General features: G+C 40.3%; 6 protein-coding genes across 11 annotated transcripts in view; 3 read left to right on the top strand and 3 right to left on the bottom strand.

Annotated features, from left to right (window-relative positions):
- Positions 1–703: 703 nt before the first annotated feature.
- Positions 704–14,913, bottom strand: dars2 (aspartyl-tRNA synthetase 2, mitochondrial). 2 transcript variants are annotated; one of them, XM_079452593.1, is made up of 17 exons: positions 14,079–14,913; positions 13,890–13,989; positions 12,876–12,942; positions 12,645–12,746; positions 12,463–12,558; positions 12,101–12,224; positions 11,964–12,010; positions 9,905–10,011; positions 8,924–8,993; positions 8,489–8,668; positions 8,087–8,194; positions 6,198–6,260; positions 5,211–5,363; positions 3,886–4,104; positions 3,571–3,681; positions 3,179–3,254; positions 704–2,758 (listed from the first exon to the last, which is right to left on the bottom strand). In XM_079452593.1, exons 1-17 carry the CDS (start codon positions 14,272–14,274, stop codon positions 2,568–2,570), a joined length of 2,010 nt encoding a protein of 669 aa, XP_079308719.1. In that variant the 5' UTR covers positions 14,275–14,913; the 3' UTR covers positions 704–2,567. The 2 variants fall into 2 exon arrangements, with proteins under 2 accessions (XP_079308719.1, XP_079308720.1); XM_079452594.1 differs by having other exon boundaries at positions 1,462–2,758; positions 13,922–13,989; positions 14,079–14,645.
- Positions 14,636–18,959, top strand: cenpl (centromere protein L). The gene is made up of 5 exons (XM_079452596.1): positions 14,636–15,370; positions 15,669–15,828; positions 16,813–17,064; positions 17,404–17,955; positions 18,042–18,959. Exons 1-5 carry the CDS (start codon positions 15,189–15,191, stop codon positions 18,114–18,116), a joined length of 1,221 nt encoding a protein of 406 aa, XP_079308722.1. The 5' UTR covers positions 14,636–15,188; the 3' UTR covers positions 18,117–18,959.
- On the bottom strand, positions 18,683–27,773 carry klhl20 (kelch-like family member 20). The gene is made up of 12 exons (XM_079452595.1): positions 27,496–27,773; positions 26,578–26,944; positions 26,232–26,438; positions 24,413–24,571; positions 24,164–24,258; positions 23,878–23,993; positions 21,172–21,355; positions 20,875–21,018; positions 20,640–20,773; positions 20,291–20,499; positions 20,104–20,210; positions 18,683–20,027 (listed from the first exon to the last, which is right to left on the bottom strand). Exons 2-12 carry the CDS (start codon positions 26,911–26,913, stop codon positions 19,943–19,945), a joined length of 1,776 nt encoding a protein of 591 aa, XP_079308721.1. The 5' UTR covers positions 26,914–26,944; positions 27,496–27,773; the 3' UTR covers positions 18,683–19,942.
- Positions 27,774–43,716: 15,943 nt separating this feature from the next.
- Positions 43,717–70,763, top strand: eif2b3 (eukaryotic translation initiation factor 2B, subunit 3 gamma). Its single transcript, XM_079453436.1, has 12 exons — positions 43,717–44,035; positions 44,260–44,417; positions 45,738–45,895; positions 51,031–51,190; positions 51,513–51,624; positions 58,934–59,023; positions 61,279–61,412; positions 61,702–61,892; positions 62,001–62,063; positions 62,916–63,064; positions 67,508–67,611; positions 70,604–70,763. The coding sequence occupies exons 2-12, from the start codon at positions 44,270–44,272 to the stop codon at positions 70,654–70,656; spliced, it is 1,362 nt and encodes a 453-aa protein (XP_079309562.1). The 5' UTR covers positions 43,717–44,035; positions 44,260–44,269; the 3' UTR covers positions 70,657–70,763.
- A 7,609-nt stretch (positions 70,764–78,372) lies between these two features.
- On the top strand, positions 78,373–103,254 carry ptch2 (patched 2). The gene is made up of 22 exons (XM_079453712.1): positions 78,373–78,537; positions 79,759–79,951; positions 86,962–87,151; positions 87,261–87,330; positions 87,440–87,531; positions 89,514–89,709; positions 89,800–89,921; positions 90,519–90,666; positions 91,372–91,503; positions 91,604–91,759; positions 91,839–91,931; positions 92,021–92,146; positions 92,804–92,922; positions 93,041–93,780; positions 94,892–95,034; positions 95,128–95,308; positions 95,399–95,679; positions 96,785–96,922; positions 97,009–97,151; positions 100,380–100,764; positions 100,853–101,360; positions 101,481–103,254. The coding sequence occupies exons 1-22, from the start codon at positions 78,388–78,390 to the stop codon at positions 101,513–101,515; spliced, it is 4,341 nt and encodes a 1,446-aa protein (XP_079309838.1). The 5' UTR covers positions 78,373–78,387; the 3' UTR covers positions 101,516–103,254.
- Positions 103,255–114,080: 10,826 nt separating this feature from the next.
- kif2c (kinesin family member 2C) overlaps positions 114,081–121,896 on the bottom strand; it is a 12,731-nt gene continuing 4,915 nt past the window's right edge. For 4 of the 5 annotated variants that reach the window (XM_079451586.1, XM_079451583.1, XM_079451584.1 and 1 more), the window contains 9 exons: positions 121,772–121,863; positions 121,413–121,555; positions 121,133–121,337; positions 120,939–121,049; positions 120,743–120,810; positions 120,424–120,517; positions 118,441–118,515; positions 115,389–115,482; positions 114,217–114,786 (listed from right to left, as the gene is read on the bottom strand). In XM_079451586.1, the coding sequence (XP_079307712.1) occupies positions 114,716–114,786; positions 115,389–115,482; positions 118,441–118,515; positions 120,424–120,517; positions 120,743–120,810; positions 120,939–121,049; positions 121,133–121,337; positions 121,413–121,555; positions 121,772–121,863 (953 nt within the window). In that variant the 3' untranslated portion in view covers positions 114,217–114,715. Of the gene's footprint in view, positions 114,787–115,388; positions 115,483–118,440; positions 118,516–120,423; positions 120,518–120,742; positions 120,811–120,938; positions 121,050–121,132; positions 121,338–121,412; positions 121,556–121,771; positions 121,864–121,896 lie in introns of all 5 variants that reach the window. The other variant, XM_079451582.1, reaches the window with a different exon arrangement.

The following is a 121,896-nucleotide window of genomic DNA, read 5'->3' as shown; positions in this document are numbered from 1 at the left end:
TCAAATGACAGAAGATATAAGATGATGTATATTATTTTAAGAATTGTGAGTCGAGCGGTCATGGCTAAACCTTATCAAATACCCCCATGTCCAAGATAGGACTAGGTTTTACAGACTAAATCCTGCAATTTTATGATGTCAATACTTGACTAGAACACTGCTTCTGCTCAGAGCACTAAAGAGATTTTCACTACAAGCCACCATGTACTCAAAAGTTCTGAATCAATGTGTGATATATCTGCCGTGAAGAATTTAATCTCTTTTACCTAAAATAAATCTACAGGGACACTATTTTAAATTCCAATTTTTAAGTATTCAATATATTACAAACACAAATTTGATATTGGATCCGCCAATTTTTCATATCAATTCTTATTTAGTGATAACAAGCATCCCTGCCTAACTAAACCGAAGGGGTCCAGGTTTGACTGGTTAACATTTCATGCGTTAAAAGTCCCTGCGAACCAGAAGTTGTGATGCGTGGGCGTAGCTTCGGTTTTTCACTGCAAATTGATTGGATGTATAAAAACAGCTGTTGCATTGATTTTGAAACTAAGCTGGCAGCAGACTGACAGTTGAAGGGGAGGAGTTAAAGGATGCTGCATCCAAGCCCTCTAATTTGCCATCATTTCAGGGCGGAGGTGCATTTTCAGATTTTAACTGAAAATTATGAGGGTAGATTCATTTGAAAAAGAAAATGACACATCGATAAGCTTTTTAATGTAAAAGCTGCAATATTTCATGAAAGAATAAGAATCGTCATTTTTTATTTCACTGGGACTTGAAGTAAAAGCCATCTTTTCTCACTTATAAGGACGGTCCAAAAACTTTCATCCGTGCTTAGCCAAAAATGTTTCTGAATGCCCTAAAGCAACAATGTTAGCATGCAGGTTACATATCTGCAGGTACGGCGTTACCTTTAGCAGTCATCGCTACAGAAATTGAGATTCATGTGCGTACCTACAGATGTCTGCATGGTATTTCAGACCTCTTGGGACTGAATTCAATATATGCAATATATACATCACTGGCTTGTAAATAACAATGCTACAGACTTCATATATTCAACCTTTCAACTTCATTTACAATTCATGCCAAAACACATGAACCTTGCCTACCAAAGTCGCTAATTGTGTGTCATTATAAAAACCAATTTCACCAATGAAATCCACGAGTCGCACGTTTGGCAAAAATAAAGGACGTGCATCTGATGGGCGCGGCAAACCATACTCCTTTATTGATGAACGGGAGGAAGCACCAGCCAATTATTTCCTTTGGATCTAGTCTGAGTGCTTTGAAAAGAAAATAAGCTGTCAGAAACAAAAGGTATAAAGGCAGCGAGCTCACTATCACCCCACTATGCCTGCAAGGGCCTTCCCATCAAATCGCTCGGTTATTCTCCACAGAGCACAGGTCCCCTGAGCTTACAAAACAGGGAAAATTACAAAGAAACAAATTACGGAGGCCTAAGAGCGTCTCAGCTGGAATTTATTATAATTACCCTTCTTACACAGTCTCTACAGCGTTTGCAAATTAAACATGGTCTTTATTGTCCTTTGTCTGACCTTTTGCGTGTCACGCATAGACTTTTCTCATATTTAGGCCAATCGTATGAAGGGGATAGGCAGAGGTGTTGCACAACAAAGGGAAACCGAGATAAACAGTTCAGCCTGAATGCATCTCATCACTTCTGCAGACCGGGTAGGTTTCTAGAACATAAAAACCACAATGCACATCGGCTCTGGCTGGCCTTCGAAACAGCAGGGCACAAGAGAAGGTCTCAGAGGGAGCTAATGGAAATAGCAGACAACATCAGAAACCGTGTCTTTCTAGATGGCTTACCTGCGAATTAATGCAAACATCCACCTGGCGTTGCTGTCGGACGTGGGCGGCCACTTCAAAGTACACGCGGTCGAGTAAACAAGCAGCGAGTGGGTGCTTAACATGCTTAACTTATCATTAGGAAAAACTGTGAAAAAACATAAAAACTGTTTGGAGCACGGTGGACTTCTCCCGATCCGACACATAGGTCTGACTTAAACTAACGCTGGATGTAATGAGTACATGTACCTGGGTATGAAAAATGAGCATCTGCTTTTGCAGATAAGGCATCACAGAGGAAAACTGAAATATAGCTTTATTTGGTATGTTTGGTGGTGGAAGAATGTAAGATATGGTATGCACGCACGCACGCTGCATCCGCCGCAGGGCATCTGAAGAGAGCGGCGTCAATGGTTGGAGTGGAACAAGGCTGCCCCCTACTGAAATATTTAGCCACCTTCATCTGAATCCGTGGCAACTGGATGCCCTTTCCCTTAAAAGATTTTATTTAAAAATATGTACTTGAAAGCATTTTATACAGTTTGAGTATTTGAGGGGGATGTAGGATGGATCTGTTCACTGTATTTCATGAGGCAGCGCGGGGACTGAAGAACACAGATCAAAAAAGCAATCCTGCTTTTTCATCTCTGAAGAAAAATGTCCATCACCAGGCGCGGGCATAAACGGTGAGCACGTGGTCCCCAAAGTAATCGTGAAAATGTTATGCATATAAACAGGTTTAGTACTTAAGTGTCCTGCTCACTCTCTGTATCTGCTCTGGGCCAGACCACAGAAATATGGTACGGCTTCAAGTCATCTTCAGAGATGAAGTCTGGGGCGTGACTCATGAGGTCGTGACCTCTGAACGATTTTGGAAAAGCTATGACGTCTCTTATACTGGGAGCTCCTACGATGATGGAGAGCAGTCGATCCAAACCTGCAGATGAGAATAAGAACCATTTCATTATTTTATAAATGTAAAACATTATAAAAATATTATATTTTATTATTATATTAATTACTGTATCATTTATTTTATCATTTTAAACTCTTTATTTTCAGTTGTTCAAGATATATTTCAACCTCCCTAGACCTCATAATCACGAACATGATAAATTGTTAATACCAAAATACGTATACTGTGAAAACGCCTTTGACACTGCCCGAAACCAAAACAAATGATCAAGGGTACTTCATGCTTCACAAACAGAAACAAAACTGCCAGATATTTCAGTTTATGACCATGACTGTTCCACTTTAACCAACAGGAGAATATAATCAACAAGTCTTTCAGTCACAGGGGAATCTCTACAACCTTGAAAATATCAAAGATACAACGTGTTGAATCCTTGCCTACCTAACGCGATTCCACCGTGCGGAGGGGCTCCGGACTCCAGAGCCTCTAACAGATGAGACAAAAGAGACGGGTCTTCCTATAAAACAGGACGCACCAAAAAAAACATGATGAGATTGATTGTCTGGTGGACTTTGAGCAATTCCATTTTAAGCTGAAAAGAGTCACACAATTGTTATCTTGCTTTAAAAAAAAGGTGAAATATAGCTTAATGGGTTGCTCGGCGACCACGCGGGTAGCTGGAGGTGCGGGGGTATTAAGTAAGAGTAAAAAATAAGAAAGGGTGCAATTGAAAGTCTGGACATGACCAATACAAGTGCTTTTACTCTTGTGTCAGACTAGCATTAAGTGATGCTCTCTGCTCGGTTCGTCATTTTTCTTTTTTTTCCCGTTACCTTGAGGATCGTCTCCAGGACGTACAGCTGCTGAGAGGCGTTATGGATGCGAACAGAACCTCCTCCGATCTCACAGCCGTTCAGAACCAAGTCATAATGCTGGCCTCGCACCTGGGACAGAGATAAATGAGAGACCACGGTATTACAAAGGAAATAAGGAAAGAAAACATAACTTATGTTGCAGAACATTGTTTTGTTGACTGTTTTATTCACCTTGTTTGGCCTAGAATCTCCTAAAAGTGTCCTGAAAGTTCTCGATGTGAATATATATGATTTTGTGAGGTTTGGAAAGATGATAATACGCTTAAAGCTAACCTTATGGGGTTGGCTGTACAGCAGATGGGCATCCTCAGGTACTGGTGCGGTGAAGGGATGGTGGGCGGACTCTAACGTCTCTGGGTCATCCTCTTTGGGTAGGAAGAGGGGAAAATCGACCACCCACAGGAAGTGAAAGATGGAGGGGTCGCGAACAGGCACTCCGAGGCTCTCAAGCAGCTCGGCGCACTGCAGTCTCAGCTTCCCCAGAAGAGGGCGCTAAGATGTGATGAAGTTATTACAAGGTTAACAGACAAGTCAGAAATTCATCAGGAAATGGGATTGAGACGTGTCGCAGGCTAGCCTTGAACCTGCCTCATCCACATGGGTACCAAGGCTCAACATTTCTAGATGTGCACAACACTGACGAAAAAGCCACAGGTTCAAAGAGATTACAAGGTCATTTCAAGATTAGAAACTGCAAATCCAGAATGGCCTTTAAAGAAATGTCACGAGAGAAGAACATCTAACCTTTACACAGTCATTTTGAAAATGAGAAAATCTGACTAAATATCAAATACAGCTGAACAAAGCTCGGCTTGTTCTCTTTTCATTGACATAAAGCCAAAAGAGAAAATAAGGTTTTTAGAAACAAGTCATGTAAAATCCCCCTCAGAGCTCACTTTTCTTGTTTATTGCGCTAGTATCCCCATTCAACGCACAACCTCAGCACACAAAGCCTGCCAGTTATCCTCAACCATATCCCACTCTCAGCTTCGTGACTAAGCAGCCATCTCACTTTGTGCCAAGCACACCATCTGCACCGGCCCTGAGGCGAGAGAAAGATGAATATTCTTTTAAAAGTGATTTGATCATGTCAGCATTCTTCTGGAGCCATATTTCCCACAAAAAAAAATCTTAGTCATCAATCACTTCAGGGCACAGGGACTGAACTGATGAGAAGGTACTTGAGGACAGGAGGACAGAAAATGGGAGTGCTGGGAATTGAATTATTCACCTCAGTTTGATTGGGATTGCAGGCTGGGCGAAGAAAAATTGGTCTGTATATCTTCAGGCTTTTTAAATATACATTTAAAATAACGAACTCGAAATGTAAACGCCCCTAAAATCGTCTGAAATGTTTTTATACATTTTTCATTATTATTATTGTATATGCATTAAATCAGCAACTACATAACGGCTTATTAATTATGAATATCAAATCTCATCCTAAACTGAGACCAGATACTCCATCTAAAATGGCGTGATGTACCTCTAGGTAATTCAAATATGTCTTCACTGTGTCCTAATGATACATTCATTAGTCTGAACCATTGTGGTTATGAGGCTGCATGGGTGTGTAACAGGATAAGGGCGGTACTCACCGTGTTCTCCCGGGGTCCGGCCGTGATGAAGATCAAGTCTCCAGCATTGGCCTGGGCCATCTGGAGCAGCTGCTCTCTGGCCGAGTCCGAGAGCAGTCGGCTGAGAGGGGATTTCATTGAACCATCTGCCCTTACCGGAGCCACGCTCACCTCCTGTACAACACACGACACATACACGGCAATGATCATCCATTTTCTCCACCAGGCCTTATTCAATCCCATTAGACAACATAGGGCACAACTCTCGAGAAACTATCAGTCTCTCGAACATTACGGGCTGGTTTCCCAGACTCGAGCGAAGCCAAGTCTCCAACTAAAATGGATAGCGATGGAGAATCACTTCTGACGATGGCATTTAGTTCAAGCCTGGAACGCTGGCCTCAATTTCACCTTCCATTTTTATGTACAGACAGAAGACAATACCGAGTGGTTTTAATGGGTGCAGCAAGCAGTCGTTCTTCAGTAAATACACGTCAATGAGATTTTTAAAACTAGTTTTATAATCCACTAGGTGAAAATGTGATCTCGGCTAGCTGCATTATTAAAGATATCATTCAAGTTTAATACCTGCATGATTCTGGGGGGTTGTTGAATTCCCTTAAGTATGCAATAGTACAATAGTTTGACAACTACAATGAGACACAGCTGATCATCTCATTAATAAACATTAACTCCTTATGAGTTAACATACTAAACTGTTTAATTGCACCTTAGAAAGATAAAATAAATGATTACAGATTTCCACTTGATATGGCAGCAGATAGAATATATTGAGAATTCCTATTAGAAAGGACAGCGTGCAACACGAATGTAGTGAGAGGTCTGGTCCCATCTCAGGCTTAGTATATTGTGTTGTACGTTTGAGGCTTTTTCCATCCAAATCAACCGGATTTAGTATTCAGATAAACATTTCATGAGTCTTGCAGTGATGCACACACACCAAACGCTGGTGGCGTTCCACCGGCAGACTAGAGAGGCCGAACTCACCTGACCATACTGTGTCTTAGCTGCTTGTTTCAGGAACTCCAAGTCTTTGGCCTTCAGGTGTTTCTGTGAATGAAACACCACACACGGTTGGACTTCAACTGTCAACACTTCTGAATGTACACGGCATATGCACAAATATTTCAGATTTATAACATTTACGGCAGAACAAACACAAAGTTAACTTTGCGAATTACAAATAGCAGAAGTATTGTGCATTTGCACATGAAATAACCATACATTGACCTTACAATGCTTTGTCATTTTTGGGAGAGCTATTCCTTTAATAATAGTTCTGTCATCATTTACTCACCCTCAAGTCATTCCAAACCTGTATACATTGTTACTTGTTCTGCTAAGGAAAGTGAAGGAAGATATTTGAAACAATGTTTGCAATAGGGCTGTCAATGTTAACGCGTTAACGCATGCGTAAAACATTTTTCATATATATTTACCGCATCAACCATTTGTTTTGTCATCCTTTGTCTAGCGTTACATTGTACAAACACGCTCTCACGCATGTACAAGCTTTTAAATAAAATCTTAAATGAATGCAACGAGTTGTGGGAGTGGCGTCAGATCTGCGTAGAGAGACAGCTCTTAAAGGGGCCGCATTCTTAAACCTTCTGCTTTGACTGTCACTAATGTCAATCAAAGAACAGAACAAAAGATCTGAATTTGTTTTGTTGCTTTAGTGAGAATTCTTCTGTATTTAATTTACAATTTAGCATTAAAGACTGTAAAGTGTTTGCGAACTTTATTCAATTCCTGTATATTTCCTACGTGTTACACACAAAAGCTCTCGATTATACTGTTGAATATTTAAAATAAATCAATTTAATAGAAACATCAGTTGCAGTACTAATATTAGAATGTTGGCTTTCATTCATAAAATGACGCTGTTAAAGAAATCTGTTGTTTCTACATTCATTTGAAGATTAATTATGAAATGATTTGAATGCAAAATTATATTTTAAAACATTAATGTTTCGTTGTGATTAATCACAGAAAAAACACAAATAAAGATATTTAGGTGACATGCGAGAGACTTCCAGGCCTCATCATAGACATCATGGTTATAGTTGTTGTCAAGGTCCAGAAAGTACTAAAGACTACTTTCCTGGACCTTGACAACAACTATTACCATGATGTCCATGAAGAGGCCTGGAAGTCTCTCGCATGTCACCTAAATATCTTTATTTGTGTTCTGAAGATGCCGGGAGGTCTTAAAACAAGTTTGAATGTCAAATTTGAATTAAAAAATAACTCTATTTAGATTTTGTGCATGATGAGATTCATGGGATTTGTGGAGCCTGCGTTTTTGTGTGTGTTCAGTGATATATTATGTTCATATCAAAACTTCATAAGGTCTGTATTAACCCCCTGGTGTCATGTAGAACACCTTTATGATGAATAGATGTTCTTTTTCAACTTCAAAAATGGGGCACTATCTAAAGCCGTTACAATGCTAGGAAGAGCCAGGATATTATTTACAATTACTCCAATTGTGTTCAGCTAAAGCAATGAAGTTTATACACCTAGGATGCCGTGAGAGAGAGAGTAAATGATGGCTTAAATGTTATTTTAGGTTTAACTATTCCGTTAATGCACTTAAAAAGGTTTTAAGTAACCTAAATAAATAATTATCTATATGTAATGTAATGATTGCCTATCGTTTTATGTCTCAAACAGAGATGGTGATAGAGAGGCAACAGTTACAGAATGCAGCTTCAAATTTAACCATCAAAGTTAATCAGAATCAAGTGCACGGCACAGATTAATATTTAAATAACAAAAGTTATGTAACTTCTCGATAGTGCTGTCTAATTTAGTAAGAATGGTCCTAAATGTGGTGTGAAAATAGAAGAGTCATCAAAACACAAAATACTTACCGCTCCCTGTGGGACACAGATGGCCTGAACGCAGCCCTCCGGTTCAAGAAGAGCATCTTTGATGAATTCGATCCGTGTGTCTTGGAAAGCGGCAGCGACATCAACAAGCTGATTACAAGAAAACACATCTGAATTAACGACACAGAAACACATCAAACAGCAGGAGGCGCCGGAATGTTTTTGGATGGTTAGTTATGCATTCAGGACACACAACAGTGCATGACAACTTGTTGTCACGAGAGATTCATTTTTAATTGTTGAGCACTGCATGAGTATCTGTGATGTGTGGGGAAACAGCGTTCCAGCACAGCGTGACACCGAGCACAGACACCACACAAACAATCTCAACGCTGTCTCACATTTAATCTAAGACAATGCGCATAAGGAGGAACATGCAGTCACCTTCATCCCAAATCTCGTGTCTGGTTTGTCCACCCCGTAGTGTCTCATAGCGTCCTCATAAGTCATGGAAGGAAAGGGAACATCAATCTGCCCTTTGTCTTTTGGCCAAGAGTACTGAAGCAAGCCTTCAATCAAACGCATGACTCCGGCCTGGTCTATGAAGGACATCTCGATATCCACCTATGTGAAGAGAAAGTATGTCAACTAAGATGAGAGATAAAGCGCAAAGCAGACTCAAACCGGGGGTCTTCAAGGGGGTTTGTGGCTTTTAGATTCAGATTCAAGCCTGTTGGCAGTTCTCACGTGCACATTTGAGAGCAAGAGCGAGCGGCATCATTACAAAGATCTCATCTGCATCAGGACCGAGCTCCAGTTCTGCAGATATCGTCGGGCGTGCTGCAGCACATTTCCTCACAACCTTTAACACATTATTACCTGTGTGAATTCAGGCTGTCTGTCAGGCTTGGAGCCTTCGTCCCTGTAGCAGCGGGCGAGCTGAAAGTACCTGAGATTGCAGGAGATAACCAGCGTAAGTGTGGGCCAATATTCACTTACATTTTAAAATCACGCATAGTGTATCATTTTCCTCTGACAGATTTTTCATTAAGTCATGCTTTCAGTACTGGCTCAGCACAAATAATAATTCGAAGAGACGTGCAGACAAAATAGAAATGAAAATGAGACTGGCAGTACTATTTTCAAAAGCGTTAAAGAACAATACTATAAGATTTTAGAAGAAAATGTTACATGATTGCCTGTACAAAACACGCAATAATGTTGCAATAACGTTACGATGTTGCAGTAACGTTGCAATACTGTAGATATTGTTTGGGTCCATCCATCGATATGAATTTCAGATTTTACTTGAAAGGTTATGTTAATAAATAATATGCCCAGCTGCAGGAAAGGAGAGTGAATGTCTGAGAGTGAATGTCTTTTGGATGTTCGAACAAGAAAACAGATCATACGTTCAACAAACTATATGTCAACAATTCTTTTCTTTGCAAAAGTATCAACTATTTATTTGAGACCCCTTGACAACAATCTATAAATGTCAGGACCAACCTTTACTGTGAGTTATGAGCTAACACCACCTCACAGTTTTTGCTTTGATTTCCAAATAAAATGCATCTCAGACAAACATACATTCAGCATTGGAATATATATATTTTTCATATTTAAGAGCAGTTAAACGCTAAGAATAATATTGTCTGATGGTGAGTTTGCATTTGAGATGTTGCCCAACAACATATCGATTTGTTTCCATTGTGCCGTCAGTCAGAAAAAGCAGAGTTTAATGAACGTGCCAGACATGTGACAATCTGTGAATGTTGAGGAAATACAAAAACATACACGCTTTGGATAAAAGCGTTTGCTAAATGACTAAATGTAAATACAAAAAAGAACATGCTTTACCGGTCTATGCCAGCCACCATAAGAAGCTGTTTGAATTGCTGCGGGCTCTGAGGAAGACAGTAGAACTTCCCGGGGTCTCCAGATGGCACCACAAACTCTTTGGCGCCCTGAGAAACACAGAAATGTTTAAATAAACTCTGCGTATCCCTGCTTCTCACTGAGAACTGATGCAGCCAGAATCTCAAGCCAATCTGATAAATGACTCGCTCGCATAAAAAGGAAGCTAAATAAATGAGCACTGCGCAAAAGGGGGTTGAAAAAACTGTGTGCACAAATATCAAAAATACTTTATTGACATTTAGTGAACTAGGACAACCCGCGCAAGTGCCCCTTCAAAAACTGTGCAACTTCATTACAACTGACACCGACTTTTATATATATGATGCATTTATAAAATAGAACATGCCCCAGATGGTATAGTTATGCAATAAACCCCCCATTGTTCACAACAGTATTTGAAAGCCCATCCACTTTCAATTACAACCCAAATTTAATATTCTACGGAGCTGCATAACAACAAAGATATATATTTGTTTAAAAAATACGCATACACTAATAAATATCTTGGTTTTAGTTGCGTTTGCTTATTTTAATGCTTGTTTTGTATCATTTCAAAATAATTTTGAGCTTTCTTAAGGACAGATGAGGCCCCCTAGTGGGCCAAGGCAGTAGCTCGTTTTAGAAATACTTTTTTTAACCATTTGGGGAAAAATAACTATGTGACATGTTACAATGACACCATAAGTCCACATATTGTGCGCTATTTTGTATGCAAAAGAGTGCAAAATGACAATTCGTGTTTTACAAACAATCTTTTTTCCGAGCCTTCTATTTTCACTTTCAGAAGTAATGTAAAACATTCACTAATACACTAGTGGCTAATTTATCATAAAGGAAAAGTAAAAGTGCCGTAGAAGGTCAAAATAAAGGATATGCAGACATAAAGTAAACGAAGATGTCTACTGGTGCTTTCTACTAATACAGCACTAAAAAGACAGATGGACAATTAATAGAAATACAGCAGTGAACAAAATAAAGTTAGTTTTGCAAACCTAAACAGTATGATTTAATAAGTAATCATTCGTTCATGTACTGTATATATATGTATCAAATGTTCTATTTCTAAAAGTTTCTAGCATAAAGCCAGAGGGAGAGAGAATGAATAATGCCACACAGTTTTTGTTCTGATCTGGCAGTGGTATTCTGCACCAGCTGTAGTTTTTTGTGGATCTTTGGGAACACGATTCAAAAATGAGCATGAGTCATGCTGTGTTTCCGCATTATAAAATTTTTATGCTTTTAAAAGCAAGTCTGCCATTTCTCTATTATGACTCTATCATCTATTAAGTGCAACAGTCTTAGGCATGTTGGTATTTTCACCCCAAAACATGTTTATTTTGCAGGTGTGTCAGTAGGAAGTTCTTTTGGATTTAGCCTGTCTCGTTTTTCTGTCTTTCTTCTTCATGTAATAATAGACACACTCAATGATGGTGAAACCAGATCTCAATGTGGAGCACCAGCTCCTGTCCGACCCAAAATTGTAAACAAAAATCTCGGTTGATTAAACTGATATTTCCTACTCCAGCTAAATATATAAATAACTTGCTCGAAGGTCCAGTGTATGAATATTAGTGGCATCTAGCTGTTGAGGAATTGCAACCAACGGCTCACTTCAGCCCTTCTTTCTGAAGCACTACGGAGGCTCACACGACTAAGATGTTGCCATGTTTTGGCCGAAGGAGATAATGCATTTATAAAAGGGGACTTGCGGTGTATGTAGATAGAAATATCTCCTTCTTAGGTAATAAAATCATAACACTCCATTGTAAGGTCTTAATACCAATAAAGACATATTTATGTATATTATATTGCATCGCTGTCAATAGATCCTCCAATAAATTACACCAATTAAAACCATTTTTAGGGTGAAATTATTAACATGCCTAAGCCAGCACTGCACTGTACTGCAGATAAATAAAAGCAAGTATCAGAATTGTTTTTGTCTCTCTAACATTTCTTTTCTATGAAACCATCTGATTTACACTGAATAAATACCTACCCCAGGTGTTCTTTTAAACAATGTGGGTGTTTCCACGTCCACAAATCCTTTAAAAAACAACACAGTGCTTATTAAATATTATAATACACTGTAACTAAACAGACAGCAAAGTATGAAATTGTCTTGTAAATCCTCACCGTGCAAATTGCAAAGGTACTCCCTCATTTTCATCACCATTTGTGACCGTAATCTTAAATTGCACTGCATCATGGATGATCGAAGGTCAAGATAGCGGTACTGCATCCGGAGGGCTTCGGATTTCTTCAGGATAAACATGAAACTTATAAGGATATGTTTCTCAGTCAATAAATAATATTAGCGCATCATTTCCTGAAAGAAATTCATTGGCAATTTGAAAGCATATTATTTGGAGCTGGCTGCACAAGCAATGTTTTGCCACCACCCCTACTGTAAGCTTACATGCTAAGTATGCATGCATGGTTTGAAGCATTCAATACTTTCCTTCGGATAATCAGAAAGAAATGTACACTTGTCTTACCCTGACAAAGTCTTTTATCTCAAAAGGCAGTTTTCGGCAGGTATTCAATACTTCCATACTTTCAGCACAAACCTCAATTTCGCCTGTGAACATTTTCTAATTTTAAAAGACGACAATTATTTTACATTTTTACATTGACGAATGCCAAACATTTTTCTAATGTACATATGAATAGGCATCACCTTATTTTCCTGTCCCTCTGGTCTACGCCTGACCTTTCCTTTGATCATAATGACTGACTCCACTGTTAGGCCAAGAAATGCGTTCTCCCATTCACATTTGGACTAAAGTGGCAGAGGAAAACAAAAGGCTGAAGGTGAAGCCATACTACTGCCACAAAATCAACACACACTTTTTGAAATGAATAAATTAGAAACTAAGTGAAGGACCTAGAAAGAAAACAGCCCACCTACCTCATCCTGTGGCATAAGAATCTGCACCAATCCACTGAAGTCTCTCAAGATCACAAAAAGATCCTGTCTGCAATGGCCAGTAGAGATTAGAATGTGTTTTTCACAGCATTTCAATGATTTGGGTGATAGTTGATCCAAAAATGAAAATTCAGTCATCATTCATTCACACTCTTGTCATTTCAAACCTGTGTGACTGCAGAACGCAAAAGAAGATATTTTGGAGAATGTTAACTGGTCCTCATTCACTAGCATTAGTTCTGTATCCGTACAAAAGCAGTAAATGGGTGCCGGCCGCCGGCGCTGTTCGGTTACCAGATTTCTTCTAAATATCTTCTTTTGTGTTCTGCGGAAGAAAGTCAGGGTGGGAAATGATGACAGAATTCTCATTTTGGGTTGAACTATCGCTTTAACTTTCCACTGTTCAACACCTGCTGCGTCCCAATCCGCATACTATCCGTCCAAAATAGTATTCGAAATCAGGATTAGTATGTCCCAAATCGTAGCACAGAAATCAGTATACCAAAGATTACCGGATGGTCTACTACTTCCGGAAGAAATGTGCAGAACGATGGACACGCTAACGGCTGATATTACCAACAACGCATGGCGAGAGGGGGCGGAGCTTTGCAACGCTCCACTGCATTAATAAAATTAAATAGCAGTTGCTTCACGGAATTAACAAATGTTAGTATACAGTAAACGTTACATCTGAAATAATGAATGAATAAATATTTAAATGCAAAGAAGAGCTGTACTTTGATGTTTGTGACTATTAATGATCACGGTGTTGCCTAGGCAACAACCTCCACCTCGGATTAGCGTGCACACTATCTTGCTATGCACTAAAATGCATATACAGTACATACTTTTAGTGCATAGTATAAGTATTGGGACGCACCAAGAGTATTAACAATTTCTCATTTAAAAAAAACATAGGTTTATGTAATGCGCTTATTGTTGGCTTGTCTTCCTTGTTATTAAGTTGCTTTGGATAAAAGTGTAAATGTCTCAAACCTCAAATACTGAATCCAGCCACATAATGTAACCTCTTGGTCTATATGACTCGAGCACAGTTCTCCACACGTGTGACTCCTCAAAGAAAAGCTGCTTTGACCTACAAGGAAACAGATGCATATTCATTATTTTGTATAGCTCTATGATCGGGGTGGCACTGTAAACTTCAAGGAATGAAGGTCACGTTACCTGAAGTGTAACTCGAGCAGTTTCTGGAGAAGGTGGATGCACACGCTAAAGATCTTGGAGCTCGAACTTGTTTTATAAAGATCGTGTGGTTGTTTGCAAACACGGATCTTGTGTTCTTCACGCGTGCTTCTCTGTGCGAGTACATCAACACATGTTGCGCTGATCTAAGGCAAATCGCTCTGTATTTCTGTGCCATTGCCAAGTGCACTGTGGTGCTGTCTCGATGTTTCTCTTGACGAATAGACAAATGATTTCAAATCACAGCTGCTCGTTTACTTCGTGTTTTAGTCGAGGCGATTCTAAATGTGTACATTTAGTAACAGCATTTTACTTCATGTACCACGAGATCTTCACATTTTCTGTCCTTTCTATGTCCTTGTACCAAGGGCGAGCAAACACACTACGTACTTTAACGTTCACTTATATTCTATTCATACAGCACGTTCAAATAACACGGGGGGTGTTTTCTTCTTCGTTGTCTCCTTTATGGTGCACCGCAATTCCGTAAAGATCACATTGTGAATGTTACTGCAGCTCAAAGCGTGACATATTCAGACACGACTAGTCGAACTCAAACCAATCGAGTTTGAACTTGGAAACGTGATGATGAATGTTGTTTATTGAACACGTGTATTAGAGCATAACACGAGTTTGAACTTTATCTTGTTCAATTCGGATCAAATGCAACACAGGCTTCGTCCGAAATCGCACTGAATGTGAATAAGTAGCTAACTATCGGCCGTTAAAACAGTACGTTCTATATAGTATGAGCGGAAGTAGTGTGAATTTCGGATATGTTACTGTTTTATAGTCATGTGACCCGTCACTCTTTGACCTATGACGTATTAATGACGTATTAACATCAACCTACACGTTAGGGTGATAAAAAAACCAATTTAGTCACGAGAAATTGATTTATTGGCACTTACATCACAAACTGATGTCCGACTTAAAGTTTGCGCTATATTTATTTGATTTACTTTTGATATTGGACCGTTGCTCAGCTCCCGTGGCATCATGGGATACATAAGTGTCTGTCGGCGGAAGTAGACCAACCGGGAAATTCTCGCCTACTGGTTTTGACATACTAAGGTTTCGGACGTACTATGCATGACTCGTTGTCGCATACTACATAGTGCGGACGTATGCGATTTCGGACGCAAGTATTCACAGCGAGCGTCGATCGATTACGTTTCCTGCCTTGTCGCGTGGCATTATGGGAAAGCGGGAAGTTCAAATCGTCTTCCGGTTTTTCGGCTCTGGTTTTTGTTTATCATGGAGGGGCGAGGCAGGTACGGTGAATTGAAGTGTCGTTTTCAAATCGTTTAAACTGCGCAATTTAGAAATGCCATGTAAACACAACACGTGACGCACAAGGGTTTTATTTATATTACAAACGCACTTGATATTGTTTGCGGTCGGCCAGCTACGAAACAGAAACGATAAACCAGACTTTTTGTTTTCTGATACGGTTGTGTTTCATTAAAAAGTTTGATCAATATCCGAGTGTTATTATATTGGACAAAATGACGATATGTATCGCATTTGATAGCATGTTGGTACATAATGCGCTCTGTTGTTTCTCTGCAGTGCGGTCAATACTCCTGCCCGCAGGCCTGTTACTCGTAGGAGCAAGAGTTATGGTCGGAGCTGTGTGGAAGCACCGTCATATTTCTGGCAGACACCGGGACATTTAACAGTCCTGAGGGTCCCAACCAGCAGAGGGGCTGCCAAGTCACAAATAATCACAGTGAGCTGCCTTTAACATGTTTCATTAACTCTCTTAATCCAGTAAAGACATGTCGTTGTTAGGGATGCACCCATGTGTCCATTTAGTCCGATAACCCATGATTCTTGAACTTTGGAAGACGATCACCGATATATTGGCTAATATACGGTATCTAAATATGAATATAACATTCCCAAAGACTGAAACAAAAGGCAAAAAGTGGACGACTGCTTTTATACGAAAACATTTACTACAGAAAACAAGGTAACCGTTAGTTCAATCTTTTCTGGTATATTTTTATTCAACAAACAATTTGTGTTCTTAATAGCCACGAGTCTAACAGGTCTCAAGACGGAAAGCTTTCAGACGGCAGTCTGATTCAAACAAAATGCTTTTGTTCCTATAATTGACACATTCATAAATACTGTATCTACATACTGTACCTACATCAACAATGTTTGCTCGGATCAGTAAGTGAATGATCACGACAGAAAGACAACTGTTTTTTAACTGCGGCTGAAGAAGTTTAACCAGAGGAAATGATTTATCGGGTATAATATATTGGCCTACATTTTTATATCGGCTGATACGATAACATTAAAAATGAACATTTATCGCCCGATATGGCTGATAATTTATGGTTAGGGCTGTGCAAAATCGTCTATTTGGGCCTTCACCACATACAAAAACAAATATTCAAGGTAAACGATTATTGTGCCGCATTCCATTTGCAAGGATCCTCTCTTTTCTTGTAGTATAAATCCAACACAGCCCACCCTTTACAGTGGTTCAGCAGTATGTCTTTACATTTACTTTTCAGTTAAATTCAGAGATGAAGAGCACAGTTTTTTATTCTTCTATGTTGTTTTAAAGGTTAATGAGTAATCGTGTTAAATAATCGGGATCTCAATCTTGTCATAATCGAGCAGCCCTATTTATCGTGCATCCCTAGTCGTAATCACAGTCTGGCGGCTTGAATGTTGAATGTAATTTCTTTCTCTTCAGGATAAGGTCGACCCGGAGCACATTGCCCTTTTGGTGAAAAATGAGTGGAAGCTGTGTTATGTCACCCCCTTGCATGGCTTTAGACACACACAGCTGAAGTCATATTCGAAACATCTCTCAGCCTTCATGGTGGCAGAGAAACAGCGAGGAGTTGCGGTTGAAGTGGGTTTAGAGGTGGGATTCACCGTCACGTTTACTGCACTGCTTGGAATGGCCGAGACAGAGGAGGATGCCGAGACTGTTTTCATTCAGGTGAGTAAGCTATTGCATGATCGCAACTTTTCGTTGTATGTTCTAACAACGTTAAGGCAACCAATAAACATGTATGCTGTATTACACCACTACTTTTCTCCGACAAAATTGTATTTCTAATTTTGGTTAAAGCCACTCTGCTCTACCAACTGTGTTCGGTGACATTCTCGTTCATTCATCTGATGAATAGTGATAGCTGCTCCGGGTGTGTGTGTGTGTGTGTGTGTTCATGACCCGCAGTACGTGTGTTCACCAGTCACTGGATGGGTTGAATGCAGAGGTCACATTTCTGTTATGGGTCACCACAACTGACAAATAGGTCACTTTCATCTTTTTAAGATTCAATCCAAGCCTGTGTTTGCGGCAGCAGGAGACGCACCAAAAGTGGTGTGGCGTGGTTGGCTCACGTGTGTCAACGGTGACCCGGAGTACCTGAGGTCTCTGCCTCCTGACTTCGTCAGCCTCCCTCTGTTCTGCACGAGTGGACCGGAATCTCTAACAGCCCTGGTGAAGTCATGGTTCGAGAGAGCTTTTGATTGTAACTTTGGTTCTTTGGGTTTAAATTCCACCACTCTCAATTGGCTGGCTGCTCTGTGGACTGGCTGCCACCCCACCAGTAATATCAGGTATCTGAAGTTGGCCTGGAGGATGCCAACACAGCCGCCCTTGGATGTCTCATATACTGTAAACCCACAGGATGCGTGGGGGCTCTGGAACAGCATTCACCCAGAGGAAAGTACAGAGGATAGGATTGAGATCAAGGACGTGCAGTCGTTCATGAATGGGCTGGAGACTCATTTTTTCAGACATTTTAAGATGTACCTGTCCGCTGGGACACTTTTAAAAGTGTCCACTGCTCTCGGATCAGTACATCTTGATGGGAAAATTAAGGTAAGTGCTTTGTCAATGCATTCTTGTACATAAAATATATCTGTCTGCTTCTTGTTCTCTCAGTTTTCCGTTTCTTGTTTTTTTAGATCGGAAACAGTGAATATATCACAACTTTACTAACGCTGCTGACAGAATGCGCCCTTCTGAAGATGCCAACTTAAGATCTGTCTGTTTTAGATTTGTACATATTTTTGTGTCTCTTTTTTATTTGTACATCATTCACATAGGGCCCCCTATCTATTTCTAAATTTTATTTATATTTTAAATGTGTTGTAAAATATGTATGTTTTTTCCAGCTTTTAAAATCTCTTGTTTTTATGTTTTTCTTTAAAGGGCTAATGTTTTATCATTTTTTGCAAATGGCTAACTGCATGTATAGGTTTTCATAAATAGACAAGTTATTGGCATTTATGTCTGTTAAGTAATGTACTATATTGCATCATGTACATATAGCATACAGGCATTTATATCTCTGAACAGTTTGTAAAACACCTACAGAGCTTTGTAATCTTCATTGAATTATTCAATGCCTTTTTGATCCATTAACTCACTGGCACAAAAGTATTTCAGTATGGCATTTGAGATGATCCTATAATGTTAGTGTTTGAATCAAACCGTCTAAAGGTAGTGTTGTATATAGGATATAGAAGCATGTGTTTACTTAGTAACTGGTTTACAGTTTGTATGTCCAAAACACAAATCTGACCATTTAAATAAGAATCACCTAGAATGTGTAAAATGCAATTTAATTAAAGGCATAAAAACCTTACTTACATTCTTCCCTTTGTATTTTAACAATTCTTGTAAAAATAAAGACACTTTGATTACAAGCTTAACTCATCTTTAGTTATTTACAACTGATGGGTGTATACACCTAATGGTATTCATTTAGCAAATACAGCAATACAACAGGTTTTTTTCTTGTTTTTTAATTTCATGTTTATCTTTATGAAATGTATAGACAAGTGGTGAAAATCTTAAAAAATAAATAAGGTAAGATCCTGAAACCAGATTTGACAAATATGCTTAGAGCACATTGTTACTATCGCAGGGGGAAAATACATAACTTGTCAATTTAATAAGGAGTGCTCATTTAAAAAATCTAGAATTGACAAAATGGGCAGTTTTTCCACTTCAGCAACCTGTTCCTTCCTAAATTTCAGATTAAGAAAAAATTGAACCGTTTCACCTAAACAATAAAGAAAAAAATGCATAAAACAATACATCCAACAATACTTTTTTTAGAAAATCTTGTGGATTAAAGTGCATGGACTGATTCGTTGATGCATTCAGTTATATAAAAGTAAAGAAATTGATAACATGTCAAACTTGTTTTAGACTGCTTTAAAAATAACTTATTTACCACAAAGCCTTCATTTTATGGGAGCGACTGCGTTTTCAGCGCAAGAAAGAAAAATGTAAAATCAACCAATCCGCTCGCATCTGGTAAGAATGCAGAGGAACAGATAACACGCAGTGTACAACTCAAACAACTGGTAAAGCTATCACAGTGCATCCAATTCATAAAACATCAATCGTACAAACAGTCATTCAGAAGAACAAGCAGCGTTCACACCACTACCTGGTAATGTGTTTCAGCTATCTGTAGTTATTTTCCAATAAAGTCAAGTTGCCCAGTGAAGACCTACTTCCTTCCAGGAATATAAATGTTCAGTTTGACCTCCACGTGGCTTTGTAACAGAAGTAAATGAACTCTTGCGTTTCCGCCTCTCCAATAAGAAGATGCCTTTGGCTATACTCAAGTATGAAAGAGAAATCAGATTATTATTCAAATGGAGAAATGTTCTATGGCTGTAAAGATGAATATCCTCAGAGCATCTTCAAGAGATGGTTTTCCTTGGCTTTTGCCATCTCTGTAACCGGAGACAGAATTCAGTCTCTGACAGGCTTTACTCTTGCACGATGCATAATGTCTCTGTGAGGCCCGAGCTATGGTGAGGCATCTGTGGGGTGGATGCTGAGAACGTTACCATATATGTGATTCACAGTGGGTCATTTTTATTACTCCGACTCCACCGCCTAACCGTCTGTAGTTCATTCCACCATACAGCCTTGAATAGAAAAACAAACCGTTAGGTAGCCATCTACAATGTGATTGAAGCTTGTTTTTTGTTAACGCTAACTCACCTCCACGTGTTGGCATCAGGGTCATAAACTTCTATCGTTTTCAGGTATGTGGTACCATCAAATCCTCCTACCGCCATCAGCTGGCCGTTTACAACAGCTAAACCAACCTGAACAATAGAGAACATTATACCGGTGTTGCTTTTTTTCATCTCATCACAGCTGTGGTCTGACAATCCCAAACACATACCCCGCTTCTTCTGGACGTCATTGCAACAACAGGGGACCACTGATTGGTTCTAGGATTGTATCGCTCGGCGCTGCTCAGTTCCGTGGTGTCGTCTCTGCCGCCCACAGAGTAAATCATGTCCTGGTACACGGCACAGCCAAGGTGTTTCCGTCGGGTACCCATGGGTGCTACCGTATGCCAGCGATTTTCTTGAGGGTTATACCGCTCCACTGTGGACATGCCAAAAACACAGCTGTTTAACATTCTGCATGTCCTTTACAAAAAAAGGGAAAATGCTACTGCAGTCTTTCACACAATATCTACTGGCTTTGGATTAGTTCTAGCAATGAGTTTTTCCTCCAGTATTTACCTGTATTTAAAGGGGAGGTGCCATCTGAACCGCCTACGGCGTAAAGAAAACCTCCCAGTACAGCCACAGCCACACCCAACCGTCTAGTGCTCATAGAAGCAACACGAGTCCACTTATTCTCTTTAGGATCATACCTGCAAAACAGCATAGACTTTTTTTATATGAGAACATCAGGTCATGATCCTGTAGTCATCAGATACACAAGTTATTGATGAATGCTCATTTTATTACTGACCGTTCAACAATGTTGAGACAGGAGACACCATCCTGACCTCCCACCGCATACAGGTACCCGCCAAGCACAGCAACACCCACACTGGTTCTGCAGGTACTGGTAGGGGCCACATCACTGCTCCATTGGTTAGTCTTAGGGTCATACCTGACACAAATCAGCAGAGGGCAACACTGATACGTTTGTGTTTGACAAGTTTTGCATTACATTTTTTAAAAGTATTTGCAGTAGGTGTATACAAGTAAACAAAGCACAAAGATAGTTCGATTCGTTAACAATGGACTAAATCAGGTGGCATACCTCTCTACACTATTGAGATAAGATGAGCCATCATGGCCACCAACAGCATACAGAAGATCATCCAGAACACTAACACCAACTCCACAGCGTCGTTTGCTCATGGATGCCACCATCCTCCACTCGTTGGTCTGCGGGTCATAACGCTCAACACTGGAAATGGCATCGCCGCTACACCAACCGCCCACTAACAGACAATAATACAGTCACCAAAAACTATTAATTATTGAAGGAAATTATCAATCTTCTTCAGTTAAGTGTTAGTACAGGAGTGATTGTTATAATTGCCATAAAAACAAGTCGGTTGGGGAAGCTACTTTTGAGATTGCAGTTAGATAAGCTACAAGCTACTCATTTATCAAAGTAGTCAAGTAACAGCTTAGCTACCCATCTGAAAAAGTAGTTAACTTCACTTCAAGTTACTATTAAAAAAGTAACTAGCTTATTTGAAACTACTTTTATTTTTTACAATCTCACATGAAAATAATACAAGAGTATAGTATTTATTATATTAAATTGCTAAACTTTTTTTACTTTTCACCAGTCCATTTTAAAGTATACTGCAGGATTTATAAAGTGTATAAATTTACTATAGCTAGATAATACAGAATAAAATGTAGTGACATAATTAACATAATATTATACCGCTGTCATTTTCAACAATTTACTATAGTAAATACTAAACTATAATGAATATTTGTTATTGACTAAGGTCTTTATAAATAGAGAAGTTTGAAACAATGTAATACAATGCCATTACCATTGCATTGTTTACTTATTGTTTTCATTAGAGAAGATTCAAATTTAATACGTAATAGGATGGGTGTGTCGAACTTTAAATATTTACCCCTCATGTATGTCATTTAGGATCTCTTCTCAGCGAAGCATAAAGCCGCAATACATAGAGCTACTGCAGTAAATGGTGATAATGAACCACTTCAAACATGCGTTATGGATGTGACAGAAAAAGGACGTGGTTTTTGGGGAGACGACAAAATGCACAATCCTGAAGCAATAATACCCAATGAATGGAGAAGAGATGCCTCTTCATAGAACATGAAATATATACTTTATTTTTATTTTCATGTGTCCATTTATGAGGAAGCGTATGTAACGTTATGGATGTGAGAATCCTGAAAATAGCACTTACCTGACAATGAAAAATAAAGCACTAAAAATAAAACAAATGCTTTACAAATCTGAAGAGAGATCTCACATGGGTATTTGAACCACCAAATGTTAATACCTGTGCTGTTACCGTGGTAAAAAACTTTGGTAAATGGTAAAAGAAATTGTGGTAAGGTTGAAATGTTCACGGAATTGCCCTAGCACCGGAGAATGGAGTTTACCATGTCCCTTGCGCAGCTGCCACAAATATGGCTAGATGCAAGACAACGTCTTGCAGATCTATAAGATCAAAGCTAGATAAAGGATCCAAATTCTTCGTTGAACAGTACCTGTTTGATTATGAAGGTGTTTTGTTTTCGTTTTGCGTTAGCGAAGGTGCAAGGATAAGTACTTGAATAAGTGTTCTGTCAATGACGTTACGAAATATTAACATGCCCGTTACTAAACACAATAATAATCTTACCGATGTCTTGACCACTCGTATTCTCAGTCACCGTTAAATTCAAGCGTGACGGCAATACTGTAGTTCTTCTTCCTCTTGTTTGTTACAAAACAGAAGTTATGATTCAACTTCCTCCTTTTCGCAAAGCAGTGTATGACGTCATTGTGAAAAGGGCCTATACTATTCGAATGTCCCAAATCGTAGTATATTGAAAATAGTATTCCAAAGATTCCCGGATGGTCTCCTACTTCCGCTAGAAATTCGATCTGCAGAATGATCCATACTCTAACGGCTGCTATAGTGATGCTCCACTGCATTATATAACTGACGTGTCAATAAATTAACCAAATGTAAGTATTCAGTAAACATTAAATAGGAAATAATGAATGAATAAATACCTTAATGGAAAGAAGAGCTGTATTTTGATGTGTTATTGACCACAATGTTGTCTAGGCAACAACGGCCACTTCCGCTTCCTGTTAGTATGTCCCAGTTTGGGCAATCTATTTTGCCATGCACACAAAAGTACCTACTATTCCAACACAAAAACAGTACTTACTATTAGGGCTAGTATAAGTACGCAAATTGGAACGCAGGGTAGCTTTTGGTCGTTTCTTAAAGTTATTCAATACTGGAGAAGCTACACTGTTTTAAAGGTAGTTGAGCTACCCTCAAGCTACTGAAACATGTAGTTAAGTTAGTAGCATTGATACCTGTAGTTAGCTCCTCCCCAAAACGTCACGTTTTTTAGCATTTTTTCAAATGCACAGATTGAGATTTGATTTAATTATGTTTATTTAATTGGGTATAAAGTGAAAAAGTATCTCTTAAATCAATAAGACTTGGCAACTCTTAAGAGGGACAGTCCACCTAAAATTCAGTCATCATTTCAAATGTATATGCCTTTCTTTCTTCTGCAGAACACAAAAGAAGATATTTTGAAGAATGTTGGGATCCAAACAACATTGCCGCCCATTGACTTCCATTGTATGGACACAAAACCACTGAGACATTCCTCAAAGTATCTTCTTTTGCATTCCAATTTGTAAACAACAGAAAGGGTGAATAAATGACAGATATTTTGGATGCACAATCCCTTTACGATAGCTCTAGTGCATGCTCTGCATGAAAACACCCACCAGCAAATAATACTTCTCCACAACGAATGGGCTTTCTGGGCCGGGTTCGAGGCCCCTGCATGAGTGGCCGCTCTTGTGGTAGAAGAAGATAGTTCTTTGCCTCATCCACCAGGTCCCTGCAAAGAAATAAAACTGTAATCTAAATATTCAATTAAACCAAACTGTGCCATTAAAACTTTAAAGATAAAATTGTGCATTAAATAAACATGACATTCACATAAGACTCAGACTGCTCAGTGCGTCGACATATGTTAACAGCTTATAACAAATTCGTGTCGGCACTCACCTACACTCTTCATCACTCTTGATAAGAGGATCTGAACCCACGGTCCCAACCAGAAACTTTGGGCTCAAAAGAGGGAGACGCACATGCTGCAGGACCTGTTGCCATGATAATACCATACAAAGGGTTTCGTCTGTTATTCATGATTCTCATTGATCTCACCAATATATGGCTGAATCATAGCATTGATTTACATGCAAACACATGGAGACACATCTATGTAGTGTTTATAGTCATATGTTTAAACCTGACCTGTGGTAGCTGAGGCCTGCGCTCCTGTATACTGTATTTGACCCATGCCATGACAGCGTTAAACACCTGCTCCTCACTCCGAACATTGAGCTCATCGCTAGAGATGATGTCTATCAGTTGGTTGGCTGGTAAGAGCATGAACTCTTCACTCTCCATCACCTAAAGACCAGGATGTAAATAGTGAATATTTATTGCATATTTTAATCCGACAGTCAATCTGACAAATTCTATAACCATGAAAAAGACATACTTACAAAATTAATTCCAGAGAAACATGAATTAAAGGGACAGTTCACCCAAAAATGGAAATTCTGTCTTCATTTACTTACCCTCGGTTCTTAACCAAATAGTCTTGGCCAACATTGACTCCCATAGTAGGGAAACTTGCTTTATACATTTCTTTGTTCTGTTGAACACAAAAGAAGATATTTTGAAGAAAGGGTCTTAGGTCTGGGGCACTTTTGACTACCATTGTCATTTTTCCTACTATGGTAGTCAATGGTGGCCAAGAACTCTTTGGTTACAAGCATTCGTCCAAACATCTTTCTGTTCATTAGAACAAAGCAATCTAAACAGATCTGGGTGAGTAAAGGAAAACAGAATTTACATTTTCGGGTGAACTGTCCCGTTAGGTTTATTTTATTTGTTTGGCAGATAATTTCATCCAAAACTATTTACAATAACAATCTCAAAGGACACATTTAATATATATTATATTACAACAACTAGTCCTATTAAGCAAATCTGTTAACACTAAGAATCAAATCCATGTCTGTGGCATAGTGTGGTAATAGTTTTTGACTGTTTTCTTTTATAGTAAGGCTGCTCGATTATGACAAAAGTTATCATCACAATTATTTTGCCCAATGCTAAGATCAAGATCGTGTACCACGATTGCTCATAGACTTTGGAAACAAATAAATAAATAACTTTTCAATTTAACTCTGGATTCAACTTAACAACACAACAAATAAAAAATACATCAACTAAAGTCTGAATGCATACATTTATATAGTCCTTGCAAAACAGAACCCAGCACAATTGTTTTACATTAGTTTCTTTTCATACTTCATGGAAGCCAAAATTGAAATTGAAAATTGATAATGATTGAATTGCATAGCTCTAAAATAGTTAAAATGTTTAGACCACGTCCCTGATGCTGTGTTCACAACCAAACGCGATGCATCACATTCTTTTATTACTTGCAAAATAAGTTATATTCATTCGAGCGACGAGAAAAACATTGCGCAACGGGGAGTGTTTCTACGCATCTGGATATGTCAAACAGTAAGTATCAATGAGCTCTTCGCGCAAATTTCTTGCTCGCGTTGAACATTTTGCCGCCCACTGTGAATTGTTGAAGCGCTGTGAATACTTTCCGGATGCACTGTATATCACCCACAAAGACGTCCTTGCTTCGTATAAACGAGGAATGTTATCGTTTCAAAATGCTTGCAGGGTGTATATTTGACACTGGTGATCCCCATAGTCAAAAATAACAGTGCTGCACAGTCCTCAGGGAACCTTAAACTAGCTGACATAAAAAGCTATCAAGTTCCTAAGTAGAATGTACGGCTAAAATTAGTGACGGGGAAGTCGCTCTTAAAGGCGTATAACCAAAACACCCACTTGAATGCCTACTGATTGTAATTCATTTTAATGCGAGTTATGATTAGTGAAGACAGAACTTGTGACGTGTAACCAACTGTGAGCAAAAACAGCAGAAAATTCACGCAAACAAAGAAGAAAGCTTCACGATCAAAGGACAATCGAGGTGAACACAATGGAGGGTGTGTAGAGAGCAGAGAACAGCCATTACCTCTTGAAAGTTATGCTGGGTGAACTTATCAGCTATTCGCAGCAGCTCTCTGCAGGAGTGAGTGTCGGCGAAGGCCCTGATGCCCAGGCAGTTAGAGGGGTCCAGTTGCCGTTTCAGGAACTCACAGCATGCTTCCTGAATCTCTGCCAGCTGCAACAGGCAGGCAGCGGGCAGCAACGTTTGGACATTACCCTCCTCCACGGTAACCTACAGACCACCACAGAGGTTTCATATTGAACATCAATACGACGCACAAAACAGCACACTACAGCCTTTGCTTATGAGTCTCCCGAAGTTCACTGCACAACTCAACAGTAAGAATGAAGACACCGCAATAGGAAGTTACCTGTGAGGTGTACGCAAAGTCGATTAGCAACTCCATGGCACGTTCATCGATATCCCGAATGACGACTTCCGTCTGCCTGCTCTCAGCCAGTTCACCCGTAAACATCGCTCTGAAATAAGGACTGCAGGCCGACAGGATCACCCTGTGAGCGTAAATCTTCTTGGCTCCCACCACTAAAACCACATCGCACAGCTCCCGGTGCTTGCGAAGCAGGTTGATGACCTCCAGGGTCTGCCGAGGATGCTTGTCGGAGATGTAGGGCATCCTGGCCGGTTGGGGCACTCCCTCCGGGAGCTTGTTGGGGTCACCCAATGTGCAGCGGCTTGTGATATCCATTCCTGTGGTATCTGGGCGTGCACTGGTACCCCTGAGAAAATTGGATATTTAATTCATGCGTTCATTGAAAAACACTATAGTACGCAATGCAAAACACACCCATGTGCTGTGTAAACAAAGTCAAAATCACTATCCAATGTGTTGCTCGCTGATCTCTTTACTTTTTAAATCTGGCAGTCAATGTTTAAGCGTGACTTTAATCTTAATCACGGTGTTAACTTTAAATCAGTTAAATCAAAGCACGAACTTAACGTGGTCTAAACAGAAGCGATTAACTTACATATAAGGCTTTGCTACGTGATGCTGTTGATCATATTTTGACAGGGCCTTGAATATTCCTAACGCTAACCATACACAAGAACAGATGCCGTTTCTAATACATAGATTTCAAAAGTCTAACCCTTAATTGTTTATAACAAATAGTTTAGCATATCCGTTAGTAGGACGCAATGTACACACATCTGGCTAAAGGGGTGTCCACTAGCTCTAGCTTAGCTTGCTCAAAATGCTGTATGTTCCTGTCCCTGCAGTTTTAAAATGCGGCGATAATCTTTTAAAGCAAGGAGTGTGTCCATCCATTACCTTAGTTGTCCATTAAATCGGTCCAGAGTGATTTTTTGTCGTCAACAGTTAGCCAGTTAAAACGAAGTCAAATCGCTGGGTTTGCGGGACACCGTGCACTTTAAATTTTTATTTTGCCAAAGACTTCCCCGACTGTCGCCGGAAACGGACCTTTCATAATAAAAGTCGCGCATCTAACGCCATGCTATGTGTTGTAATGAATGGTCTATCATCAAAGCAATAGGGAAACTTTACAGTCTTTTTAATACAGACATATATGACATGATTAAAATAACGGCGAATTTACTACAGGCAAACAGAAGTGCACTGAATGGTTGCAGGCGGATCAGTGACGTGAGCGCTTCTTGATGTTTCATTCATCTTAACTTTATATTAAATTATTGTTTATTTATTGATTTCAGCATGCTATGAAATTATTTCCACATCGTCTTTGAAAGATACATTTTTATTATTTTATTAAAATCATTTTTGGAACATGAATATAAATGTATATATAAAATCGATTTTCTTACATTTCTTACAAGTTCTTACAAACTTGTATTTTCTTATCAAAGTTTGTATGTCTGCTTTGACTTTTTTACATGTGTTCTGTTCTTTAGGCATGTAGTTTACTAACAAAGACAAAGCCTGAATTCCTCCACTGTGTAGTCTAGTGGAATGCATTCAGACAGGTTTACAAGTCTCTCTCTCTCTCTCTCTCTCTCTCTCTCTCTCTCTCTCCCTCTCTCTCTCCCTCTCTCTCTCTCTCTCCCTCTCTCTCTCTCTCTCTCCCTCTCTCTCCCTCCCTCTCTCATTCTCTCTTTATCTCTCCCTCCCTCCCTCCCTCTCTCTCTCACTCAGTCACTCTCTCTCTCTATCTCTCTCTCTATCTCTCTCTCTATCTCTCTCTCTCCCTCCCTCTCTCTCTCACTCAGTCACTCTCTCTCTCTATCTCTCTCCCTCCCTCTCTCCCTCTCTCTCACTCACTCACTCTCTCTCTCTCTCTCTCTCTCTCTCTCTCTCTCTCTCTCTCTCTCACTCACTCACTCACTCTCTCTCTCTCTCTCTCCCTCCCTCTCTCATTCTCTCTTTATCTCTCCCTCCCTCTCTCTCACTCACTCAGTCACTCTCTCTCTCTCTCTCTCTCTCTCTCTCTCTCACTCTCAATCTGTTCCTTCGAACCCCTCTCATCCTTTTCCCGCTCTCTCCTGCAGTTTCTGTCTTCCCCCCTCCTGTGTTTTCTCTGCCATGTTTTGTTATACTCTTGTGGAGAGTTGAATCGTAGGCAGTGCTTTAGAGGTTGATCTGTATGAAAACAACAACACTAAAAGACGTAAACAAGACCTTCTCAATAGACACTGATAATCAGCATTAGCACGCAATGACACAGAAAATTACCTTACATAAGATATTGTGCCTGCATATGATGCCAATATTATCCCAAAAAAATGTGTAAGCGTCTTAAAACTAAAAATATATAATAAAAACACCACTACTTATTTTCATTTAAAATGTTTTTTTTCTTATGATGGAAATGCAACTGGCATGTTTTTGGTCATGACATGGTTTTATTATACAGATTCGTATTATATTTATATGTATATGATAATATATTTTGGGAAAAAAAAAAGTTTGGCATTCCGAAATGGTTTGCATCTCCAAAAGCATCCTTTGGAACCATGCGGAGGAACCTCCCCTTGCCTTTATAGAGCTTCCAGCCAGCACCCAACCACTGGATTTAGGTTCTACGGGAGGGCTATGCAGAGACGGGGGCTTGAAATAATGTAAACTTTTCCAGCATCAAATATACATCTCAGCACAATGACAAAGATTCTTTTGTCTCGTCTGTTTTGTGTTTTAACTATTCACACAAACACATGTGTCACTCTACATAGGCAAACATTGGACGTCAACCACATCAGAAGAGACCTCTCGGCTACTCCGAGATATTGATATCAGAGGGACTGTTTCTCCAAAAATGTGTCCCCCTCCTCCTTCCCCCCCTCCTGGGAAAACAGCGACAACAAATTAGCCTTCTTTTATGTCAGAGCCTAAGGACGACACTTGGACAGCCCTGAGATTGTCCGCCCGAGTTCCCATGAACCTCACTAACCTTGTCTTTCAGTGCAGAAGGAAGCAGCCATTGTGCCAGCACCTGTTTCTGTGGAAATTGGTGAAATGATGGCTTTGTTAGTCATTGCCCAGGCAACCAGGAGAAAAGAGCATGAGGGCGAGAGGGAGGAGGTGGGGCAGCCAAAGTTGGGATGGGGGAGGGGCAACTGGACCTGGAGGGTCCCCTTTTGGGGAGAGGACTTGAGATAAGGACTTCGTTTTGGAAAGAACGTATCATAACTAGTCTTCAGACCGTGGTCCTGATTGGGTCACAATGAGTCAAATTGATTTGAAAAGAATTAAACATACTCATACCCAACTCATACGTTTCATATCTAATGTAAGTGTGCATGATAAAGTTAGTTTGTTTGCAGTAAGAAGATTCCCCTCTCTGGTCAAAGCAGCATGTGAGTGCATGCAAAGCTTGAGTCTCCCACTAGAGGTCATTCATTTATCAGGAGTGACATATGAGCAATGGCTAGTTTAACAAGGGGTGAGAAAACAGGGCCACATGTTGATACGGGGAATGACGAATCTGCAGTTAAACAGAATCCTGAACCAAAACAGGCTTGCAGATGATTTACACATTAGTATAATGCATGATGTGAAACCTCATCTATAGAACAATATACTTTGTTGTAAGTAGGTTTGTTGCTCTTATTAAATGGTCTTTCAATTATTGTTAATGATCAGTATTAAGTTATGTGTATTCTGATCTTATGCCATCAACTGGACTTTAGAATAACAGTTAAGTGACTTTATTTTTATGAAGCCAAGGAAAGAGCAGCAGCAGTGCATTATGGTCAGGTCTGGAACGTCCCATGCCACTTCCACTTCGTCTGATTAAATCCGCTAGCCTGAACTGACCACATTTGACTGGTTGACCAATTCCACTAATAACATCCCTCGGTCGAGCTTATTCAGCAAAATCAGTCTGGAATGGGAAAATGGACATGATTCTTTGGATCTTTAGGAGCCATTTAGCAAGCCATTAAAAGTATATTTAACTTGTACAAAAATATCAAAGAAATCCTAGGCGATAACATGTTCGTATAATACCTCATGTCGCTCTCTAGGGAACAATCGTTAGATTGGTGAATGTGGTCAGTTAAAGCAAATAATATATTTTACAGACTCGCTCTAGTGTTTATATTACCTAAAACTTGGCATTGCTCAGCTGAGCAAATATTACAATAAAAGTTCCTTGCACTGTGAGGGTATCATCGTAGAAAAAGGATGAGTCACAGAGGTTAAAGTGCAACTGAATTATTTACGTCACATAACTCATAGATACAAATACTGTTTTTAATCTATATATGAATTTGCCTTTACAGTCGACAATATGTATTCAGCATGATGTCATTCTATTATATTGCTTTACACGTATAACTGTAGTAGTACAACCAAACCTTTCATTTCATGGTAGACTTCAATTGGGTGATAGTTCTATTTTCGTAGGACAACACAATTTCTTCGCACAAAAATGTTGGTGTGGTTTAGAGTATTGATGAGCATGGCACAAAGGGATGGTGCACTGCATTGGGGTGGTCTCTGTGGCCCTCCCACTGGCACAAAGTCAATAAGGTGATGGGTGTGCTTTTGGGTTGCCAGATGCCAGTCCATTCGTGAACAAAAGAGGGGGGGGGGCGACAGGAGAGGACAGATAGTGGCATACAATATATCTATGCCAAATCTGAATTACTCATTTTAATAATCTGTATAATTCTAATTATAGGTGCTGTGTGTCATTTTTGGAGGCTCTATTAACATACAGTAAAAGCAATATAATATACTGCACATAACTAATATACTGTCTTCAGAGGTGTATAAAGACCTTCCAAATTTAAGCGTTATGTTTTTATTATCTTAGAATGAGCTATTTCTATCTTTGTACACCGCGGGACCCTTACATGGAAGTCGCCATGTTTTTTCTACAGTAGCCCTAAATGGACAAACTTCATCTATAGAGCGCGTTTATAAATATGTTATATCCTTTGGCAAAGAAGTGAAAACGTGACAACATCTTAGCCCTGTGTCAGCCACCGTAGTGCTTTGAAAGGGAAGGGTGGAGTGATCTGTCGGTTGCAATTCGCAACCTCGCCCCTAGATGCCGCTACATTTCATACACTTGACCTTTATTATCTAAGCTACGATTGACTTATGGTTCAGATATCCACATACCGTAACAGCATAACATAAATGATGCACTACCATTACCTGTCATTAGTCTGACATTATGAATGTTTTTGTAAAAGTACAACTGTGGTAGCTCAACTGGTGATGTCTTTAGAAGCCCGATGTCAGGGAACACAAATGCATGTTTCAAATGTATACCTTGTAAAGCAATATGTCAGATTCAAAGCAAAGGGCTCAGTTAATTAAATTACAATTTGTTCTGTCTGGCCATTTAAGGGTAAAAGGATTCCCTCAAAACATGCCCCCTAAACAATCGTATACGGTCAGCTTGTAGGCATGTAAGAATCTGTGGCTGCTTGTTTTCTGTCGTATGTTCTTGTCATTGTGACCGAGCACATTTAAAATATGGCTCGGTAGGAACTTTGCGAATGACCGCATGCTTGTGAAAGCTACTAAAAGTGTCCTCACCACTGTCGCATGTGTTATTTATAAGCTCTACCTCAAAGAGAAAAAGGAATGGAAAACACCATACGGGGTAAAAGCTTTAAGACATTGCCCTTTCATTTCAACACAGTCTTTACAGCGTTTCACCATATTCCTGTAGCCCTGTGTAGGAGAGAAATTATATTCCAGGGAGTGAAATAAATGATGGATCCAGCTGAACACACACATGTACACGGCACATACGTGCAGGCTCACACACACCGCCACACATTCATTGTAGAAGCCTTCTCTAGACTGAACAGCATCGGTATGGTGCGTGAGGGGGCTAGTTAAGAATGATTTATTTCCGCGTGGGGATTCACAGGATGGTTCCAGTTCAACCGATTTCCCAGAGCGAGCGGAAGCTGCTACCAGCCATAGCAGGCAGGAATTCTCATTTTGGCCCCCTCGGTCTCCAGAGCCCCTGCATGTAGACCCATGAACCTGGGCTGAAACTCACAACCTGCTTCTCTTCAGCTACACAAATAATGCAGAATCCCTATTTTTTTTACTTGCAATATGCAGTCTGACCACTAAGAGGTGCTGTGCAAACAGGAAATCATTGAAATCAGGCGTATTGGTTCACTTGAATATGGCAGTTTTGCCTTTTCTCTATTCTTGCTGTCTTTCTCTCTTTTGTATAATAAAAGTCTCCTTAATTCACACAATTGCTACCACACATTTTATGGTGTTGCTTTTACAGCCACAGAGGAACCTTCTTACTTTTCCATACGTGCAAGCACATATGCTTGAATTAGTATGCAAAAAGGAACGAATTAAAGTCTACATGAAACAAAGTAACCAAACAGGCATTTTTATTCTTTCTATTTTGTCTGGAGAAATGGGGATTTAAAGGGATAGTTCACCCAAAAATGAAATTGTTGTCATCATTTACTTACCCTCGTGTCATTTCATACATGCGTGAAAATTCATGTGTTCTGATGAACACAGAGAAAGATATTTGGAAGAATGCCATTTTCAGTAATGGAACATAGTGGGGAAAATGTAATGGTATGGTCAAAGGTGCTCCAAAACTGTTTGTTTACCTAAATTCTTTGAAATATCTCATTTTGTGTTCAACAGAACAAAAATATGCAGTATGTCCACTATCTACTATGGTAGTGGAGGATGTCCGAACTGAAAATTGCTATCATTCTTTTAAATATCTTTGTGTTGAACAGAACAAAGAAATGCGTACAGGTTTGAAACGAATTGAGGGTGAGTAAATGATGACAGTATTTTTATTTTTTGGGTGGACCCCTTCAAAATATCAAGAAGAATGCAAGCACACACAATTCTACAGTAAGTCAAAAAACAGATGGATTTTTTTCTATTTTTAATAGTGGGTGTCTGTGTGAGCCGTGTAAACTTTGGTCAGAAAGTTATGGGACACATGTGCAGACATCTTCCCACACACGGAGACTCAGACACAGTTCTCTCTTCCAAATACACACGTTTAGCCACACACAGGTAAAACAAGCACGCGCACCGAAACACACCTTTACAAGACAGCACCCCTCGCTAGGTGCCGACAGGACCACACAAAATGTTTGGAATGCTGTAAACATTTATTTCAACAGAAACTTAAACGGTTCCATCTCAAATAGTCTTCCGGGGACATCTTACTGCACCTGAACTCCATGATAAACACAAAGGTGCACGGCCGTGGCGAAAACATGAAAACATTGCTTGGGTGGCTTTACTGTAGTTTGGGTAGGATTATTTTAAGATGCGTGTCATCCTGAGATGCCTTTCAAACATCGCCCTGGGTGTTTATAGGGAAAGATTGCCAGGAGTGAAAACTTGAAAATAGACTCCAGATCTAGTGTTTGCTTTGGTACGGTTCGTAAAATGATAACTGCGTTTGTTTGTTGTTATAGACGTTATTGCTGAAACATGTACTGTAATATTTTGTGCGTGAATAAACCACATAGGTTAACCGTGCAGAAAAGAGAAATCAGAAAGCGGTTCTCGATAGTTTCTCCAAGACAGCAATGAGATTAGATGGAGAGCAAATTGAGACCTCAGCCCTTAAGAGATACCTGATCTCATGGAAGCTTGTATGGTTATTAGAAAAAAACAATACTTAAAAAATCCCCTATTCACTTGTGCAATATTCATATTCACCCTCATAAAATAGTTATGAATTCCTGTGAGATTGTGTTGGCAAAAGCTGAAAATAATAAGAAAAATATATTTTCATGTCACTTTTCTTTCATTGGAACTAAAACATACATATCTTTCATAATATGTAAATCTTTAATAATTTAATCCCAGGATACACCCTGTTAAAATATGACAAGTCAGACTTTACAGTTTTATTTATGGTTCATGCTTTGTTTTATATATCCGAAATTATGACTTTCATTCCTATTTTAAAGGGACAGCTCACCCAAAGATGAAAATTCTGTCATCGTTTACTCACCCTCAGATTGTGCCAAACCTGCATAAACGTCTTTGTTCAATTCAATTCAACTTTATTTATATAGCGCTTTTCACAATTTACATTGTTCCAAAGCAGCTTTATAGGGAATATAAAAATAAATTAAAAATTTCTTCTGCTTAACACAAAGGAAGATATTTGGAAGAATGTCAGTAACCAAACAGATCTCATCCCCCATATACGTATTTATTTTCCCTACTGTGGCAGTAAATGGGGGATGAATGTTGGTTGACATTTTTCCTAAAATCTTCTCCTTTGTGTTTAACAAAACAAATAAATTTTGATAAGTTGGGAACAATCTGAGTAAATGATGACTGAATTTTCATCTTTGGTTGAACTGTTCCTTTAAGTCGATCCTCTGGGTTTTTTCTCTCCAAAGATGCACATTTTAATCTTAGTAATGTGTCTTCTCTTGGGTGAGAATGGTGCCCAGCTTTTTTGTCGTTGTGGTCTGAAAGCTGTCCTGAGCTCTGAAAGAGCAACCTCTGAGCAATAAATGTTTCCTCAGAATGTTATAAGGCTATTGTTTTACAAAACATGTGTAACAGTAATAAGAACCGTGTCAGGTTCACAGCAAAGTGTAGACATTTAAGTCATGACTCAGTCTGAGCCCTGGCTTCATTAGCCTACTAAATGAAATTCTAAAGTGTGATTTGAGTAAGCCATTGTGTATATGTGTATATGTGTATATGTGTATGTGTGTGTGTGTGCGGCAAGAAGTCCCACCCATATTTGTTCTGCCAGCAGACTACTCGCACAGTGAAGGTGGACCTCACACAGCGCTCAGCCAAAGCCACAGCGTTTCCGACAGCGTTCCGAGCCTGGCAGCCGCTGCAGGCAGAATGTGGAATTCTCTGAGAATGGAGGAGATCCTGCCAGAGATCAGCCCAGAGGCCGCTGAGTAAATTTCTCAGGACAGCCAGCTGGTTGTCTGATCCTGACAGCTCGAGCACAGTGCCTGCAGTACAAATCTCCATCAGACCACAATGAGACACAGAGGACCAGTCAGACACTCATCAGTCTAATTATGACGAGGGAGAACCAAAAGCACTTCAGTGTGTTTGAGACCAAACACCAGTTTTTGGCCTCGAGGTACTAGACATTGAAAAATACATAAAAAAGCAAATCTGTTGTCGTTGAGGGCACCATTATAGCTGTCATCGTTACATTGTTTCCTCCTGTATCCATCTTCCACATTCAGATCCGAGCATGTTGAATAGTTCATTACAGACACATTAAAGTATTATCCATGACAGTAATGCTGAATAGCACAGGTGAAGGATGCTAAGTTGATATAACAACCACACATGAAGAGAATGCATTACGAAACCACAAGAGTATAATGTCCGTTGTGTTTGGCACGGTCTCTGCACGCTATTCCCTGTCCTGTCATCAAAAGATAAATCAAATCTTTATGGTCAACACTTTTTATATTTCCCCTTTTGCTCTGAGATCTAAATTAGGCCTGACAGCAGATAAAAGTCAATTTCACGCTTTCAAGACACGTACAGAAGTTTCGGCCACTGGAAAATATTTCAGATAGTAACGAAATTATAAAATATATTGCTTGAATTTTTTTTTTTAAAGATAAATTTGACCATGACAAAATGGTCGTCATTGTAAGGGCTTTGAACTAACCTTTCAAGCCTCCATGTTTCTCGATTCTATGACTAATAGATGCCAGAAAACACCAACGGATTACCACCGAGATATAAAGCCTGTTCATTTACTACTATTCACTGGCTATCTATTGTTGAATAAAATTAATAAAAAGGTTTATTAACCACCCAGTGGGTCTTTGTTATAGGGGAGACCAGTATATGTGGAGAGCTTAATAAGGAGTCTGAAGGGTTTTATGAAGTGTCACTATTCATACTGGCTATCTATTGTTGAATAAAATTTATTAAAAGGTTTAAACTTAAGTAGACTTTAAACATGAGCTCATGCACACAAAATGTGGGAGAGACATACCTGTGAGAGGGGCCTGATTTCTCAAAACCTGTCTGCGTTTGGTTGTGAAACGTTGTTTGCCAATCTGACCTGTGGTAAAGTCATGCAGTGTGTAATCTCCTGTCACAGATCCATCGTTCAATGTGAACACTGCAGCAACTGAATGCTACCCCAGATAGTCATGCAGTGTGAAAAGAACAGTGATGCAACCACTTTGAAAATCAGGCAATGGGAACTCGGCATAAGTCAGATAGGGAAAATCGATGCTCCTGATTTTTGCGGTGCATTGTGGGAATTTTTAGAAAGGGAACATTTCAGTGCACTGGCAGGATTTTACGCATGAGACAGACCTTATAATGTCTGACTCCCTGGTCAGTGTCCTGACTACTGAACAAGGGAGCTGATTGAGATGCAGGCTATATCTCTGATGTTAACCAGTTAATCCCTGACACATTTGGTCTAAACTGGGCAAAGCTTCCATTAATCGATTGGCTTAGAATATACATAGATGTGGGTCCCATCAGCACAAGACAAACCAATGAAAAGTAATTTTAATATTTTTCAATATTTTATTTTATTTAACCAGGAAGGTCCCAATGAGATACAATATCTCTTCCACCGGAGACTCCTGGTCAAGAAAGGTAGCAGACACATCACCAAACAAAAACAAAACCTGTTCAAACATGTGCAGTTTTCCATTAAAACTGATTTTAAAATGTGTATTCTACACATATGGGGCACAATTGGAAAAAGCAGATAAACCTAATTCTGTGCGAGGCACCATAAGTAAAGTAAGTTGTCTGTTGACCTAGAATTATACATTTTGTATGTCAACCAGTTGGATATATAATATCGTAATTTACCCAACAATGCTTTTAAAATAAAAATCAACATATGATTTTTCCTTTTTAAGCACAATCAAGTCCATTCTGTCAATTCATAACTTATAATAACATACTATTCGTAACTGTCTAATCATATCATCAAAGATATCATGAGATGCCTCAACTATGTCACGCAGGCCATAAAACAAGAAGCGATAAAACGAAGCTTGGATATGCCGGCGGCGCAAGAAAAAATTCCCCAACCTTAATGAGCCATTGCAAGATACATAACACCCATTTCTTCTCAATAAAATCTCCACATCGATCGCAAGAGACAAAACTGGTGTTCAGAGCCTGAAGGCAGGCTCCCCACGTGCAGAGAGACAGGCAGAGATAGTGTGGGCACGACTCTGGAGACAGTGGGGATGTTTGATGCCGCGTGGGGAGCATGTGTGGTTTACAGACCTCACAGACTGATGGGTTCGGGGTGGACACAGGCAGAGCAGACGCACACAGAGATCACAGGAGGCAGACAGGGTGATGTGTATGCTCGTGTGTGAATATGTTTGTGTGAACTAACATCTATAGCTTGTCTTTCCTTAAAAAACCACAGGCCCAAAACACAAAGCTATTCATTTTATACAGACACAGACAAATTTAGCATTGCCTGCCAAACCTTAAAAATTATAAAGCTGTACAGCTGCGTTGAAATGATGCAGACTGTAAAAAGCACTATAGAAATAGACTCGAATTACACTGAATATAACATCATATTGCAAAATGTTACATTATAATATATGAAAATATTCATTTGGCACACCAAAGTTGAAATCAAATATACATGAATTAAACTGAATATTACTTAATATTACAAAATTTGATATTATTATATTTTATTATAAATATATATATATATATATATATATATATATATATATATATACTGTATATAAATATACAAACCAAAGTTCCAACAATATAAATTAAAAAAGTAGACTTTCACATTAGCTTCACTTTATCAGTGTGCTATATTTTTCTGATTAAACATCATATTAGATCTCTGCTGTTTGCACTCATTTTTGCATTCTTTTCTTTTACAGAATTGACTCAAAGGATATATAAAATGTAAACAAATTCCACAACATCAATCCCATTTTATACTAACGCAATTTATCTACAGATTTGTTCTCTTAATCCTACTTCATTGTTTCTTATTTTCTCACTTTGCCCTTTATTCCTCCCTTTCATTATCCAGAGCCGGCCCATGACTCCTGCCTGGACGCTGGCCACAATTAGAAGTAATGGCAGTCATTAGCTAAGCGGGACATGAGGCAAGCCAAGCCCAGACAGCACGTAAAACACTCATGTACAGTCACCTACAAGAAGCCTGGCACTCAAAGGGCCTCAGCTCCGGAAGGGAGTGGTCCTCCAGACACGGCTGCAGCTCAAGAAGAGGCGACTGGGACGTGTCTTACCTTCACCACCCAGTGGGTCCTTGTTATAGGGGAGACCAGTCTATGTGGAGAGCTTTATAAGGAATCTGAAGGGTTTTATGAAGTGTCACCCTGCAAAGCCGGTGTTTAAAGACGTTAATGATGACTTTTGGTGCAGTTATCACAAATTACAAATCTCTGGGGAGCACAGTGTTTCAGTGTGTTATAGCATTAATGAAGTCCTTAAAAAGAACTAACCAGCTGCTAAGAGAAACCGGACACACTGCCTACACATAATTATTGCTATTTTAAATGGGTGCAGTAATATATAGAGCATATATTTATTTATAATATACTACTGTTTAAGCTAGCTGGTAATTAGCTAGCTATAATTAGCTAACATAATTCACATTATAATAGAATTAAAATATTCATATACAAAACACAAATGATATATCTGTTGATTGTTTGCATATACACTTTTGCACTTTTTTGGTTATGAAGCTGTTCTGTAACTGTTATGCAAAAACATTGAATGTTTTGATCTTTTTTTAGCCAAGCATCTCATAAAGGTATAAGTGATGTTGACGTTTCTTTTATTTTGTATCTGTTTTATATTTTCATTTCATCACTTCCTGTTATAGTTCCTGCATGTTCGTTTGTTGAGTGCTGGGAGTCCATTAGGTTTACATTCCTATTGAAAATGAAGTACACATAGTGACCCGCATCTTCAGAGTGAATTAAGTACTTGCCTTATGCTTCTGGCCTTAAAATGGTACTCATATTTGATTGTGATGTTGGCCAAACAGCTGAAAGTCCGAATATGGGACTGATATCTGAAAATACATATTGCAATTCATGACAGTGCATATTTACAAGCTACTATATGAAAAATAATGCCGGTGTAATGGTGAACGTGTTAATACTGTGTATAGATTATATTCATCATTTAATCACAATCCCCAACATCTATCTATTTTAAAAAACCTAAAATTATGCTTTAATTTCTAGTTTTTTTTTTCAGTAAAACCAAAAATGAAAGTCTTACTTTTTTTCAACAGTCCTCTTCCAGTCTTCTTTATACTGTATTTTTTCTCCAAATGCCCTCTTAAGAACTCTTCACCATTCCGAAAATCAGGTGGTAATTGCCAAAAAACTGCCAAACATGACATTCTGTGTAATACAGAAAGATTAGATCATTCCTTTTCAAAAACGTTTCATATTCTCTTTTGCAGCTGTAAGGTCATAAAATCTGCTGGATGACATTTAATCTCTGTTTTTACTTACACACAAGCACCGATAATGACATACACAAATCCAGGATCTTGTGCAAAAGCAAGATGAATGCATTCAAATTGCCTGTAAAAAACTTGACGGGAGTTAAATCCTAGATTTATAAAGTCACAAACACTTCCACAGCCAGCTAGCAAAGCTGGAACTGCGATTCTTTTTGCTCGCCGGGATTTACAAATTGGCAATCATAAATACCTTCACCACTAGTCAGTGTCGCCGTTCGGTATGAAGTAACTGAGCTGTTGTGTGGTCATGATTTATGCACCATTATCAGTTGCTAATGGGACTGTGGATGCGTAATCTCGCAGTCCAACCTACATGTCAACTAGCACTCGCTGGGAGACCTGCTACAGCAGAGTCCAATTGTGCCTTAATGAAACCCTTGTGCCCAGACCTTGTCAAGCTTATTCCTTGGGTCTTTTAACCCAATACTTTAAAGGGATTGAATCCACCGATGCTTCACTTGCACACTACACCGGCATAATCCTTAATCTCTCAAGTAAACAACATCAAACGTCCTGTTTCTTCACATGTCATAACAAAGATCCTTTTCTGCGTCCTCATGCATTATTATGTCTGCGAAGCCATCCTGGAAAGCCGTGTGAGAGGCACATTACTTTTTCCGAAGGGGCAGTGAATGAAAAAGGGCTTTCTGAAATGTGCAGGACAGAAGAGCATGGAGCCCGTGGAGCTCAATGTGTTTATCCATGTCACAGTCTATCGGTGGCTGACCGTGAATACGGCGGCGGTGGTGGGGGCTGTTTTTGTTTCCATGGCAGATGGGGCCCTCTCTCTCTCTCTCTCCCTCTGTCGCTCTCTTTTTGGGTCCAGGAAGTTCCGCAAACACAAACCACACTGAGAGTGTTGTGCTCTCGGACCTGGCCGTGGCTTGCTGCGAGGTAGCGGTCAGGGCTGAGACTCACTCCCTGGGTGGTCTGGCCCTGCAAATGTTTATGATCTTACCCAACCTAATCCAACTGGCTTGTTTAAGGGAATTGGGAATGATTTACAAGAGCTGTGATGGCCGGGATAGGAAATCAGAGGAAATCGAGGCAGAGCTTCAAGTCTGTGGTAGCCTTATGACTCTGGTTTGCTTCTATCTATTTGGCCTTATTATCGCTTGCTGTGAAGTCTGCACGTTGACTTCTCAAAAGACAAAAATGTCAGGATCAGTTGGGTTGATAACATGAAGCTCAGTGGATTTGTGACAAATATTGTAGTTTTGTATCTGAATCCATATTTCAATTATAAGTCACTGTTTTTTTTCTACTATGATATTTTTCCATCCTTTTTTGCCATCAAACTACAATCAAAGAAAGTAAAACATATTTTTATTTATGTTTTTTATTTGACTGTGTCACATATCTCATCCCAAAGGTTGGTTGCATGTTTATCTCCAGCAGCACTCATCGGGAACTGTGTTCCACGAAGCAACACCTGTGGCACATTTCCTGTCAGTGCCCCATCCATCCATATCATTAGCACAATCGTGTTTGCCTTTAGTCTTAAGCCCCGGGTAGTTTGTCATGGTCAAAATTCTGTGCTGTAAAAGAGTAGATAATGACTGGAGAAGTGTCCGTGGTCTGGACTGAATTGTATTACCACCTTTCCTTGATCCAGAGCCCAATTCTGTAATGGCAAAAATATTGCCATCTGTATGTACTGAACAGCTTGTAAATAAAGATGAATAGGAGGAATTTGAACATAAAATCTGCAGAATTGCAGAATTGAAGTGATGATGGTTGCCAGATTGTGATCAGATGTGATTTGAATGTGGAACTTTTGAACCAGATAGAAATGTGTTGAAGTGAGAAGTGAATGTTAAACATATTCTTACGTTTGTGGAGGATAGTTTTTCAACATTTCATCTTTTATATGAATATACATAAAATGTAATACTCCGGCAGCTGTGGAACTAGAAAATAACATGTAAGAAATTGTTTGCATGTTATTTTATGACGAATTTGAAATTTTTCTGCTATTTTGTAATCGCATTTTAAAAATGGTAAAAAATGACAGTAAAAATAAATCATAAAAAACACTCTTTTTACTCTGTAAAAAGTAATTGTTTGTATTTACTGAAATTGATAAATGTACTATAAAATACATCAATGTACTCAACATCCATGTGCATTTAAAAGTAAAATAGGTGTTAAACAAATACATTTACACAAATTTAAACATGTATTAATTCCTTACAAAATCTGAAAACCTTTCAGTAGATGAAAATTATATGTATTTCTTATATCCATCAGTTATCTTCGGTATTAATAGTAGCATACAGTATTTTGTGTAGTTTAGTTGTTTGGACTGACTGAACAGCTCAAATTTATTTTCGAGACACTGACTTTTATCATAATTTCCCTCACTGGCAAATATATATATTTTTCAGCTGCACATGAAGATGTAAATGAGAAAAGCAATGATTGTTTTAACTCTCTTTCTGTGATCATTTAACGTGACCCCAAAGAAATGTCAATGGTCTGTTAAGGCAGTGAAGCAGATGTTAAACTTAGGTCACATAATCCATATGAGATTTCTCGTGTTGTACTGTAAAAACGTTGCTTCGCTGTTGAAATGAAGAAAAGATAAGGTGGCCAAAGATTTTTTGGACACGCTGGATTATAAACAGTTTTGCAGCCAAGGGTGTTAGGAAGCAAATAGCAGAGGTGTAAATTCAGCAAACAAACCGATTTAACATCAATATTTCCTTTGCTTTTCTGCTTTTTTCTATTAGAGGCAGCCTGCCCTGTTAAAAAGTTTCTTCTGCAGGCGGCGACCAATGAAGCTCATCTCCTGTCCAGAGAAAACAAAGCTGAGCCACATTCCCAGAGTTCAATTTGCTGTTACATCGGAGGTCTGTGAATTGGGGTTTGGGCCATGTTGACTGAGGGGATCTGGGTGGAGGGAACTGGGCTCGACTGGAAACTTTACATTTTTAGTGTGAAACTGGACGTTTTCATTATACTCTTAGATTTCCAGTGAAGTGGATAACGAAGAATTAATAATGTGGGAAAGAAAATACTTTTACAATGGCATCAATCTTTACAGTTATTGTTGCTGCTGCATGCAACAAAATAAATATAAGACCTTCTTTTAAACCTTGTAGAAAAAGTATTTTCTTTAAGGCAGGGTTGAATCAATTGTTAAATACTTATCAATATTTATCAAATTGTACACTGTGCAAGTCAGTAAAGTTTTGTTTCAAATGTCACATGCTGCATCTCATATTCACGATGTCATTGAAAATGAAAGGTAATCTTAATTTTATTATTCTACATATTTTTATGAATGTTGCACAATGATAATGATAATCATTAACTTTTAACTGATCAAGAATATATTTTAGACATGAACCTTTAAATAACTGCAGGGATACTTGATGCCTTTATGTATCTGGCTTATGTTTTGAAGCATTATGCCTTTATTTAGATAATGAGTGAAAACGTTTGCATTTATTTTTGACTTTTTTCTCAAATGCTTTGAGATATTTATCATTATTATGAACCTATCAACTCTCTTTTGTCATCACTCGTTTTATTCAGCAGTATTGATAGGAACCAAAGTTACCGCTCAAGATTCCCGAACGACCTAATAAAACGTAACTCTCGTCACTGACACCAAATAGCATGACAGTTATCCTAACTCCTAGAGATACAATATCCTACGTTTTCGCTATTTCTATTTAATTTATATTTATGCCAAACTACGTGTATTCCCATACGTTTCTTTTATTTTAAGAAGTCGATTTATTTGAAATGAGCGGGATGTGAATGGCAATAACAGACGAACCCACATGAGCGTCTGCTAGAGTCCTGAAGATCCTGACGTGCACCGACTGCTCAACGTTACTTAGCAAAACATAAGCATCTAAAGCACGAATAAAGGTAAGTACACGTACTAAAGGTTAACAACCTTAGATGTGAGGATGTTTTCGAGTGCACCGTAGAGACGGTGGATGATGAAATAGTCGCATCGTAATGGCAATGTTATGAAAACACGTTGAATCGATGGGAACTGTCGAAAAGCTTGCACCTGTCAGACTGTAAGGGCGGTTACGTTATGGATGTTATTGTACGTGCGTAAGGGAGTTGTTGGGTTTGTTCTTCAGGTCTTTTGGGATGGAGCTGCAGGCGGTGCTGATGGCAGCTGGTGGAGGCTCCAGAATGATGGACCTCACCTATAACACCCCAAAACCACTCCTGCCTGTGGGCAACAGACCCCTCATCTGGTACCCCCTCAACCTGCTGGAGAAAGTTGGCTTTGAAGGTAAACATCCTCTCACATTGAAAAAGGAAGTTCGGTAAATATTTAGTTAAAGGCGACAGTTTGCATTCGGATATGAAGCACCAATGCAAACTGATGTCGAGGTGTGATTTATTTCACAAAGCGCTGACCCCATAATCGAAGCGTTCACTGTTTTTATTCTAATGCTACATTTTAGTTTATGTTTGCATAAATAGGTTGTAGTTTGTTGCATCACGTAGCATCATTACTTGTTGTTGGTAATAAAGTCGAATTTCCCTTTTGAACATTGAATTGAGCGGTTGAGAACTTTAGATATAAAGATTCTGATTGTATGTTATATATCGTATGTTTTCTTGTTCACCCTAGATAAGGCACACTAAATATAAAAAGGTTATGATGCAAGTAGTTACTGAACTAAAAAGCTGATGTATATAATGAAATATTAGGGTGGTTGTTGTGTATGTCGTCCATTTGAACCTACTGCCAACATGTGACTTACGTCAACATAAAGTAGGAGATGTAACATTTGTAAAATTTCAGTTTTATGTCTGAATGATAGATCTATTAAATGTGTGTCAATTTACATACAGAAGGTTCCATTAAACCTTGAATGTTGTCAAACTTTAACAATTAAAAAATTATATCAAAACTATACTTACACCCCTATAAGATATTAAAATTGCTGAAGAAATAAGTTTGTTTTGCAGAAGTAAATTGAAAAGATTACTTTAGAATCTTATGTTCCCTTCATTGCTTTAGCACATTTGAGAGTCAGTAAAGGTGCCATACATTCTTGGGTATTTATTTAATGCCTCAATCATAATTAAATGTTTATTGTTCACACCTAGCAGTATTGACTAACCGTACAATCCAGCTGGTGTGGAGTTTGTGGGTATGGCCCTCTGCCTGCCCAGCGGCACAGTGTGCACCTTTATGTGTGGCAAAGTCTGCCTTGTTAACAGTCCGAGCGCCAGCCAACAAGACCTTCCAATTAGCTTTTACAAGTCTTAGTACAAAAAACTATAGTAAGCTGCTTTGCTTGAAAATATTTACAAAGTAAAGCAAGATTCGGGTACAAGCCTTTTCCCACTGGCCAAAATGCATATTCTTGCTGGGCATATGGCAAATAATTCACAAAGACTTCACTGAAGGTGTCTGTGTGATGCATTTCTTGCTGAATATTTTTCGTGAAGCCCATGTAGTCCAAAGTGGTGCACGCAAAATGTGTGCCCTGGACAACTAATAAGAGCGGTCTTTTCCAAACCATTTTCCATAAAATCAAGTCGAATTATCATGTGCACGTTAAGGTGAAATGATAATGGTTGTAACATTGTTTTCCAGAGGTGATTGTCATTACTACTAAAGAGGTTCAGAAGGCCCTGAGCACAGATCAGCGGCTGAAGACGGATGTGAAGATGAAGCTGGATGTGGTGTGCATTCAGGAGGAGGGTGACATGGGCACTGCGGATGCCCTTCGACAAATCCAACAAAAGATCAAGGTTTGTGATGTCAAACTCATGGATTCTTGATTTTATTTTAAAGGAAGCGATTTTAGAGAGGCTATAAATATGACAAGCTAGCATTAAGCATAGGATCCCACCTTCCCATCTCATTGCGCAACAAAGCCACACCTTATTTTTTGCTGTGCTAGGATATGTTTTATTTTGAGAGAGAGAGAGAGAGAGCGAGAGAGAGAGAGAACAACACTACACTACTCTGCAATAAAACAGTAACCACGGGTAGGGATGCACCGATACCACTTTTTAAGGATCGAGTACGATACCGATACTTTCTCCCTTGTACTCGCCGATACCGATACCAACACCGATGCTATGTTTTTTTTTGTTTGTGGCAATTTTCAAAGAACAACACAATGACACTAATGAACATATCAGCATCTTTATTTTTAACAACTTCAACTCATATTATGAAATAATAAAAAAAAAAATTGTGCTTATCAAAAATGTTCAAAGCCAACATTCACAGTGTCCAATAACCTCCAAAGGGCAAAACCAAGGACATAAGCATGCAGACGGCCATGCGTGGGTCGTCATCATTGATTTTGAAATATTTCCACACTGCTAAGCGCAAATAAAGCGTTAAGAGAGCGTGATTTACATGTTAGGTCAATGCAAAGATGCGATAGACCTTCTTGCGGTGCGATTCACGCGAATTGAGCGTTCGCGTTATTCACGCGAGTTGAAATAATCTGAATTTTGGCGAAAATTTTCGCCGCGTTAACCAAGAAGGAGCCTGCTCTAGTAGTGATGTGATTATGACATAGAGAGCGGAGGCAGAAATCTGAAACAACAATGAAGGACTGCGCCTCTGAAGGACACGCCGCCGAACGAGTCTACGTCTATCTTCAGCCTTCCATAGCACATAATGCGCAGCTACCTGCTCAACAAAATCCATGTCCGCCATTTCTTAACAAGACTGGAGCCGCCTGCCAGTGCCAGAAGCCCCTCCCATGACGCGAATTTCACTCGCGATTGAAGCGAGTAAACTCAAAATGTTCAAGCGTCCAACTACACACGAATAGCGCGATTTAGGTGTGAACACTCTATGACATTGTGTCTGCTACGGCAGGTGTCTCTGTGTGCACTGGAACGTTCTGTCAATTACGTCACGTGAGGTATCGGTCTTTGGAATCGGGGGAATTTTTACAAGTACGAGTACATGAGCTTGGTATCGGGCCCGATACCGATACTGGTATCTGTGCATCCCTAACCACGGGCATATACAGTTTAATGTTTAATTGCATGTTTTTATAATCAATTATTTGTTTTTGAGTATCGATGCAGTCATGGTTTACATCTGCATCGCGATGCATCATATTATCGTTTTGACAGCCCTAGAAAGAGATTTCTGTAAAACAATATGGGTTGTTCACCAGGATAAAGTATACATATTTGTCAGTATTTCAATTTTTTTTAAGTTGTGTGGCTCTTGTTCTAGGTATCGTTCTTATTGTGAACGGCCCATTAGAGTTAGTCTAGTAGCACAATAATGTTTTATAGTTTCTTCACTGTAAGTTACTGTCCTTTAGTTAACCCTATCATAGAAGAGGCATGTTAAAGCTGGCATACATAAACAGCCTCACATCGCATGTGAACTGGCCTGGGGTCAGTGAAATGTTGTGAGGGACGGATCCTGTGTGCCGAAGGGGGATCGTTGATCCGTGCAGCCCGGCACTGCTGGGCCCAACTCCACAGAGTGCCTCATTTCGCCTGATGAAAACTCACAAACACATGCTGTCAGAAGTCTTTCACAGTCTTTACATACATTCCCGGGTCTGTAGGACATGTGTGAGGTTGGCTAGATGGAATGGGGCAGTTTAAGTGACTGCAAAAAAGCAAAATGACCCGTTAGTAATTTGTTTCCTACCGAGCTCAAAATATTGTGTCTGTCAGATGCATTAGCACTCACACCCTGCCCAACTTTAATACCACATTTGTTCATTTATAAAGCCCACCATCGCAAACGATACCACAAAACTGCGAAGTATTCGAGAGCGGGATGTTTCAAACATGTGCGAACGCTCATCGCAGGAGATTAACTCTGCCACAGTAAATATCAATGCAGTGGAAAGGGAATGTTGAGGAGGAAGGCCTGCTGCTGCACGCTAACAGCACAGATGCGTTTATTTCTAATCCTAGAGAGAAATAAGAGATTAAAAGCATTGAGTTTCAGAGCCCTCCAGTGCACGAACAGCCCCGCTACGTGTTGAGAGATGAGAGCTGGCTATAGGGGCCCTAAATCCCAGTTTATTGTACGGTCTAAACACGGAGTCTACTCCCTCACTTGAGCAAACAACACAGACATAATGGAAGAATGTGTCGGTGTGCCTGCCTCTTAAACCTCTCTTTCATTAGCTTGTGTTTGTCTTCATACTGATGCATTGAGTCAATGTTTGTACAGAAACTGAATAATCTTCGCGTTGTGTAGATTTCTGTCGGCTTTTGTTAGCAATAAGGCTCCGAGTTCAACGAGATCAAGAAGTTGTTCTTGAGTACTAAAAACACGTGTAAACATTTAATCATATTTTAAAGTAAAATATGCCAGTAAATGTCAGCGTTTCATGTCTTTTTTTGTTGTCCGCGTTCGAATTCGCATGAAACGCCTACTAAATAATATAGCGCTCTCATAGTCACTCTTATTCAAGACCCAACACGGTCGCGACCAGCCAATTGTGGGTGAGTTTGCATGTACGTTCGTAGCGTCAAATAAGTGTGAGCGTTTCTTCTTTTCCTTTTATTCCCTCTTATCCTGTGCTCTTTTCTCCTCCCTATTCCCCCCCCTTCCTCTGCTCCTCTCTTGGGTGGTCTCACCTGGTTGGCCCAGGGGGCAGCCAAGCAGAACTGGAAGTGTCTGTGGGTGGCCTGACCTCCCTGTGCCTCTATAGCGCAGGCACAACTCTGGCCCGCTGAAAGGGCCGGCGGCGCTCGGATGATCCAACAGCTGACGCCCACTTCAGACCTTCAGTGGCTCTGTGACTGGAGCAAGCCACGGATTCAATCCGCCACTGCGTGGCAGCCGATTCGGCCATCCTCAAAAATAGCAACCTCCGTTATGAATTGCTAAGTGGTTAGAGCTGCAGTGACAGATCGATTTACTGGGTGGTTTATGATGGGTGGGCTAGCATTGGTCGCATATTTTGTGTTTTAACGCAGCGCATTCCTGGTTAGCTGTGAAGTCATGGCAAATGTTTGGCTAGTTGAACTATAGCTGTTATGTGGTCGCGTTTTTTTCGCTCTGTGTTTCTTTTATTTACTCCGGGACTGATTGAGTCCACATCTCCAGACATCGGCTGCCGGGTGCTTTGAGCCGCAGCAGTGACCGGCCTTGATCCAGTGAAGGGGAAACTGTGTGTTAAGTGGAGAGAATAATTAAAAGACTTGCCCGTTTTTTACCCTCTCCGATGTCGAGGCCTGAGCCAAGATGTATTTAGGCTTTTCGTCATCAAATACATCTTCTGAATATCACTGTGGGTCTTTGTTTCAGGTGGTTTGTTGTTTGTTGTTCCCGCTACTTAAAGTTGCAATCTGTAACTTTTTTTGTTAAAAAATAAACAAAAATATGGCATCTCTGTACCTTTACCTAGTTTACCTATAAGCTTATAAGAATGATTTAAAAGTCGAAATGCAGGAAATGATGTCTTTTGACTCTTATGTGTCAGACAGAGAGGGCGATAGAGAGGACTCCCTATCCTTAAATTTAGGGATCTGCACAGAATCTTAATCAACATGTTTGTTTTAGCTTTTTATTGAATTTGAAGTTATTCTCTGAACTATCCCTTTAAAAGCAAAATTAAAATATGTAAATTTTGTTGAAACATTGCTAGAAAACTAGCTACAATATGAGTTGGGAGTCAGTGTTGTCCTTCTTCAGTAGCCTAGTTGGCTCGTTGTAAACAGACAGCACTGTGCACTCTGTTATCTTTTAAGCATGTGTGCTGTAATGGTTTACGGCCTTAAGCCACAGGACCAGAATAACAGAACCAGAACTATATCGAAGCGAAGCGTCACGGCAGGGCCTCTCCCTGGGCCTCCCCAATGAGGCATGCAACGCCGCCTGAGCGGGCGCGCTCTTGCGGGCCGTTCCTCTTCCCGCTCCCATGTTTATTTATCCACAGACCTGAGATGGGCAGACCAGATGGGAACCAGACAACTCAAAGAGTAACAATGGCGAGCAGGATTTATCGCTGGGTTCCCCTCCACGCCTGCGCTCATATATATATATACACACACGCATGTACACGCAAACTATGGAAGAGCATTTGGCCGCTCTGTCTCTCATTTTCTCACGCCATAGTCATAAGATTTTTGAGACCGTCTTCTTGTAAAACACAGTCTTGATGTAGTATGTGGAGTTTTTATGGAGCACCATAGCAGGTCATGGAAAATGTTTGCTAGCTCTTTGATGTATACCATATAAAGCTCGGGGAGGTAAAGTCAACAGCAGTTTTTGAAAGACGCTGTTATGGATCAAATTTATTGTAATATTTAGATTTTAATAATATTTCAAGAGCTACATGTTGCTTTTCAATTGGTATTCCAAGCAGCGGTAAAATTCAACATTGGTGGTAAAACGAATAGTTAACCCAAAGATGAAAATTCTTTCATCATTTATTCACCCTCTTATCATTCCATACCTTTTTGACTTTCTATCTTCTGCAGAACACAAAAGAAGATATTTTGAAGAATGTTGGTATCCCAACAACATTTTCCTCCAATGACTTCCATTGTATGGACACAAAACCACTGAGACATTTCTCAAAATATCTACTTTGATGTTTTACAAAAGAAAGAGTGGAATACAGGTTTTGAACCCTATGTATTGTCAAAATATCCATTAACTTATGTCATGTTTATCTAAAAGAGCAAGAAAATCATGTTTTTTGAAGTGTTAGAGATAATTCTTGGCCAAAATCGATGTTCTTTTGCTCCAATGGGCAACGGAAAAGTATTTCAACCCAACTGCTGATTTCAAAATCTGTAAGTAATCATTATTATTATGCGTAGGGAACACGCAGACCCTCCGGTGGGCTTTGCAATCATATTGTGGCTGAAATAGCTGGGCCGTCCTGCATTTTATGTTGGTTTAAATATAACGTGCTTTTATTCGTCCACAGACAGACATCTTGGTGGTGAGCTGTGATCTGATAACAGACGTGGCCCTGCATGAGGTCGTGGACCTCTTCCGTGCCCACAACGCCACGCTGTCCATGCTCATGAGCAAAGTGAACGACTTCACAGAGACTGTCCCCGGCCAGAAGGGCAAGAAGAAAGCAGGTACTATCATTCACCCAGACGGCTGTTTAACAGAGCAACACCAGCTGCCGGAGATCACCTCCCCAATGATCAGCATATTGCTCGCTTCAACAGGAAAAGACCGGTGTGGTTTTGAGATAAGTGCCGTTTCAGACTGGATGTTGGTGCACTGTTTCCAAAAACTATTTAATGACCATTTCCTCTTTTCCTAATATGAACTCGTTTCAATGGACTCTATTATTTCACATTCCTGACAATCTAGCTCGTCGATTGGCCGAAATATTGTTTGATTATGGTGTATTACAAGCACACTGTGACCGATTGAAATTGTGCCCTGTTGCAGCGGAGCAGCGTGACTTTGTGGGCGTCGATGGCACAGGGAAGAGACTTCTCTTTATGGCCAACGAGGCAGATTTAGAGGAAGGCCTTGTTGTCCGAAAGTCCATCATGCGCAAGTGAGTCTCAACTTTAGTTTTTACACAACACTTCTCATATCACCTTTAGTCCTTCAATGATTTCGACATAGCAGGTTGTTTGCGTCTTATATAATTCATCCTATAGTAGAGCAGCTCAGATAAACTTGTCAATTCAGTTCAAATCTGTTTGACTTTCTTTCCTTCATCTGAGCACATACAAAAAATCCATGTATGAAATTTAGCGGCATCTAGCGTTGAGGTTTTGAATTGCAACCAACAGTTCCCTCCACCGCTCAACCCTCCCTTTTGAAGCAACACGGTGGGAGCTGAGATCCACAGAACTGAGATTTTGTTGTTTTCACCTCTTTGCTGAAGGAGATAACGTATTTATAAAAAGCACGTCTGTAGAGCTGTTTGTCCGTTTAGGGGGATTTCTTGTAAGGAAACATGTGGTGTGTGTTTATAGAAATAGCTCATTCTAAAGTAACAAAAATATAAGCCTTCATTACGTTAGTTCTTTATACACCTATGAAGACATAGTTTTGTATATTATTTTGCTTTTCTGTCAATAGATCCTCCAAAAAATGACACACAGGACCTTTACATTTTTGTCATGTTATTTTATACGGGCCTCAAAATGATGAAGCTCCGAAAGCAAATGCATTAACTCTAAATTAATTTTATTAAATCTAAATGACTCCATTGGGTATCAATTGATCATAATTTTACATAAATGATGCCTTTTAAAGCAAAATTACACTTTTAAAAATATTTTTATTGAGCCGATTAATCGCAGACAAGATATGTAAATATACATGGCGAGCCACTGTGCCATCTACTGTTTTGTTATTTATATTTATATCAAAAACAAACACAGCCCTACCCCAAATATTATCCAAATAAGAAAGAAAAAAATCAAAATTATACATTTGTGAGGAAAATAATACATATTTTGTGTTTATTTAGCTAAATTAAAATGTAATCAATCAGTTCTGAGCTATACGTTTAAATAGGAAGAAAGGAAAACAAATACATCTGGGATGGTGTGAGGGTAAAATGATCAGAAAATGATCAATAATACAAATCATGTCAATTTCTACAGTGCATCGTATCTGAAATGTCAACAAAAAAATGTTGACAAAGCCTCTGAAAAAATCAACGGGTCAAGGTTTTGATGCGCAGGGGTTCATAGAGTTGTTGTGAAAGATTTGGACTTGGTCTAAACCCGGCTGAAATCTACTGGCCTCATAGCAAGAAGCAGGAGGAGGTGCTGTGTGCTCAGAACAATGGTGACCTCACAGGGTGATGACCTGCTGTTTATGTGGGCTGGCTAATAAAACGGGGGCCTCCTCCACACTGGCCTGTCGTGAAAGCTGCCTGTTAGCCCCGCTTCAGCAGGCGGTTGCCTTTCTTAACTGTTGATCCTGCCTGTTTTCCAACCCGCCACTCACGATGACGTTTCTTCTGCTGTTCTGCTTTCTCACAGTTTTCTCTTTTTTTGGGCTTCTCTGCGTCTGAGGTTTTTGGAGCAGCGTTTATTAGTTCCCAACTGAAGGACGCTGGGAAAATACCATTCAGATCTAATGAATTTGTTATGTATGAACGCTTGATTTTAAAATCCTTTTCATCTCAAGTGCAAATTCATCATTATCTCCTCCATCCTTTTTCATGCTGCCTGATGGGAGTATTTTACAAATATTGTAGTGATTTTGGAAAGGTTTTGTCAGCACCTAGTGTGCAACCCTGCGGTTTGGGCTCTGGAGGCTGGAGGTCAAGCTGTTCTTGGTTCTGGATCGGACGTGTGCACAGGGAGATCAGGGAGCTGGGATGGGGCTCTGTGTGCGGCTGTTTTGGGAGCTCATAAATAATTTGGGGAGCCGTACCCTCTGTAAATCCTGCCCAATAATAAAAGGGTTGTAGCAGCTGTAAGCAGTCCTGTGGAGCAGATGTGTGAACACACACACACACACACACACACACACACAAAACTGCCTAATTTAATGTTAATGCACTTGCATTGTTAATATTAGCAAGTATTCAAAAGTATTAAGTTTATTAAAACACAACAACCAATGAGTGTATTTCACATTATTTGCTAAGAAACAAATATGTTTAGGTCATATTTCGCTCTCAAATTGATCATTTATTTCTTTTAAAGTATATTTTTTGTATAGTAAATTGAATGATTCTATAGTGAATAGGAGAAAGCGGTGATCTTTTTCAATTACAAATCCATATGAAAAATGTATGTGTAGAAAGTTCTTTGGATGAACTTTTCCTTTAAAGTCATCTGTCATCTTTTCTTTTATCAAACTCTTGTTCACATATTTGCAGTGATTTAAAGCAACTGCTTGTATTTAAATTTTTGTTCTTGTCAAGGACACACAGGAAATCTCACTTCGGTATGAGACGTCTGCTAATGTTTCACAGCACTGCAGATTCTGCTCTGTTTGTCTGGGTCGTCTCTCAGCCTCGGCATTGTCTGCATGTGTGTTTATACAGACACAGCGAAGCCTAAATGTGCAGTCCACATGTCTAACACCACTCTGTTTTATTTATAACACCTATAAAAGCATTAGGTCTCGTTCACTAATGATTGTGATTTTGCTCTCGTTCTCAGAAATGGTACTCAAGCAGTTGACACACTGGTGCCCTCGAAGCATTTCTAACATTGCATCATTTTAACACTCTTGAACAACACTGAAGATTACAGGTTACAGGCGACCTTGCTGAATTAATATGAAGATCAGTTTCTACACCTTTAAGCGAGTCCTCTTGTTGCTGGTAGTAGCAGAACAGTGTTACATACAATGGCGGTCCAAGGTTTTAGTACGTTTGAGCGAAATGATTCTCATTATCTGACTAATCGCGATTAAAGTGTGTTTACATAATATATATTTGTGTACTGTGCATATTAATTTTGTATTTATAAACATAACATGCTTATATTTAGGAAAATATAAAAATGAATAAATGTTTATATATAATTACAATTATTGGTAAATATAAATAAATACATGTCAATAATTCCTAAATATTTATAATAAAATTTACAAAAACAAATTAATATGCACAGTCCACATATATTATGTTAACAAAAACCTTTATTCTGGATGCGATTAATCTAGTTATCATTTGACAGCCCTAGTTTCAATGCATGAAGTAAGTTTTCTAGACAAAAATATAATTGTGCAAATATTTTCATATATTTATTTGTCTTTAAAAGAGATGACATAGACTGAAAAAGAAAAAAAAGAGCAGCCAGTAAGATTAAAGAATAGGCAGGAACTGCTTCGATATTGTTTGAAAAGCTTCTCCGGTTGAAACCAGAGAACCTTTGTGACCCTGGACAACAAAACCAGTCTTATAGGTCAATTTTTCGAAATTGAGAATTTTACATCAACTGAAAGCTTCTTATTGATATATGGGTTTTTAAAATGGGACAATATCTGGTGGAGATACAAGATATTGTGTAAAACTCTGGAAGTAAAGGGTGCAACAAATCTAAATATTGAGAAAATCGCCTTTGAAGATGTTAATCCGAGGCACTGTAGCAGGTCATCCACTCACAAAAATAAAGTTTTTATATATTTTGGGTTGAAAATTTACAAAATATCTTTAGTATATTAAGTAAAGATCATATTCCATAATGATTTTTGGCATAAAAGAAAAATCTATAATTTTGACCCACACAATGTATTTTTGGCTTTTACAAAAAATGTTCCTGTGCTACTTAAGACTGGTTTTGTGATCCAGGGTCACATTTCGGCAAATTCTAGGAAAAGGTGACTTAACTGATATACAGTATATATATAAAAGTAAACATTCTTAGTTAAGATTGTTTAGTCTCTACATAATTCTCATAGTTCCCTTTGTAATATTCATTTATTTTGATGAGCTTACTATTTATCTAAAATGTGACAAATATAAATATGTAAGTAAAGTGCCGTTCGCAATTATAACGATAACTATAAAAAATAACGTTTTAAAAATCTTTCTTTATTCAGGAGAATAGCGGGGTTCACACCATAATGATAAAGATACAGAGAAGTATATAGTTAGTATATACTTTCAGAACTATATTTTTCCAGGTGATGAACGATAAAACGTACATAGTGTGAAGATAGTTTCTGGCGGAAAACTTTTGACTACTGGTGATCGCAATATGTCTGAATTAAAGACTGTAGTGGTCGGAAAGCGGTGTGTTTATGGCAGGATATTATATTTAACGTCTAAGCTGCCAAAATTAATGCTTATATATATATATATATATATGCATATACATTCGTTTTTAGTGACCGGGAACACTGCAGCGTGCAGCCTTGAAATAAACATAACGTTATTGTTATCGTCCGCTGGTGTGGATGCAAATATTGTTGTAGTTACAGTTATCTTGGTTATCGTTATAATGTGAACGGCCCTAAAGTGTTCAAAAACTAGTATATAGGTACATAGGAAGTGTACGTGGTGTTATATATCATTGAACAGTTTCCTTCATATTTTCTACCTCACATCGTTAACAGGTGAGGTCTCTCGCGCTCTATGCTTTTCACTGATTGGATATCTTGTTTTATACATGTTGAGCACACCAGATCTTACTTTTAATATACTACAGAAATCAAGAAAGATATCAAGATTTGTAGTATGCCACTGAATCCTGCATGTGTCTAGTACCATCAGCCAAAGTAGAAAGATAACAAGAACTTATAGTTAATATGACTTTTCTTTGACATTTAATAGTGTTTGTACATCGTCCAGTTTCACATCCACTCTCTTATAGACAGTTTCATTTGACGCGCGCATGCGCCTGACCCCCAGTTAACATCCGATTTGTGTTTGGCTAGTATAAAATATAAATTGTTGAATTTTGTTGTATGTTCATTTGATTAAATAAGCAATTTGTTGAACAGGTCCTGTAGTTCGGTCACATTTAAAAGAAACCATATGGCACACTGACATCTAGCGGTTGAGCTAGGTACCGCAGTCTAAAGTCCAAATATTGGAGAGACAAGTTTAGCCAAGTAACGGTTCTTCTCTTTGTTTTGCTTGTTATCAGACATAATCTACAGGCACTCTATTGTTTATGAATGTGTACCGGAAGTTCACAAGTCACAAACGTGTGTTACGTTTGTTTATGTTGTTAAGATGAAACTGTCTATACTTGTTGCTTAAAATGGACTCTCACAGTCATCTGAGGATGTTTGAGGAAGCTGTCAGCTTTGCTAAGATTTACCAAACCATCTTTTTCTTCCTCTCGCAGTTTGTGAGTTCATTACCTCGCCAGTTAAGATGGGCGAGCAGAGAATAAATGGCCTGCATCTTGCGGGGTGTCCCAGGCTCAAAGAGGCCTGGGTAAATTAGATTGGGCTCCATGTCGACGTTGACAGCTCGCTGTGTAACGTATGACCTCACTGCGCTGCTACGCTCCTCTTTGTGTCTGGCTGTTTAGTAGTAAGCCATTAAACTAATAGTATGAGTCACTCAGCGAGCCTGGAGACCGTTCCCAGATTTTTTGTCGTCGTCGTCGGCTTGAGAGGAATGCCAAGAGGAAACAGAAAGAGGGAGGAAATTATTTATTTGCAGACATTTGGTTTTCACTACAGTGATACCTTGCTGTGTTCTTCCAAACAGCACCTGTTGCTCCTTGTTTAACTCGTTTCTCGTGTTCCTCCTGACACTCATTCCTCCTCTGAAACCACAAGGATCTGTATCCGTTACTCATCACTCCTCATTCACCTCATCTTTCTCTGATTCACTCAGTCTCCTGGCCGCAGGTGCCAAACCATGAGGTCACATGTTGGGTGTTCCAATAAATCAGCGTGTCACACAGTTGTTCATTCCTCTAGATCTCTCCCTGCAGCCTGTGTGTGCCGAGCACATTGATGCCATATGTAGCCGAAACTGTCCGCCGCACGCACTACTCCTGCTTTTCAGGAATTCAGTCGCTGCTGGTTAATGGAACGGCTTAGTGTCATCATAATTTATTTCTAATGCGTCCGCACAGGAGCGAGTCTGTTTTTGAGATTTGGGTGAGTAAACAGCGCAGAGTTTGAGGGTCTCAGCGTGAGATGTCTGGTGGAGGGAAGCAGTTATAGGAAAGGGATGAGATGGTTCTCTTACGTTCTCGCTTCGTAAATGTCACAGGGAGCGAGACGGGTATTCAGTGCGGCGGCCAGCGTAGTTTGCCAGGTGGTGTGTCAGCATAGACAGGAGTGCTTGGGTAGTAGGGCAAGATGGGGTGAAACTTAATAAAAAGTAAATGAGTGTTCACCCCGAAATTATAATTCTGTCATCATTTATGCGCCCTCATGTCATTTATAACCTGTATACGACTCTTTCTGTGTGAAACACAAAAGACGATATTTTGAGAAATGTCTCAGGTTTTTTGGTGTCCATACAATGGAGGTCAATGTTAATCGGTGACCAACGATCTTCTGCAAAGCTTAAAATGACTTAAGAGCGACTAAATGATGAAAGTAATTTCATTTTTGGAATGTGAATTTTATACATTACAGACATTGCTTGATGGACTCTTGCAGCCATTATAAGTTACTCGGCAAAACCTTTACCCCAGTAAACTACATACTTATCCAACCAGACACAGCCTGGATGTGACTGGAAGTCCTCACATACATTTGACAGCTTAACTTGCATTGCTGTCTAGTCTGCTTTGGCTTTGCTAACACTTCAGGATGGACTGGACTCTTTCTCCATGTGAATCACCCCAGGGCGGCCATTTTGTGGGTCTCTCGCCCCACTGCGGATGGGTTCCAGGAGTATTTTCATGTCAATGGCAGGCTATAAAAACAGTCTGGGGGGTCCAGTGGAGCTCCTGACATCTCACTGCATGCAAGCTGTGGCAGCAACCTTAATCCGCCATGTAAACATTTGTTATGTAAAAAAGTTACAAATGTTTTTTTTTGTTTCGGGACTATATACAGATGCAACCGCATTTCATTTCTTTGATGTCACCTCACTTGATTTACTTGTTATTCTTATTTTGGGGGGTCATTATAGCTCTCTTACCTCAAAGTGCCCCGAAAAGACCAATTAGAGTGGGAGTGAGACAGGAAAATGAAAGACTCCATGGAACGTTAAGGCGAGCTATATACTCTAATTATAAAACATCTGAGGAAACCAGGGTAGCAGGGTGCCTTCCAATGTTTTTGTCTGAGCTGTTATGTATTGACTTTTTTTCACAAAGACGTGTTCCACGCTCGCCCTGCATGCGCAGCCGCAGCCTGCTTCCGCACATTTATTGTCATTATTTTTAATTTGCGCTGCGAGATGCCAGTCTTAGCTGTCCGTCTTGTGTTCTCGGATTCTCACACGTTCTTTTCTTTCACAGGCATCCCAGAATGCTCATCAAAACAGGCCTGCTGGATGCCCACCTATACTGCCTGAAGAGATCTGTGGTTGATTTCTTGGTAAACAACAAGTAAGTTGGAGTTCCATGACACAAGAATGTATCGTTATTTCTACCAAAAATTCACACTCACTTTGTTACTTCTGCAATGGTCACCAGGGAATATAAGGAATGTTTTAATTTGTGTATGTGTCTATGTTTGTCTAGTGTGTAGATGTCATGTGTAGTGACACATTTCTTATTTCGTGTGAAGGTTATAAGTCAGGTGTGTTGTACGAAAGCATAATACTTGTCTAAAGCCTTGAATGCTCCACAATCTCATTATACACATTGTATGGACAATTAACGAATGAAATATTTCTCAAAATATCTTCTTTTGTGAACAAAGAGTCATATACAGGTAGATGAGGGTAGTAAATGGCTATTTTTGAGGGGGGCTGAACTATACCTTTAACAAAGTTTTTAGTGTCTTCTTTTTTAAATGATTAACTGGTGAATAAAGAAAAACAAGAGAAAAATATTTAAACTGCCTTAATGCATTCAACCAAGCCTTAATTTAAAGACCGAGTCTACCCCACGAACATCTTTTTATAAAGAGCTTTCACTCCGTGTCTGTACTTGTGGATTCGCCCAGTGTCCTCTACAGCCACCCCTCCACTCCTCCATTCATCCTCTCCAATAGCCCTCCGCTCCCCTGCCCCTCAAGTCCCCTTTGTGCTCCTGTAACTGACATTGTGAGGCCGGGCGGCCTGCTGTAAAGTGGTGCCGTGCATGGCCTCTCTTAGGTCCTCTCACAGGCTTCAGAAAAGTGAGAGGCTTCTCTACCCGCTTTGACATTTTAATTCGCTCTCCCCTGATATAAATATCATTTCATCTAATCTGGCCCGCAGACCCCCCTCTTCTGCTCCCCACTTTCCCTCATCAAAGTAGTTTGACTTTTTTATGCTGCCTTTTCTCTCTCCCATTCACATTCTTTTCCTACCTCTCTCTCTCTCTCTCTCTCTCTCTCTCTCTCTCTCTCTCTCTCTATCTGTCGCCCTTGAGCCTTCAGTGCCATGGAGTACTGAAGGAGAAAATGGACATAGTAACTGTTGTTTCTCTCTCCGCATTCAGATGGAAATTCTAATCTAGCCCTAAAGAAAATAAAGAGAGGGAGAGAGAGATTTGAGGTTTAAGGATGTGGTGTAGATTCTGAATTGCTCCTCGAGCTTACATGATGTTTTCGAACCATGATTCAACCCTTTTAACTCTTTGAAGACTGTAGATTGAACATTTCAATGAAGAAGTTCTCTCTTTTTTGCTCCGATTTGAGTCTTTATTTTGTGTGTAGGGCTGTTTATGTTGGATGAATCGCATACACATGCGGTGTTGTGGGAGGCAATGTGCTGACATGTGTAATGCTTGACTGTCAGTGTGCTCTGCGTGCTCGTATTTGTAGTAAATGACTAATAGGATCTGTATGTTTTTTAACTTAAAACGCTGCCCACTTTTTACAATTCAAGGGCTTGGGCGTCTACTCTTGAGCGTCTGAAACGTCTTTGGTCCAGCATCATCTGGATTAGTTTGGCCAACCAGCATCAAGATACAAGCTAACAGGGTCCTCTGTTTTGTCATAATACATTAATATGTCGTCAGGAGCCGCGCGAATTATGTTTGCATTGCTTGTATCTTTCTTTATGAAAGCTCTTAATAACTCGCATCAATCAGGTCTTGCACTTTATCTCTTTTAATAACTCTTTTAACATCAGTTCCATTTTATTTTCTCTGTCCTGCATGTTTTGAAACCAAAACCAAAATGACGGACGCTAACGCGCTTTGCTTCTGATGGACACGACATTTTGTATTCAACGAAAATCCATTTTTTTTAATTTGTCACGTACCTCAAAATTATTGTCATGTAATAAGCTGCTTCCATAAGTTTCATGTGGTGTACTTAGAAAAAGATTTTGCATGCCACAGACTGTAGAAAATGACAATCCCCCCACATATGGTTGTCACCTTTTTCACCTCTTCCAAGTTTGCAGGTCTGAGGATCATGGGTTTGATTCCCAGTTTTGCCTTTGCCTACCTCAGTTATGTCTTTATATTTTACTTTTATTTTTTAATACATTTTTATTCATTTTATTAGATTTTTATAAAAAGCAATTCTGGGCAAATATTGAGAGATTTGCCATTCGTTTTCTTGTGATGTTTCCTAATTTTTAAGTCATTTTGGATAATGTGTATAATCTACATATAATTCAATGCAGTTTTATATTAACATCCTTTATTCGAATACAATTGCATTTGAATCTCAGAGTAGTTATTTTGAATGCGCTTTCTTTCAGGTCTGTCACTTCTATCAGGGGTGAATTGGTGCCCTTTTTGGTGCGTAAACAGTTCTCGAAGACCTTCAATTCTCAAAACACCACTGAGGATTTAGAAAAGAGTCAGAAAAAAGAGGATGTTCATGCAGGTTTAGGTAAGTTTCTTCTCTAAATATTCAAACAACATCACATTAGCCCGATAGTTATATTTTGGGGATTTTTCCACCTTTATTATTGAGAGAACAGTAGAGAGAGGCAGGAATCAAATAGAGAAAGAGAGAGGAGGGCAGCAAGACCGAGAAAGGACCATGAGCCTGGACTCGAGCTTTGGTCACCCAAAACACTGTTGAGCTGTGTGTCACAGGCTCTGACAGCACAATTCTCTTTTGTTATCTTTTTAGCGAATATTACATGCGTTTATCTTTCATAAACTCGTGTTTGCAGAGCTCCTAAGCATTGGCAAAGATGACGCCCTGCTCCAGCTTGCTCAGGAGAGGTCGTGCTGGAACGATCATCGCGGAGACATGAGCGATGCCTACCACGGAGGAAAGCTACGCTGCTACGTTCACATCATGGAGGAGGGCATGTGCTATCGCGTGAACACCCTGGCGGCTTACATAGAGGCCAATCGTGTGGTGAGTGCAAGCAGCAGTACCAACGACTGTGGTTTCAACTGCACAGATTTTAATGACACTGGTTTATTGCCAAGGAGTGCACTGAATTTCGAAATGGTTTTCCTTCAGGTCCCTAAGCTGTTTGAGGAGCCTCCGGTCCACCCGACTGCGGTGGTCTCAGAACGATCTCTGGTGGGTCCATTAGACAGATCACTAATAAGACATAATATATGAGTTTATGCTTAAAATGCATATTTGGGGTCCGCATCTACTCTCGAGTATCTGAAATGTCTTTGGTCCAGCACCTGGATTCGTTTGGCCAACCATAATGAAGATAACAGCTAACAACGTCGTCTTTTTTGGTCCTTGGGCCAACCAGAATCACGCGTTCTGAACGTCATGTTTGCGCTGAAAGAGACGACTGCAAAGTGTCTGTCAAAGAGAAAATGGCGTTGATATTTATTATTCAGGTCACCCGTGTGATGGAAACGGCTATGTTATGAGAGACAGTTGCTAGTCTCCCTTTCGAATTTCCACTTCTAGAGCTCTCTGCACTTCTAAGTGAGTAATGCACTTGGGTGCAATAGATATTCGTCTGAAGTTTCAGTCCCAGAAGCTGTAGTTTACAGATGATATTTAATAATTATCCAAAAATTAACCAAAACCCCTGACGCACAAATGCGTTGGTTCGGATGTACACACATCCAGTTTGTATTAGGAAAGATACACCTCTCAGGAAACTTAAACAAATGGAGATCATTTAAGATGTTTAATTATGACTTGGAGCATTGGGATCGTGAGACGAGGGCAACGTATTTATTTTTTATGAATATCTCAAATTCAAACAAAATCCACTTTTTTCCTGTAACTCAAAATTGATGTCATGCGATTAGCTGCTGCTCCATTGGTGTCATGTTTTGAACTTGTGAAAACTTGTGAAAATGGCAATACAACCCCCTCATAAAAAAATAATACCATGTTTTCAATTAATGATTTAATTTACTATGAAAATAAATTGTATTTGTTCTTGTCTTTCTTATCAAGGTTGGAAGCGACAGCATTATTGGGCCGAAATGTCAGATATCAGACAAAACATCAATCAAGCGTTCAACCATTGGTGCATCGACTGTGATCAAGGAGAAGGTCAAGATAACAAACTCTATCATCATGAATGGAGTGACTATTGAAGAGGGGTAAGAGATGTCACTAAAGCCCATGTTGCTCATTATTGTAACAGTATTGAGAAAATTGTATTCATAATTTATATTGCGTGTGCAATACAACGTGAATGTAAAAGAGTGATTGTTAAGCTGTGGTCCAACTACAATTATCGTTCCAATGACTTTTCATACAAATGCAAATACTGCAGAGCGGTAAACGCAAGCTCGTGAAGAAATTTCATATTTTGATATGTACTAAAATTAAAGTTTGGTGAAACCTGACATGCAAATCTGTACCAAAGTTAATTACTCGAATAAGAGTGATCTGATAATATGACCTTCTTTCTTCGACTAATGTCCTTCCTGTGCCCCTTTCTGCTGTTTGGCTTAAAGGTTGTTTTGGTACTCGGCCCGACTTTGTCTAAACAAGCGTAATTTGGAAATCGGACACCCCGCCTTAAATTTTATAATTTTGAACAAGGCTGTTAATACATTTCAGATTTGAAATTATTTTTAAAGTCCCCGTGAAGCAGAAGTTGCGATTGTTTTTACTTCCGTATTTTGACGCATTTCTGAGTGAAATGGAATTTCGAATAAGAAACATAGTGGGCGTGGCTTTCGTCTTTCTCTGCTATTGTATTGGATGTATAAAAGCAGCCGTTGCATTTTGAAATGGAACTGGCAGCAGACTGACAGTTGAAGGGGAGGAGCTAATGGATGCTCCGCCCAAGCCGTCTAACGTATGTATTATGTCTTATAAGTATAGTCACTACAGGCAGAAATTGCCTTTTCAGATCTTAGATAAAGATTATGAGGGTACATACTGTACATTTTAAAAAGAGAATGACACACATTGATAAACTATTTACAATAAACGCAATATTTGATGGAAAAAAGAGACATTGTAATTTTTTATTTCACTGGGACTTTAAGCTATACACCTAACATTGCCTCCCAGGTTGTCTGCACGTTAACAAGAGAGTTGAGATCTGATGTGACCTCTGACCTCCCGCATGGCGTTATCGTATTGTGAAGCTCACGGGACTCCTTTTATAAAATGTGCTACTTTTTGTTAACAATTGCAACATTTGGTAAAATCACTTATTGTAAAATAATAATAAATACCTTGCTCCAAAATATAACCCAGCCAGAATACCCCATTAAATAGCCATCAGATATATACTACCATCAGCTTCATTATAATTAAGTCATTTTTCAATTGGCAGATCAGTTTGTGTTAAACTCCTGAAAAGCTAAAACATAACCAGGATTTATCATCAAAGCTCCAGCCGGTTTTGACACTTCTACACCCTCTTGTGTTCCTCTAACATCCACAGTCGAGGATGATAGACAGGTTTCCAGGGTATTTAGTGGTCTGGATCAGATGTTAAGCATGTTCGAGACAAAAGATCAGATTTTGTCTGTTAGGTTAAAAGCAGGCTGTAAAGTACGCGTAATGTGCAGACAGCGCAGTGGATAATTCCAGAGCCTGCGGGCGGTGTCGGAGGGTGCTTGGTTTTTGTTGTGTTGAAAAAACAGAAACATGCGTTGTCATACCGGTTCGCTGACCCCGAACAGACCCCCGGTACAACAAATTAACAGAAAAGTGATGCATGTATATGTAATGATTCCTTATGAAACGAGTGTGTTAATAGAAGCATTGAACGTCACCTATTGCTAAACTTCTTATTCAAGAGTTTTTCATGGATGCCAGATTAAAAACGACTAAATGAGCCATTATTCCTCACGTTTTTCCCAGAATTGTTTAGATTTAAGCTGATTTAGGTGAATGACAATCTTGTTTGCCATTGAAAACATAGAGGATAACACGAATTGTCCTAAATCAGCTGTGGGCGGTAGGAGAAGTTCCCTGTTATGTGTCGATCGGAGGGAAGAGCTTTGGTTTAAACCAGTTTTTCCCTGAAGCAAACAAGCTCAGAGCCAGCATGTACAAATTAGGACGCGCATAAAAAGTAGAGCGGGAAAAGAGAGAAGAGAGGATTCGGAAAGAAAGGAACGGCAACTCTTTCAAAACAGAAAAATGTAAGAAGGGATTAGGAAATCCCTGGCGTTTTGAAGCGCCACTTGCATTTTTTGTCCCTTTGTTTGCATGTAGGAGTGGTTGTTTACAAAGCTTGGATGGTTCGGGGTGGGGGGCATGATGGTGGCTTGTGGGGGTGGAGGGCAAAGGGGGGGTCACAGCCTGGAGGGGCATAGTGTCAGTAATTAGTGGTATTTCAGCACTGCATCTTTGGTGGTCTCTCTGTTTAAAAGTCCAATCCTTGTAATCTCCCATATACCCCCTCTGTCTCACCCACTCTCTCTCTCGCTCTCTCTTGTACACACCCGTGCACCTGAATAGAGCGCCCTGTGTAGCTGCCAATAGAAACCTGCCTCCATCAGCTATTACACGGCCTTGCTGTCTACCGCTCCTTGATCTTAAAGACAAGGCTCCCTGTCTCTCCTCTTCGAGCTGAAAATCTTAGAAGGCTGTTTGACAAGAAATTGCGATTATACGTTTAGGTTCACTGGATTCAAGGTGCAGTCGGGGAAAGTGTGAAACAGTGCTTCCTGTAGGTCCGTTGACATCCGGACGGTAAACCGCAGAGCGTACTTTAAAAACAGCAGGCCAGCGTTCATTGCCGTACGTCAGACGTCGGTGTTGTTTTTAATATATATGCTAATGAAAAGAAAAGAAAATAAGCCGCTTGAAACAAGCTGAGATATCAGGTTTCTGATTGGTGTGGGAGGTGGACTAGTGCAGGGGGGAGTAGGGGTTGGGGGGGTGTAGGAGTGTCGGGTGAGGGAAGGACGAGACCCTCAGCTGTGCAATTAGTAAAAAGACATGAAAGCCGAACGCTCATGGCAAACATGTTACACCGCAAGAGAATGCAGACAAAGTTAAGAGTTGGCCAAGGCAATGCGAGTAAACATAAAACTGGGCAAATAAAGTTTTATGGTGCCAAAGCGATCCCAGGAAAATATTATTCTTTGTATGGTGTAAACAGACAGCAGCACAGAGAAGTGTGTGTATGCGTTTCAAACTGGGCTGATATACAAATATCAGCTCTTTATTATGCATACAGACATAAACTGTTTTGTTTTTTGTCCAAGACGAGCCATGTTGCATATAAGCACTGTCAGCGGTTCTTTACTCATTCACTTCCGGTATTATTTAATTGTTGCTTTTCTATCTGGTTATCATATCTATACAGACAGACATTTACATTGTAAAAAGACTCTAAAGACATTATTTATTCTCCCCATTAAGCTGCAATCTGTAACTTTTTAAGTAAATATAAATAAGCAAAAATGAATGTCATTTGACTTAAACCCACGTATCATGTGTATTTAGTTTCCAACCGAGGTGTAATGTTACAAATTGGAGTTGCGGCCTATGTTAACAAAACAATTTTCTAAAATCGGTATTTGTAACTTTTGCATTTTTGATGCATTTTTTAGTTTCTGTGTTGTCAAAAACATGCCTTTTGAAACACGTTTTTAAAAGCTTGCTGTGTCAGGCCCCCAAAACACATACTGCTCTCTATATTACTTGCTGTATTGGTTTCTCTGATTCGCGCGCGGGCAAATAGAAGAACGAAGAGCGTGACGTGGAGTGTCTTAATGTGTCCAAACAGTAGTAGGTGCTCTTCGTGCAAATTTCTCACTAGAGATGACATTTTTAACCTTAAGCAGAAGACGTCATTGAGGCGAACATCACGCGTTCATGGCAATCGCACCGCCCAATTCACGTTAAGGCCGTTGCCCTGCGTGTTTGACTTTTAGTTTGACTATTCACGTCATTGCATTGACTTTGTATGTAATTTACTCGCGCAAATAGTTAAATTCGCTCTCGGTGTAAACACAGCATTATGCCACATAACAGGCACAGAAAAAATAAGAGACTATTTAAAAAAGATTTTTGTCATGTGTCTAGTAGAACATCCAATTGTTTTAAATCGAATATTTAACTTTACTCTGTTTAACTCTAAAGTGCAACACGTTACGCAATCGGGACGCGTTACGGTTATGAGAATTTCAGCAGAAAAAGCAAAAAAGTACATAAATAAATAATCCTTTGTCAAAATGATTTTTTGTCCAAGGTAGAGAACACATTTTATCTTTATTATGATCATTTTTTGTGTTATCATACTGTACGTTTTATCATTCAAATGTTTACTGCCATGAAGTTTCAACGGTTTTGTGAGAATGATCCTAATAGAAAATAACTTCTGAGGGAAGTTAAATGTGCCTGTTCAGATTAGGGTATAAAAAAGTATTTAGTTGTTTCAGTTTGTTATTTACTGAATAAATAACAATCAAGTCTTTGATCACTCTTTATATACACACACACAGTATATGATTTCTAGTACAGCATCTAGAGCATCACTAATCTGAGTCTGTCATATCTGTTATCGTGAAATCTGTTTTATGCAAGACGATACCATACTTAACCAAAACCTTCTCCACCACCAGGTGCAACATTATAGGTAGCGTGATCTGCAACAGCGCTGTGATTGGACGCGGAGCTGACATCAAGTACTGTCTGGTGGGGAGCGGTCAGCGAGTGGAGCCGGAGGGTGAGAACACCTCGGCCGGTGCACTGTGTGTTACACTACACACACACTCTAAACTTCTGTAGTTCCGCTGTATGCGTATTAAATCCGCCTTTTGTGATGGTGTTTATGTGCGCACTCTCACGCCCATGTCTGCCTTTTCGTTTGTGTGATCTTGTGTGTGTATGTGCGTTTTAATCTGTTTTAATAGCGTATTAAAACCTAAGCTTGTGTGTACAATTGAGCTTTATTTTTTAATATGCTTAATCCTCGCAGTCTCAGATCGCTGCTAGGTTTGTGTGCGTCTGTTTGTGCGTGTGTGGCTTCAGGCTCTTGTATTCCGGGTGGTCCGCGCCTGGTCTCTAACCTCTCCATCAATGACAGTGCCTTAAGGCGGCCCTAAGATGTCCAGAGGCTGCCCAGTCTAATTGACTGAACAACAGGGTGTTGCTGCCCCGACCAAACCCCCCCTCCGACATCTCCACCCCCCACCTCTCCATCATCACTCGCGAGCTGGACTCGATTAGTTGGCCATAACCTCTAAAAATGCTCAGGCTTATTGAAGTGCTCCCAGAAATCCCAAATTACAAGCTAGACCCCCTGTATTTCCCCCAGCGCGCACACGCATACACTCCCACCCTCAGGCTTTACTGCTTAAAGCGCAGCAAGAAACCACGATTCAAAGTTATCCCAGAAAAACCCAGAACAGAGGTTCATGTAACCTATTATTTAAAAAGCATTGCTTATAATAACTGCAATAAATTTCTTGCAGTAGCTGTAGGGATGACACTTGTGCTTTCGTGCACGGGTGCAAAACTTTAACGCTGATGAAAGAAATCTGTTTGTTAATGTACAGTGTTGGTTTTGTTTACCCTGGTGAAAGAAAGTTAGAAAATTACTGAAAATGTTAAGGGGATATATAGCTTCCTAATGCTATGTCTAGCTAAAGCCAATGCAGTTAAACAGAAGACAGGGGATGTTTAAGTTATAATTAGTGATTGGTAGATCAAATCGATGTAAGAGACTTGTTCAGTTTAAGGGAGTGTCCTCTTTTTCGTTGATTCATAGATTGTAAGTTCAGTATTCTCTCAGTTATATTTTGAAGCTGCAATAAGTATTATTTTGGTTAAAAATCGAAATCATTCATGGAGCATAAAAGTCAGTGTTTAAAAATCAGTAGCAATGTTTCCATCGCCTTTTTTATGTGCATTTTGAACCCTTGCATCAGTAACAAGTGTTAAAAATTGGCAAACTTAGGGAAAAGACGTTTGCAGTCGACGTTTTTACGGTCCCTTAAGTTGTTTTTTATTCTTTTTTTACGAAAACCCACATGACTAAACGGCACCTATTTTGCATAATTTCTTTCCCGATAACTGTCGTGATAACTTGCTAAACAATGCAATATTATGCAATAGCATAATGCTTGGTGTGTAGAATGAATTTAAATGATATTAAAATAAATGATGTAAAATATATAAAAACTGAAAACTATTTAACCAACATGCCTGTTTCACAATCTTTCTGGGACCAGAAGATAAGCCTCGCTCTGTCTCGCCAACTCTGACTATACATGACTTTATGATGTTTAAAAACCTTGGACTGAACAATGATTTTAATGCTTCAAAATTAATGTAATTTAAAATATGATATTGCTGCTGTCCTTCTGAAACCTTTTTTGGTCATAAATCATTATTACTCGCCCTTATTGTTTGTCACTGGGCTTTGCAAATATCTAACCAATGAAAAAGTGCTTGTCAACGCAGCATTCAATCATTTAAAAAGAAAATTTCTTGGAAAACAGCGAAATTGGACATGCAAGCTTTCGGAAGAAAAGCAACAATATTCACATTTGTGATATAAAGTGACGTGCAATTTTATGGTTCAAACAGAGATGGCGATAGAGAGGCAAAAGTTACAGTGTGCTTCTGTAAACAAAGGTTTAAATTATGCAAAATGCGTTTTTTCCCAATGCTCTTTCCACATGCCATCAAATTGCTTATTATCTATAACGTACAAGAAAAAGATCTCATGTCAAAATTCGTATATGTGCGTGCCTAGATTAGATTTATGTATCGACTTGTTGTTTACAGCGTGTCACCCTCACTTTAGTTGACTGTTTTACACTGGTCACCATTTTAACTGGCTGTTGAGTGATTAGACAACTCGAAGTAGACTTTATAGCTTTTCCACCATGGTGGTCTTGTAGAGTCAACTTCACACACACACACACTCTCTCTCTTTCTCAGTCTCAGTCTTTCTCTCATTTACTTGCACTCTTGTCTATTCCCGGGCTGTTCACCACTACTGGCTGCTCACATACGTTGGCCACAAAGGAGTGATCGACATCTCATAAACTCTAGCTGAACACTTCCTCTATAAGGTCCTGTGTTCCCAGCATCCTTGTCCTCAGAGGAACCAGTCGGTTGGGTGATGACTGCTAAAAGCAGTACGTCCAAGACCACCCGCTTGGCCTGTCGCCTATGCGCCGTGTTGTAAGGTGCATTAGATTTGCAGGTGCTGTGGAGGTTGTTGACATGTACCTTTCCTCGGACTCTTTAGACGCCCTTGTCCTCTCTCTGTTTCTGTGTCTCACTTTCTGGCATAGCACGCCCTATTTGTCTTTCCTCAAACTCTGAACACAAAAACAGGCTTTTGTGCGGATTCCTTCACACCAAAATATGTCTTAATAGGGATCATTAATCTTGCTCTCAAACGTTTAGTTTGGAGTAGCCGCATTTCTGCAAGAGGATATCATTCTTCCTAAGCGAGTGTGTATATGCCTGACAGTTTGTAAACTGTTTGCTTGTAAGTGTGTGATGGAATGGCCCACAAAGGTATACACTCCAGATAAACCCCCAAAAAGTGTGTTTAGATTTGTTTTCCTAGCTGTGATTCCAACAATTGACACTATAATGAAGTAACTTTGAATCTTAACAGAGCATGCGATTCATCTCCGTGGAGGCCCGACGGATGCCTCACAACTCGTTCTGAGAATCGTCTTCTCTTTTCTCTACAGCTGAAAGAACCAATGATGTCATCGTTGGATCAGACCAGCTCATGGAGATCTAGAACCCTGGTGGAGATGGATCACAGGACCGATGAAGTGCAGACCAACCAACCTCCCTCCGTGTGCAGATCCATTTTTTTATATTCAAATAAAAGTGGATTTATTTATCAAAATGTCGCCGCCTCTTTTTTTAGTGCATTCAGTCTTATAATGTTTTTTGTGCGCTTTTTGTATAATGGTAAATCAAGAGTAGTCTGTGTTAAGGATGTGATTTAAGCCGCCAAATGTTAGACCTCATTAGAACCTTAGTTACTTGCAGCAGACCGAGCTGTTCCTTCATGACGTGTTTTTGAAGGAATAGGTCTGCTTTTTTTCTCCAGATTGGACGACTTGACACGGTATGCTAAAAACTTTACAAAAGTACTTAGTTTACTTACTTTTAAGTTTTTGCTTGATATTTTGAATAACGTTGGTAACCAAACACAACTGACCACCATTGACTTTCATTGTACGGACACATTCTTCTGCATTCCACAGAAGAAAGAGTCACGCAGTATATAGGTTTTGAACAAAACCAGGGATCAATAAATAATGATTTATTTCTATTATTGGGTGTACTATGCTGTGAAGTAGATATCGCGAACTGGCAAACTGTGGTTTGCCATGGACAATAAAAGACAGGGCTTGGCTTCGGTTCAGTGACCATAGATATAATGAATATATTACATATAGACTGTCTTGACTAAAACCACTCATTTTCTTTTCAAATGTTTCTTTTTATATCAAATATTGATATAGGTATTAAAGTATTAATTCATAATAATATACAATTCATAATGATTGGAATACAGTTATATCCTAAACAATGATACCATGAATAAGACATGAAGCCATGTTATTCTCTGAAGTAGCTTACGGTATGTTTTGGTATCGTGGTATTTAAATAAACAAACAGTACCATATGTATGTATGTACAGTTCTGTGCAAAAGTATTAGGCCCGTTAGATGTTTCAGCAAATAAAAAAGTACGATTTTTTTAAGATATCTGTTTAGCATCCTTTGCTTTAGTGTACAACCGGCAGTAAGCACACTGAAAAACTGATAAAGCTTCTGATGTGCTTAAGCACTGCATGTTTGTCTGTATCAACAAACGATTTTATAACCATGATACTATCAGTTAAATATGATACTGCCCTACTTACTCCTGTTTATAAAGCAATGATTATAATGTATGAAGTGCTGTTTGGAAGTCATGTGATTGAGGCTCCTTGGCTACGCTGGGACTTGAAAAGCGATTTGACAAATATTGGGTCACCGTAGTGCGACTGATGTTCAGCGCAGTGTAACCGAGATGTTTGCATGTTGTTTGGATGCGTGTGTTCCTCTGCGAGGTGAGCGTCTGTGTGGTTGTGCTGTTTGTCCAGTGGATATCCCATCAGCCATCTGCGTGACCACCAGCACTGGGGCTTCATGCTCTGGTGCTGAAAGGAACAGATAACCACAATGGGGATAAGTTTATTTGTACACAAAAAGCCTGAAAGAAACCCAGACCACCCAGTCAGATAGCGACTACTAACAGTCTCTCTTTCTTCCCCTAGTGCTCTCAGGCCTTCACAAAATGCTTAAAAGGAGAACTTCCTAAAGATTTTTCTCTGTCTCCTCTCTTTGCCGTCCAAGATTTATAGCATTCCAGCACTCGCGTCTCTTAAATTACAGGCCTCGAGTTCCCCGGTGACGATGGATTCAGAGCCTCAGGAAGATGCTCTGACTCTTAGCGCGATTTATAGCTCCTCCAACTTATTGTTTTTAAGGCAAATCCAACTCATTTAGTGTCACCAATGAAATGATTGCACAAGTCTTCTGTCTTCAAGACTTCCCCGATCTTGTTATTCGGGCGTGTTGAAATAATTAACTGTGATATCTCTCTTCCTCCTGCTCTCTCTAAATCCATAAAACAATAAGTGTATGAGATTGTCGCTGTTCCATGTGTCCTCCCTTTTCTCCGTTTACTCCTCATTTTGGTCCATGAAGTGATAGTTCACCCAAAAATGAAAATTATATCACTTGCTCGCAATTTCATTTTAGACCTGTGTGACTTTCTTTCAAATGCAGAACACAAAAGAAGATATTTTGAAGAACGTTGTTAACTGGCACCCATTCACTTGCATTGTCCATAGAAGTGAATGGGTGCCATTGCTGTTCGGTCACCAACTTTCTTCAAAATATCTTCTTTTGTGTTCTGTGAAGGAAAGAAAGTCAAACGAGTTTGAGTAAATGAATGCCCATACATTTTTCCACAGAGAGATGTAATGTTCCGTTGTGTCACGGAAGCGAAAGATACTTAGAAATAAAATCATTTGAGCCCCCGAGACCCCCTGGCAGATTTCTTTGAATGCCTGCTAATACGAAACCATGTGTGTTCCATTTTGTCAGTGTGATAACTAATCAGTCGTGCCCTTCGCCCTCTTGCAACAGTGTCTGCGCTCGGACCACCAGACCTGGCTCAGGAGATGTGGTGGTAGTTGTTTTTCAAAGGTTTGTATATTTAGACAAAGCCTCCCAGAGCTGGAGTCCCCACGGCTCTGTTGGTCCCGAGCTCGGCGGAGCTGTGTTCAGTCTCATTCGCCGCCCCTTTGGGCCAAATGTGACAGATGCTTGTGTTTTCCTGGGCTTGGGATCAGATGTCAACTGACAGATCGTATATCAGGCCCACCTTGCTGACGCTGTGGAGCTTCCAACTCTGTGTTTCAGCCGGAGTCTAGAGACAGATATTCGACTCGTATTAAACAAATATCATGCAAGTCTTTTACACAATGACATACTTCATTCGCAATGCAAACTCTGTCAGACGCCGACTCTCAAACGTCTCTGAAGGCTACTTATCTTAACACTCTTAATAAAGGAGCTAATGTGAACAAGCTTATGGGTAAATGGGCACCAGGGGCTGTTACAGTAAGTACCGTAAGTGCGCGGCGGTACTTGCGGATTGCCCATAAATCATAGAGACACGGATAAAAATACAGGATTCTGCCACCTGTCTTAAACAGGGACGTCGTAGCTGGTCTCCCGAGCCTGAAAGAGGCAGTGACCGGGTCGACCAAATGACAGGCATGGTCAACGCCTTTGCTTAAAGGGACTGTATGCATATGCGGGGTGGGGTTTGGGGGTGGGCGGAGCGCGTAGTTGCCGGGGAGGGGCGGGGAGATGCTAGGCGGAAGCACGGTGGAGGGTGATGAGAGGATTGTTGGCCACCCAAGTGGCAGAAAACCTGCATGTTTTCTGCTGACCCCAACACACTAACAGAACACTTCCTCAATTTGTCTTCTGTGTTCTTGAGGCACAAACGAAATTTCTTCTCTTTCTCCCTTTTTTTAAGACGCCGCATCCCCCACAAGGCTCCTGCAAAACCTCACGCCCACCTTCAGTGCACACACACTCAACAATTAGTACTTTCTTACCGGTGAACAAAGACAGTATGGACGCTGTGTGGCCTGTAAAGGCCAATAACCTCAATGACATGTGAGGCACCGCTCGCTCTTTGAAATTAACATGCTGGCTGTTTTAGAACGCACCCCGGGATGCTCGCTAAATGCAGTTGAAGCTTGTTTATCGCACACATGCGTGGCAGTGTTACAGACCCTTGGTTTCTGATGTCTCTTGAGATAGGACGAGTAATAAATACGTTCATCAGATTCTTTACGTTTTAGTCATCGGATTTGTGGACTACATTTGAAGTCAAGTAATTTCATATATATATACCTCAACATCTATGAAATAAGGAGAGAGAGATAAGCAAACAAAAAGGTCAGATTTCATTTTACCACCTGCTAGTGCTGTCCCAACAATACCTCTGTTAAAGGGCCACAAACAAAGACGGGTGAAAAAGTTTTTGAAGCGAGCTATTCATTACGATAACAAAGGGCAAAGAAATACATTATCATAATTAATCTTATCTGTGGCTGTGGGTGGCGGGACTTTTCCTTTTGTGACTGACGGACCCTCACAATGCTAACATGTACACATCAGTGTGTCACAAAGCACTTTGGGGGCAAAGAATATTTTAAGCTTTGTAAACATTCGCCAAACAAGTCCTGAATGTTCGCTGGAGGCTAATGTCTCCCTATGCGTTTATCCACATCAAAACACTCGGCCAATGCAAATTTGAATACAAATTTTCACTTCCTTTCTTAAAGACACAATGGTGCAATTTTCTAGTATTTGTAGCTGTGTGAAAAATTCAGCGTGGCTAGTGCTATATTTGTGATTTTATGTATTCCTTTTGACTTGTTTATAGAAGAAAATGCGGGAAAATGTGTTGTCTTTAGTATGGGATCGCATACATTTTGGTGAAATGTGTTTTTAAAAAATATTTTTATCCCTGAGTATTTTGGTATGTGATTGAGGAAAAGAAGATGAATTTGAAGTGTCATGGCTACGAATCAGGTTTGTGTGTCCGTGATCCATCTATTGACAAACACTCACCACAAGAACCATGATTTCCTGCCAAAATAGTTTTAACAATCATCCGTAAACAATACATGTGATTCCTTTGAATATGTGTATGAAGCCTTCCACATTATTTTAACATTATATTTATTTGTTTTCTTAAAAAAAACTTTATTGTGATAACGCTTACTGTATTCCCTTTCAAAACCAAGTATACTTCAAGTTTATTTAATCGAGTATACTTAAGCAACGTTCATATATGTTTAAGTATAGACCACTTCACAAGATGTAAACACTGGTCCAGAGTCCCTTCCGGTTTCATTTTTATTTAATGTATTTAAAAATGTTACATAAAAAATGAAATCTTACATTTGTTTGACATTTTGATTCGATTATAAATGTTCTGTTATGTTCTGTTCTATTTTGGCCAAACCTTTGTGTAGTGCAACATAAAGCGTTGTTTATGTCATCTGAAGTGGTCTATACATCATGTAGTAAGTATACCAATATTAGTGTACTAGCCGTATACTTTTAGGTGTACCTTTTCCAGTACTACTTAGGACTAAATTGGCCCACTTTTTAGTTTCCAAAATTATACTTTAAGTGTAACAGTAATAAACAATGTGTACACGACTAGTTAACAACTATGTTATTCATTTGTACTTCAGCTGTACTACAGTTGAACTTATAGGTACTGATAGTTTACTAGTTTTAACTTTATGGAAGTAAACTTTGAAACAAACTTGCACTAAACTACTGTGTTAGTGGTTTTTATACATCGTAGTTAAGCAGACCTTTAAGTTTTATTTAGTTGGACTAAACATCATACTTATGGTTTATTTTTATATAATGGTCTATTATTTGTGCACTATGTTCCTATTTCGGTATTGATTTTATTCTTCAAATACCTTCAACTGTACTTTAATCATATCTTTAGGAACAGATTGAGTAAAGGCCAAATAGACTTTCTGTCTGTATAAGTAGACTCAAGCATAACTTTAGTTATATAACTTTATGAAGTTCTGAGAAGTAAGTAAAAAGAAGTTTAAACAAGTATAGTAATAGCACACTTGATTAAACTTCTTTTTGTAAGGATTGTTGTTGAACAGTATTATCTTAGTGGGAATGTTTGAGCAGATCCAATAATAATATCTCATTAAATATTATAATCGCTTTATAATTTTTAAGCGATCAAAAATATTCAGACTGTCAAAGTTTGCTTACAAACTATTTTTGTGTTTATAGAATACTAGTCACACCGCAATACCCTAAATCATTACTCTGCTGGTACCGTGGTACATACCGAGTACTCATGCACCGTAATATTAACATAGTATTCCAAAGTCCCTCAAAGAAATCAACGATGCCACCACATGATATATGTCTAAAAAACGCATGGTATTTCCATACTAACTCGACAAAGAACTATTCTGTATGTTTTTGTTAACTTGTGAACCCAACTGCAAAGTTGACGCTTATGCTCACGTACATCAACTTCGACCAGAACCCACTTGCAGGCTGGTAGTTTCAAAGCAATCTGTTCACCGTGCCGATGACTTCGTAAGATAAATAAATTCAGCCCAGAGGCTTTTGGGGAAAAATAAACACGTCTTCGCCTGCAGAGCCTCTCAGCTGTTGCATGATGTCTGCGCTTCTGCAGGTTACCTTTACACGAGAGGGGACGGGCCGCGGCGGTTTATGTTCAGTGCTTGTGTGATGGCAGATTTCTGGACAGCGCATGGTCATCTCCCTAGTTTATTTATCCAAAGCCTCTAGACCTCAGCCTAGACCTCCCTCAGTTTGTTAGGCTTAAAGGGGCCCCCTACCGCATGGAGCAATTCCTCGGATTCCACATCAGCTCCCATTCCCAGCTGCCCTTACCCTCATCAAATTAAACAATTTCGAGAAATGAGCTCAGTACCGCCGCAGCATTCAGGCATGCGCACAGCACATTTCATTCAGTTCAAACTGGGCATGTAGACTGCATTGGACATTGTTTGAAGTAATGAATGAACTGATAAAGTGAATATGATGTGTACAGTGTGGTCCATTGTACAGGGGCATATCCACGTTGAAGTTCAGTTCAATCAAAGTCTTTGTCATGTTGCATCGAGTAATGTTTCTGTTTTGTGATACGAATAAGTTGGATTTCTGTTGTCGCTACAGGACGGTTATGTTCAGCAAGACTTGCTCGGGCACATGCCCTCACGTCACTCATCTATAATTGATTTAAACGTCCTGTGCAATAGTGGTAAATTGGCAAATCACTTTTTTTATTTATCAAAAAAAATATTTCACAATGAGCAAACTCCTGAGTATATCACAAGAAGCAGTTGTGTGGCATAAGCTTAGCAATATTATATTGTATTATAGTAAAAGTGTAGTTTATTTTGCAGATTTGTCGATTGCCGTTGTTAATCCATGGTTACTTAGTGACACCATTTTGTGAGTTTTGGGTTTAACATGATTTTGCAACATATCAAAAATAACAACTATGGGCACTACAGCTAAACAAGGGTTCATCTTATAATGCTCTCTTTAACAAAAAAGCATTTGTTTGGTCTTTAATGTCATTGTTAATCAAATCAGCAAATCATGCATTATTATTATTATTATTATTAGTTCATTTCAAAGTTTGAGTTTTAAGTTTAAGGTAGACTATATAGCCTGCTGCATGTGGCTCCATCTGATTAACTTGTATTGTCGTTCTCTGTTTCAGGCTGTCAGTATAAAAGAAATCCGCGTGTGTGTAGATGGCATGTGTGATAGCGTGTTAAAATACGAGCTGGGGCTATTGGAAATGTGCAGAGCAGAGCAGCAGTGCGGTGAGCGAGCGAGTTCCTCTCGCACTTCCCCCTCCCGGCGCTGCCTGCCTGCCCTCCCTGCCTGGGTGGTCTCCCTCTCTCTCCACTTTGGCGAGCTGTTGCTTAGCAGCTAATAATAGGAGATGTTTGCAAAGTAATTTGCCTCTTCCTCGGCCAATGAGAACCAGAGCACTTTTCCATCAAACCACCCTTTTCAGGATTCGCAAAGGGGCTACCTCTCCAAATGTTACTGCAACAGGATCAGAGGTAGACTGCTCGCCACTTTCCTCTGCTTTAAACCCAGTTACGGGCACCAGTTGTACGAATGAAGACCGAGGGATCTATACGGATTCGGGCGCATAATGTTGGGATGGGATTGGAAGACTTTGGCTCAAGGAAAGACTAGAGAATATTCTTTCAACTTTATCCCGACGGATGCGCGCGTCCCGTTTCTTGGATTATTATTGTTATTATCGCCGCTGCCTAACGCACCGCGTTCTTCTTTAACTTTCTTCGGCGCTTCTTCGTTTTCTCGTTTGGACTATGGCCTCGGATCCCAGAGACCCGGGGGCCGGTGGTGTTTTTGGAGATTTACCCCCAAGTTACACGCGCTCTCCGCCGCCTGCGAACTCAGATGTCCTCCGGAGACCCAGTTACTGCCACGCCGCTTTTGCGTTAAAACAGATTTCTAAGGTGACTAGCGCGTTTCGAGTGGGATTTACACACTCACCACGTTGTTGTTGTTGTTGTTGTTGATTCTCGTGTGTGTTATTTGCAATTTCAGGGAACTGTAAACGACACTCTTCTGCCAAGTTTTAGCTATCGCGGCGATATAGTGTAGATGTATGGGAATGAAACGACTGAGCACATTTACGCAGCTCCTTCGTCTCAAATAGTTTGATAGAACCTTGTTTTACGAAGAGAGCAAACTACACTAGTAGTTCGGACGGGGACTTTCATGAATGGGAGTAGAGGATCCATTCATTTCAAGTGGATATACGCGCGTTTTGAGTCTTTATGGTGTTGGTGTAGATACAAACGCAGCGTGTTTGTTTGACAATGCGCGCGTCCTGCTGAGGAATTCACCGATTAAGTTTGATCTGACAAAGCATCAGTGAAGCGCATGAACGCTTGGCTATGTGTCAAAACTCCCCGAAACATGTCCGCTTAAAATGTGGCAAAAACGATTCTAGCAACGTTCATCTAAACCTTCAATCATATTGCGCATGAAAAGGGTTTGTTTATCTTCGGTTTGCAATTTTATTAACAGCATTAGAAAGTTTACAGTACAAGTACTAGGATAAGTGGCATTGATGGTAGACTTGTGTCTAGAAATAATGACGAAACGTTTGCATTAATAAAAGTAAAGCTGGATCTCCTGATGCAGCTGCAGTTCCTAACAAGAAACTGACAGCAGTTGAAGTTTCATTGTCCTTATGTGAAAAAACTGTTCTTTAGATAGATTGTTAAACTTTGCTTGAATTTACCATTCGTTTTTTGCTTGATGCTTCTTACGGGCCAGATGAGAAACTCCAGGCCTGTTAGATGTTTCGAAAAGTCCCTTTAATAGTCAATGAAGGTTTATGAACGTTTTTGTCTCATCACGTTTTTTTATAGCGTTAACCCCTGGTTAGACTGGATTAGTAAAGATATAGTATCTGATGTTTATAGCCGAGGCAACTCTGCGAACGACTGATATGGAAAAGAATGCCTAGCTGTACATCTTTTACCTTCTCTGTTATACAGTATGCCCGAGCGTATGTCATTTTAAAAGAAATAAAATAGGCTTGTTTGTAAATATTGAGTCCTGCGTTGTCGAAACAGTTCGCTGTCCTGGCAGGGCACCTTGTGTTACAAGTCATCCGAAATAGCATCGCTGTACATGTGAATAAGTGTTTCTCTCTTGTGTCTCAGGGGAAAGCTGTGGGACAGAAAGCACCGCTGTGGATTCGGGCGAGGTTCCAGGCTTTTCTCTTTTCTCTGGGCTGTCACATCCAGCGACACTGTGGAAAAGTGCTTTTCATTGGACTGCTTGTATTCGGAGCCTTGTCTGTTGGTTTACGAGTGGCCGCCATCGAAACGGACATCGAGAAACTATGGGTGGAAGGTGAGTCTGAGCTTTCGTATTTTGGTGCCTCGTGGGTGGGTTTTGGGACTTCTCTTTGGTGATGTCACCGTCTATCGGATCTGTACAGACAGAGGCAGCATTTTATATAGAAAGCACAGCTCGATTGTGTCTCACCTCGAAAGAAGACGACTGTCTTCGCTCAACTTAACTGATTGGAAGTGTGATTGTGGTGCGGTTGGTGGGTGATGTTTGACCCAGACCTTGTGTGGGCTTCTGATATGAAGTCTCGGGATCTTTTGGCGGACATAGACCGTGGCCTCTGGAATTCCATATCTCCTGTCACGCACACGTAGCATTCTTGTTCCTAGCTCATGCAAGCCTTCTCTTGTTCTCTCTCCATCAGCCTATATTGTTTGCTGTGCTTGATGTTTTCCCCCCTTTTCCCGTTTGACGTCCTTTCTGCGCACTTCACTTATCTGTGCATTTTCAGGCAGCTTTATTTGGTTTTCACACCGCCAAATTCCTCCTAAGCCCCCTAGGCTTTCGCCACACTGCTGATCCCATGCACAGATGGGCTGTGTGTGAATCGTTAGCCATCTTTCAGAGCGCTGACCCTCCCCCTCCTGCTCGCTGTGTGGTCCTTCACTATTCTTGGATTCCATTCAACAATAAAGGCACCCCCCCTTTACCAAAAAAAGTGAATGCAGCTGAAGTTTACCCACCTGTTTCACACTCGCGCACACAACACACGCCCTTGTGCACAGTCAGTATTTCGTCATTTGACTTTTAGAATTAAAACATGTTGTACGTGTACGTTACATTAGTTTGGATTGGAAATAAAAGTGAAGAACTTCAAAACTGTAAAGCATTGCATTTAAAGCACTACATGCTCGCTCGTTCAAGAAAATGACTTTTGAGGAGTGTAAAAGCCATTTAATGTTGGTTTTGTTATTATAATTATTTTTGAAATATGCAGAAGTGTGGTAAGGTATGAACCTATGCTCTCCAAAGAGAACTTTAGATGCAGTTTAAAGCGAAGGGAGTGGATGTTGTCAGCGAAATTCGTGATTTAATGTAAAGCAGACATAAGGTATGGGGCTCCTGGAGTGAAGTGAGCCCGAGTGTTGAAAAGGAACGCTGTGCCTTTAAGAGGCAGTCCCTATGTTTCTAAAGTTTCTGCCTGCGTTGTTTCCCCCAATAGCCCATTGACAAAGCTGCTCTGGGCTGAATGGGGAGTAAGTGGTATGGTAACAAGGAGAGGTTAGTTCTCACACACAGACCCACACATACTCGCTTCTGCACGCATACACACATAAAAAGTCACAGGGAGAGTTTTATAATGGGTCTGGTGATTAAAAATAGCATTTGTTACCTAGTTCAGGTAGTGACAATTAAATACGTAGTTGCATGTATCCTAGCCCAAAAAAAGAAAAAGTGATATTGAATAAGTGTTTTACTTGGCAATTTTCTGCCCTCTTAATATGAATAACATAACATGACTTATAATGCAGTTATTAAGTTGCATCTAAATGTTCCATCATTTTCCACATCCAAACTGCTCGCAAATATTGTAGCTTTCTTATGGCTCAGTGGTTAGAGCATGGCGTTAGCAACGCCAAGGTCATGGGTTCGATCCCAGGGGATTGCACATACTTAGAAAGAAATGTATACAACAATGGAATGTAAGTCGCTTTGGATAAAAGCGTCTGCCAAATGCATAAAAGCATATATTCAAATATGCTGTGTGTGGGAGCAATAAAGATTTGCTGGGCCCGTGGAACTCACACTTGCCCAGCTGTGCATTTCGGAGCATATGCCGCCTCATTATTTACCCCTGAGGTGGTAACTGTCCCTCCCTCACCCCTGCTACCCTCCCACCCAAATGTCACCCGGGCCACCAAGTGTCCATGTCCTCAGGGACCACCCAGCCATCCATAATTGCTTCCGCCTTCAAACGATGTGCGAAAAGTAACAGCCTAGCATAGGTCTGAAGTTGACTTGTAACAACAGACCCGAGATGCCCTTTAGGGAATACACTGCATTTTGTCTGTTGGGTCACAAAACTGTTGTGTCTTATTCTTACCTCTCTTTAATGCAGAAAATGCATGTTATTGAGGTTTTGTATGGTTTGCAGATGAATTTGATGAAGTTATTTATGAGAACATCTGATTTAGCTTTCATTGTGGGGCAGAAGACAGAAGGGGGTAGTAATGAAATAAAATATAGCATAGAGGTTTGAGTGAAAAAAATTGTGACGGAATTGTTTGGAAAATTAGGAGTTCATCTGGTTTCTCACATCGAACATAAGCGCTACATCATGTTGTAACTGTGAGACGTTTGCAATTGGATTGAGTGATTTTTACCGCATTTAGAGTGAAGGACGAGGAAAGCTTTGTCCATGACATGTTACCCATCAGATTGGAGGAAAAGAGCATACTTTGATATGCGATTACATGCTTGAGTACTTCTGGCCTCCCAAAAGGATTGCTGGCATTTAACAGTCATTGCAAAAATGTGCGCCGGCCTAAACAAACGGCCAACGTTTTCAAACAGACGGACATGTTTATTTGCTCATATACGCCCGTAGCTTCATTTTTCTCATCCATTTTGACACAATTTTGGTGTGCCTGACAGACGTGTACACACATACAAGCTGTCCAAACATTACACAAACGTGCGCAGGGATATCTGGGTAGCAGGCCTGGTTGAATTTTATTAAACCACAGAGCAGCAGAAGAGACGTATAAAGAACATATACACACCGTATGAAGGCAGAGGGAACCACCAAAGCACATGCTGTACAGAGACGCATGTAGACCCTTCTGTGTGTTTGGAGCAGTTATCTAAATAAAATATGTTAGCTAAATGCAATAATTCATTAGAAAATACACAGTCTTCCAGTTCTGGGGGCGGATTTGAGAGAAAGAAAGCTCTATGAGGCATTATTGGAGGTGAATGGCAAGCCGCAGTACCCCAGCTACGTAAATAAACTCAAACTGCCGAGACTGAGACCTCACCAGTAGAAAGTACAAACAAGGCCAGAGTCAACCTGGGTCAGTTGAAAATGTTTATTTCAACCCCCCCACCTACCCCCCCCACACACACAGGCCGGCCTTCCAGCCTCTATTACTCAAGAACAGCCACAAGAACTGAAAGCATCCCTTCTCCTAAAGTCTATCCCAATTCAGAGCAACCAATTACGGTTTTCTCTGCCAGCGTCTTCATTCTCTTGACCTAATCAGTTTGTTTGGCATCATGCTTGTTTTTAAACACTGGACGCTGATGCCGTTTAAAGGTTGTCAATGGAGCAATATCTAGGGAAAAAATGAAATAAAGTCCCGTTGGCATCTGTGGTGAGAGTAAATCAAGGCCTTTCTCCGTGGCACACCTTTGTGTTTATATTCTTAAGCTAATGTTACTAGAACGACGCCAGCAGAGGCAGGAGAAGTCCAGACCCCCATGAAGCTGCCCCTCTCACGTCCGATTCAGACAGTATTTCTTACATTCAGCCAATGAGGGTCATTTCTTTGCTCCACTTCTTTGAAAAAAGAAAATGGTTATTTTTGCAAAGAAAATGTGTCCTTTTTATACTCCTCAACAGTTTGTTCTTTGGGATCGTGTATTTTTTTACATTTTGTTGGTGCTTGGTGGAGAAGAAATGGTTTCTGGGCTCAATAAATTCATTTCCAGTTTGAATGAGACCAGTAACGTGGAAAATTTTTGCCTTTCACCATGCGATGAATGTATGTTTCAACCACACATTAAGCTGCATTAGCAGCCAGTGAAGTGCCTAATGTGGGTATTTTTCACAGCAGCCAACACTAGGACTGATTAGCATAATTAGTACAGGGACGGCTATACATATGGAAATGGCCAGGACCTAAATGCCAGAACCGGTGGAAATTTATGTCAATGCTGACACAAGTTTCAGGTCTGAATAGGTGCTAGCTCAAGCAAAGTCTATGCTATCCTGATTTGTTTTTAATATTTTTTCAAAAAGATGCATGTTACGAGCTATTGTTTATTCACACTAGCCGAAAGTTACTTCAGAGATGTACAGGAGGACAAACCATAGATAATTCCCAACCTTATTGTTTCGTTCTCTGGGAAATCTCAAGGTCCAATTTGCTTTGGTGGCGACTTGCTCGCTTCATTTTATTCTGTTTGTTGGGAAACAACTGAGAAAGACTGAAAATGATTGCGACAAAGGCCCGCATTGAGTCTCGAGTTAGTGCTCACAGAGGTGGAGCAGTCTCCATCTGCCTCTGTATTGGGAAGAGATGGGGTGGTTCTCCGAGTCATGGTCTGGCCATTGAGACTTTCTGTGATTGAGAGTTGCAGTGAAGTTGAAATGTTTAAAAAGATTTGCACTTGAGCCAAATCTATCCCCCTTGTCTACATAATGTGTCTGAAAAGAAGAGGAAGAAAAAATCAAACAAAGAGCTTGGAATGAACTAGATGGGGGCTTGGCGGACCCGAGGCAAAAGAGCCGGACCGGCTCGTTTTGTTCTTGCCGGTTTCATATACTAATGCGTGTGGGAGAAAGAGGGAGAACAGAAAGAGCCAGTGAATGCACGTATGGGAGAGAGTGTGTGCTTGGGCACGCACTGGCACCCGGCTGTTTATCTGTGTGCTTGGGTTTACTTGGGTGGCGAAAACAGGTAAAAATGTCTCTTTCAGCAATCTTCCATGTGGGACTTCCTCCAGAGCAGCGTGAGTCCTTTCAGAAGCCTCTTAATCCTTCTAATCTGGCCCAAAACACTTTGAAGGTGGCCTGTTCTAATGGAGAAAGCACTGGATTCATAATTTGTAGCTCGGTGCAACTGCACCATGTGAGGAAGGATGGGCAAAACATTATTACTTGACTTTTATTTTTTAAAGCATATTGTAAATGTATTTAATAGTGTTAAAACTGGTGTTATTTGAAAAGGCCATTTGAGAATTTGGTGGGTCCTCTGCCGAGGTGACAGGGGGTTTCTTCTCCATGGTTAATTACATGTCACTTTCCATACTGCTCCCTGGGAGGGAACCTTCTTACACCAGCTCTCTTTGCTTGTCTGCTCATGGGTGGGAGCTGAAACACTTCTAAAGGCTCCGACCCATTGTGTACAACCCAGCAAAAAAAAAAGAAGCATCAGTTTGTCTGGAGATTAACTCCACCTCATAGCATTTTATGTGCAAGCGAGAATTTACAAGGTCCATTGCATAGCTGTGTAATATGCGAGACATTAAGGCTAGTTTCCTGCTATGTTGGGGAATGTTGGTCAGACCCTCCTCATGGATAATTGGCCTGTGATGGTGATGTCACCCCTTGGGCTGTGAAAAATGAAGCACAACCAAGGAAGGAGGGTGATGGGAATCTCTGTGTACATACAGGACCATGACTTTAGTTTCTGTGCAGGTTGTAGCGTCTTTATTTATTTAGTTCTTTCTGTGAACGCATACCTATCCAGACCTTTCCCGGCACCGTCAAATCCACAGGCTTCAAATAAATGAACAGACCTAGCTGTTTAAATCTCAAATTGACACCCCGGAACACTCTCGTGTCTCCCGGTTCCCTTTCCCCTACAGTCTTGTGTGTTTCTGGCTGTGAAAGTATCTGCGTGCCTGCCTTTTTAAGCGTATAGCAGCAGCAGCGAGCCGAGAGAACAGAGCAGAGCTCCCATCTGGAGGGTGGCTGCTGAGCGGAGCGGTGATTGAGCGGCGGGGCCCACTCGGGCCACAAGCTGGGTGGTCCAGATGGGAGGAACCAGACACAAATAGCTATAATTTACTTCAGGAGCCCCTGTAATTACAGGCCCAAGGATTGGAGCTCAATTCCTGCAGATGCCTGAATGCATTAAATATGAACACACTGTCTTTAGATCGACAAAAAAGCGTGTTTGCATTTCGCAAATGGAAACGGCCTTCAGATATTGCAGAAGCAATGTGTTTATGTAACCTAGATGTCAGATAGCTGCGTGAATGAAACCAGGAGGGTGAATGTTTACATGGATCGGGCTGTACGCGTCAGTGTGCGGTTTACAGTCGCTGTTTCAGAAACTACGCAGAATTAATGACGTTCCTGTGCAAATCTTTGTTTCTTCTCAGCAGAGGCCATTTTCTTTTAGTTAAAAGAAAGAAGGATATTTAAGAATCAAATCAGCAGGCTATTATAAGGACAGTAGTGTTATGCCCCTCAATCTCTCCGTTTTTCTGTTATCATGTCTCTCCGTTCCCTCTCACAATTAACCAAGGCGAGCAATGAGATGTGCAGCCTATGCAGGCTTGTCTTCATGTATTGTAAAACGAAGGGGCAGACGGGCAGTCTCTTATCCTCGCCGGTTCGTTTCATGTGCATTTGGCATGGCCACAGATTCCCCGAGTCCTCTTTTCACTACCGCCTTCGTTAATTGGGGGCTGGACTCCGGAGTTTCCTCTGCGTTCTTTGATGCTTTTTTATCCCTACTCAGCATACCACATGAACAGCGTTTCTGCCTCTACCCTTGTGCCTCACTCCCTACTTCCATTAACTACTCACATCTTGGATCCAGGCACCGTGACCTGGAGATCAAGACCTAAAATGATCTTGGGTTCTTCTTATGAGAAACCACAGTTTGTGCTTAGCAGTGTCATTTTAGTCATTAATTAAACCAGTGGTGGGAAGATTAACCCAGAATAGAGTTTCTGTGGCTCTTGAGTGTTTAAGCCTACCACATGTTGGAGAATTTATGGGGGATTTTGTGCAAAAGCCTGTTTGTTAGCCTCGTGTGACTGCATGATCTGTGTTGTATGCTTTAAGAGAACACTTCCATTCGGTTTTGAATGCTGTTGAATCACAAATCCGGCCCTCGCATCTGTTTCTGTGGTCGGATGGACAGTGCACATGGGAATAAGAACCGTGGTGATTCTAATTTCAGTAAAATTGGGGTTTAATTATGACATTAACCTTGTGGAAGCATCATTACACAACTATACAGTTCCTCCTACTGTTTATACAAAGGGTTAAACTAAATCCACTGGTAGAGCCAACTGGACACAATAAATGACAAGTTTATTCTTTTTCTCAGCCGGCAGTCGAGTAAGCAAGGAACTGCGGTACACGAAGGAGAAGCAAGGAGAGGAGTCAGTTTTCACCACACAGATGCTCATACAGACACCCAAACAGGAAGGAACCAATATTCTTACCCAGGAGGCTTTGCTGCTCCACCTGGAGGCTGCTCTGTCAGCCAGCAAAGTCCAGGTGTCACTTTATGGAAAGTGAGTACAACCCCCAACAGGATTACAGGGAATTAAATAACGCTTTTACACACGGTCCTGCCCCAACACGATGTATTTCAATATGTGGCTTTGTGATATCTATCAACAGATCTTGGGATCTTAATAAAATCTGCTTCAAATCTGGAGTACCAATTATAGAGAATGTCATGATTGAGAGGGTAAGCATTTTTAAATGTTTGACTTTTCATGTTTTATTTATTTAATGCATTTATGCTGTAATTCTGGTGTTGTGTCATTGAATTTATTCATTTAAATGCTTTTCTACAGATGATTGATAAGCTTTTCCCCTGTATGATTGTGACTCCATTGGACTGCTTTTGGGAAGGGTCAAAGTTGCAGGGAGGATCTGCCTACTTACCGTAAGCATTTTACTGCCATTTCTCTAAATGATTCATTTATTACTTAATTTGACTGTTAGTTATAGCCAGTAATAAGGAGGCAGAGTGTTAACGACGGTTTAAGGTAGTGTTACTTTAACACATTTTGTCCCCCCCTCCAAATATAACAAACTCTGCTATAACAATTGGGCTTTACCTTCAACCAAACATGACCCTGGCTGATGACTCCGACAAAAAAGCTCTATTTAGTCTGTTAATAAGTTAAGGGCTGGTTCCGTCGTCGTTGGGACTTGAGCTGTCATCGGTGTGGTGAGGGGGCTTTGCAGGATAAACTATAATCCTGCACCCCTGTCCCACCACCCATTCTCCCCCTCTAAGGCTGTGGAAGCCCTTACTGGATGGGGACAGAGAGCGAGAGATGACTGCTACTGGGTGGGTGGGAGGATAGAGTGGAGGGGGGTAACTGGGGAGCCTTTGGGTCAGACAATGGTAAGCATTCTTTTAGTTTACGAGTGAGTGTCCATCAGTGAGGGGGCCCTGGAGGGGGCCCGGCTTTGTCAGCACTGGGTAACACTGTGCATTCTCATGGTAATCGCTCAGGCTTGGAGCTGTAAGTTGTCCAACAAATAAAATGGGTATTATTCAAGTTGTGGGCCCAGAAAGAGAGAAGAGTGAGCGATAAAATGGAAAGGGAAATTAACATTGGCCAGTGTAGGTAGTTTAGCCTTCCACTTGTAACATCTCTGTAAAATTCTGTATGTTCACATCCATGTTATGGATGATAAAATATAATATTTGATTCAGTTGGTGACAGCACAAAAAGTCTCACTGCGAAAAAAGAAAACCAAGTTTTCTTTTTTCTTTTATCGCAGATAATTTTTTTATCACAGACCATTTATTATTAACGATAGTACAATGTTATTGTTTGTCTTATTTTTTTTTTGCCGAGCATGAAGAGAGGTTTGAGGTAGCCGCTGAGGCTAATGTGCTCTCAGGCTTCCTCTTCAGTTCAGCTGTATTTTTTATCCAAAGGGAAAAGAGAAAGGGAGAGAGGCAGAGAGCGAAAGGGAGGGAGAGAGTGAAAAAACTTGGGGGAACAAAGAGCAGCAATCTATGGAAAAACAAAAGGGCCCATGCCGGTTCACTCAAGCAAAAAATAGGAGATAAAGGAGACTCTCTTTGCAAGCAGGAGCAAAGGCGCTTGGTATGTGGGAATGAGAGAGGACCAGCTTTATTTGAAGCTGATCTTCATGAGTTATTGGAGTGAGATTGGGCCGGGAGTTTGGACACTTTTCACTTTTATTCTTCTTTACCCACAAATACTCATTACAGTGAATGGCCCCTCTCTCACTCAGGGGTATCAGCGTAGGTTCTATGGCATGTTTCTCTGAGATCTTAGCTCGATATTGACTAGAAATGTTGTCAAGGGCATGGTAACCGGATGTGAAAATGACAGGATAATAAAATTTTTCATGCTTTGTTGTTATCAGTGTCCGTTTTGAAGAACCACTCTGCTGACATGTTATGTTGCAACAAATCAACTTGTTAAAGAAGCCGAACTGTAACTGTAGAGAATTAGCCCTTGGCACATCAATAGACAACAATCCAGTCTCTCAATAACCGTCGAACACAGATTAAAACCAGAACACTGGGCTCAAAGCAGCATTCAGGAGGGTCGGCACAGCCCTTCCCAACTTTCCCACTGCCCGCCTTTATTTTTATCAAGATGTTTAGTGGCAGAGGTAATTGTTATGACTCGATGCCCAAAGTTAAGAGACAGCAGCCTGTAGACCACCAGGACATTATGCCTCTCCGTGTAACAGGATAATAAACGCTACTTTATGTAACATCTGTAGCCCGCCACCATCAGGGGCGGTGGGATGCGGTGCTATCAAAGCAAGTAATGGGAAAATAGTGTTTTGCATTAGGAAAATTAAAAAAAAGGTTTACATGTGATAACTATATCAATGTATGGTTATGCATCGTGTTGTTTTCATTGGTAGGGGAATGCCTGACATTCAGTGGATGAATTTAGATCCCATCAAGCTAATGGAGGAGCTGAGCCAGTTTACGTCTCTGGAGGGCTTCAGAGAGATGCTGGATAAAGCTCAGGTGGGCCACGCCTACATGAACCGCCCTTGCCTGGACTCCAACGACACAGACTGTCCGCACAGTGCCCCCAATAAGGACCCGCAGCAGGTGGGCGCAATGTTGCAAATGTGTTGTTATGGGTTTGACTTCTCAGTTTTTATGAGTTTGCATTAAACATGCTGTCTGTGTTTTCTTTAGGTCCCTGACATTGCTGCGGAGCTTCAGGGCGGTTGCCATGGTTTCTCCAAGAAGTTCATGCACTGGCAGGAGGAGTTGATCCTGGGCGAAAGAGTAAAGGACTCCCAGAATGTTTTGCAGAGGTGAGAAAAGAAAGGAGAGAGCCGAAGAGGGGGGGCATGTGGGTGGGCCTCTCTTAGGAGGCCCTGATGAGAGAGAAAGTGAGAGGGAAAAGCAGAAAAAGACAGAGAGAGAGGAATCTTTCTGACTCTTAATAACCTCACACATCCTAAGAATTCCTTACTTGAGGAGAGATCAGTTTCCACCTCTGACCCCGGTATAGGAAAGACCAATTAAACATGATGGACAGCCACGTAACCTATGGATGGATCTAAAATGTAGAGCGGAGAAAAAAGAAAACACATTGTAATAGAAAAAATGTGCATGTGATACAAAGTAAACAAACTACGCCTAAACCAAATGCGAAGGCAAATTATTTTGACCCCTGTAATTCATCCCCTGTGTGTATTTTCAATGCAGTTTAATCTGCAATAAATGAGAGTTTGGGATAAGAGCGGTACGTTGGCCTTCCGCCCAGCTCTAGAGCCTTGTCCTAATCTCAGTGGAAGTGATAGAGGGATTTACAGGAGCCCATGAGGGGCCACACGCACCTTTCCAGTCTTTTATCTTGTTTTCTTCGAAACGCTCATCTTCGACACAATTTCATCTGTCCTCTACAGTGCCGAGGCCCTTCAGACAATGTTCCTTCTCATGAGTCCCAAACAGCTTTACGAGCACTTTAAAGATGACTACGAGATCCACGACATCAACTGGAATGAGGACAAGGCCACTGCCATCCTGGAGTCCTGGCAGAGAAAGTTTGTTGAGGTAATTTCCTATTTCACACTACATCAACACCTCACTGTGAGGCCTGAATGGTTCAAATGATTTTAGAGGACATCAGCCTCGGATGCAGAGTTAAACAGAATGAAGCAATGGTCAGCCTAGGAGGTCACAAGTGGTGCGGGAGGGTTGTTTTCCTTAGACCAGAGGATGGCAACGTCTGGCAGAATTCCATCAATCCTCAGCTGCCTAGTAAACGGAGTCCTCCTAGGAGGCCACCGACAGACTCCCAGTTATAGGAACAAGCTGTTTTTGTGATAACTGACACCCAGCCTGCTGACTGAAAGAGAGAGAGGGAGGGAAGAGCCTACAGCGATGTCTGCTGCCTCAGAAAAAAAGAGAGAGGGAAGTGGAGTCAGGGGAGGTTGGGGGTATAGGGCACTGTAAAAACAAAGTGCAGGGGTATTTCGTTCCCCTTAAGGTTGCCGGCCATTCATGGCGCTGATGGAGTAGCCAGAAAGACCATGTGATCTCATCTGATCCATCTGACCTCTGCCCTCTGGCATCTGTGCTCATTATTTCTCGCTTGTCGAGCTTCATAGGGACTCGTGCTATCTTGTTTGTGTGTTATTGGGCTAAAATACAAGTTGGATATATTTGTGTGGCTTGTCGGAAAATGTAAATTAAGATTGATTCAGTATCATAAGACATGTATTGGTTTGATAATTCAAATTGTGATTTTGCTTCCAGGTTGTCCACGGTAGCATTCCTCAGAACGCTGCATCTAACGTTTACGCCTTCTCTACAACCACTCTCAATGACATCATGAAGTCTTTCTCCGACGTCAGTGTAATCCGGGTGGCAGGTGGTTATCTGCTCATGGTAAGTCATCATGTGCTATCTACAAGCTAACTGAAATGCACTGAGTTTGTTTTTTATATTTGTGGAGCTGTTTTCTTACCCATCCGTTCTCTGCGCACAGCTGGCCTACGCATGCGTCACCATGTTGCGCTGGGACTGTGCTAAGTCTCAAGGTGCTGTAGGGCTGGCAGGAGTGCTGTTGGTGGCTTTGTCTGTGGCTGCAGGACTTGGATTGTGTTCACTGCTGGGGCTTTCCTTCAACGCCGCCACCACACAGGTATACACACACCTGTACAACGTCTTCAGTTTACACTTCCCCTGAGGGCGGCAACTCAGTGCTGTGTGTTTCTCCACAGGTGCTGCCATTCCTAGCCTTGGGCATTGGAGTGGATGACATGTTCCTGCTGGCTCATTCCTTTACTCAGACTAGGTCCAATATCCCATTCAAGGTATGTAGCCTCTAAACATTCTCTGGAACTTGAGTGTTGTGGCTCAAGAAGATCACAGCTCATGTTTTCCCTTTTCCTGTGTTCCGTAGGAAAGAACGGGTGACTGTCTGAGAAGAACTGGCACCAGCGTGGCGCTGACCTCCATCAATAACATGATTGCTTTCTTCATGGCTGCCCTAGTGCCTATTCCTGCTCTCCGGGCCTTCTCTCTTCAGGTATGATTGTGCTTTTTGTGTTTGTACACATGTCGTAAAGCACTGCGCCCTGTGATGCCCATTAAAAAAGACTGGCAGGGGCAGTGACTTTGTGAAAAAGCCAGTAAAAGTGGCTTTAATAAAGGAGCGGTCAAAGTTAATTCAGAGTTAGGGCAGCCTTTGTTCTCATCTCTTTCTGGCATTCTCTTTTATGGTCAAACCCCTTCATCCACCTAAATTCACAGCCTGGCTCTCAGGTGGGAAGGGAATACAGAGAGATAATGAGATGAGTGAATATATCAGTATATCACCCAGACTGTGTTTCTCTGATCTCCCCAGGCTAGCCCTGGGTGGTCTGTGCTGTAATGATACGGAATATAATGTCTGTCTGAGGCTGGCGGAATTGAGGGGGGTTGTTCTGCTTAGACTCGTTGTGACCTTGGGAGTCCCCACTCCTTGGCTTGTTGACTGTTTGGGGTGTGGGGGGAGGGGTTGATTTAGGGTGCATATTTTACTTTCTGGGATTCAATCCGAGGTACTAAAACAGCGAGGGATCCTGAATGCAGAGTGTTTTTTCTCAAGTTCAGACGGCAGCTGTGGAGTCGGATGGCAGGGTAGAACTCGTGAAGGAAAAGACTTTGGCCTCTGTCCTGAACTCTCTCTCACTTTTTATTTCAGGCGGCTATTGTGGTGGTCTTTAACTTTGCCATGGTTCTTCTGATCTTCCCTGCCATTCTGAGCTTGGACCTGCACAGACGCGAGGACAAACGACTAGATATCCTGTGCTGTTTCTACAGGTAACTAAAATGGACTTCACTTATTTCATTTCAGTTCACTCTTCACTTTTGGTTATTAAAAAACTGATTGGTACATGACAGAATTGATTAATAAGTTTCTATTTTCCATCCCTTCCAGTCCCTGTTCATCTCGAGTTATCCAGATCCAGCCTCAAGAGTTCTCTGATGCAAATGACAACCACCAGCATGCCCCTACCACCCCCACCTACGCCGGTTCCACTATTACCACCAGCACCCACATCACCACAACGGTCCAGGCCTTCACTCAGTGTGATGCAGCTGGCCAGCATATTGTCACCATACTGCCTCCCACCTCCCAGATTTCCACCAGCCCTCCATCCATGGTTCTGACCACCCCCACTCCCACCACTGATCCTTATGGCTCCCAGTTGTTCACCACCTCCAGCTCCACCCGAGACCTCCTGGCCCAGGTGGAGGAGCCCAAAGAGGGCCGCGAGTGTGTGCCGCTCCCCTTCTTCCGCTGGAATCTCTCACGCTTTGCACGAGAAAAATACGCCCCTGTGTTACTTAAGCCTGAAACCAAGACTGTGGTGGTTGTCGTTTTTGTCGCTCTCTTGGGCCTTAGCCTCTATGGCACAACAATGGTTCATGATGGACTCTACTTGACTGACATTGTCCCTAGGGACACAAAGGAGTATGACTTCATCACGGCCCAGTTTAAATACTTTTCCTTCTATAACATGTACCTGGTTACCATGGATGGCTTTGACTATGCCCATTCCCAAAGACAGCTTATACAACTTCACAATGCCTTTAACACTGTGAAATATGTGATTAAGGACAGCAATCACAAACTTCCCAGAATGTGGCTCCATTACTTCCAGGATTGGCTCAGAGGTAAGACTTGGTTTCACAATATGTTCTTATTTAGCTGTGCTTGCTAATGCACTTTTTATTATTACTTTAGTAATTGCTACTGTTACTATTTACTATAACTATACCGCTAACATGAAATAATAGTTGATAGAAATTCATGTTTTTAAAATTAATGTGAATGATTATATTCTAAGTATATATTTTTTGCCTGTACAATGCCATAGATATTTATTAAAGGAGGGACCGGCATCATATTTAGTAAACAGAACTTTGCTGCCCACTGGCTTTTGTGACTTGAACAAAATCTGTAAGAACATAGCAAGGCCATTTATGATCATTCACATTATTCATTTCTACTTCTTTTTGTTTGTCATAAATCAAGATAGGAGTCTATATTTGAGTCTGGGGATATAGCAAATCTGCCAAATAATGAGGAAAAATTAAACATAGTTATGCTCAAATAAGTATAACATTTTCAGTTGTGTTCATATGTGAGATCACTGAATCGTATCTCTTAGGAAAGGTGAGAGAAAGAGTTCAGTGAAAGTTCATTCCTGTCATCTGCTTTTGTCTGCTTTCCACCTGGCCAAAGAGAGTATTGTCGGTGGGTCAGGGGGTTATCTCAGACGTTTTGTGTTCCCCTTTGCTCACATTATCCTGTGATAAGAGCTTAACTGTGTGATGCCACAGCAGTTGAAATTCAGTCAATTGAAAAGAAGTGATTTCTTGTGAATGGCTGTGGAAACTGGGAGTAGTTGAAAGACTTTTCTTCCCTTCACTCTCGGGCCCCCCCATGCCATTTCCTTTTCTTGTGAGATGTCTGTAATTACAGAATGGTTGTGGAAACAGTTTTTCTGCTGTTGCCAGACTTTTTCATTTGGAGAGCACGGAATGCTTTCTCTGGTTAGTTTATTCAGCCCACACACACTTATTCAGCAGCAGGCAGAAAGATGGAGAACTCAGTGAGAGGAGGGCATTTGGTTTAAAAGTCTGTTTGTGTGATTGGCTTGCCTGTAAATCTGCTAAAGAAGTGATTTTACCAAGCCCAAAGCATGCTTGTGAAAGGGAATGTTGAAAGATTCTTGCAAGTCAGAATTTGTAGGTCTAATTTGCATTTCTGTGCTCCACATAGGTTTGCAATCTACATTCGATGCTGATTGGAAGGCAGGCAGGATCACCCGTGACAGCTATCGCAACGGCACTGAGGATGGAGCACTTGCGTACAAGCTGCTTATTCAGACTGGCTCCAAGAAAGACCCTTTTAACTACAGCCAGGTGTGTGGTCAACCATTGAAGCATGCAGAAATACTACTTCAAAAATGTACTGTCTAAAAAATTGGTATTTAAACGTTCTTGCTTCGCCTAAAGCTCACAACCCGTCGGCTGGTGGATGAGGATGGTCTCATACCCCCTGAGGTGTTCTATATTTACCTGACAGTATGGGTCAGTAACGATCCACTGGGTTATGCTGCCTCTCAGGCCAACTTCTACCCTCACCCTCGGGAGTGGATCCATGATAAGTATGACACCACCGGGGAGAACCTTCGCAGTAAGTGACCACCTTTCTCATGTCATTACTCCTTCATGAACTCAAATGTGGTAATGTGATTTTCATTGTGAAACCTGTTCTCTCTTTTAGTCCCTGCAGCTGAGCCTCTGGAGTTTGCACAGTTTCCATTTTACATGAACGGCCTCAGACAAGCTTCCGACTTCATCGAGGCCATCGAGAGTGTGCGCTCCATTTGTGAAGAGTTTATGCGCCAGGGAATTCAGAACTATCCCAACGGCTACCCATTTCTGTTTTGGGAACAGTACATTGGTCTACGCCACTGGTTTCTTCTGTCCATCAGCATAGTCCTTGCGTGCACCTTCCTGGTGTGCGCCATCCTCCTCCTCAACCCATGGACCGCAGGCGTCATTGTAAGTCTGCCTTCTCCTCACCTTAATCCATTTCCAACTTGCTCTCCGACTTGTCTTTCTCTTTTCAACCCTCTTCCTCTATTCTCTCATTTCTCTCGCTCCCCCTGATCCCCTCAGCACAGCTCAATAACTTTGCCACCAGGGCGGTTTTCTGGGGAGGGCCTTGGCGGGTTGTCCAGAGGGTGCTGCATGCATACACACACATACACACAGTCACACACATACATAGTCTTGCCCTCACCTCTTTTGTCATTTAAATGGGTGCTGCAAGACTTTCTAAAGGAGAAATGCAAAGCTCTCCTGAAGGCTTTTACCTCCAACTGCCTTTGTCTAGGAAATTTAGGGACAGGACGGATCTCCCTAGTCACGACCTTGGCCTGCTAAACCCATCCATCAGGGGCCGTATGTAATGGGGGTGGCCGGTGGGTGGGTTAGTTTAACGTTTTAAAGGCATTTCACAGGCTGCTTGGGTTTTTTATGCAATATGAAAAACTAAGTATTAATGTATGTATTTTTGGTTTAGCTGCAGTGTGGTACTCGATATGTTTAAGTGCTAATGCCTAATAATTTGGGCTGTGCTTTTTTTATCATATTCTTATGGTCCAAAAACCATCCGTGTTCTCTTCAGTTTTACAGCCTATATGTGGCCGCAGTAAAATGGATTTTACCATCTCCAATTTAAGCGTGACCAAATTGGAACCCCTGCCAACATCAAAGGTTCTCAGGGTAAAGACTTTACCAAGTGCCCACTGTATTGTATCAAAAAACTGTAGAAAAACATGGAGGACTAAATTGTACCAGGAACATGATGGCAGATGGGAGGTCCTTATGCACTTTAACATGTAGTGTGACTTGTTTCCCTTGCTCTGAAACTGAGAAGACATGGGGTGGGGACAGGACATGGTTCGGGATGTAACGTAATACTTAAGGCAGACGACAATGAAAAGTGGAGGATGCAAACCCAAAGAGGCCCAGTTCTAGATTGTCATTCATTTATTTCAACACATACTTTCTCTTGAGGTCAATGAATGGACATATAGGCTGTTTAGAAGCATGCATTTTTGAGAGCTTAACTAACATGCTTTCCTTTAAATTTACCTTTCAGGTTTTTATTTTGGCCATGATGACTGTGGAACTTTTCGGCATAATGGGATTGATTGGTATTAAGTTGAGCGCCATTCCAGTGGTCATCCTCATTGCCTCTGTTGGTATTGGAGTGGAGTTTACTGTGCACATCGCGCTGGTAAGGCCCCTTTTCAAAATGTTCAGTCTTTAAGTATTTGTATTTCTGCAAGGTACATAGATTCACTCTTAATTTTCACTATGTAGGGTTTCCTGACTGCTATCGGTGACAGGAACACTCGTTCAGCTGTGGCAATGGAGCATATGTTTGCTCCTGTGATTGACGGAGCCATCTCCACTCTGCTGGGAGTAATTATGCTTGCCGGCTCAGAATTCGACTTCATTATGAGGTGAGTGATTGACACTTCTCCATGCTGGTCTCTGCAGTTGGCCCGTGTGCCTACTTTGAAAAGTGACACGATTGTCCATGTGGCTCCGGGGTACAGGTGGTAACGTTTGCCTTCCACCTTTCCCTCATCACCTGGTGTTGTCAGTCTGGATATTAACTCCCCTCAGACCACCACGGCACTCTGACAAACATCCTCTGAGTCGCATGAATGCGCAACAAATGGAGGAAACATCAAGGGAGTGCAGCAGCTGCTTGTAAACATGTAAATATACAACCCACTGAGCGGTGACTCATACACGCACACGCTCACAACGTCACCCCCGTGATTTTGGGGAGGACATCAACTGTCCAATCATTTGGTTCAGAACTTTTGAACCTTTTTGCACAGTGCAATACATATGAAAGTTCGCTCTGCCCATCCTTGGTTCGACACGAAACATTCTGAAGTTACCTTCCAACCAGTACATTTGGGAATTCTTTTGCCTTGTTTAATGTTCGCTTCCCAGGAAGCAAATAACAGTGTTTTTCAGTTGGATCTGGGCTTTGCTGGAAAATGCAATGTTATAAGATTAAGGATCCAACGTACCTTTATATAAAAAATGAAACCTTACAATAGTCTCCTAACTCCTAAGATGTTAAAACGAGCCGTCTCTCTTTACACCGAAGATGATAAAAACAAGAAAAAGTAGCACAGTTTGGGTGTCCAAGAAACTGCAGGGGGTGTTAGACCAGATTGCTTCGTGGTAAAGCTGAGGAAGATTGGGGGTTGGGCATCGGAGCGAACCATTTGGTGAAAGTGGTGTGCCAGCACTGGGGCATTCACGGTGGGAGGGCCTGGTCCTCTAGCTGGGGAGTAGCATAAATACATCGCTGTAAACATCTCCTGGCTGTGGGACACTGAATAAACAGGAGAACAAGCTCAGCGGCCCCTCTCAGAACAAGCCACCCCTTCCAACCCCTGACTCGGAATGGAAAAGATTACAGTTTATATAAACAACAGAATTCCTAACACTAGGTCTACTCTGGAGGTCTAACCCAAGCGGGGCCCGTGGATGGTTTAGTCTTTTTTCTTTTTTTTACTCCTTAAATAAATCACGCTCCACTTTCGGAATGTTGACTTAGTAAAATAAACAAGTGCCTTTTTTCCAGTCTTTTCATGTATACTGGACCATCAGACAAAATGACTGCTTTTAACTAACAAAAGGTGGATGTAAGTGCAGCCAGAGATGGTTGGCTTATTTGTCTGTTTTTTAATTCTCAAACAGCCCTCATGTTCTCATTGAACATTGTGTTGAAAGGGTGATTGTGGCTTTTCCGCACTCCTGTGGAAGTGTCACTCACACTGCCCAAGTTCTCAAAATGTTTTCAGGAATCGGTGTAGAAAGTTTTCAAGAGCTGAGCAAAAAAACTAAACGGTTCACGCTCATGCTTTCTGATTCGTGTGTGTTAATGGACGTGGGAGACATGAGAGAAGAGGGAGGAAGGGGTGGAGAAAATGAAAGCCATAGCGAAGCCTCTGGTCTAAATGTGGCATATAATTCGGAGTCTGGTAGTGTTGCATTTTACACACAGACCCCAACAAGCCACCTTGGGAATTTGGGTTTATAGGTCAGTTTAAATATTACCTCTCCTTGACTGTGCAAAACGACTGAAATAGGTAATTACAGTCTTTTTAAAACCGTGATACAGTGCAGGTCTCCTCAGGGAGCCGTGATAGAGACGCTAACTAAAATAGATCCAAAATGAAGGTTCAGTGGCGCGACGTGGGTCAGACCTGTAATCTTTTTAACAGGGTTTTTTTATTCATTTGCCTGACGGTTCTCAGACAGCCAAAGTAAACACATTGCCTCATTGGAAGAGACGGGTCAATGGACAGCAGTTTCCACAGTACCCCTAGAATGCTCCAAGCAGATACGCCAAAGATGCACTTTTTCCTTCTTTTTGAAACCCAAGGATCTTGTAGATGTTACAGAATCGAAAAATGGTCAGAGGGTGGGAGGTTAAGAGAACATACCAGACTTTTTTCCAGATTCTGTTGCTCTTTTCGCTACCTCCAGAAGTCTGAACCACAGCTAAAACAGCTGAATTGTCTCTTTTCAGTGTAAGCGTTTAACTGAAGTGCCCTCTAATTTTCTCGTGCTCTTTCTTTCTTGTGGTGAATCAGAGCCTTCACATAATGCTCTGAACTGAAGCGCAAAAGACACAGACACCCTCGCAGCCCTGTAGCCTATTAGCGAGCTCTTAATTTTAACACGCCAGCTGGGCACAGAGCGCAACTGCCATAGCGTTTGAGCGTGCAGAACCACATTCACCATCTTCTCCCTTGGCCCATTCGTTCAAATACACAATTCTGATGCCACGTCCAGCGTTTAGCATCTCTGCAGTGCATCACCAGAGCTGCTAGTGCCAGTGCCAACCAGACCTCCATATTTTGGGCTTTGGCGGGTGAGGGTGGTGTTTCCTGCAACATTTCAGCACTGCGTTGAGGTTACCCCTCTGAGAAATGGTGTGGTCCAAAGTGTTCCAACAGAACAGCTAGTCTTAGTATCAGTCTTAGTCAGACCGGCTCGGGCCAATGAGAGAGATTCTTGTCAGCATCTCCAATGCACACAGAGTGCTTGTTGACTGTTGGAAGCGTTGTTGGTGGAGGGTCAGTTTTACTGACTCAGTCTGTTACACAAGAAATGCCTTTCAATAGAGCTTATTGCTAGCGTTGCATGATTAGCTCTCGAGCCAACATGGCTGTCGGAGGCCAGGAGGAGGGAGAGGGCGGTGGAAAAGAAAGAGATACAAAGCAAAGGTCTGCCCAGCTTAAACATAGAGGTGGTGTGCCATGGCCAAGGAGAAATACAATCTCAATGAGATGGGGGTATTAGGTTGCGGAGGGAAAAATTACATTAACAGCAGCGACAGCTTTCGAGCCAGGGAGAGCGAAAGAAAGCAACAGAGTGTTTCTGACGTGTAGAATCTGCTCGCTAATGTAAACACGTCTCCTCAGGAAGTGGCAGGGCAGTGGTGATAGATGAGGGCTCCCAGAGGGAGAAAGAGCAGGCGCTCGCTTCGAAGATGGAACCCAGGAATTTCCCTCCAGCATTGTCAGGTCGCCAGAAGAAAGGAAGCAGGGAGAGGAAATGCATTGAATAAGGGGGACACTTTCAATAGCTGTCGAATATTGACACCTTGTTCCTGCACGATGCTTATACATCTCTATTTGTGTTTTCTTTTACAGATACTTCTTTGCCGTGCTGGCCATTTTGACATTATTGGGGATCCTGAATGGTTTGGTGCTACTTCCAGTACTGCTGTCGCTCATGGGTCCCCCCTCTGAGGTTGTGCCCTCTAACAACACCAATCAATTGCAAAGTCCCTCCCCTGAGCCCAAGCCACCACCTATGAACCACCACGGGTACTACACTGGGAACATCCCAAAGGGACCGCGTCAGGCATTCTCCGAGACCTCCGAATCGGAGTTCTATTCTGAAACCACCTCTGGCATCGGCGAGGAGGAATACAAGTACTGTGACAGGAGCACGTACATCACACCCCCGGCTCAAACTCCCACCTCCCATATTTTACTGGAAGCCAGCAAAAACCCCAGCTTCCCGAAGCTTACAGTAAGTTTATCACGTCGACGATAAAGAAAACATTAAGGAACTGTTTGTTTCATTTTTTAATTCGTTCTCATTTGTTTTTGCCTCCAAGGTGGTGAAGCCTTTCCACGAAACAGGCACTAAAGGACAGCTGAGTGAGTCTGCCCAGAATGCGGTCAACTCTGTCAGTTCGCAAATCACGCGATGGGATAACAAACACGAGTACCAAGGGCCAAAGCGACAACATTTACCAAGTGACAGGACCCACTGTCCTCACAGGACTACTCAGTGTGGCCCAGGGCCACAACCAGGGAGAAGGCAGCAGCAAAACAGGACTACAGCCCCAGCCAATGGCGCCGGGGCATTGCAGCGGCCTAACAATGCCATCACCATGGTTACAGCCACAGCCTCTGTGACGGTGGCAGTGCACCCCAGTTTGCCGGGGTCATATCAGGGTTACATGCACGAAGGGTTCGAGGATACCGAGTCGGACACTTTCGAGGACTCTAAGAGAACTTCTCAAACATATGGAAAAACTTCTAATTATAAAAGAGACTCTTTGGAACTTCAAGATCTGGAACCCACAGAGAAAAGCCAACATCAATCTAACCAGGCGCTAGGTAAGAACGAATGGTCACTTCTAGCAGTAGATTTAGAGATCGCTCATTTGTTATAAATAAACAGCTGTCCGTACTGGTTTCTAACCATGTAATAATTATATTTGTTTGCGTGTGTTGCAGATGGTGCATGGATCCAAGCAGCCAAAGATTGCTAGACTGCTCCCAGCCCCCGTATCCCTTTGTCCGGAATCTCTGGCTGCCTCGGGAAGTCCCCATTTCCAGCCTGGTGTCTTTGAACTGTACATAGACCTCACACACACGAGAGGATTTATTTTAAAATTATTAAAAAGGTCTGCTTAGACATTTATAAATATATATATATATATATTTTAATACTAAAAAAGAGGGAAACTATTTTAAATCGTGCTGTATAACTTGTGTATTCACTTGTGTATAAGAGGATTTGGAGGCATTGTTTCCTCCGTTGTATAGATTCTGAAATGTGCTATATGTAAAAAGAAGTTAATATTAGGTTATTGAAATGCAAGGTCAGTGTTCCTTTTTTGCTGCTACACTTCAAATTTAAGATGACATGTCTTGAACATATGCAGTACCCCTTTCCCCAACACAAGCCGAGATATAACTTTTATGTTAGCAAGTTCTTAAACCGCAGCCAATAGGAAGCTTATCTGTATTGGTTGAAGATGTTGACTTATTGCACTGTACAAAATCTATATCAACACAGATAGCAGTTTCTGTAATTTCCAGTGTTTTTCCTTTATTTATTTTCCTTTTTTTCCTGACAGCAACCATTGTGCCTTCTTTACTTTCAGTCTTACAACTTAATTTGTCTGTTCATTAATAAGTAACTATATTGTTTTTATTTCATGGTCTCCTTGTTGGTGCAAAACTCCCTATGTAGTACAGTGTGCAGTGAACAGACTATGAGTCATTTGCAGTCAACAGACTCCATTTGCAGTCTACGTTGACATACTTGAAGGGCGGTCAAATGATGTTTTTCTCTACGGTTATTTCAGCCATGCGTTGTGTAAGCTTCAGTATGTCACTATATATATCCCAGTAAATGATTGGGAGATATCATCAATATCATTTAGAAAGGGAACACTATGTGAGTGCAAAAGGAGATTTTCATTATTTTTTATATTGCTGACTGCTTTGTTCATAGCAACGGACATTCGCAATAATTTACCAGGTAGTTGCCCCCGGGGCATCTCCCTCAAGGCCAGTGTATGGACAGGTAACCAATTCTGGTGCTAGTCTTCTCAGTATTTTGTCTTCGATTCAGTTCTCTTTCTTGGGTCCAATTTCAAGGCAGTATTTCAGCAAAAAAAGCTCACTCGTTCAGTATTGGTCACATCACTGCCAGATTAAATGCAGGGAAATGTGTTAATTTAAGTGGCAGCTTCTCACACACCATTTCTTTCTGTCTGTATATTTAACTAAATAAATAGCTACTGTTTCTGAAAGACAACACAACATAAGCAATCGAAAGCACATGTACAGCGTAAGGACAGGAGACAGGGGTAGGGGATGGGGGTCCTGCATAGGGGTTTTGATTTAAATGTATGTCATGCCATATAAATTATTTATATAAAATGTTTATTTTTGTAGTTTGTACAGATGTTAGTCGCTAGACTGAAGTTATATTTTTAAAGAGTAAATATATTATAAATATAAATATATAATTATATCTATTTGTTTTTGGGGGTGGGGTGGGATTTGAGATCTTCATATTGCTGTTGGAAATTATGAAGGAAAGAGGTGGCTACAGTTGACCACCTTGCGACTCTTTGCCCTTCCTTCTCCATGTAAAGATTTGAAGAGTTTCTGTTATTGTTGTTGTCTAAAACACTGTGACTTCAGAAAACTTTGTTCGAGGAAAAAAGAAACGATGTGACCATCATTTCCTTCACCCTTTATAGGAATTCAACTAACAAAATAAATGCCAAAAAAAAACAACAACTCTTGACTCGTGTGTTTATTTAAAAATATCGTGTTGTCTGCACTGTTGTCTCGTTCCAAAGAAAAGCTGTGATTTGACGAAAAGTCACACCCCATTAGATGGCCAAACACAGATGTAGGAGTGTGAAAGGAGGGAAGGAAGTTTACACGTATCAGCTCCACATTTCCTGTTTTATTGTTGTGACTCCCCAGGCTAGTGTCTTCAGTACAATAAGCCCACCTATGGAGATGAAAGGCGTGTGCTGTAAATTCCTCTGCTTCCCACAACACGGGCTCATCTGTCAGCTACCTCAGGCCTGTCTGAATCTGATACACTTCTGCCTTTTGAAGTTTCTGTTGAGGCCCCTTTAGTATCGCAGGAGACTAGAGCATGTCAGAGGCTTTGCCTCGTGCGGTCAGAGAACACGAACTTGGGCCGTAGGGCACAATCTTGTTCTACATGTCAAGAGTTAAAGTATCTCAAAAGGGGACATGTGAAAAGCGTTGCTGTGTTAAAATGGCTGGTGTAAAACTAGGATAGTAGAAAGTCTTAAAACATAAGACAATTACCTGTTTGTTTCCTAAAGGACCATTTCCAATTCAAGTGAGGTCTATTGACAACACATGTGGCATTCTTTCATTAATAACTCACATAACATCTTATGACATGAATCAGTTAAAGGGACATTTTACCCAAAAATAAATATTCTTTTTACTTATTTATTCACCTTCGTGCCATTCAAACCTGTGTGACGTTCTTTCTTCTGCAGAACACAAAATAAGATATTTGAATGTTGGTAGCCAACCAACAAGACCCCATTGACTTTTGTTATATGGACACAAAATCACATTTATCAAAATATCTTCTTTTGCTTTCTATGGAAGAATACGTCAAGGTTATTCTAAGGTTTTGAATGACTTGCAAAGGGTAAACTAATAATGACAGAATCAAATGATAATATAATCTAATATAATAAAATAAATAGTTGTTTATTCAAACGTTAAATGATATATCTGATGTAATTACAAGAAAGTTAAACTTAACATGTTATTTCTGTTTATATAAAGAAAAACATAACATAACATGTTTTAATCATAAAGTATATTACTATAAAAGTTATATTACATTTTTATGAAAAAGAAAAACATAATATATAATATAATATGATATAACAGTTATATTACAGTTTTTTAAAAAAAAGAAAACGTTCCATGGTTATAATCACTATTTTTATTTAAACTTGACAGGTTATACCTGTTTTTATGAAAAAATTACAACAAAACATAATCTTTCTAATCATTATTTATATAAAAAAAAGAAAAAAGTTTCTATAAAAAAGAACAATTTCACAGGTTTAATCACTGTTTTTGTAGAAAATTTAAAGCAAAGGTTATAATCACATCTTTTATTAATAGGTTTAAATGTCTATTTATATTTAAAAAGAAAAAAATTTAACAGGCTACAATCACTATTTGTATTAACAAAAAGACAAAATGTTTTGTTTTAAAAAATACACTTAAACAGGTATAATCACTATACGAAAAAAGGAAAACAAAAAAAGTCTAAACTCATTTTTTATACAAGTGCTTCAATATGCACCAAATATCTCAATGCAGCGTCACTGGAGGTCCGGAGCCTTCGACAGTTTCCGCTGGGAAGCAATGCGATTAGAAAAGCTGACGTAGTTTAGCTCCATCTTCCTAAGGAGCTCTGTGACGTGCCGAATATTTTCAAGAGGAAACGAGACACAGCGAGAGAGAGAGAGAGAGAGAGAGAGAGAGAGAGAGCTGATCGCAGGACTGATAGGGCTGTCTCTCATTCATGTCTGGCTTTGGCTGTGTTTCATGAGCCGCAAAAGCCAAACTGCACTGGCACTGTGTGATCCAAAATGGGGGGTCTGACTCTCCCTCCCACCCACTTCTATAAACTTTATCAGACCAGATTGAGGCTGAGATTTAAAGGGACAGCGTGTGTGTTTGAACACAACTGTCAGAGCCGTTCAGAGAGAGAGCAATGGAGGGCAGCACCTGGCACAAACTAAAACATCTCTCCCCTTAAATAGTCTGTAATATACGGGCGAGATAACAGCTGACACATTTAACAACAGATAGCCGCGTTCGGCAGCAATCGGCGTCTATATGGGGCGGGCGAAGAGGGGGAGGAAAAATTGGGTGAGAACAAAAGAAGGAACACATGATCTGCTGTGCAGCTTGGGTGGCCGGAGGATGAGCACTCATTGTTGCTTGAATTCAAAAGGCCTGATTAATTAGACGTGTGTGTGTGCTTTATGTTTATGGTGACTGGCACGGGTCTCTCCTTCCCAGCATGACTGAAAATGGCTAAAAAGATTACACTTCTATTCGCTGTTTATCTCTGTTTGCCACTATTATGGTTCCAGGAGCGTTGATGTGGCTGGAAAAAAGGTGGGGGTGATGAAAACTTTATGTAAAGGCTGGGCTGCGAGGACGACAGTGTTATTATGTCTAAACGTTTCTATTAGTAAACCCATCGCAGGCCTTTTAATACAAAACCTGAAGAACCATATAGATTGAGATAGGAAGGAACGAGCTGCTCTTTTATTTATCCATCCAACTATCTTCATCAGTTCACCGACCTCATCATACAGAGCACAGATCAATATTTACAGAAACGGCTTCGAACTAACAAATGTGTTTGCAATTTCTACGTCCTGATCCAGCGCAGGAACAATATGAATTTTCAGGCAGGCCCCTGCAGTGTAAACATGTTTTAAATAAACAGGAACTAACGTAATGCTCTTTTAATTGATTCATTCTGCCCAATGATGTTTACAGAAGGGCCTAAATATGAACTTGTAATGCAAACCCAGTGTTTAGATGTGGTTTGTTTGGTTAAAACAATAACAGTTCCAATGCCAGCCGTGTCGGAGTTGCATTGTATGCGTCAAGGGGCTGTTTGGGGATGTAAATCTCTGCAGGCTGCTCTCCAGGCCCTTTTCTAGTGCAGTTCGCAGGGCAGAGCTGTCGAGGTTGGAAATTGTAGAGGGCAAGTTGCTGCGTTCTGGTTAAAAAAAGGCTTTCGGAAAATAATGAAGCACACATGAGAGGTAGTAAAGCGTAATGAACGTAGTGAGGAGATTTTATGTGGCCAGCGCAACATGTGTAGCGCTAAAAACTGCGCCATATGTGTCCTCGGATGCTCTGGGTTTGAATGTTGCCGCATATATGGAGTCTGTAGGAGATTTGCGACGTTTTGCATTCACATACTGATGGCGCAAAGAAATGCGTGTTACATTGCGCTTGTTCAGTTATTTGTGATGTTTGCAATGTTGGAAAAAACTGAAAAAAACATGTAAAACTACAGATGTGGAAAGGTCTGGACCTCTTGCTTACAAACTCTAAAAACAGAACAGGCAGTTTTGATAAAACACTTGCATCCTGAAACAGCTGCTCTTTGTAGCCGCTTAAAGCCTGAGTTAAACCCAAGCAATTTTAAAAGATCCGAAAATAAACATCTTGATTCAAAAACAGGTTTTTACCCCAAAGTTAAACGGAATAAGAAACAGACCGATTGTAAGTATTAAAACACTGTTAGTGATGTTGATGAACGAAATGCTGTTTGTGAGCATTACACTTCTTTGGTTAGATGTTGCAGTGTAAGTCATAAAAAGGTAATGTTGTTGTACTGTATTTTTACGGCTTTCTGTTGAACAGTCTTTGCGATGTCTGCCAGTGCCAATATTTAGAAGCATATGCATTGTGCACAAACGCAAAGATTAAATCTCAAGATATAAAGGCATTTTGTCAGCAGGTGGTGCTGTTGCTGCTTAAGATCGCAACCTGCATGTTCCTTTTTGAGTCCACTGGAATGGACATCAATGCATTTGTGATGCTCAAAACTACTAAACTTGACTGATCTTATATAGGTATTTTGATTGAAATAAATATGTACACCAAAGGTACACACATAGTTGCAAATACAAACTGTTATTTGAACCAACTTAGTAATTCATTTCACTGTCATTTCATAAAAAATATTTTAGAAATAGATGAAAACCAATGTTGGTGTTTAAATAGCGTCCCAGGGTGAGATTGTTTTGTACACTTACTTATCACTAATGTGCAATTACTGTACGTTTCTCGTTTAGCTTAATTTGTTCGATCGACACTTTATAATAGAAATATATCTACATAAATATACTAAATATACCATAAAGTAAAGATGAATGTCTGTATGCCGTATGAGTTTAAACAATACACCCTCTTTGTCAGTGACTGTGGTTTGCACACCTGTGTTGACCGGCACTCCGTCCTCTAGAAACATTGAAATGGAAGCATAAACAGGCAAACCCAGCTGGGAAAACCCAGACACACCGCAGCCCCGCAGACAGTGTCTCTACCTTTTCGTTCAGAACACCACACAGACACGGTTCATCATTCCACCTTTGGAAAACAATAGAAAATTGATCCAAGTAACGTACAAAATATTTTTGGGAGAACATTGCTGAGACTCGAAAGACTCAACAATCCCCTCAAAACACAGGGAAGCATTCATGTACAAAAACAAACATAAAACATCGCTGTGAATACATTAATATCAGGCGCCCAAGTGTTGGTGCCAATGATCGTGCCAAGATGCATAACAAATAGGCACTGAAACTATTCTAATAGAGCCATGTATTATGCTTGGAACTTCCTTTTTGATTTTTAATTTGTAAACACACTCAAACATAAATTTAGATATATTACCCAAAGCTAGTTCAACTCCTGCTCTTTCATCATTCATGACTGTATTTCTGCACCATTTGACTGCCCTCTATTGGTAGCAACATTCTAGACAGTCACAATCTTGACCTACAAAACCAACTTTGCCGCATATCAGTAACACAGGTTGTATGAAATATTCGATGAAATATTCATGTAAATTGTTACTTCAAATGTTATAGTTTATATATTTCAATCATTTTGACATTTCTTTAATTACACCTTTTTGATCAGACAAAAGTCACTGTCTGACAGCATTAACAACACTTTTTTGCTTCTTTGCTGACTGGAAAGATCATAAGTTAATAAAGCAATAAGCTTTGTGTCGTGTCACAACGCCCTTAGTTTCTATAAAACACTGTAACCCACTGCTTTTTGGGTCTTATTGGTATTGTAAAACGGTTATTCCATATGCGTAGCAAGGTTCATAAAATAAAATAAATAAAGTGATATTTAGGCTATCAGCCGATATAAATAGGGGTATTTTATAACTCCTTAGAGCTCGGCTTGTACTGGTTAAAGCAGTAGTTCCCCTTCAAAATGAAATTTCTGTCATCATTTCCGATTTCAAACCTGTATGACTTTTTTTCTTCCGCAGAACGCACAAGAATATTGTTAACAGCCCCCCATTCACTTGCATCGGTTACATTACAAGTGAATGGGAGGCTGTGCTGTTCTGTTACCAACATTTTTCTAAATATCTTCTTTTGTGTTCTGCAGAAGAAAGAAAGTCATTCAGGTTGGAAATGACAAGAGGCGCTTAACAATGACAGGATTTTCATTTTGAAAGTGAACTACTCCTTTAACCTTTCTATACCAATTTTGGAAGCCGAGGAAAGCTGATGAAGTTGTGAAATAATTGTGACATGCATTTTGAGAAAGCTTTTCTTTCCAAAGCATCAAAGCAGATTTAAAGTGTAGTGCTGGCATTGACGATCACTGTCGCATCCAAATCTGTCCAAAGATAATGCAAAGCTAGAGAATGATAGAGTGAGGCCATAGAAGAAAGACTGAGGTTACAAGGGGAATAAAAACCCAGAGGTTGTTCTGCATGCTCCTCTGATGGGCTTGCTGGGTGGTTTGTCGGTTTATTTAGTCTGTGGAGGTGATGGGAACTGAGCAACGGTCACTGCCAATTTTCTCCACACTGAGAAAATATTCACGTGGACAGATGGAATTCAGAGAGGAGATTTAAACAGACTCGGAGCCAACAGATACAAGATTCTGCTCGCATGAAACGCATATGCAAATCAAAAATTCTCTTCAAAAGTTCCTGTAGGTTTTCCTTGAAATGTGGATAATTGAAATGAAAAGAGCAGGTCTGTAGCAGGTCCACTGTGGTTATTCTAAAATTTTGTTACAGAGACGAGACTTACCAAAGACAAAAACAAAACCACAACACTAGGGCTGCAACAAATGATTATTTTGATAATCGATTAATCGAACGCTTATTCAATTAATCATCGATTATTTTCGATTGATCAGTTGGTTTTGGTCAATTATTCAGTTCTTGCAATTCTTTAAAATATTGAGTTTGACCATTAAAACCAATCCAATTACCATAATCCATGACATTTTCTATGACTGGATGCCTTTTAAATTCACAGTAAGGATGCACTCCTGACACATTACACAAGTGCCTTTCAATAAACCGATCTGAAGGTGGGTTAATATGTTTATATGCTAGGCGAAATAAGCGTAAGATGCAAAAATCTCTCTGTGGCAATCGTCACAGACCGCTCTTCTAGTTAAGCTTGCATTGACAAGAGGCATTTTCTTCTATTGCGTTGTCTCTTGAAGGGTAGTCGCGCTACGATTTTGCACCTTTTTGGGATGGCACCACAAGACGTCGTTCGTTTGCAGAGCGAAGGGATCTGGCGCGTACATACGTCTGAATAAGCGAGTGGAGATAAGGGGGTGCCGAACCAGTGGTGGTATTGTAAGCCATGAGTAGAGTCTTGAATTTGATGCGACCCACTATCCACCTTGTTTTTGGCGTAAATGTGGGCGCCGCCATCTTTGAGCTGTTTGTATTTAGACTTCCGGTGAGCTACTTTAGCTAATGGCTGTCGTATTGCAAGTGAGACGAGTGTGCTGTTTTGACTGGCTAGTTAATATTTATTATGGAACCCAAAGGTACAAGCGTAATGTGAAAATAATTGAAATCCTTTTAGAGACATTAAAAAGTTGAAAAACTACAAAGTGTTGCTTTAAAACATGCCTATTTCAACAAAACACGCATATTTAAAAGGATTGCTTACAACTACTCGCTTTGATTCTCAATTTTCAATTATATTCAAAAGTATTTACGGAGAAAATGGAAAAAAGTTTGTAAAAGTACACTATTTCAAAAACAGATTTTAAGTGTCTACATTTAGCGTGCTCAAGGAAGATACGATACATTGGTGATTCTCACGAAATCTTGGTTGGCATGTTTTATCGTATAAAAGCAAGTTTGAATTAATCATACATCATTAAACATTCATTAATTATATTTTAATTATTTTATTAATTATTCATGTAAAGTTTTATTAAATGTGGAAAACCTTTGAGAATGGAAAAGAGAATATCACATATTTAACTAGAAAAATTTAACGTAATCTGTTAACCTGTTGTGAGACAGATGTGTTTCTTAACATAAAATCAAACTTAATGTAATTGTATATCTTTGTGTGTGTTTAAACAGTCTTTTAAAGATGTAACGGAGAATGCGAGCATCAGTCAGATGTCTCATCAATCCGAAATTTCATTTTTATTATACATAAATATTCTGTCATAGTTTTTTATTTGTCATTTGATAACATCAAGTCGAATGTTCACATGCGTTTCCAGAATGTTTAAATCACAACTCGGGACGTGTTGCGGTACTGAGATTTCAGTGGAAAAGGCAATAAAATACATAATTAATGAATAATGTTAAAATGATGCTTTGTGCAAGGTAGAGAATATAATTATGTTTATTATTGTGATACAGAATTATGTTTAATAATTCTAATCTTTACTGCCATGATGTTTCATTGGTTTGGTGATAATGACCCACAAATTCGCTGAATACATGAACATGGCTATGAGCTTTTTCAAATTGGGTGGGTTTTGGGGTATGGGGGGTTTTGGGAATGCCACCCAGAGAGCTTAGATGAAGCAGTTGAGCTTCTGGCCTCACATGGAGATGCAGGGCCACCCACTCGCAGTCCGTTTTCGTTTATTTTCATTCACTGTTCAGTGTGAGCTGTTTATTAGATCTTTGATTTGTCATGTGTCAGCTTGTGCCTGCAAGGAAAGTGTATACAGTGATTGTGGCTTGTATATAGTGAAGGTTTGGAGGTCAAGGCTGTGAGGGCATGGGTGGGGGTGACGGGAAGGGTGTGTGGTATGAGGTAGAGCTCTTACTGTGTGGCATCAGCAACATAAAAAAACTGTTCAAAAGGGAAGATGTGAAATGTGAGATTCGTGTGTAAAACTGCTTATGATCTGAATGTGCATCAATGACGAATACAAGAGATTGCTTTGAAAACTAGGAAATAATTAAATCGTGATTTACAAGATCAAAGTGGAGGGAACAGGTGGCCAAAAAGATTATTGATGGGATAGCATTTGTATGGTACTGTCCAAACCTAAAGAAGCGGGATCTAAGTGCAAGATCAAACATTAAGTCAATCGACCACAAACAAACAAATGAGCCAACACCACAGACTGTAGAGGAGACGGTTTCATCAGACGCATGCCCAATGTTAACTTCCGCTCTGTTTTTGTCTATCGGTCTGGTCTCTGGTTAATAACATGACTATTTATATTTGAATTCATTTATATTGTTATTAATTTATATTAATATTTTATCGTGAAATAATTTTATTGCATGTTAATTTTATGAAATAAACTATTTGTTGAATGGGTCACATTTCAGTTTAGCCAAGTAACGGATCTTCTACTGGCTACCCAAAATAATACTGGCTAGACACACTTTAAACTTACTAGCTATGGTTTTATTTTATTTGTTATTTATTTTGCTTGTTATCAGAGATAATCTACAGGGACTCTATTCATTGCGTATGTCTACCAGACGTTAAGTTTGGGCCACACAAGCATCCATGCGCAGTGATGTTTGTTTATGTTGTTGCTTTGAAATCGTCCATTGGGACGGTGATGGTTCACGTATACGTACAAAAAACAACAAATGATTTATTGCATATAATTAATAAACGTTAAATTAGAGTTGAGGATGTTTTAGACTGGTTTATGGTGACAAAAAGTGAGCATTGATCACATTCACAACAGTTACCGCTCTATATGCACCGAGAGAAAACAATTCACCTATAAATGAAACATATTAGTCGCCTACATTTCAAAGCATGTTTCTGTAAACATCACGTCCCCTGAGATGGACTCCAAATACATTCCTTAGCCATATCAGGCATAATAAATGATAGAAACTATTTTTCCCTGTTCAATTAAACATATTTTAATATAACGATCATTGTTATGTGCCGTCTATTCAATAATAAAAGATGACCATAGCTTGGAACCAAATGCAAATCAGCACCATTCTCCACTGAAGCTCCCTTTAAGACACTCCATTCTTTCACCCTTTCAACACTACACGGATCTCACTGTAACACCCAAACGAACCACCAGAGGGCCTTCTCCATCCATCCATCCCTTTAATCTTCTTTATAGGTTTATTATGCCAGCGTTTTGGGCTAAAGTCAAGACACGCCACACAGGCACACAGGCAAACTGTCTGTGGGGAAACCAAGAGGAAAGCCATGCCGACACAACTCAAATCTAAGCAAAAATTTGTTTGCACATGTTTCTTTTTGCATATAGTGTAAATTACGGAGTGCATTCACAGGAACTAATGTCCGGTGAGATCACTGCAATCCAAAACACAACCTTTCGCTTTACACTTTCATGTTTGTTACATTAATTTGATATTTCCTGAAGATTTTATCTATGGATCTTACATATGTAGGCAGTTGTTTGCTAATGTCTCGTATCAAAATCTGACTCCCCGTCAGATTATGACTCCCACTGTTTTCCCCTACGAAGGTTAGGATTAGGTGTGGGCTTAAGAGATAAGGACCAATCACAAAGCATTTTAAGTGAATTAACCAATTAGCCTTTGTAAGTAGGGGAGTCGAAATCTCATGGAGAGTTTTTATATTTAAAACCAATGATACGTCAGTAAAAGGTTTGATGCACATTAGAAAATACCTTCTATGAACTTGATGTGAAATAGCTTCTGAGCTTTGCCTCCTCCGGAGTCCTTCATTGAAATACAAGCACGTCAGCTGGACACATCACATCATTTTTATTTAGCATCCGTGATTTACAAATGACATTTAGTCGATTACCCAAAAATAAATGCTACCTTTAAAGGTATGTTGACATGTAACAGAATAAAGTCTAAATAGCAAATGGAATTGAATATTTCGTGGTATTTTTATTTGTTTGAAAGTATGTTTAGGTAATTTCAGAAAAAGAGAACAACCTCTGCTCTGCATTAACTGTGGGCTGATCTGGATGGTAAAGCAAAAAAACCCAGAGGTTGTTCTGCATGCTCCTCTGATGGGCTTGCTGGGTGGTTTGTCAGTTTATTTAGTCTGTGGAGGTGATGGGAACTGAGCAACGGTCACTGCCAATTTTCTCAACACTGAGAAAATATTCAGGTGGACAGATGGAATTCAGAGAGGAGATTTAAACAGACTCGGAGCCAACAGATACAAGATTCTGCTCGCATGAAACGCATATGCAAATCAAAAATTCCCTTGAAAGGTTCCTGTAGGTTTTGGGTCTTCCTTGAATTGGTGGATAACGGAATTGAGAGCGGCAGGTCTGTAGCGGGCAGTACTGGCTGGTTATTACCAAGAGAAAAACAGAACCACAAAGTCTACATTTACATTTACGCAGTTAGCAGACGGTTTGATCCAAAGCCACTTACATTGCATAATCCTATACATTTGTTTCGGAGTATGTGCAGTCCCCTGGGGTCGAACCTATGACCTTGACGTTGTTAACGCCATGCTGTAACCACTGAGCTACAGGAAACTCTTAAAATAGTATTAGAATGCATTAAATCTACAACATGCTAAAATAGTAAAAATTCAATTACTTTTGAGACCCAAAATTCGAGTTGTAGTTCTCAATTAGTGAAAACACAAACCACTGCTATGCGAGTTTGAAATTGGGTGGGGTGGTAGGCATATACCACACAGAGAGCATATGGAGATGTGGGGCCACCCATTTACAAGCCATTTTTCCTTTATTTTGTCATGTGTCAGCTTGTGTTTACAAGGCAAGTGTGTACAGTGATTGTGGATTGCACATAGTGATGGTTTGACCAGTTGGGGGCTTTAGGAGTAATGAGAAGGGTGACTGGTATGAGGCTGTGTGGTATCCGCAACAAAAAAACTGAGTTCACAAGTAGAGATATGAAATGTGAGGCACATGTTGAAAAAAGAAAAATCACAATGTGCAATAAGGTATAACTGATTCATCAAGAAAACGGATACAATTTAAAATGTGATTTACAAGATCCAATAAGAGAGAACCTTTATTTAGTACACAAAGAAACATAACACTACAAAACTTACAAACAAACAAACACACACACACACACAAAATGAGTATACATGGACATCTGATAAGATTAAAAATGACATATTGAAATTGTTTTAATAGTTTTTTTTAGTTTGAGAGTTCTCCGCTGAATCTCAGACTAGTTTGGGTGACATCCTGACCCTCTGTTCTGCTTCAATGGCTGATCTCAAAGCCTGGTAAGATTCTACAACAAGGAAAAGAAAAACGATTTCAATGCTCAGCAGGAAAATAGCAAGCTGTTCTCAAGGCCCATTCAAACCACAGTTTTTGATGCTCTGTCAACTCGATCAGTATGTAAACTCAGGGTTGTATGGGAGAGCTAGGGTTTGATGTAAGCTAACACCTGCTGTGTCTCATGTAAGAGGCTGCACACTCCCAAGATCATATATTTGATGGAAACATACATCACAGAGGCGGTCTTCTAAAGAAGCAACCATCAATGCATTATTCAGTACAAATACACCCTTTGAATGCAAACATTTCATTGGTTCGACGTTTGTATCGCTCAAATCCTTTATCTCTTTGCAGTGTATGCATAGTCAAAACCATACTAAAATGACCTTACTCAGACTCAAGTGTTACACTTAAGTATTTGCCCTAGAAAGGCCATCTCTAAGTGAAGCTAATTCTACATTGAAGACACTTTGTATACAACACCCTACAGGACCCATCCGACCCGATCGGTAGCCGGTTCTGAAAATTTAGATGCCAATAAACATTAAATATGAGAGTATCATGCACAAGCTAAACACCGTTTGTCTGTGTATTTGAATTAAACTGAAATACCTTGCAGTTTCCCCATGAATGAATCAATTTCTGGAAGACCTGCTACGATATCAAATGAAGGACATTGCATGGACTGGACAATCTCATTGCAACCCTGGAAAAGAAACAGATGAAAATCTAATAAGGTAAATAAAGCGAGGCCTTTCAGTTGGTAAAAGGAAATTTTGCAATTAAGCAACGGATTCAAGGATTAACATATAACAAAGGCCAGTTCTGTAAAATGTTTAATAATGCCAAGGTTTAAAACAAAGCCCCCACACAAACCACGGGCCTCATGTATAAAACTCTCTTTAGATGTAATCCTTAAAGTGTACGTACGCACAAAAGCTAGGTTTTGCACACGCACAAACGTTTCAGATTTATAAAACCATGCTTACGCCAGATCCTGCACAAAAATCCCTTTATAAATCCCAGTCAGAGGAAGATTGTGCGTATCTCCACCCCGTCTCCGCTCCAAAAGCACCAATAATAGGGTCTACAACTCCTGGTTTTACCATGCATATCATTTCCACGCCTATTCCCATACACGTGACAATGTTTAACACCTTCAAATGTACAAGACAGAAATGTGATGAAAATACGAGATGCGGATTTGCCAATAAATGCAATTTGTGCCATACATATTACACATTGCTGAAAATGATCCAGTCCCATTATGTTTTTGAATAAATAGCAAAATTTACATAAAACCGTTTAATAGTTCTCAGATAAATATGTCATTCTTTTTCACTGGTCATAAACACTGTGAAATATGTTGCATGTGCTATGAAACAAAACAGACTTCCAAAGTGAACACGCTGGGACATGTCCCTTGAGCGGTAAAACATGCAGCAAAATGGAAGAGATCAATAGGAGTAACAATGAAACCAGGTGTAAAACATGCAATTGAAAAAGGAACCAGGTGTCCTTGGACACTGATGTGTTGCGCAGAACTGCATTTAGCGTCTATAAATTGAATTGTGTAGCACGCATGTGTTAGCAAAAAAAGCCCCGTACAGCCCTGCAAACATTATTTCAAACTAAATGTATCCAGTTTTGCTGATTAGTTTAACATCTTTTAGCAATTTTTTGTGGAAACCGATATATTACTCTTATGGTTTTCATTGAGTTGTATGTATCCTTCAAATACAGTGGTATTTTTCGTAATGTTGTGGAAATGCCTTACAGCTTTACGATAATTTCCGAAAAGACACATGCTGTTGGAGGCTGGCAGGGGAGGCGGAACTACAGCACGAGCACACATTACATCATCGAAATAATCCCTTCGTGTTTTTTACATTATGCACGTACGTGCCGATTGCCAACAAAACACAGACGTATGACTTAGTTTGACTTACCGCGTGCGGTTACATTTACACAGTCGGCAGACACTTATTTTTCCTTTTTGTTTCTTTATAAAGAAGGCTCAAGAGGTCAGGTGGATAATGATGTCTGAACACAGAGTTCGGAAGATCAGCTTCTTTGGCGCGTAGCCTCCCGTTATAACAACAATCTGTGGTCAGGGATCGCCGAGACTGTACTGATGGAGTTGAACTTCTCTGTTTTGGACTTCTCGCGTAAATTTTGCTCCTTTATATTCCGGACAATCTTTTTTCGGGGGGCCAAAACTAATCTCTCACCTACGCTTCTCTTCTCAAAACACAACAGCCAATTTAGGTTTGCAAAGAGAACTTAATTCTCTGCAAACAACTGTTAGTCACGCTCCTATTAAGAGATATTTCCAATAAAATAAACAGAATTATGTCGAGCTGTTCTTCTAGCTGAAATGGTAAAGGATGAAACTAGCAATGCCAACATCTAGGAGTGGTTCTAGGGTAAGCAGAAATCCAGGGCTTAGCCCAGACACATCCATATGTGTGTCAGAATACTTTAACAACATATGATTTCACATTTTGTGTCTAAAAAAAGCACGGAAAACGAGCCTTTACGCGAGCGTCTGCATCGGAAATAACAAAGTTGTGTGTGCGCAAAACATAAATGTGAACAGCCCCTAAGGCATGATAATAAACTAACATTTTGTGGGTGATTCTCATGAAATCTCAGTTTCGAGATGCCAAACATGATTTTTGTGATTTCAATCATGATTTTTGTGATTTCAATTTAATTAATGAAGAACATAATTTTGAACATGTCTTTGATGAAAAGGCCATAAAAATTCTCATTACCGTACACATTTGAAAACAGTTAGTCCTACAGCATGTTTTGTTAAAAACAGCAAAGCCATGATGCTAAAGCAATTTTTTATTAATCCTGCACTACAAGACATTTAGCAGATACTTTTAAAAGCTATGTCTGGCATCTTTTAGCACTGGGACCATGCCATTTTAATCTCAAGCGATCTCCAAATCCAGCGTTATATCCACCATATATAACATCCATCACTGAATTGCATTGAGCAAACAAACACACCTCAAATTTCTCTCCCTATCGTAAGTCTAACGTGCTGCAGGTCCACAGCGCAGCCAATCTTGATAAGGGGGTCTTCCTATGCTCGTCGGTTGGCACGTGGGCAGGTCCATTTCTTTCGCCTGGCCGTGCTTTTCCCAATTGCCAATTTAAAGTAATAGGATCTCCGTTGCGAAACAGGGATCCAGACTTATAAAAAACTTTCTGAAACAAGTTGGAGTGCTGGGGGAGTGTATCAAGCACAGAATACTTCATCATACATCCAACTCATTTTTTAACAAGTTGACCATGTTAAGCCAGCACGTTTAACGATGTTAAGAAGTCCCAATGCATGAAATAGAATGGTACCCCATCTTGTGTTTATCTCCATTAATAATAATAAATATTTATTGTACCTGTCTAGATCAAAATGAAAGCAGAGTTTAAAATCCTTGATTATTTCATTACTCTTTCATTTCAGGAAAAACAGTGGGTACGCAGTCAAGAGCATCTGTACGGTTTACACAAATTACGCAAAGATTTGTTTTATAAATTCTGATGCGTGCATGGAAAACAGCATAGGCACACTTCTATTCCCATTTTGGGCATACGCCTCGTTCAAACATCAGGCCCCCGGTGAGTACATGACAGATATAAGGCTACAGACCTTGAGTTCTTCATAAAACTTCTCCTCCATCTCAGACACCTGTGATATGGCCTCGAATGTTGGAAGAACAGACTCCTGAAACATATGTACACATTTTTAAATGCACATATCTCAATATAACACAGACTCATTCCAAACAAATATGATCAGGGACCCGTTTCAGAAAGCAGGGTAAGTGCAAACTCAGAACGCGAGGTATAATCAAACCTGTGACCGTGGGGTAAGTCAAGCCCGTTTTAGAAATCAAGGTATCTTATACTTAGAGTGAGTAACCATAGTAACCTACTCTGTGAACCTAACCTGGTCGGGAGCAGGTTTTATTCCACTAACCCGAGGTTTGTTTCAATCTCCGCCCCTTTTAGAAGCGCGAGCGGTGTTGAAATTGCCTTCGCCGTTTGTTTTTTCAATCGTTTTCCTTAATCGCACAAGTTCGTAACACAGACATTTAAATGGCACGTCCGTTCATTCAGAGAGAGTTAAATTTACGTCGGGAGAGAATATATGGTGAAGCCCCGTTTGGAGCGATACAGTTTTTCTTTACAGTCCATTAAATATCCACACTCTGCTTCATCCTTACATCACAAACCTTACTCGTCGTGGTCGCGCTCTTACATCTGAGCAGATTCTCTGTATGGCCTTACGTTTCTTTGCTAACGGAAGCTTTCTTTATAACACGGGGGATGCAGAACACGTTAGCAAGGCAACTGTATGAAGAGAAGTGTGCATCGCTCTCAAGCACTTTTTATACATTTGTGTTAAGTTTCCTTTGAAAGCCCTCAAAGAGGAGTTTCATAGGATTACAGGTGAATGGTGAATGTCTTTCTGAATTAGGCTGATCAAATAAATGTGGTCTTGCTGCCACCTCTGGAACTAGATAATTCAAATACCCTTTAGGATATCCCATTGTGATTGGGTGCACATTTAAAAGGTCCCACTCGCCCCGTTCTGCGCGGGCTTCTAACTGCCGTCGGTCAGAATGAGAGACGGGCTCTCTAACGAGGAGGCTAAAGACCGCAGTCCCTATAGTCAGTAGAGCATCTCTGTTGGTCAGGGAGTGAGGCTTATACACAGCTCTTCACTAGCTGTGTCTTCTACAGCCACAGTGCTCGGTTCTCATATCCTCAAAACTTTCAAGGCCAGTTTATTAAATATATCAAACATTTCCCAGTCAGGCATCCTACTAGCAAGAGCATTTAAACTCACCGGACTGAAGGATGTTTTTATATTTCATTTTCAGCTGAGCCATGTTCTTTTTATTGCAGAAGGATTGCACCTACATGACATTATATATATATATATATATATATATATACACAGTGCCTCCTATTCTATTGGCGAGAAATAAACGGAGCGCTTTTTGTCACGTGCCGTTGCCATGGTGAATCGTGTTATCTTCGCTCAATTGATGATGTCTTTTTAAAGCCGCGGTGAACACGTGTAACCTAGAGTGAAGTTACTCAGAGTGGATTGAACTCATTGAAACCAGCTGTTCTGAAACAGAAAACTCAGAGTAGCGATTATCTGAGTAAATCAACTCAGTTCATATTTTAACTCAGTGTTGCTTGAACCTCCTTATTGAAACGGGTCCCAGGCATATTAAAGGATTTGTTCACTTTCAACATACATTTTCATGATAATTTAGTCACCACTGTTGTCATCCAAAATGTTTGTATTTTATTCTTTAGTCACATTCACAGATGAAAGTCCCGCTATGTACTGAAGCGTTGGAAACCAAACGAAAGGTTCAAAAACAAATGTATAAAAGTGATATGAGCAATGTTATGCCTTTTGATGCCTTCTCCTGCCGTTACAAGCGACAGGGTAAACAGCTGCAGGCTGATGACGCAAACGACCCGCAGTTCGGACCCCCCAAAAAATTATATGAACGCAGTCCAATGGGTTACAGGGGGAGGGGGGAACAATCCAACTAGGGTTCGGACCAGGCAATCGAACCAAATGTGAAACAGACCTTACTCAACTCACCTCCTCTGAATAGCTTCCCTCCTCTGCAGAAAGCTCAAGGTTTGTGCCATTCACCGCTGGAGTTCCCCTAGACACCCCATTCAATTCCTTCACCCTGTCAACACCAAACAAATCTGACTGTAACACCCAAACAAACCACCAGATGGCCTCCTCAGTCAACCAAAAAAAATATTTAAGTAACCAAATGGATCGGTTTGTATTTGTTTCCTTTTGCATCAACAGTTTGACAGAATTCTAAAATAGTAAAATATTTTTCATACCAAAGTTAAGTAAAAAAACATTGTAGTTTAGGTCAAGGACATAAAGAAAATAACTGCACCTGTTTGCATAGCGTAGTGTGTTCAGAGTGTATTCACAGGAGCTCATGCCCGGTGAGATCATAGCAATCTAAAACAGACAAAAACACACAAACAAAATAAATGTCACAGTACATGATCGATGGTACGGGGTCAAACGTTTAATGAAGAGTAAACAAATCACAAATAAACATTGCCACAATCTAATGTCACTCTTACCATACAGGTCCTGGAGTTTTCCCCAATGAAGGAATCTCGAAGCACCTGGGTGAGTTTATTCATCCTGAATGGAATGTGCTCGCTGTTGTGACCCAGAGACCGGATGCATTCCTGAGGAGTTGAGAGAGACAAACAATACATAATCATAAATTTGGTACACATTTGATATCTGCAATGGCAGTAAAGTACGGCACCTTCAAAGCCAGCAGGCTGCGGTTGATCTCCGCAGTCTCAACTATAGTGTGCCGATCGTTACTGCTGACATCGGTACCACGCTCATTCCCTGCAAGATCCACCAGAGAAAACTTGCCGTGAAGGATATTCCGCCTCCTCAGGATTACTTGCAACACTGCATGTGACCGTGACGAGCTAGCGTTGGCAAACGTCTGGCCAGACGTTCTGGAAGAAAGGTTTGACATCATTTCTAATGATGCGCATAACATGACAAAAGTAGAACTACAGTTCCTTGCATACCTGCATGCACTTCCCCGCTCGATCAGCTTAATGACATCCTCAACAGATGACACCGGCACTTCTTGCAGGCCGACGACATTGACCTGCTGCTTGTCATCCTCTAAAACGCGTAGCATTGCTTTCTTATTCAACAAATCGAACACCTGCACAGTGGGCAGAAACAGTTCAGCATCATGCCCGAGCAAGTGCCAACAACCACTATCTGAAACCAGATCAGCATAAAATCTAATCATAACATCACAATAATTCTTCAATTGAGCATAAAGTTTATTAAACGTTCAAGTTTTATTTGCTCTTAAACCAACAGACAGCTGTTTGACAAGACATCATGTTGAATTTCGGTAACACGATGTGCAAACCTTGCCATTGTAGATCTCAAAAAACGTCACGAATGGGCAAAGGTCCATATCGGCATACCGCTTTTGCCTCAGGTGGGAAAATACATCCTGCGCTGTGAGGCAGACAGATTTAGACATGAACGAAT

The sequence above is a fragment of the Barbatula barbatula genome (genome assembly GCF_947034865.1).
Source record: "Barbatula barbatula genome assembly, chromosome: 3".
Classification (NCBI taxonomy): Eukaryota; Metazoa; Chordata; class Actinopteri; order Cypriniformes; family Nemacheilidae; genus Barbatula; species Barbatula barbatula.
This window is presented reverse-complemented; position numbering and strand designations above follow the sequence as displayed.

Excerpts from the sequence above, each read along its gene's own strand:
- klhl20 (XM_079452595.1), bottom strand. The coding sequence starts at position 26,913 with ATGGATATCACAAGCCGCTGCACATTGGGTGACCCCAACAAGCTCCCG. Across the intron at positions 24,572-26,231 it reads CCCAGCATAACTTTCAAGAG|GTGATGGAGAGTGAAGAGTT; the intron begins GTAATGGCTGTT and ends CCTGGTCTTTAG. Across the intron at positions 20,028-20,103 it reads CCTGATGCCAACACGTGGAG|GCTGTATGGTGGAATGAACT; the intron begins GTGAGTTAGCGT and ends TTTCTATTCAAG.
- ptch2 (XM_079453712.1), top strand. The coding sequence starts at position 78,388 with ATGGCCTCGGATCCCAGAGACCCGGGGGCCGGTGGTGTTTTTGGAGAT. Across the intron at positions 87,532-89,513 it reads GGAGGATCTGCCTACTTACC|GGGAATGCCTGACATTCAGT; the intron begins GTAAGCATTTTA and ends TTTCATTGGTAG. Across the intron at positions 101,361-101,480 it reads TCAATCTAACCAGGCGCTAG|ATGGTGCATGGATCCAAGCA; the intron begins GTAAGAACGAAT and ends CGTGTGTTGCAG.
- eif2b3 (XM_079453436.1), top strand. The coding sequence starts at position 44,270 with ATGGAGCTGCAGGCGGTGCTGATGGCAGCTGGTGGAGGCTCCAGAATG. Across the intron at positions 61,413-61,701 it reads GGATGTTCATGCAGGTTTAG|AGCTCCTAAGCATTGGCAAA; the intron begins GTAAGTTTCTTC and ends TCGTGTTTGCAG. Across the intron at positions 63,065-67,507 it reads GGAGTGACTATTGAAGAGGG|GTGCAACATTATAGGTAGCG; the intron begins GTAAGAGATGTC and ends CTCCACCACCAG.
- cenpl (XM_079452596.1), top strand. The coding sequence starts at position 15,189 with ATGACTCGTTGTCGCATACTACATAGTGCGGACGTATGCGATTTCGGA. Across the intron at positions 15,829-16,812 it reads CCAAGTCACAAATAATCACA|GATAAGGTCGACCCGGAGCA; the intron begins GTGAGCTGCCTT and ends CTTTCTCTTCAG. Across the intron at positions 17,065-17,403 it reads CCGAGACTGTTTTCATTCAG|ATTCAATCCAAGCCTGTGTT; the intron begins GTGAGTAAGCTA and ends CATCTTTTTAAG.
- dars2 (XM_079452593.1), bottom strand. The coding sequence starts at position 14,274 with ATGGCACAGAAATACAGAGCGATTTGCCTTAGATCAGCGCAACATGTG. Across the intron at positions 3,682-3,885 it reads TGTACAGCCAACCCCATAAG|GTGCGAGGCCAGCATTATGA; the intron begins GTTAGCTTTAAG and ends TCTCTGTCCCAG. Across the intron at positions 2,759-3,178 it reads GCACGGTGGAATCGCGTTAG|GTTTGGATCGACTGCTCTCC; the intron begins GTAGGCAAGGAT and ends TCTCATCTGCAG.